Below are 122,679 nucleotides of genomic sequence, written 5' to 3'. Positions count from 1 at the left end.
CTCTACAAAATGTAGATAATAAAATGGAAATAGTAATACCAAACTCAAGGGTTGATAAGGGTAGCAAATCACACAATAAGTGGGAAGCACCTAATTTAGTGTTAACTCTCAATATATGTAAATTAGCTATTCTTTTTTGGTATGTTCAGCAGTTCTGTGTTCTCAAGTGACACAAATTTTTTTGTATTTATTTATCTCCTGCTATTCCTACATTCAGTGATCATAGAGAGTCAGAATTTTGTAGTTGGAAAGGATTTTAAAATTATATAACTCTCTCTTTTTACTTATCAAATGAGGAGAATGAAGACTAGAGAGGTTGAACAATTTACACTAAATCATTGCTTCTTAAGGTTTGAGAACCTCTGTTACTATTACCAGTGAGGATAATAAATAATGGTAGCAAGGTATGTTTAAATTGGGTTCAAATGTTCTTTCATTCATTGTAAGTCACTTGGTCCTCTCGATATTCCTGCAAGATATGCAGAATGGATTTCTTTATCCTTGTTTTGCAGATGTGGAAAATAAGTTCCTTTCTAGGTAACTTTCTCGGTCCTAAAGCTTCTTCTTGGCTGGATCAACATTAGAAGTCAAATCTCTGAGTTTCGGCTCCTAAACTAAAAATGTTTTCATGACATCTTAAGTCCTCATTCATCTCAGATCTCTGGTTTCCAGGAATGTTTGTAGAGTTCATAGGAAACTAGGATTGAAAGGGACATTACAAATCCTCTGGTGAGCTTCCTTACTGAAGTCCCCAGAGATTAGATGACTTAACCGAGTCTGCATAGCTCTAATCATGGCAGGGCGGAGACTGGACGTCTTATTTCTGGAAAAATGCTCTTTCACTAGGTCATGCTGGAAACTCCCTTTTTGTACTGTTTATAAAAGGGGAGAAGGAGAAAGTATCAGTATGAAGCAAATCTGGTTTGGATCCCAGGCTAGGGGCTTTTATTGCAAGAGATTCTAGAAGAATAACTAGAGGGTCAGAGCATTGTGAGATTTGGGGACCTTTAGGGCCTGTCACTCCTTTCAGGATTTGTGTATTAGTTTTGTGAGATTTTTTTCACCCATAAACATTTTTGACCAATGGCTATTATTAGGAAAATCATATTTGATTTATTCTCTGGACTGAGGGTGCCTTATGTTTAAGACACCTGGTCTTTAACACTGGGGGTCTGAAGTCGGGAATGTGGAGAGGGTGTCTGGGCATTGCCGAAGGGCAGAAGCAGGAAGCCTCTAGCACAGTTCATTAGCACAAAAAGGAAACAGAGATTTAAGGGAGATGTATGAGATAAGAATAAAGATGGTACATATGGCTGGAGTGATCTTCTGCTCTATTCATTGGAACCTCAGTATGGGAGACAGAGGAAGGTGAGGAAACCCAATAATGGTTTATCATTTACACCATGGTGGATAAATTAACCACACACATTTATTGAATTCAGTGAATGAAATGAGCCTCTCTCCAGCACGCTCAAGGTAATTACAGTTGTATCCACCATGAGTCCCGATAGCATAATGTTAAAATCCATAAAGCTGGTGCTGTCATGCAAGTGCATATTCAAATGTCCCTTTATCAAACTCTTCAACTTCATCTTCCCATGTAGAGGAAGGCATGCTACTGTACGGGTCTAACAGGATTTTGAAGCATCTGATAATCAGAAGTCCCAAGAAAATACACAAAATCCCAACAAAAGCAAAGCCAGTTTTTTGCTCCAGAGTCAATGAGAAAGCTGATACTTCGTTGACACTCATCTTAGCTGAAGAGTTGCCACAGTAGGTACTACTCATTATTCACTGTCACATCCTGGTGGCTCTTCAGAATTCCAGCTGCAGTCACCTCTTGGCCTAGATACAAAATTGGAATCAGTTTAGTTTTATCCATGTGTGGTATTGGGCAGGTACTTGTTTTATAAAATCTGACATTTTTCAAACCTTCTTGACTAAACTCACAAAAGATGTTAGAAAACATCAGATATGAATCAGGTTCAAATTAGCATTGGAGATGCTACTTCTGTTGTAGAAATTACAGAATTGCCTTTGTGAACACATAAAACAGTACCTACATAACGCTAAATATAAAATCAAGTGTGAAGGTAAATACTCAAATAATTAATCCGAAAAGTTTTTAATTAAAAGCATTTCAAAGTTGTTAGGCCAGAGCTTTTTTGACCTGAATTATGATCTAATTTTCTCATGTGTAGATAATACTACAAGTAATCACAAGTTTTGAGGTCGTCAAATTCTCTAAAGTCCATGTTTCAAGCTCTATCTCTGGTGCCATTTTGTCTGATACAGATTCTGATCCCTTTAATGTCTTCTCTCTTTTTCATCCTTTAACTTTTAGACTTATGTTCTTTTCTACTACTACTCCAAACACTAAATTGTGATTTCTTAAAAAGAGAAACTGTGTTTTTAAATTTTTGTTTGTAAGTGCAGTACCCAATATAGCATCTTGCAAGTAACAAGCCACTGTGGACCATTAGCCATCTCTCCATCATCTCCATTAGCTTTCAGAACACCCTAAATAAACATAAAATCTAAGTTAAACAGTGTTTGAAAGGGACATTAACATAAAATCTAATAAACATAAAATCTAAGTTAAAGAGTGTTTGAAAGGGACAGTGTGTCTTCTATGAAAATTCAGCTTCTAGGCCAGCTCCTCAGTCGTCTTCCCATCAGATTCCCACATCTAAGCTCCTACTACACTAAGATTCTAAAACTAGAACAAAAGTGTTCGAAAAGACTGTGTTGAAGCAAAAAAACAAAACAAAAAACAAACAACAAATCCCATTTGATGTCTTAATGTTAATTAAAATTAAAATCAGTTAATTAAATCAGTGGTTACTAACCCACATCCACCCTTCTTGAGAGAACTGTCATCAAATATCTTGCCATCCAATAACTGAGAATGATAGATTGTTAGTGCTTTCATTTTTGTTTGTTGTCATTTTGTTTCATTTAGGGGTTTTTGTGTGTGCGTTTGGTTATTGCTTCTTCTGATAATTTTAAAGAACTATGTTTATTAAAATGACTGGCCCTTCAGATTTTTTTTTTGAATGGGAGGTAAGGAGTAGAGAAAGGGAGTAATTAATAAGAACAAGCCTTGTAGCTTTTAAAATTATTTGCCAACTAGGACACCAGTTAATATCAAGCAATATGTTATCTTATAGTGGCTTGGATTACAAAGAGGCTTAATCTTCAAACCTTAAGTGTCAGAAATATTCAGTACATTCTGGGCTATGCTGGTTATTTGATTTTTTTATTTAATAAAAGGAAAAAAAAATATTGTTTCAAACATCTCTGTTGAATTTCTTTCCACAAAATCATTTTTCCTGCCCTAATAGTGAATATACTTTATTATTATTTTTTAATTTAGGATCACTTAAGTGGCTCAGAGTGATTTTTCTGAAGACAGAATTCTTGTTGTACAACTTTTTTTTTCAAGTTTATTGGGGTGACAATTGCTACTAAAGTTACATAGATTTCAGGTGTACAATTCTGTAACACATCATCTATATATCTCATATTGTGTGTTCACCATCTAGACTCAGTTTTCTTTCCATCACCATATATTTGATCCCCTTTACCCTCACAGCTCTGTTGTACAATTTATCCCATAGGAGGCATAGGAGACTGGACTGAATAGCTAATGATCTTGAGACTTAACTAGAACATTTTTTTAAACTAAACTTCTAATTTTATTGCTTTCATCAATTGAAGGTCTTTTGTTGCGATCCATACATTTGGTGGTTCCTTTGTTTAATGGGTGGAGAAACTGAAAAACATGATGTTTCTACTTGGTAATTACCAAACATTTGCCAAGTAACTGCCTGATTCAGCCAAGTAACTTATTTGAATTATTTTTTTGCTAGAACCATGACCTTGCTAGGCTATATATGCCATTAGGATATTTCAGGGGACATGTGGGTAAGAGGAAGCAATAAGAGTGGTTTACTGGTAGACACTGGTGTGCCCAGCAGATTCCCTTCAATCAAGGACTTGTTGCCCAGCATCTGGGACTGCTGCCAGCAGATAGTCTCCAACTGTGAGCCCCTTGCACAGATTGCCTGGATAGCAAAGAGCTGCCTCACCAAGGTCAGGCCACTTCCTAGGGCAGACCATTTTCAATGACTGGTTGATGTGACAGTAAAAAAACCCGGTTATCTTGACCCAAAGGGGCACAACTCTGAAGGACCATTCTAGGTCTAGAGTTCTACCTGGTGTAAACCAAGGCTGTCATTGGTTCCAAATCACAGCTCAATTTCTGCCTACTCTTGCTAAATACCCCTTTCTTCCACAGAGATTGAGCTCAAGGGCACTATTTATTAAACATCCTGCACACTAAACTCTGTCTCGGAGTCTGGTTAAATGACAACAAAAGTTAAAACATCTGGGCAGCTTAAATAATCTGTACATTTTAAAGCTAGTTCATTTTACCATCATGTAGAAATAGCCTAAATTAAGTATAGTTAAGATGTTAGCTAAATTTATTTATGTGTTCTTAAAATCATAATGTAAGCAAAAACACAGGGTGATAGCTAATCATTAGAAGAGTTAAGCATTGTTAAATTGGCTCTTAGCCAGTGATTAATCCTCTAGATTCTGTTATTCTTATTAAAATCCACCAACCAACCAAATAAAAATAAGAGGTGTTTTCTAGATGTAGCACACTCATTTGTTACTATTAAATCAAAACAAGGTACCTTCCTAGTTAGAAATACAAAATCCTTTATATTTTATATTATAATTTGTTTAACATATACCAGATAATGCTTTGTTTTTAGAGTCTTAGATAATCTATGGACAGTTACTTATCATTTTTTATGGAAAAATAACTACTTCTTAAGTAGTGGCCACAATTCCTGGCATAATGTAGGTATTCAATAAATATTTGACTTGAATTAAACTAAATTTATTGAACAATGTAATTTTTGATGAATAAAGTTCTGGCTTTAAAAAGCCTAAGTTTTAAACACCCAGAACATAAAAATAAATTTAGTTAAAATATAGTGAACAAGAAAGCTTTTATTCAATTTCAAAAAAAAACTGGCCTTGAGGACAAATATCAAAATTCACCAGCTCATTCAGAGTTCAGTGTTTCTGTTTTTTTCTTTTTTAAAAATCAGATTGATTAATACAATATTCCCTGAAGGACTCACATGATTTGTAGTATTCAAAAGTAGAGAAAGCAGATCTTTCCTAAAAACTTTGTGAGTTGCCTTCTATTGTCTAAGGAAAGATATGTAGCCATCATAATATTTTGGTGTTGACTACCAGAAAGTATAGAGTTAAAATTTGTATTCAGTTGTAGTGACTTTGGTTAGCTTAAGATGTCTGTTACAATTATCCCTTCTTCCTCTGCCCCTGCCCTCTTTATTACTTTACTGCTACAGTTACACTTAGCAAAGAAGGGTAAGGTACTTCAAAGATACTTAATTAAGATTCTTCAAAGGATTTTGGAACCAGGTAGGGATGCAAACAATGAATGGACATACAGAGCCACTGCTCGTGAGTCATTAAAGTCAGCAATTTTTATTCTATGTTGGGGGAACAAATAGATGGTTGTTTCATGGCTTTAAACATAATTCACAAGGTCTCTTTAGCTCTCTATTGTTGGTATAAATATATTAGAAGAAATGCAGTGTAACAGAGACTAATGCTGAAAAGTGACCAAAAACTTTAGGGATACTGTCAGGAATTCTAAAGAACTGAATGAGCTTAAGGTAATATATAATAATAAATATAGCAATAATATTTTATTAATCACTGAACAAATATATATATTGAGTATCTGCTATGTGTCAGTACTATTCTTGATGCTATAGTGGTGAACTAGATAATAATGTGTATCTTACACAATGAGTGTTACATCCTGGTGGTGAAGACACAAGTATATTTAAAATACTTATCTATCTATCTATCTATCTATCTATCTATCTATCTATCTATCTATCTATGCATGTTATTTCAAGTAGTCATAAAAGCTATGAGAGAAAGCAAAGCAAGTTAAGAGGAAAGAGAATAATGTTGGAAAAACGGAACTTCTTTAATTAGAAGTCAGCAAAGGCCTCCCTAGCGAGACAACATTTAACCTGAAGCTTGAATGATGTCAAGAAAGGAGCCATGACAGTATCTGGAGGAAGAGCATTGACGTTTGAGAAAATAGCCATTGCAAAGGCTTTGAGGTGGTAGGATTTTATACAAAATATATTCAGATCAAGAAATTGACTAATGAATGATTAAAGTCCCTACTTGTACAAGATGGTTTAATGGTATCAGATGACAAAGAAAGGCAGAACTACATAATCTACTTCTGTATTTTTAACCAATGTGGAATGGTCTTTAGAAGTGACCAAAATATCAAACAATAAAAGACAAGAATGTAGTAGAATATTGTTTAGTCACAGATGAGTGAAAATTCTCAGGATAAGATGATTTATAACTTGCATCTGCAAAAACCTTTCAAAACCTTTGAGAAATACTTGACTAGTATGAAAATGCTGCCAAAATTATGGATGTGGAAAAATGTCTCACTTTCAGAAAAAGTGATGGGAAATTGTGAAAATTGCATATTGGTAACTTGGAATTAATCTTTGTTACAAGTCCATAGTTAATTATTTAACAGTTAATTTGCAGCATTTAAGAAGTCACTAAAAGTTAACATGAGTTTAATAAGATGTAATGTCAAATTTACTTCCTTTTTGGAAAGTTTACTATGAACATGGGGAATCAGGAAAATAGCAAGGCCATGGTTTAGTGATTTCAGCAATGCATTTAACTGTCTCCCATTATATGTTTTTTTGGGAAGATGGTGAGATATGCCTGGATAATAGTATTTTTATGTAGAGTCACAGTTCTCGAAAGTGTTCCCAATAAATATTGGTTCCTATAGTCAGAGAGCGCTCTCCATTGTAGTAACATAGTAACACAAAGGTTTCATTCTATCTGCATCCTCCTTAGTTTTTAAACATTGACTAGGCTGAAGAAAGACATTGAAGTTACAATTACTAAATTTGGCACAAAGTTTGGCTGAAAACTATATGGCAGCTCACAGAGTCAAGATTAAAGACAATTCTGATGATTGGAACTCTGGATTGAAACCAGAACATAAAATTTAATAGAAACACTTCTAAAGTTCTGTATTTAAGTGGGAAGGAGTGAGGTGCTTCAACCTCAGGTAGAGGAGACTTTACTTGGATGTTCATGTTAAATATTGAAGTTTCAATTAATCAAAAGTCAATATGAGCCAAAGATGTGAGGTGTTTACTTCAAAAAGCAAATGTAATCTTAAATTGAATGGGGTCCAAATGATAGAAAATAATAACATTATTATTATTCATTCGTCAGTCTATATGGAAAGTGATACTAGTCGCTATACTTCCATGCAAAAACATTTATTGAGTTGCTACTATATTCTAATAGACATGGACCTCTCTATTCAAAGAGGTTCCAGCTTGTAACGGAGATGATCCATGTACAAACAAAAATAAAAAAGTGTAGGCTTCTACAAAGCCTTCTACAAAGGAAATAAGTCTGTATTTAACACATGCTGAGTACCAAACACTGCTTTGTATATTATTTTATTTAATCTCTATAACAACAATACAGGGTAAATATTATCTTCAATGTCTTGATAAAAAACAGATTCAAAGAGGATAAACAAATTTAGAGGGAACAGAGATTTCACCCATTTAGGGATCAAGAAATATTTTGTTGTTGTTGTTGGTAAGAGATTGTATTTGAGTTGAGTTTTGACACACAGAGGATTCAGGTATGTGGAGAAGCAAACAGCATGACAATAAATATGAAGGCAGAAAAGTGCTGGATTTGTTCAGAGGATAGTGAGCAATTTGGCCCAAGCAAAGGAGAGTACAGGAAACAAAACATTGGAAAGGTAGGTTGAAGCCAAAATGTGAAATATCTTAACTGTCAGGATGAGTTTGAAATTTATTTGCTTAAAGCCTGAGTGGTTGATGTTGACACTGAATTAGACAGATTTCAGGGAGGGAACATCGTGGAAAAGAAATGGTCCAGGTGAGAAGCAATGATGGCCTGGACTAGGAGGTAAATGTATGGAAAAGGGAATGGGTTTGAAAAATATTTATAAAGATATGAGAGCTAAGATTTAGCAACTGGTGGAATGTAGTAGGCCATGGATAGAGAGGCGTCAAAAATGATGCCACTCTATTAAGCCTGGACAAGTGTAATAATAGCGCTTTCATTAACCAAAATAAAGAAATACAAGCAAAGTGTAAATTTAGAAAGTAAATGAAGAGTTTTGTTCTGAACTTAGTGAATTCATGGTGCTCATACCTGGCACACAGTAGACACTTTAACAGGCAGCCTTAAATAAATTAATCCAGATAATTTTGTCTAGCATAAATAGCTGGTGGGGAGAATACCTGAAGGTCATTGTTGTCAAATAAAGTTTGTGCAGAAGAATGCATCCAGGACAGAGAGAGTCCAGTACATAGAAGCATCAAAACATCACAGATCAAAATTTAAGACATGGAAAGAATTGCTGAGATTTGCCTAGGTAAGGGAAAATCAAGAAAGACAATGTCTGCATTCAAATATGCAAAGTCAAGTATTCGAAGTATTATCCTGTAGGAAGTCAGATCTACTTCTGGTTCGATTCAAAAGGCAATTTTGTTGGAATTCCCTTAAGGTTCTACTTGCAGGTACTTGAAACAATTGAAGATGGAAGAAGCCTAGCAATGAGCCTCATTGAATGTTTCTCTTACAAGGAGAAAATCAGATCTCATAGTGGAGTTGTATAAGGAGTAATTAGAGACATGAGTAAATCTAGTGGGAAGTTCACTTGGAACAAAGGAGGTTAGAGTTTCTAAAAGGTGTGGGTAAAGAGTATCCAATTCTGCAGCGGTGATGGGAACAAAGAACTGAAACACAGTTGTGGGTTTGTCATCCCAAATTTTTTCATTATTTAATAAATTTCAGTTGAATGTCCTAGAGGGGCACTAAATTGAGAAGATTTAGAAATGATGGCTAAAGAGAAAATGGAGTCAGGTGATAAAGGTTTATTTGTATAAAAGTTAAAAGTACAGAAGTTTTATTTGTATAAAAGTTAAAAGTGCAGAAGTCTAGATCATTAGACTAATTACTTTCAATAGTAAGAGCATGACTATATACGTATTCAGTTTTTTAAAGCACAGCCGAGTAAATTCACTGGGAGTTTAAAGACTAAGAAATTTCCCTTTTTTAACAAAAAAATTGGGTTGAGAAAGAACAGATGTTTTATTAACATCTAAAAAGGAAGAACTTATACTGTTGTATTTGTCTTAAAATTCTACCTTACACTAAAAATGAGAACAAAATACAGGTCAAGGAGAACAACTGCACGAGTAATATTCAAGGTTGAAGAAAGTCTGGCCATTGCTGCATGTTGTGTCTACACAAGCAAATAAGTTAAAAGTTAAACAATTGCTTAACAATGTATTCAGGATACAAATGCTCTTGGAAATTTAAGCCATGTATGTAGCAGCTGAAATACCAGTATTTTCAGGCCTAAATTTTCAAAACATTTGCCCCAACTTTCCATTTTACGTGCTCTGTGAAATAAACAACTTGTTTCATTTCAACACCAAGTCTAAAGTTTTTGAGAATGTACTATGTGTGCAGAACTTTGCACCTTTCTATTATACAGAACATCATATGATATAAAAGTAATGTTAATAACAAAATATTGTCAAGAATAAATAGGTCTTTAGTTACAACACTGATTTCTTCATAGTTAATAAGCACCCAAAATTACTCAACAGCTGTGGACAAAAGATATATTTTCAGTTTCTCTAAACCCTGGAAGAGATGGAAAAGCAAAAAAATCAGCAGATTCTTTCTGCACAACAGACATTTTAATGCCTACCTCAGAGGGAAAACATCATTTTAATATCCTGTTTACTGGGAAATAGAAAATGAAAGAAAAATGAGAGAAAGTTAGACCATGAAGTTACAAAACCATGAATAAGTTAACCCTTATGAGAAAAATATAGTTAAGAAGAAAGAAATAAAATTTCCAAAAAAGAGTGGAATGTAAAATTGTGTGGAAATGTTATTTTAAGCACACTATACCAGGAAAGAAAAGGGGTGTGTGTAAAATTATCAACATTGCACAGTTTAAATATCAGGGTCTATATGTATTATGGTCAAAGTATTTAAGGACTATTGTAAATGATAAGATATTGCCTCAAGTCATATTACTGGAATAAATGTTTATGTACTTTAGAAATGAGCAATTGCGTTGAAAGCACCATCATCTCCTTCACAGAAACTGGGATTTCTATTGATAAGTCTAATAAGTCCTGATTAGTCATAAGATTAGACCAAGGGTATACCTATAGATACCCAAAGGCCCAAAGCTCACTGAATTGTTTTGTAGTTATTAGGCAATAAATAAAAATCTTTCTATGGTAAGTCTTACAAATCATACCATTATGACTAGTTAAGCAAAGATAACAATATTTTTATACCTTATATATAGTCTTTCATAAAATATGAATGTTGTGTGTGATGTTTCTTCTATGAAATAAGTTTACTGATTGGAGGTATAAAAATTCACTTTTCAGGAACATATAATTATTTAATTTACATGCAGCAATGTGCAGTTGCAGAACCAATATTGAAAAGTATGTGACTATTAAAAGAAAAAGAACCTCCTGTATTTTATTTTAATCAACAGGTTTTTCCCCTGTTTATTTATCTATTAATGATACTCCAAACAGCAAATCTGAAATATTATAATGGAATATAGTGTTCTGGCTGAAAAGTATTTTGATCTTGGTCATTAGATATAATAATCTCTAATGCTAATAATATGAACATTTATTATTTCATGAAATGAGACATAAGAAAACCCAAGCTGAAAAAAGAATGACTCCTCCCATACACACACATAGACTCCCACACCATTCATCAAGGTTATTAAATCTCATTAAAAGTAAAGAGATAAAAGAAACATTACTGAGGCCACATCTGCACAGAGCTTGTTAATCGTTAAGAACAGAATGTGTTGGAATCAAAGGAAAACCTTAAATTACAAACCCAGATGTCTTCATCAGGATGAAGTACATAAATTTCAGGCCTTCCCAGGTATCCGAACACTTGGGATCTGCCAGAATCCACCCCCCCCAACCTTGCAGATTTCAACCTTAAGGGAATTTCTCTTAAGAAAATCTTTGGATGACTCCTCAAGGGCTCTTGACATTCCTTCCTTTCAAAGCACGGAAAACCTTGTCTGAAAATTCTCAAAATGTCTCACTAGAGAAACCTAGACTGTCATTGTCATTCTGCCTTGTTTGTCTCCAGTTCTCTTTGGACATATTAAACTGAAGAAGCATGGAAACATCCTACAAAACATTATGGGGGAAGCATCCCCCACACAGAACACATGATTTTTTCCCCCTTTTCTTTTTGGCGGCGGCAGCAGCAGCAGTAGCAGAAACATTAGGGCTCTTTCTGCTTCAGAATTTGAACTCACCAGACCCGCCGGCTCCTTCCCCCCACCTCCTTTCCAGCTTCCTAGTTTCAGAAATACAAGAGAATGAGGACATGCTTCTCATCTGGTCCTGCACTGGAACCCTGTCAGTTAATGCGGAGGGAACCGGGCGAAAGTTACTTCGCAGGCAGGATTGTCTCACCTTCCATGCTTGTTGCCATGGAGATTAAATCCAGAGAGTAGACTTAAGTGTTGGCAGGTTTGTCTGTGGTTGCTGATCGGTTCAATAATAATGTAAAAGGCGTGTCCTGGGAACCTGCGTGGAGTCACAGGACCGTGGTTTGCGCTTTCCTGGCCTACGCGTGTAAATGTATCTGTCGGTGAGAGGGAAAGGACGTGGGCGCCAGCGAAGTACGTGTGTGCGAGCGAGTGTATTTGCAGGGAAATGTGCATACATTTCTTCGATGTAGCAGTGTGTAAATATTTGCGCGCGCGCGTATGTGAGGGTGTTTGACTGTGTGTATGTGAGACAGAGAAGAAATGGGAAATGAGAGGCGGAAAGGAATCCGCCACTGCAGCAACAGGCTCTATCTGTTCTTTCTATCTGCTAAAAAGAAGAAAAAATAAATAAAAAAGATATGCGCACATTTTCCCTCATATCACATGCTGCAGATTAGCAATCGGAGTTCGTCTCCAATATCCCTTCCTAAGGCAGTGGGGAGTTAATTTATTGTTGAAATCCTTGTTTTCCTCTCCTAGCTGCACCGGTAGCTGTGCGGCGAGCATTTTGCTGTGCTCGGTGACCTCAGTCTCAGTCGAGGAGTAGAGACTAAATTCTTACGTCTTCCTTCTCCGATATGTGAAAGACTGGATTGAAAGGTTTAACTGAAGACTGCATGCGGCATTTGGAATTATTTTCCCCTGCTGCACTTTTTCTCCGTTACGCAAACTCAACCGGTTCCCCTCCTCTTTTAGGATTAGGTGCCTCGGCGCTGTCCGTAGTGCTGAAGTATTGCGTAGTAAGATCTAGCTTCCACTTGGGAGCTGGAAGACACCAGGTGAGGGACGCTCTGATAAAGACCGTTGTTGACTATATACAATCCAAGCCTAAACAGCATTGAAAGCAAAACAAAACAAAAACAACAAAAATATCTCCCCTCATTCTTACTTAAGGGTCTTGTTCTTTAAATTCAGTTATAAGGTTCCAATTCTATTTATGTTTGGATACTATAATATATACAGAACACGCAAGTTGTGAACACCTGTAGATGCCCTAAATACTTACTTATTGGTTTTATGAATCATTAAATTGTCAACAATTGGGGAAAATGTAAACACAGAATTGGGTCATCGTTCATGTAAAAAATAATGCTGAAAACACATAATATAAAGTTGTGTTATAGTTCAATAATAATAATTAACTCTATGGTCATTTGGAATATTTACTAACTTAGAAAATTTCAAAAAATGGGCTATATATAACTGGGAGTTCATAAAAGACTTTACAAAAAAAGTTGTGTTTTTTTTTTCATTTAAAACTAATTTTTATTTAAAACTAGCTAACTACCCACCAAGAGAAAAAGTAGAAGTATCTTCTTCCAGTGACATGATCATAGCCATGGTTTTATTGACTTTTTAAAAGCTCACTAATGTCCATATTCTTTTTTGGTACTAGGTGCTAGGGCAGAGCAGTGCTTCTTGAAATTTAATGTTCATATGAATGTCCTGGAGATCTTGCTAAAATGCACATTCTTACTCAGTAAATCTGAGGTTGGGTCTCAGATTCTGCATTTTTTAACAGTATTCCAGCTGATGCTATGGGTTGCTAGTCTCAGAACCACACTTCAAGTTGCAAGGTGCTAGTAGAGAGATTGTATACTGGAAATACAGTCACTCATAGAGTATGGGAAAGGAGATCATTTTCTTCCATCTATTATTCTATGTATGTGTTTACACTGTTGCAAGAATATTCTATTCAAATAAGTTCAGAAGTTACTATTTTGTTTGCAAAATATTAACAAACTGTTTATGAATTTTATAACTTTATTTTGATTTTGACATTGTCTAGACACATGCTATAACTTACTCCACTCTCTATTTCCATACTATGATCTCCAATCACCCATTCTCTTTTCAATCCCTGCTCAAGGAAGCAGGACTAAATTACATGATTCTACTGTTGTTATATGGGCCCTACTACAAGAATTTATCATGATTGGAGACTTTGACTTGTCATTTTATGAATTTAAATATGGCTCCATAGTAAATGCTCATGACATTGATTTTAAAAATCTGGATGTTACAGATACAATTCTCACCCAGATTAGAAACTGGGATAGGGCCATGGTTTCACAATCATTTGAGTGGATGCTGATTCGTCATGTTATTGACATAATGCACATATACTTTGAAGGTTCCTCTGGATGGTTTTCTGGAGTTTTCAAAAATCCATACCTACATCAGTTGATACAGTGCTTTTAGTTAATGATTTTGAATTGATGCCAAAGGAAAGTTTTGACTACAAATTAGGTTCCTTGGTACTTAACCTTGACCCTTTTCATGCTGTATGAAAAAGGGTGATGCTCTGAAAAGTCTGCAAAGTGGCTCATTTGGGAAAGCATAATGGATTAAAAATCCATTATGTTTCATTTCCTTTGCTAGATGCTGGGATAAAAAGATAGATGAGATTTGGTCTCTGCCCTTGATGAGATACATTGCAAAACAACTTGGCAAGTTCCATAGAAGCACAGAGATTAATAATTTATATTTTATTTTCCATTGCCAAAGAAGTAATGAAGAATAGAATAAAACCTAGAATACCTGTATTTCAGGTTCTTACCAAAGTCTGCCGCCCAACTTTTATGTTTAAAAAGTTGTGGAAAGATATGAAATATTTGAATGCTTTTCTAAAGAAGCTATGGTTAACCTATACTTCTATTATTTATTTTCAGAGCAATCAAATTATGAGAAAGGTAAATATGAGGGTGGCATTGTTTAGACATTCCCCAAACAGAATTGCCTTTACTATGTTTTGACATTCCACTTTCATCTTATACACAAATATTCTATATAAAACAATCCTTAGCTTACACAGCCTGCTCCATGTTTGTTATAGAGTTGTTAACTAAAGGCTTGCCCAATACATCACTTACTATTTTTTTTATGTGACATTCCTCCAAAATACCAATTTCATGAATTGAACTCTTATACTCCTCCTCCTCACTTAAGCCATCTCAAGGTAAGTGGTATGTTCTCTTCTAATATACAATGTATATCATGTAACTGATCACATTTACCTTTTCTTTTGGTTATCAGGGATGTCAGAGTCAAATTAAAAGCTACAAATGAGCAACTATGTAAGACTTTAAGGCCTTTATATTTGTGTGATTTTTCTCTATTGCCTTGATTGCTGTAATTTTGTTATCTCAGGTATTGGCATATTGTTTTATTTTAATTATCTGTTTTAATATATGTCCTCACGTAAATATTGTCATAAAATCATAAATGAAGTAAATGAATAAATAATAAGTAAATAAGTGCATTTATTTCTTTACTTCTTGGCCCAAAATTTTGACTACTGGGTGTGTATACCTGGTTTTATTGATTTGTGTTTAACAAGATACTAAAAATATTTTTAAAATGATCATCTAGGTAGTTAGCTATGAAGATAAAAATCTAATTCATTATGATTAAATAAGTGTTAAGCTATCAGAAGAAAATTTCAATTTATATAACTACAGATCAGCTTTATTTCTAAACACTTTGCTTCCTTGTTTCTAATTCTATACACTATAAATAATGTCCCTTATATGATTAAGGTTTTTGTTATGTCAGAGAGTAGAAGTGTTAATTATCTACCTTGTTAGAGACATGGTAACTATAGAAATGTAAAGAACGTGACAGCTCTGCTTCAATGAATATAGTCTAGAATGGGGGAGTCACAGAGGAACTGAAAGCAAGAATTTCTTCTAATACGTCAGCTAAAAATTCTTTTCAAAGAAAAATTTTGCTTGCAATGAATTCTTGCCATTTTGGCTCCAGTTGACTCCTTGCTCTCAAGTTTTCTACAGAGGGGTCATCTCTTAAATTTATTAGACCAACATGTTACCTTCAGCTATTCATGGAAATCTACATCTCGTCTGGCTGAAGTTAGATTATTCTTTCAGAGCTAAATGTTTTAATGTAGCTGTGCCTTTTTATTTGAAATGTGCTATTTACTCAAACATTGGATATTACAACTTTCAAATGCAAAACTTTAAACAATGATTAAAGACAAAAATATATTACTTTTGTTATAAACATTTAAAGCATTAATCCAATGCTTATTTGGCTTTAGATGGTGTTAGATAATTATTAGCTATATCTAAAACTCACCTGTTTCTTTCTTTAAAAAAAAAAGCATTCCTACCTATTTTGAGTGTCATTTGTAGCTCCCCATACTTTTTTCCTACATACGAGTAAGTGGTTTTAATCTTTTTGGAGGATTAAAAATGGTTTTGAAATTCCAATAAGAAATATGTACCCTCTACCTAAAAATGCATATGTGCATATAATTTTCCTCATAACTCAGGGCATTGGAAGTCCATTTTTATAATCCCATAGTAATGGAAGGAGCGATTCAAAATTTCTGCTATAAATGAATGATCCATGGTCTCATTCTCAGTTTTGCAGCTAAGTATTGACTGGCTTAAAGTCCTGTTTTGTTTTTGTTTTGCCTCCTCATTTTGTTTTTGTTTTGCCTCCTCATTCTATTTGTTTCCCTTGGATTTCCTTTGAGATCAGATGGAGTCATTTTAACATCTGATCTCTAGCAAGTACCAATGCTGAACATGCTGAAACAGGATTAGAGAGTACAGTAATAGGAGGATTAGATTTGACTAGAAAATGGCTGTGTGGAATTTTTGTCAACAGTGAAGAGATTATCTAAGTGGACTCATAAGTGAATTGAGCATGATGACACTTTAGTGTAGGTAATGATCTAATGCTGGCCTATTGGACGAGTCCCATTGAAAATGAGATATTATGTTTTGCTGGTAAACTTCCCTGCAAAAAAAAATTCACTACATGTTTCAATTCGGAGTCATTTGTAAAGTTTTATTTAATTGGTTTTAATTTGACTGCCCCTAAGCCTTAAATTAATTAATTTAAAGTATATTTCAAGTCTTCTACTATATTTAGTGTTCAATCCAATGAATATGATAGGGTACCTTGGGCACAATCTCCACCAATGTGTGAGCCATAACTACAGTATAATATATTTATTTGGCTGAAGTTATTTTGCTGGGTTAAAGAAACAGAGAGACAAAAGCAGTTTATTCTGCTGCGGTCTATGTTTCTGTAATATGAGCTAGTTATTGGCAGATAGGGATGTCAATAAAATGTGGAAACCATTTGGCTTATACATGATTTTCTCCAGCACATTAGTGTTTTGTCTACCACATAAAAGAAGCTTAATTCTAAGTCCACTAACACAGCTGAATGCAGTGAGCTGTGGAGGAAAGCAGTCTTATACACACTGCCCATTCACTCCTCCTTCATCCTCTTGCCTCAATTTGGCCACATGCGGTCTTGAAGTGCATATTGAACAGTTGTTCCTGATCTTTGTGCATTTGCTCTTAGTTTCGTAATTGAACCTTTCCTTATACTTTTGCATAATTTTTCTTAATTAATTTTTTGTGAAGCTCTAGATATATTGTAATGTATATATTTAACTTGTATTTTTAACTGTGATAGTATTTTCGTTAGGTTTGTAAAGCTTTTTGTAGTGCTCTGGTTATGAAGTTGCATGGGTTTTACATTGGGTTTTTCCCCAGCATGATTTTCCCCTAAATCTTGCCAGTTATTTTTTTAATTGAATGGACTTTGTTTTTTAGAGTAGCTTTAGGATAACAGAAAAATCAAACAGAAAGTATGGAATATTCCTATATACCTCCTTCCCTCTTACCCCACAGTTTTATCCATTATTAACATCTTGCATTAATGTGGTGCATTTGTTACAACTAATGAATCAGTATTGATACCTTATTATTAACTAAAGTCCATATTTTACATATGAGTTTACTCTTTGTGTTGTTTAGCTCTACAGGTTTTGACAAATGTATAATGTCTTGTATCCACCATTATATATCATAACAAAATGGTTTCATTTCTCTAAATAATCCCTGTGTTCCATTTATTCATTCCTCCTCTTTCCACACTTCCCTGGTGAACCCCTGGAAACCACTGATCTTTTTATTGTCGCTATAGTTTTGTCTTTTCCAGAATGCAAGTATAGAGTCATACAGACTCTGTTACCTATTCAGACTGGCTTTTTTTCACTTAGCAGTATGCATTTAAGATTAGTCCTTGAATTTTCATGCCTTAATAGCTTATTTCTTTTTATCACTTTATACCATTCCATTGCATGGATATACCACAGTTGGTTTACCCATTTACCTATTGAAGGATATTTACTAATTTTGGAAATTATGAATTAAGATGCTAAAAACATACATGTGCAGATTTTTGTGTGAACATAAGTTTTCAGCTCATTTTGGTAAATAACTATGAGGGTGATTGCTTCATTGACTTGTAAAAGTATATTAAGCTTTGTCATACAGTTAAGAAACTGTCATACTGTCAAGAAACTGTCATACTGTCTTCCAAAGTTGCTGTACCATTATGCATTCCTATCAGCAATGAATGAGAGTTCCTATTGCTCCACATTCTTCATCAGCATTTGGTGCTGTCAGTGCTTTGGATGTTAGCCATTCTAATAACTATGTAGTGGTATCTCGTTGTTGTTTTCATTTTCAATTCTTTAATGACACAAAATATTGAACATCTTATGCTTATTATCCATTTGCCTATCTTTTTTCATGAGATGTCTGTTCAGATCTTTTCCCACTTTTTAATCGGATGGTTTGTTTTCTTAACATTGAATTTGAAGAGTTTTTTGTATATGTTGGATATGTGTCCTTTATCAGATATGTGTTTTGCAAGGGATTTTATCCCAGTCAAAGCTTGTCTTTTCATTTTCTTAGGTCACTAGTTATTTTTAGTACATGATTTTGTAGAACATGAGGTATTTTTTTTTTCGGGAATTCGTTCATTGTTAAAAAAGAAACGTTTGCATATTTGATATCAGATATCTAAAATTGAGCTAGCCAAATAAAACTCACACCTCTCATATTTTAAGCAAAGCTAAACTGAATGAGTATTTAGGAAAACACAGAGTCATGTTAGTCAACTATAGAAGACGATTGGAAAGGCCTGCAAAGGGCCTTATTTTTCAATGCTAGCTAAAAAGTCAGCATAAAATAAGTTGAAGTTAGTGGCTATTTGATAAAATAATACTTAAAATGTAAAGATTTTAATGAGAAAGTATAAACTTAATGTTTTGAAGACTGATTAAGAATTTTCATATAGTATTCTATATACAGTGCTCAGTTATTCTTATATGACTGTACCAGGACTTTAGATGATGCTCACAGCAATAAACAGTTGGGAAGAATAAGGTCTGATTTTCCAGAAATGTTTTTCACATTAGTTTCAAAAGAAGGCCAGGCGTAGAAATCTAGGTGCAAAGAAATGGGTCTTTATGCAAACCTGTATTTTCTCAATGACTTTGGGACTGTTAGAACATCTACCCTGACAGTACTACCATGAGTCTCCTTAGTAATCTGAAGGATATCTCAGGGAACTCACAATTGAGATTTGTTAAGGGAGTCAAGAGAATAACATAAGGTACAACTGTTTTTACATGCTTAATCTTATTTAGAGGTGCAGGCATTCTTAAATCTGACAGAAAGAATGAATTAATGATGAATGAACAAATGAATATAATAATTCTTTCCCATGTATTTGAGTACCTGAGAACATATACCAAATGTCATAGAAAGTGTGCCAAATATTACTTATTGATGCATCATCCTTACCCCTCTAAGCTTTCCCTTGTATGAGACATTTCTCAGACTCCATTGCTAGCAATATTCTAACTTGAACTGTACCAATAAGAGGCACTGGTGAAAATTTGAGTAGGAAGAGAAGAAGGAGAAACCATCTCAGCAGCAGTAAACTTGTTGATATCAACAAATGGCTGATGAGATGTTATGCTAGCAGCTTCTGGGTGTAAGAAAATTCTGAGACTTACTGCCACAGGCAACAAAGATCATTGGTGGTGTTTCCCCGTGATTCCTGCCCTTCCTAATTTTTCAAACTCTAGTAATCGCTTTTAAATCTTTGCTCCCCCAGCACTACTAATTATTGTGTAAACCGCTAAGTCTTTGTGCATTAAATCCTACATTAGATAACTACACTGTTTCACTTAATCTAAAGCTTTATATCTTTTTCTGGATGACTGCTGAATAAAGTAAGACATCAAAACCATGGAAATACACCTCATCAAGTTTGTTCATATACATAATGTGTGCATATATACATATATATTTATAGCATGTTTGAAGTTTGTGAATTGAAATGTAATGACATAAAATCACTTTAGCCTACTATTCTGCAATACACCATGAAAAATGTATCACCATTGTATACTACTGAAAAATCATTGCTTCTAACAAGCAGGGTTCACAATCAGCCATCCATCAGGAATGGTGTGACCCTTGTAAAAAGGGCTGCAAAATTGTAGAATTTTTGGAGTCCACATAACTTTTATTACAGTATATTTTTATAACTGTTCTATTTTATTATTATTGTTGTTAATCTCCTACTGTGCCTTATAAATTAGACTTTATCGTAGGCATGTATGTATAGGAAAAAACAGTATATATGTAAGGTTCAGTACTACCTGTGGTTTCAGGCATCCACTGAGGGTCTTGGAATATATTCCCTGTGGACAAGAGGGAACTGTTGTATATTTTGGATTAGGATACTAGACTTAGAATACTTAAAAATGTTACCGTATAATATTCGTGGCTTTGGACAGAGAAAACCCAATTCATGGAATTATTAAGGAGGAGAGAGTAATACGTACATAAGAAGAGAAATACGGCAGAACTCTTGAAAATTTGCTCTGCTGATCCTCCTTGTAATGGAGTTACTGGGCTGAGATTGAAGAAAAACTTAAGTAAAGAAATTTAATTTAATTTAAAAATATAAATTAAGTCCTTTAAATTAAGAAACTAGAATGTGAATAAAAAGTGAGTCTCAAATATCCAGGAATTAAAGGAATCTATAGTCTTCAAAGAAAAAAAAAAATCCCAATATTTCTTACAAAAATCAAAAATAAATCTGTTATTGGGCAATAACCTCAGCATTTTAATGCTGAAAAATGAAAAAAAAATTACCTAAAGAATTCAAGCAAAATCCTTGGTATTATCTGAATTATTTGAATAAGTGAGGTGAGAGTGGAATTTCTGCCTAGATTATTCAGATAATTGCCTTAATTCTAAACTTCACTTGGCCGGTAGAGATCTTCCTTCCAGATGTATTTTTAGAATGCTAAATGCTGAAAAATGGATTCTTAAATTAAGCAGAGCAATTTGGGGTGGGGATGCAGGGAAGAAATAGTAAATAATTGATTGTCAGAATAAGACTGTGCTTTTCTTTCTAGTGACAATAACCAACATCTACTTTTTCAACATAGAATGAACTTCTATGATGAAAAAGGGAACTACCTGTGGATTTCAAAAATAACTGCAGTATTTTTTAAAGTTATAAATTCATCTTAAGTTTTAATTCTCTAAAGTTTGGAAACTCAAGAGCTATATCCAGCCATTTAATTTTATAAAGCCAAGGAAACTGACTTAAAAATCATACTATACTTTTTGTTTGACTTCATAATTTTGGTCTTTGCCTTCCAATTCTTAATTATATATATATGTATGTATATATATACGAGTGGAAATGTTGTGTGAGAATTCTGAATAGAATCCTTCTTTGCTGGACTGCTCTGGCCTCCAATACTGACAAGATGCTTAGATCTCCAGCAGCCATCTTGGGCCATAGGGCGACCTTAAGAACGAAAGCCTCACACTAGGGTGCTAAAAGAAGGATCCTGAGTCCATGATGACTACGGAGCTACATACCTCTGGGATGTCTCCCTCTGCACTGATTTTTCTTAAGACAGTAACCACTTCTATCTTGTTTCATATACTATTATTTCCAGTCTCTGTTACTAGCAGGTGAACACCCTGTTTAAATGATACATATTAAATATTAATTGAAAATATTTGGGGATTTTAAATTTCTACATATGTATAATGGCTTTCTCTCTTACACACACTTACACATACACATTTCAATTAGAAGAAAAAAGTAAGTAGTTATGTGAAGTTGTGCTAGTAATACATTTTGTGTATTTGTAATGGGAACCATGAGAAGATAAAAGCTAAAGCATTAGTCAAGAGTTGTCCAGTACATATATGGACTTAAAAAAAGTAGAGGAAGAAAGAGAAAAATATAGAAATGGAATGTAGCAATAGGATGTTAACAGCTATTTTTTCCTTTTTTGCAGATTTAGCTAAGGTAAGTACAATATTAATAGTAAAAGAGGGAAGAAAGATTGATTAATCTATAGAGCAGTCAGATAGAGTGGTAAGGATTAATCATTTTCTCTTCAGAAGCTACCCCAATTCTCTCCATCTTTTAAGATCCAGCTCTTTTATGCAGCTCTCATGGATCCCCCTGTAGGAATTAACCTCTGCCCTTTATGCATTTATAGGACCAGGACGACAGCATAGTGAATGATGCTTTTGTTTTAGACACAGCATTTAAAAGGGTGCCAAAAAGCTCAACAATCAATATAAAAAATTTTTAATTAAAAAATTTCCAATTACAGATGACACTCAATATTATGTCAGTTTCAGGTGTACAGCATAGTGGTTAGACATTTACATAACTTACAAAGTGATCTCCCCAATAAGTTTAGTACCCACCTGACACCACAGTTATTACAATACTATTTACTATATTCCCTATGTTATACTTTACATACCCTTCACGATATTGTAATTGCCAATTTGTACTTCTTAATCCCTTTACCTTTTCACCCGGCTACCAACCTGCCCCCTATCCCCCGCAACCATCAGTTTTTTCTCTGTATCTGAGTTTTTGTTTTGTTCGTTCATTCATTGATTTTTAGATTCTACCTATAAGTGAAATCACATGGTATGTGTCTTTCTCTGTCTGACTTATTTCACTTAGCGTAATACCCTCTAGGTCCATCCACGCTGTTGCAAATAATGAGATTTCATTCTTTTTTCAAGGCCAAGTGATATTCCATTGCATATATGTACATCTTCTTTATTCAATCATCTATCAATGAACACTTAGGTTTCTTCTATATCTTGGCTATTGTAAATAATGCTGCAATGAACATATGGATGCATAAATCTTTTCAAATGTGTTTTGGATTTCTTCGGATAAATAGGCAGAAGTGGGATTGCTGGGTCATAAGGTAGTTCTATTTTAATTTCCGCTGTTTTCCATAGCGGCTGTGTCTACTGGCAATCCCACCAACAGTGCTGGAGAGTTTCCTTTTCTCCACATCCTTGCCAATAGTTGTTTGTTGATTTTTGATGATAGCCATTCTGACAGGTGTGAGGTGATAGCTCACTGTAGTTTTAATTTGCATTTCTCTGATGAATAGTGACCTAGAGCACAAGATAATTTAATGGAATATTTTAATTACCACAATACAGCATGCAGGCTGGTCTCCTGTTTTTGTAAAAAAATTTTAATTATACTTCACTTTTATTTCTATTACAGCACTCAAATAGTGCTTTTTATAAATGTACTATCCCAACAGGTCCATGCTAATTTTTGTATTCCTCATGCACTTACTACTCTGTTTTAATCATAAAGACCTTTTAAAATATTAAATTGGTTCAATTGAAGGATTTTGCAAGAATATACTGTACTAGGGACTATAGGGTTAAGTTTGCATCATTAAATTCAACTATAGCAAATGAATAACAGAGAGTGATGAATGTTTTGAAAATACTTATAATTCAGTTCTTGAGAAAAACCTCAAGATTCACTTTGACTAAAACCCTGCCCAGCCTGGAGAGATAGGGAATTATAATACTACTTTATATTCATATAGCACTTTGCCCTACATAAAGTGCTTTCTTTTAATCCTCACCTGAATCCTGCAAGGTAAGTGTTATTATCCTTATTTATTATGGAGAGATTGAGAAGTTAAGTGACTTGCCCAAGGAGTTACAGGCAGAAAGTGGAAGAGCTGGGATTCTAACCCACACTTTCTGTGTCAAAATCACATACACTTCTGCTTCTCCAAATACTAAGTTTTAGGATTGACTGAGGAGAAGCAATTTGTGCAACTACAGTAGCATGTGTTCTGTTTATGGAACAATGTCGGTAGCACCTTAAACAGTAGTATTTTACCAAGTGTACTCATTATGATTAAAATTGTTCTGAGTTTTATGTGTGTATGCTTGATGAAGTAGCTCAACTCTTTCAGCATCGGATCGAATGTTTTATGGTTAAGGGCAGAAACCTACATATTGAAATATCAAAGACCAGGGGCAAATTGAGGAAATCATGCTAATACTTGAGTGTGTTTCTAACTACAACTTTATCACGAATGTGTGTGATATTCTGCAAAGCATAGAAATCATACATGTTTCCTTCTTTATGAAAATAAACATTTGGGAAAGTTTTTGAACTTTTCAGCTGATAAAAGTTATTTCAATGTGAAATCATAGTACTTTAGAGTTGGGAGTTTATTAAGTTTAATGGAAAAGGGGGAAAAAAATCTATGACTATATTTTAAAACTCCACATGGTAATTAAATTTGTTAGAGGGCCTATAACTGCTTCAAATATAATTTCCTTCAGCATATAATAAACACATAACCAAAACCCAACATGTAATCTAATATTATAAAAATTATAGATTCTCTCCATTGATTGTTGCCCGGAGAATTAAAAACTTCAGTCTTCTTTTTATAAACTGATAGATGAGTGCCAGGGAAAGCCTCATTGTCAAGAAAACCAGAACTCAAAAGAAATTCAAAGCCATTCACTTTGGTTAATTGCAACCAGTCATCAATTATTATTTATTGAATGTCCGCAGGGTGCCTAAGCATTGAAGTGGCAAGTGACTTATTTGCATTATTCAAAGGATTTCTAACAGGAGCCTGAAGAGTTGCAGACGTCTTTAAGAGGTAAATTGGTGTGTGCTTCTCTAATTTAAAATGCCCCTACGTGAATGAATTGAATAGTCTGGGTTTCAGAGCTCTAGAGGTTTCTAACACCCAGAGATGACTTTTGTAAGCGAAGACCCCACTGGGTGCCAAACGACATGCCGGCGGTGGGCAGAACATGGCCCCACCAAGAGCTCCTGGACCAGTCAAGACCTCCCCAGCCGGGATGAGGGCCGACTGCAGCAATGGCGTCCGTGACCCGCCACCCCGTCCCTCCCCTCCCCTCCCCCACCTCGCACTCCCACCCCCACCCCCGGCTCACACCATCTCCCAGTCGCCGGGCCCCGACTGGTTCTCGCGAGATCCGGGCAACTGAGCGCTCGGGGCCTTTTCAAATCGGGATCCGTTACCGCTTCCCCAGCCGCCGCCATTGTCGCGCTCGGAGCCCCTCAGCGCAGGCGGCTGAGGCGGAGGCAGTGGCGGCGGGATGGCTGACGCCGACAAGCCCGAGGTGCCCGGGGCCACTGGCGACGACAGCCTGCATCTGCAGCCCGCGGAGCCCCCGGGCGAGCCGCGGCGAGAACCGCACACGCCGGAGACGGAGAAGCAGCCTCCTCAGCTCAGCAGCAGCTCCAATGGCGTTAAAATGTATTGTCTTTTCCTCCCGGGACCGGGACGAGGTCGGGGGCGGGAAGTCGGCCTGGGGGGCCCGAGGCCGGCCTGGGCCTCGGTCGGGGACAACCGCCCTCGGGCGGTGGGTGAGGGGAGGAGCAGGTGCAGCTGGGCCGCTCCCGGGCCCTACCCGCCTGCCCCCGGGCTGGGCGGGCTGGGGTGCGGCCGGGGGGCCGGCGCCCCCACCCCCATTTCTGGCCGGAGACCACGGGTCAACCTCTCTTCCCTGACTGCGGCTGGAGAACATTTGAGCACAGCTCAGCGGCCACCACGGTTTGCTGGAAAATGGTCCCCCTTTTAAAGGCCAGTAGTTAGTGTTCATCACTAGGGAGTATCTAGGGATGACATCATCGGACATTTCCTCCTAACCACGGAGAACGTCTTTAAAAGGAATATACCTCTATTTCCTTGGCCTCATTCTGAGGTTTATAAGTTCAGTGGTTTGTTGTTGTTTTTCTAATGTATATATTAGTTTCTGAAGTGATATATACCAAGAGGAACTTTAGTAAATGTGCTGTTAGACCGAATCCGTTGTATTACCCTTGAATTGGAAAGAAGTACTTTAAAAAGGAAAATGTGCCTTGCTTCCCCTCCCTGGCCCCCAAATGTTTGTCAGCCCAGCAGGCCACTTAAAGAACAACAAAAACTCACCGTGTGATGGTAGGTTCTTAATTTTAGTATAAAGATAAGATGTTTTTAATTGAAGAAAATCCACTACCTTTAAGATTCTAGCTGTCATTAGTGCCTATAAAGAATTTAGTCGACTCGAATCCATAATATCTAGTTACTCTAAGGGCATGTTATGCTCCCCTTTGTTCTTGTTCTATGGGGGGATATGAAGTCAGGCATTTATTTGCATATGCCCAGCTCTTTAAACCTGAAGTTGAAAGTATTGTTGTTATTTAGTGAAAAACATAATTTTCCTTCTCTCAGTTATGCCTCAGAGTAGAAAGCAGTGAACACATGCTCATACTAAAATAGGTAAGGGAAATGTTCTCTTCCTTTGCATAAAAGTGTTTGAAACGCTGTGGTAAACCTGGACCAGTCTATGTAAGAGTTGGTTGCACATAAGGTAGCTCTACCAGCTTGGTTATGACACTGTTGCTCTCGATTGGGTTTGAGTAGGATAGGCAGTATCTTTAGGCAGAATAGAGGTGCAGGTGTAAGAGATTCCACCTCAGTGGAATTTGTTCCTAGGTGGAAAAGACCTCAGTAACTGAGAAACCAAAAGGGAGTGAAGCGCTTTCTACCATGCCTGTCAAAATGTGGGCTTTCAGGATTTTGGCATCATAAAATGAATGAAAACCAGTGAAATGATAAATTTAAAATACAAAAAACATCTAAACTTGGGTCTGCCACCCTTTTCTCCTGAACAAAAAGTACAGCCTTGAATTACAAACAGAAGGCCCACTATACTTGGATATGATCAATTGAATAGTGTCTGTACAGGTGAAGCTGGTGTCTAAACCTCCATCAGATCTTACCCTTTTTAAAGTCTCATTGTGGTTTAGCTAGACAGGAGAGGGGAGAGGTGGACAAAGAATCCCTTTAACTTCTAATTGAGGAAAAGGAGAATATAAGGTGATGAAAAGAAATGTTACTACTAAATACACATGAAGATTCTTTTCATATTGCTTGTAATTCATCTCCTGTCTTCTTTTCCCAGAAGTTGAGTGAAGAGACCAGTTTACTCTTGGGGGTTTCTTGTACTGTTTATTCCATAAGAACATATAATGAATGAATGGTCCACCATGGATCACTCACACTAAATAACTAGGGACATTTACTTGTATCAACCTAATAACCTTATTTTTTTCTTTTTTGATCCTGTGAACCAACTGGAGTAGTTAACAACTCACACATAAACTTCAGTTGATTTCCATGTTTTTAATGATAAGAATTCATAGAGATGACAAAAATGACCAAATATTGCCATAAAATATATATTACTTAGACGTGAACACAGTGCCTCTTGTTAAGATTGAAATGACTTTTGGCTAAAGTTAATTCATAGTCATTGAGGATGGAGACCACCCTGTATTATTCATCTTTGTATCTCCAAGGCCTTATGTTTAAAAGGCCCAATAAATATTTGTTTAAGAAATGCGGAAGTGAACTTTTATGATCATGAAACTCATATACAGAGGATTTAGTTGGCATGTTCCCATCTTTTGATAAGAATTTAAAGATGTTTTCCTAAGTGTAGTCTTTTTCTTTATGCCAAAATGGTATACTAGCTCTCCTTACGTGTGTAGGAGAAACAACAATATTGTTACAAGTCTTCATCATTCAAGTGTGGTTATGTAAGTAACACCTTGGAGTCTATGGAGATTGAAAGTTACATTAGACCACGTATAAAATATTAAGCCCTGGAGCAAGGTGAAGTGATTGAAGTAGAGTATTATTTTTTTATCATATTAGGAGTAAAGAGTGGAACTGGGTGTAGTTTTGCATTTCATGTGTAGCACCGTGTTTCCCCGAAAATAAGACCTACCCTGAAAATAAGCCCCGGTTAGGATTCAAAGCCAGATGGACTCATTTAGTACGTTATGGTGATGTTCCAGAAGAAGATGACATGACTGTATTTGAATAAATGTAGATGGTTGTACATGGAAAAATAAGACATCCCTTGAAAATACACCCTCATGCGTCTTTTGGAGCAAAAATTAATGTAAGACCTGGTCTTAGTTTTGGGGAAACACAGTATAAGACCCGGTCTTATTTTCGGGGAAACACGGCATTATGCTTTTTAAATCACATATTAAAACTATGTTTTCTTATCTGATGTTCAATATCGATTTTTCAAAAATATATGTTATAATTTGGGTAGGCATAGTTCAGTCTTATGAATAGATAACATTTTTATGACTTAGAATAGTCACAGTCTGTATTTCAAGTACATTAAGGAGAGGATTTGCCTAAATGAATAGTTTGGGAATTATTACATGAATAGTTTGTGAATTATTATTATTACATTGGGAATTATTACGTGGGTATAGTGCCAATATTTTAATATTGTGTAGCATCATTTCCTGAAGAGTTTTCACATATATTTTTACTGTCTTTCATACTGTATGTAGGACATAGAAAGAGTTCAGAAATTGAGTAAATATAGCTTAGTTTCTTAATCAGACTGTACCTCTAGCCACTAAATTGGTCTATAGATAGTTTTAATTTATGCATTGTAGATGAGCAGTTCAGCAGTATCTTTAAGATGCCACTAATAAGGAAAATTTGAAGAAATTGCTTTCTTTGGTCATCTGTTGAATGAATATTTTAAAAAGGGTATCCTACATAATATTAGTGCCTTTTTTTTTTTTTTTTTTACATATTGTATGATTTAACTTATATGAAGGTTAGAAAACACAAACTAAACTAGAATGACGGAAGGCAGATCAGTCATTGCCTGGGGACAAAGGAAGGGATAGGGAGGGATGGTAGGGAAGGGTTACAAAGGCACATGAAGAAACTTGGGAGGAATGGATATGTTCATTATCTTGAGTATGGTGATGGTTTCACAGGTGATAATACAGCTTTTTAATTGAATTGTCAGATTGTGCTTACAACATCCATGTAAGAATAGAAGAATATAGCGAGTACTTAAGAACATTGTGCAATTTTCAAAATTGGTTTCATTCAGGAAGAAAATAAAAATAGGTAGGGGAGTGGTATTTAGCTAGTGACCATATGAGTATGGATGTCTATTGACCTGAATAGAGACTTAGTTATTTTAAAAAAAACATTAATTGAATTCTGCGTACTATATAAAAGTGTTCTTTGGAGGATTAAAAAGAAAAGTTTGATCTTCTGCCTACTACTATACTCATAAATCAGAGAAAAGGCCTCTGTGCCTTTTGGCTGCTTACTGTCATTTTCAGAAGTGACTCTGTTTAGACAGGTAGGTACTTGCTAAAGTTGGACAGGTGAGATGATCTCTTCCAGGATGTGCCATTTATGATGAGGGAAGATGTTTGATAGTGAAGGTGTCCCTGTCAAGGTCTGAAACAGTGGCAAAGCGAGTTTGGCTCTAATGTCTCTTGATTTTAGCAGTTTTTCTGGCAGAGAGCAGTACCATCTGTGCTCAGATGAATATGGATTCTTAATTGACTGTTCCCTCATTCAAGAATTAATATTTATCGAGCACGTGTTCTGTGTAGTTAGATGCTACTGATACCAATGCAGGTAGTTTTTGTGTTCATAGAGTTTTACAAAGTACAACATATTTATGGCTGTGTTGTTACCTGCTCAGAAAAGTAGTGTCTAAAAAGTTCAGTATATCATGGAATGAGTAGTGGGTGGAGCACTGCAGTGTATAGATTCCCACAATTGCTTGGCCTAGGAGATAATTTAGAGCCTGGGTCATGAAACCTGGTTGGTTGTCAGAATAATCCAGGAAGCTTTAAAAGATTTAGATTCCTGGGTGTCATTCCTAGAGATTTTAATTAGTATCTGTTTGTGAAAATTTGCTTTAAAGATCAAAGTTTTAATTAAATAGTTTTAAATTCACTAGAGTAATTTAAAATAAATTTATTCTTTTTCTGTAAAAAATTCCTTTTGAAAAGTAAATTGCATTTTTAAAATATTCAGATTTTTATCTATAGGATTTACTTTAAGTGTATACTTATATCATGCAGATGATTGGTGGATAGCATCATATATTTGCTTTGTTATTACAGTTTTATGAATTAAATATTTTTTCAGTTAGAGCCCCATTATAAAGTAAATTTATAAAATTCTGGTCCATGTTGCATTTAAGTACTGCTTCCCTTCTCCACCCTACCCCCCCATTATAGGTAATACTGCTAATAAAAATGGCATAATTCTATGAAGTACCCTATCTTAGTTTGTAGGTTAGAACATTGAAAATGTTGAGTATGAAAATATTAGGATACCTTATCAATTTTCTGTGTTGACCAAAACTGAAAATAGAAAAAATTTTATAAATTCGTTTTTTTAGAGTTCTGAATAAAGCCCAGAAAGTTAATTCCCCATTAAAGGTGGCAGTTTTACATACTGTAGGAATAAAATCACTCATTTCCCCCTCTTGTTAAGTTCTAATAACATTTATTAACTATTAGGATGGGAAAAACTGAGTGATGCTGCAGCTATTTATTATGGAAGAAAAGATTGTGAATAGAAGTTTGGTAATCTGCCCAAGTCCTAGCTTTGAGATGGCATTGGGAAATTTCAAAGCCAGCAGTGTGACCCTCCAGCTACGTTGTTGAGATCTAAGTGGAGAGTTTTGTGAGGTGAGATGATAAATATTGAATATTTAATATAGACTTCCATTATTAGAAATGTGACTGGGGTATTCTTTTTGTTGTTTTGTTTTTAATTCATAGGGAGAATGATGAATCAGTAAAAGAAGAGAAATCTGAATTAAAAGAAAAATCTACAGGAAATAAGAAGGCCAATAGATTTCATCCTTATTCGAAAGACAAGAATTCAGGCATTGGAGAAAAGAAAGGTCCAAATCGTAACAGAGTTTTCATTAGCAACATCCCATATGACATGAAATGGCAAGCTATTAAAGATCTAATGAGAGAAAAAGGTAACCAGCTCTGATAAACTGACTGTTGGATAATCTTTATATAGAAGGGGGAGGGAACTAAACAAAATTTTTTATTCCTCTGAGCCACAGACCCAAGAATCAATTTTTGTTTATTTCTTGACACATGAATTAACTTTTTCCTCTTCTTTCACTTGATGCAATTTCATTATAAGGTAGTATGGATAAATGAAGTTTTTTTTTTGTTTTTGTTTTTTTGTTATTTCAGTGGGATAGTAGCAAGCCAGCATATGCATGCCACCAAGAATTTTGTTAACGTGATTGCTTTGTCTAGTTGAAGTTTTTATAGATTTTTAAAGGACTATTGCATTAGTTAAGCAATACATTTAGCTGTTAAAGACTGAACAATAAGGTCTGATTATTTTTTTCCAAAAGCTGTTTTGTTATTATCTTGGTGGAGTCTGGAATCTGCCTGTGGAATTCATTTTGTGTGCATTGTCATGAATGCCATGATGCTGTCTCTTCAGTTCTATATTAAAATTGCGTTACTGCTGTTGCAGTTTTGTTTTCAGAATAATCTGAAAACTTTCATTTTATATACATGGTTGGTTTTGGGGGAAAATAATTTTCATACTTGATTTTGTAAAAGTTAGTTTTGTTATCTCTTGAAAAACTGAGTTTCAACAGTCCAGAAAACTATGTACTTGGTTTTGAGGCTGATCTCTTCTAATAAATTTTTTAAAAATTGCATTGGTGTATCTGTTGTAAGGTGACAACTATTTGATTGGTTTTATTCATTGACTATTTAGAAAGTGTGTGGCTTGCTGTGAAGCATGACTTGTAAATTTAGCTTACTGATGGCAAACATGATTGAAGACATTCAGGTAGGAAGTCACCTTAAAACAGCTGTTGTGTGTAGGCGACTAAAGTTATTTGAAAAGTGCTAATGTTGATGTTTTTAATATGATAGGCTAAGGGACTATTTGTATGTATATGTGCATTTGTTCACCAACTATATCATGCTGGCCAAAATATGATCTGTAGTATGAATTAGGTTAATATGGTTGTTAGCTTTTTTAGAGAATGTGGATGATGTACATTTCTGAAAATTAGTTAAATTTACATAGCCATTGACAGGAGGTACGTTGGTCTGGTTTTGATTGTTGGTGAATAATAGGTGCCTTTCTGTAGAGTTGTGCACAGGTGTGCAGTAAAGCAAGACATTGGTGTTTAAATGTATTGTTTCTTGGTATCTTCCTTTTGTATGTCTTATGTAGTTGGTGAGGTTACATACGTGGAGCTCTTTAAGGATGCGGAAGGAAAATCAAGGGTAAGTGCTGTGGGCAATCATCTGCTTGAGGTTTAAAAGTTCCTCAGCAGTTTACTTTTCGTATAATACTTGTACCAGTTTTTGGAAACTTAAGTTTCATTTTGTTTTACTTTATTATACAAGAATTGAGGCTTTATACTAGCAAGTCTGACACACAGATCAAGCTAGCTGCCTGGAAGGGATGGGTTTTATAAATACTCACAAAGGGCATTCACTTTTTTAATGCTCTAAGGTAATGCTGCTTTTTAGCAAATAGAGTTAATGTAGGATTTTTTTTTGTTGTGTTTTGATGTCTTCAAGGATATTTTAACAGTCACTGAATTGATAATATTCCTTAAGAGTTCTATGAGAAGCCTATAGCTTAAAGGTGTTAATTCAGAATGTATGTTTGAAATTTGTAATGAAAAACTTAATTTGGTAGCCTGCAGGACTACATAAGAGGCAGTGTTCTGACCAATTGGTATGGATGACACTGATGATTAAATTGACATAGAAGGAATTGGGTGATAGTCGATTTTGGTTTTTAGCAACAAGAAAGAATATACTGAAGAAGAACACAATGGAAAGCTCTTAACCATTTTAATTATATTAGCAAAAACCAGTTGGGTGCATAAAAAATAAAAACTTTGTCATTACATTCAGTGGCACTTTGACAATAACAATGACAAAGAATTATTTAAAAAATGATACTACTAATTTGTTTCTTTAGCATAGGTGACTGTTTTTACATGTTTAAAACTGGATGCTGTTAAATTATGTGCAGCCAGTTTTCTCTGAGAACTTTGTTAAAAGTGAGATTAATATTTCCTATTTTGATTTTAATAAAATTGAAAAATATACATTAAAATCTACTTGTGCACAATACGTCTTTTGAAAATACTTATAACTATGTAAGGATAAGTGTATTAGAGCCTTCTGTTATTTCTTTTAAGTACTTTTGATTGAATTTGTGCAATGACATTGTATTAGTTTTATCTTGAGGAGTCATCTAAAAGTAAAAATGTGCTTCAAGAGTGTATGTTAAATCCTACTATCTGAAATAGAGACATTTAAAAATTTACAGAAAATTTGTGGTCACTTGCCTGTTATGTTCTGGAGGTGTAAAAGACAAAAGAAAAATTGACTGTATTATTGATTGCTTTTAATGACTTAAATGTTAGACTCTACCATTAACTTCGTCTACTGACCTAAAACCTTTTTTCTTTTGCATATATTGACATATCTACTTGGATGTAGGGTTGTGGGTAAGAATTTTTTTTTTTTTTTTTAAGTATCTTAAGTCAAATTTAAATTTCTGATTGGGGAAAAAAACTTTAGTACATAAAACTTTTCTATAATTTTTTTCCCCATTAAGGGTGGTTGAATTCAAAGATGAAGAATTTGTAAAGAAAGCCCTAGAAACCATGAACAAATATGATCTTAGTGGAAGACCCCTGAATATTAAAGAGGTAAGATTGCTTATATTTTAAATAAACATTTGGATATAAGGACATGTTTTCTTTGGATTTTCATCTTTGGTAATGTATTTATCTGACCACAACATTTTTGTTTTTTTAACATTGATGCTTATTAAAGCATTATGTATTGATGATAGTTTTGCTTGTACGTGATTTTCCATTTGCCCTTAAGCAGTTAGCCTGTATATTTGATTTGTTCCAAGTTATTAGAAGCAGACGTATGTGATTTAAAACAACTTCAGGACCCAGAAATTTAAAGATGACTCACTTTAGGTGCTGACTTTATTTGGTACATACATTTTCAATTTTTAGATGGTGTAGTTTTAAGTTGACAAATATAGTAGATATTCTTGTAGTTGATAAAGTTTGCTTAATAATACAAATACCTTATGGATTTGAATAAAATTGATACTCACTTTTAATAATATTAACCTGAAACTGTGCCAGATTAAAATTTAAGGAAAATCTAACTCTGTTAGTGAAATTTATAACTGGAACTTGGAAACCCCTAAAATGGAGATGTTCCTTTGTATAGAATTGTTGCAATATAAATATGTTGATAAAGGAATAATCAGAAGGTACATAAAAAACTATGCACAGTTAGGTACAATTGACCGTAGAAATGATTAGCTTGAATAGCAGTCATTTTCATATCTTTTAGTTCATATTGTTAATCTTGTATGAAGTTTGCTCACAGACCAGTTATGTATGTATCCTTGGTAAAGTCTGTATTAAAAAAAGATAGAGATTATAACTTTGGGACCCTGAAGTATTTCTACCAGCACAGATGTTAATCACTGGTCATAGAACAATACTGTCAGTCACACTTAGTAGTGATTTGAGTCCCAGCTCTATCTCTTTCTAGCTGTGTGAGTGGGCATGTTACTTATAATAGTACTGTGATAATACTTAACCTAATGGGATTTTTGTGAGGTTTAAATGAGATACCGTGGTAAAGAATTCAGTCTGTGGCATAAGAGAATCTCTGACCCAGGGCAAATTACTTAATCTCTTTATTTCTTTGTTTTTTATCAGTAAAATGGGAATAATACTAGAACCTATCTGATACTGTTATAAGGACTCAAACAGTTAATATATATAAAACATTTAATAAATATTAGCTATTTGTTGTAATTGTGATATTATATAAAGCACTTAGCATAGTGCTCAAAATAATTTAACTACATAATAAATGTTAGCTGTAGTAATGATTGTTGTTATTCTTGTCCAAGGTGGGAATGTTAGTGGTCATTCTTTTTCCTGAGCGTGAGGTGATAATGAATAGTTCCCCCTTTTCCGCAGGTGATACATTCCAAGACCTCCCAGTGGATGCCCCAAACCACAGACAATATGGAACCCTATGTATACTACATTTTTCCCCATACATTCATACTTTTTCACTTAAAGAAAGCACTTGATGGCTTTTCTTTGTCATAGCCGAATTGCCAGCATGACTACTCTTACACTTTGGGGCCATTATTAAGTAAAAGAAGGGTTACTTGAACACAGACACTGTGATACTGTGATAGTGGATCTGATAACCGATGTGGCTACTAAGTGACTAACGGGTGGGAAGCGAATACAGTGTGGATACTCTGGACAAAGGGGTGATTCACATCCCAGGCTGGACAGTGTGAGACAGCACAAGATTTTATCTACTCAGAACAGCACGCAATTTAAAACTTATTAATTGTTTATTTCTGGAATTTTCCATTTAATATTTTTGGTCCGTGGGTAACTGAAGCCAAGGAAAGCGAAACCCTGGATAAGCAGGGACGACTGTAGCTTAAAATGAAAGGCTATGCTACCAATGAATACAAGTATCCCAAATCCCTTTATTTGAGTTTGCCTCTGAATCCTCTAATCCTGTTTGAGCCTGGGGGTTATTCTTTTTTTTTGACTGGGAAGTGGAGAATTGGTAGAGAAAGTTTAGACTGTTACAGTCTGTGCCAGCCATTTATTTAGTGCTTTTTATGTGGAAACCAGTACCAATGTTCCAGAAATATGTTGATATCCTAAATAATTTCTCATAAGGATGGCATTTGTAGAATAACCACCCTTAAGGGAAATTGTTATTTTGAGGATTATGATTTGCTGTTTTATTTTCTTATTCTTTTTCAAAAAGACAAGTATTGTAGAGTCTGTGTTTTTATTTTTTAATTTTAATTGTAAAAAATGTTTACCAGATGCTAAATGCCAGGTCCATGTTGTTTATGTTATTTTAAGTTTTTAGTACATTGTAGATCCTCAGAAATATTCCAGAGACCCTAAAATAGAGTTATGTGATCCAAGCCAATATGTGATACTCACATTTTTAACCTTTTTTAAAGAAAAAATGGTTGAGTTTGGCCTAGCTCAATGATGAAGTGTTCTTTATACAATTAACTTTTTTGGATCAACCTCACTAAAGATCCCTTTCCTGGGAATAATTAATTTACAATGCGTAGCTGGGGTCAGTGCTGAGAACTACTAGTGATAGTTGAAAGAAAAGTTTATTTCCAATGTTCCTTTACAGATATTGGAATTACACTTTCTCATTTAATTAAATGAGGGTTAGGAGCAGTTTTAAACTTATTACAGGCTCTTTAATAACAATGGCAGGCAATGACTAGCAGGCTGACATCAAAGGGGAAAAGAGGAATATAAACCATGTTATATATAGTAGGTAATTTGTGTTATATAAATTGTATTTTATATATATTTTATACAGGTATATATGTTTATATATATGTCATGTAGATAAAGACAAATCAAACATAGTAATATGCTTTGTTAATGTTAAGAACAACCTATCTTAATAGTTCATGAAGCATCTATTTGGTGTCCACCACCTTCCTCATAGGTAACCACTAACCTAAATTTAGTATTTGTGTAAGTTTTTGAAACTTTAGACCTGAAGCATTGAATATATATTAACTTAAAAGCTTTATAACATTCTTCAAAACATGCATTTCTTTACTGCTGTATTTCTTTTTATTTCTTCATGCTGAAGAAATATATTGCCAGCCTTTCTAAAGCATTTTTAGTCACTGAACTTTCCTTTTATTAGTATTCGCAGACAGCCCAGCGGAGTAGAATTGATGGTTACCTATATCATAAGCACTTGGTATTGCTAATGATAGTTTATTGTTAGGTGGTTTTTTGTGTTCTACTTGGTAAGATGAGTGAGAAGTACATTTAAACTTGCTCTTTTCGTTTTGTAAGGAAAACTATTTCTCATAAAGTTAATGAACTAAAAAAAAAAAAAATCAGTATTTATTGTCATTCTTCATTTAGACTCTTAGCTTTTCCTTGTCTCCCCAGCCCCATCTCAGACCATAATCATGTTGAGGAAGGAAAGAGGTTGTAAGGTGGATAATTGTATTTTGTTCAGGAATGAAATTTACACATTGTTATAGCCCCCCTCTATCCCAATATTCCTGAGTTTTATAAAATCTGTTCTGTTGTTGAAAACCTTTGAATAGTCTGCCATTGAATTAATTATCCAATGGTGACAACTCACCATTACTGCATTTTGGAAAGAAAAGAGGTACAGTAAGTATTTGGTTCCTCTTTGAGTTATGCATGTTTATGTATGTGTACCATATACTTGTACACTAGTACAAGGACAAAATTAAACTAATTTCAAGTTCTTAAGTGACTTTAGTGATTGGAAAGAGGTATTTAATTGACATCCCTGGAGACTGTAATCTTTTGTCTGTCCACAGGTTTTTATGGGACTGAATTCTCTGGATGAGAAAAAAACTTCAAGAGGGCCAATGATTTGAGCCAGATGGGATAGCTACTGTAGAATTTGAAGTTGTTGTTTTAATTATATAGACTCATTGATGTATCTAGTGGCATTTAACATTCAATGTGTGTTGTAGGATCCTGATGGAGAAAATGCTCGTAGGGCATTGCAACGAACAGGAGGATCATTTCCAGGAGGACATGTACCCGATATGGGATCGGGGTTGATGAATTTACCACCTTCCATTCTCAATAATCCAAACATTCCTCCTGAGGTTATCAGTAATTTGCAGGCTGGTAGACTTGGTTCCACAATTTTTGTTGCTAATGTAAGTTTGAAGCTTTAGTTTAAAATTTTGTCGTTCAGATATTTAGTTCTAATTATGAGATTATTTAATTAGATGAATGGATTATAGGTTTATGGAACATTTTGCTTATTTTTAAATAAAGTAAGCCAAAGCGAAATTACCATAAACTCAAAACCAGTGTAAGTCTCTCTCTCTCTCTCTCTCTCTCTCTCTCTCTCTTTCTCTCTTTCTCTTTCTCTCTCTATATATGTATATATATGTATATATTATAGTGTAAATACGAGTATTTAGAATTTTTCAAAAAGAGAACTGTGGAATTTATAAACCTTTAGCAGTTCTTGAAATTATTTGCTTTTAATGTATGTGATTTTTGTTTGTATTGGTAAATGGATTTCTTTCTTTTGCTTTCTTTCATATTTGATATTCGTGAATGTGCATGTTGTAGTTGGTTTGTCATTTGTTCAAGCTTTTGAAAGTCAGTACTTTCCAAAATCTGAATTTCTCTTAGTAAAATAGATGTGCAAGTTTCAAATGTGTAAAACTAGATTGAGTAGTTGAGAGACTGTTTTGGGAATTTAAAACAAGGATAAGGAACTACATAGATGTAGCTTACTTAACTGATTTTAAACAACTTAAGATGTTTTTGTTTGAATGTTATTGATACATTGTTTAACAAGAATTATAGCTCTTTATAGTTTTGAGAGTTTAGAAAAGATTTGTTTGTATTTATAAATGGGGAGAGGGGTTTATTAGTTGTGTAACTTTATATAATTTTATGTTAAGCTTGACTTCAAAGTTGGTTGGAAGAAGCTAAAGGAAGTGTTCAGCATAGCTGGAACTGTAAAGCGGGCAGATATTAAAGAAGACAAAGATGGCAAGAGCAGAGGAATGGGCACAGTCACTTTTGAACAAGCAATTGAAGCAGTTCAAGCAATTTGTATCCTGATTTACACTTTAGCATTATTTAATAAGGTTGAAGAAGCTTGGTACCGTTTTGTGGGAGTCCTGGAATTTAAGGTTGCTTGGCTTAGAAATGTGTATTAGACTTTAGTCTCCAGCATATAAAACCTTTTCTATGTCCAAGTACTAAAGTCACTCTTAAAACTTGAATTAGCTACATTGTACAGGCCCAGTATGAACTTTTTTCTATTTTCTCTTCCTACCACAACTAATTATGTATACATGCTCTTGACAGTTATGTAATCCATTGTAAATTAATACAATTGCTTTAAATGAAGACTTGTTAATTTTAATTTTCTCTTTTCAATGGTTGAATTAAAAGATTACATTTTATTTATAAAATCAAAGTAAAAAGCAAAGAATTGAAGATTTTTCTTTTGAGTATATGGAAGAAACTAATAAAAAATAAGTACAATATTAGAGATTTTGATTAATATTAAAGATAGTCGAATTCTAAATTAAGATTATTAAAAATGTGTTTGTGTTCAAGTATAATTTTATAGTTGTTAACTGGCTTTCCTTGACTGAACCAACAGCTATGTTCAATGGGCAGTTTTTGTTTGATAGACCTATGCATGTGAAAATGGTGAGTTCCTATATATCACTTCACCCCTCCAAACTTTTCAAATCTTTTATCTGCTCTCCTCTACATTACAGATCTTTTTAGTTTTATATTAACCTTATAATAAACTTTTTTGCAATTAGGATGACAAGTCTGTCCCTCATGAAGACTACCGTTCGCATGACAGTAAAACACCACAATTACCACGTAAGTAAAAGCTATTATTAGAAACATTGCAGACTGTTGTTTTTCCATTTTATTATGTGCTAAGCAAACTCTTTGTTTTTGTGCCTATATCCCAAGGTGCACACAGTTTGAGTTTAGTTTAGAGTTACGGAGATAATTTGGCATGATTGATTTGGAAGACTGAAAAGAGAGTTATGGGCCATTTTTTTCTCTTTTTGGTAGTTTTTCCTCATTATAAAAACAATATATATTAAAATATTTGGTAAGTTTATATACATGAGGGGAGAAAAGTCTTTATAATTTTATCCACAAGGAACCTCCATTATAACAAATTTTTGTATTTTCTTCCAGTCTTTCCTTCCCATGTATATTTTTTACATAGTTGAGAACTACCATATAATAATTTTGTATCTTTTTGTTTAACAGTAGAGTGTATTATTCCATATTGAAAATTCTTTCCAAATATTTTTATTGGATATTTAATATTAGGTTGGTGCAAAAGTAACTGCGGTTTAAAAGGTTAAAAATGATTGCAAAAACCGCAATTACTTTTGCACCAACCTAATAGTTTATCATATGGATGCTCAGTAACTATTCCACTGTTAGGTATATTTAAGTGTTTTAACTTGTTTTCCTTTAATCACCAACAGAGCAATTAATATATTTTTGTGTACAAATCCTTAGTATGTTTTTGATTATTTCCTTAAGATGGATATCCTAAAGTAGGTTCTCAAGGTAATGCACATTGATCAGTATTATCAAATTGTTTTCCAAAGGATTATAAAACAATAATGCAATGTACTTAACATCTGTGTCTCAATGCCCCATCTACAAAATGAGACTGATAATAGTACCTACTTCATAGATTTAATGTGAGTATTGCATGAATTTAGATAGATAGATAGATAGATAGATAGATAGATAGATAGATTGATAGCACTTTGCAGAGTTCTGGCATAATGTAAGCACTCAATAAATACTAGCTCTTGTTCTTACTGTTTTACTGTACCTTCTCTGATTAATAATTTTTTTATAAAATATTTTAAATATACAAACATAAAATTACTCGTGTAGCTATCAGCCCATATTTGTTTTAGATGACTTTTCTTTAAAATAAAATTTTACAGATAAATTTGAGATTCCTCCTCTCCCCTGCCCACCTCCCACCACATAACTTACCCTCAAGAAACAGCTTATGAATATAGTGTTTACCTTTTAGGTTTTACTAATTTGGCCATATGTTTATACATCCATGAACATATAGCATTGTTTTGCTGGATTTAAAATTTGGTGTGAGTGATATCAGTCATATCGTATCTATTCTGCAACTTGCGCTGTTTTAGGTTTAACTTTTTTGTTTTGAAATTCATTGATATTAATACACGTAGCTCCAGTTCCTTCATTTTAACTGCTAATACCACATTTAGTTTTTCTGTTTTTTAGTTATTCTAGTTTTTGTTATTAAAAACAATATTAAGTTGAGTGTGTATTCTTTTTCTAGTAATCTGTTCTCAATGCTTGCTGGAAAGTACGTGTAAAACAGTCTGGCCTTGATACATTGTTTTGGGGAAGATTTTTAACTATTGGTTGTTCATATTTTCTGCTTCTTGAATCAGTTTTGTTTATTTCTATTTTAAAATTTTAACTGTTTTTGTCTAGTTTAATATTTATTGGCATAAAATAATCTCTTAAATTTATGCCACATCTACAGGTCTGTCTTTTAACTTTGAAGGTTTGCAATTTCTCTTTTTCTTCGTCAGTTTTGGTTAGAGATTTGTCAGTTTTATTGGCGCTTTCAAAGACGTGAATTTCATTTTCTGTATCTTAATTTCTTCTCTTAGCTTTATTATTTCCTTCTCTGTTTCTTTGGATTTAGTCTCTTATTTTTGTTCTAACTCCTTAAGTTGAATATTTATTCCACTAGTTTGCAGCCTGTTTTCTAATATAAGTAGTTATATAAATTTAACCACTGTACCCAAGTTTTGTTGGAGTATTTTTACTGTGATTTAAATTTTTATTAAATTACCATTATGATTTCTTCTTAAGCCAAGTATTTTTGAATTTCCAAATGTGTAGGTTTTTTTCCTTATTAATTTCTAACTTAACAGTGTGGCCAGAGAAGATGTTCTATACGATTGTGATTCCTTGGAGTTCCTTTGGACTTTGCATAATGGCCTAATATATGGCACATTTTTATTAATATTCCAGGTGTGCTTGGTGAATGCAGTGTTATGTATATGTCTAGTAAAACTAGTTTTTAAATCATGTAAATGGTCTTATATCCTAATTTGTCTGCTTGTGTTGTCAATTACTGAGAGATATGTATGGTAAAATCTCCCGCTAGAATGGTGGATTTGTCTATTTGTTCTTGTTTTTACTTTAAATATTCTAAAGCTAACTTAGTAGGTGCATCCACGTTTAGAAAAGATATGTTTTCTTAGTGAATCAACTTTTATTGTTAATCAACTTTAGTAACTACTTTTAAATCTTATGTCTAATATTAACGTAGATATAAAAGCTTTGTTTTGTTCACATTTACTAATTTATTTGGACTAATTTCCATTATCTTATTTTGTGTTCTGTTTTTCTACTTCTTATAAGTACTTATTTTTCTCCTATCTTGTTTCTCTTTTAGTGGTTATCCTGAATATTTTAATATGTCTATATAAAGTGTGAAGTCAATATAAATAGACTTTTACTCAATAGTACACCTTTAAATGCTTTAATTCTGATCACTTTTCTACTGAATTATGTGCTATGATTGCACAGTGTTTTAGTTCTGTATTGTGTTTTTTTTTCAATCCTACAAATCAGGCATTATTTACGATTTGTGTCATAATTTCTCTGCTTTCATAGACCCTGGCACTATTTGCCCCTGAAGCATATATTTTAAAAGCTCTCTCATTGAGGATCTGTTGTTAGTAAATTCTCTCAGTTTTCGTTTTCCTATAAATGTCTTCAAAGATAGTTTCTCTGGTTATACAGTTTAAGATCGATAGTTATTTTGTCAGCACTTTGAAATATTCCAGTCTTCTGGCTTCCATTATTTATTGCTATTAAGTCAGCTATCCGTTGAATTGTCCTTTCTTTATAGGTAAGCTGTGTTCTTCATGTAGCTGATTTTAAGATCTTTGTCTTTGGGATATGATTTTACTACAGTGTGAGTGTGTATTACTATTTATTGGGCTTTCCTGGCCTGAGAATTCATTTTTAAAAAATAAATTACAGAAAATTCTCAGCACATATATCTGAATATTGACCTTTCTCCCTTTATAGGGCAGTCCTTTCCCGCCTCCACCAAGTTTACCTTATGACTCAGGGTGTCATTTTTCGAGATCCTGGCTTTATGCAGAGTCTCCCAAATACTTTTCCACTATTAATACTCTTATTTATTTAGATTAAAAAAAATCCTCTATTACATTTATACTTATGTTTTTTTCAAGATTTACATTTTTGTATACTCTTCTCTATCGAGATATAATATGAGCTCATAGACTTTTGACAGAATCTGTTCTAGTTACGTTAATCATGATTAGCCTTCCCAGTTTTTCATTCCTCCCTCCTCCCTCTCTTCACTCGAAATATTATGAGTTGAAAAGTTACTTATGCCTCTAATATTACTTTTTGGTAAAAAACAGGATTTCCCAGATCCATGAAGATTTTTCTTGTTCAAAGACATGGGATTGGCCTAACTTTCAAGGAGTCCTATTTCATTTTAGTGAACAATGATAACATGAAAATATGAGTGCTCAATGTAGACATGAGCATCATTGATGGTCAAATGTACTATTGCTTTCAGTTGGACCATTGTTAGGGACTGAGCTGAAAAAATTACTTCCTTTACCAGATCACATTGATCTTTCCAATTTAACACAACATGCTTCTGTACTCTACCTTTATAAAATATATATACAGAGGGTACCAAAAAAGTATATACACATTTTAAGAAAGGAAAACGGTTAAAACTGTGATAGTTGATATATACTGATAATAAAAGATGAATAGAAGTCACAGTTGACTTCTGCAATTACAAGAGGTGCTCAAAGTGGTTACCATCAGCGTCCAGATACTTGTGTTATGGTGAACTGCTGCTTGAGTAACGTTAACCAATGTGTCCACTTGTATACATTTTTTTGGCACCCCCGGTATATGTTTTTCTCAGCACCTAATTGCTACATTGACTAGCAAGAACTTTAAAAGTAGAATAAAACAGTTCCTACTCAATTGTTAATTAGTTGTGTCTATGAATTTAATTAGCTTATTTTAAGAGAAATAGTAAAAAGAATACTGGATTTAGAAACAGAAAAATTATACTTTTAATCACATAGCCTAATGGCACAGTGCTAGTAACTTAAGGTGTCAAAAATCTCATCTATGGATAATAGATGTGCAAACACTTAAGGTGTCATGTAAATGTAAATAAATATTTAGTAAATGATAAAACTAGGTAATGTAACATTTGCTTTATTCAATATTATGTTTTCATGGTAGTTGACTTTGTGGTTTGATTTGAACCATTTTAAAAGTAATTCCTAGATTTTAAGTGGGTATACAATTTTGAGCAAGAATCTCATTTTCAGATATGCCATTTATAAGGTGCTATAATATTCAAAGTCCTCCTGGTATTTCATTAGTCCTTTTCAGTATACCTTTAATTGAGATATAAGATGGATCTGCTTCATAAACCACTTATCATTATTTATAAATGGTGTCATAGTTAGGGTTCAGTGTACTGCTGCATTCCAATAAAAACAAGAACCAGTTGTTTTTATTTACAAATTTGAAAAATTTTAGAGATACGATTATAGGCATGTAGCTTTTAAAAAAAATTATAGTGCCAGTTAGTTAATCATGCATGGGTTGGTAATATTATTCTTAATTGTGTTTCAGGTGGTCTTGGGGGCATTGGAATGGGACTTGGTCCGGGTGGACAGCCTATTAGTGCCAGCCAGTTGAACATAGGTGGTGTAATGGGAAATTTAGGTCCAAGTGGTGAGTATTCTAACTTTCTTATATCAAGTGATACATTCGCTAGATCATAAAACTCACATTTGCTGATTTGTAATAATGTTCAAAAGGACTGTATTTTATAATTAGGTAATTAGGATGTCACTTCTGTCTGAGAAAAGAGTGAAACCTTGGAGAGAAGAGAACATGAAAGAGGGTGGACAAATGTCAGGAGGGTTTCTCTGAGGCCACCGTGTTGTAGCTAGCCTTTTAGCACTGTGGGTTTTGAAATGGCTCTAAGGCAGGAGAATGTTCAGCTTCGTGCCTTATGTATCCTGGGTATATGTTATTTGTGGAATGACTGAAAGGCTACCATATCATAAGCAATTTAAGTTTGTATATCTTGCTGAGAAGGTAACTTACCAGATTGCTAGTTGGCTCTTCACCTGTACTAACTTTACAGTTTATCTTTGAAGATTGGTTTTTAAACTTTTTCGTTTCAGTACCCTTTTATACTCTTAAAATTTGTTGAGGACTCCAAAGTACTTTTGTTTATGTGTTTATATTTATCAATATTTACTATATTAGAAATTAAAACATACTTATGTAAAAATAATTATAAACCCATTATGTGTTAACATAAATGTAATTTTTAAGAAAATATATTGTATTTTCCAACACAAAAGAACTAGTGAGAAGAGTGGACCCTGCACCCTATGAAACACACACTATTTTTATTCTTTAATTTTTCACTGCTCCCTTAGCTACCATGTTCAGAGGAGTGCTTACTTTCTGACATGATCTCTAAATCTACTCTGTATAGTGATACTCATATGTTTGTGCTGAAAAAAAAAAATCAGTGATAATCATATTTGTTTGTCTGTTCTGCCAAACAAAAAGAAATGAACAATTATCTGGTCCTGTAACTGAATGTGACCAGTGAATTTGGTTTTTCGCCTAATAAATATGCAGTGAGTCCTTTTTGAAGACTCATAATTAGACAACTGATATGGCATAGCACTTTAAACCATCCTACCTGTGCCCCACTGCTTCTCTAATGTTCCATTGTGACTAAACCAATGGTAGTTATTTTGATGTATAGCGTTATATCACTCTTTAGTCATAAAAATAAGATTTACTGAAAGTACATACTGTGTATTTTATTTGAGGTATGGGAGTGGATGGCCCAGGTTTTGGAGGAATGAATAGAATTGGAGGAGGTATGTATGTATAAACATTTGTTTTTCGTATGTACCCATCACCATTTTTAGTAAGTTATGAACTGTGCTGAGAATTCCAAGGGGGGGAAAAAGTCATGATTTATTGTTGGCTCATGTCCTAAAAGCTGCTAGCAGAAATTGAGCCTGGTACATACTTAAGGGATATGAAAGGTGATTTGCAAAATGTACCTGTCAGCTGTACACCTGACAGTCAAATCTCAAAATTAATCTTTATTCCGTAGGAATTGGGTTTGGTGGTCTGGAAGCAATGAACAGCATGGGGGGATTTGGAGGAGTTGGCCGAGTGGGAGGTAGGTACGTGTGTGGTGGGCCATGCATGCCACCTTTAGTTTAGCACATTATTAAAATGTTCTCCCTACTTAGGAATGGGTACTATAGATGTCTTCAGAGGGCACATGTGGGCCCTAGCGGATAGGGACAGGCATGATGAGACTGGGGATATATGTGGCATGAAGGTAAGTTGGCTAAGTCACAGGCATTTTTTTGGTATTTGTGACATTTGCTGTGTTTTTGGTTTAATTACAATATGTTCCTAAATGCATTACTGTGCATTGATACACTTGAAAAAGGATTAATGTGTTGCATAATTTTTTCAGAGCTATACCGTGGTGCGATGACCAGTAGCATGGAGAGAGATTTTGGACGTGGTGATATTGGAATTAATCGAGGCTTTGGAGATTCCTTTGGTAGACTTGGTAGGCTGGCTGCATACTTCTTTTCTTTTTGCAGGTTATATTTTTCAATGTTTGTTTCTCTCTTTTTTGTGTGTGAAAAACTGGAAATTTATAATGTTTCACACATTACTGGAAGATAAAAACATTTCAAGGATTTTAATGCACTACCTCTTTTGCAGTATCTTACATATTTGAACCCTAATTCTAGAAGACTATATTTTTCAGTTACTGTACATCTTCTGAGAGCATAGTACCTTGGGAATTTTAAAGTATGATTATTTAAATTAATTAGTATATTATCTTTCCATCCTTGTTTAGGCAGTGCAATGATTGGAGGGTTTGCGGGAAGAATAGGAGCTTCTAACATGGGTCCAGTAGGATCTGGAATAAGTAGGTTTAAATTTTACTAGAATTTATTCAGTAATATATGAGTGCTTGCAAGAGATTTTGCAAGAGCAGTTATTGTAGTATATATATATATATATATGTATATATATATAAAACTTTGTTTTTATGTGTTAATATGTCTTGTCATCATTTAGAGAAACTGATAGCTATTGAGTTTTTCTGTTTGATCACTGATATTTCTAAACTAACTTTGAATTTTACTTCTTTGATATTTCTAAACTAACATCAGAGTATGTGTTAATTATAAGACAATCTAAGAATCTTCTTGTCAACTAGGGAATGTGGGGATTTCTCTAAGCATTTGTCCAGAACAACTTTTGCATTATCACCAACTTTGTTTCCTTGGTTATTCTCTACAACTGCTGTTGGTGACAGCTTTTTTCATTTGCGAACACCTTTTTTGTCTTTTGGTAGACACAGGTGAATTGCCCCAGAAATAACACTTGTAAAGAGACCTCCTGAGGTTGAGGGCCAAGGTTGAAAGAGATGCTCATTTTCTTTCCTCTTAAAGCTTTCCTGTGATAGAATCAAAAGTATTTGCAACCCTGGGGAATGCCAAATCTCTTGCATCTGGTTGCACTACTACATTTAGGCCTTGTATTTAAGGCTTAACACATGGCTTGGTTTTGGGCCTCAATTGCTTACTGAACCATGTCTCTGTGAGTTTTCCATACTTTATTGACTTCCTTTAATTGATTGAAATCTCACAAATAGGAAACACAGCCTATTTGAACTATTCTAAGAGTTAATTCAAGAATCCTGTCAGCTGAAGATACCTCTTTCCATTGTATCTTGCTTCTCCTTTTATTCCTTCTTTCCATCATCTTTTCAGACTTGGCCATTTTCTTATTAATGATAACTTCCCTACCTTCCCCTTTTCACCTCAGTATTTACACTTCGGTTTCCCTAATTTTATATTTGTTATTCACAGAAAGCCAATTTGAGGGTGATGTTAATTTTTCACATTTCTATGTATGAGAATTTTAGTATGAGAACAAGGATAAGTTTTGAGAATGAGTAGGATTGGAATAGTTAAAGGCGATTGAACGCATAAGAATGGAGTGAGGATGAGCTATGAGCTAAATTCTCAAGCTCCAGCTGAAGGAGTGTTACTCCATTTTTTTGTTGCTACCTCCACAAGTTTTCTATAATCTTGATATTAAAAATTATGTGTTGCTGTCGTTATTGAAAATTGAGTTGATACAAAAAGAAATAATATGTGAAACAGAAGATACTGAGGTGAAAGGTAAGCTAGGAAAAGAATATTGTTTGGGAGAGTATAATGAGAGCAACAGTCGGTGTGTTGAAGTTGTAATAATTTGAATTTGCCCCATAATCTTTGTTCTGGCAGTTATTAAAGTTGGTGTATTATTGGGAAATAAAAATCAGGGTAAATACTACTATAATATTAATGGATAAAGTAATGGTAGAAAATTTATATGATTTATATATGATGAGTTTTATGATCAGAGTATAATTTTATAGAAGTATATGTGTATAATATATTACATAATGACTAAAATTAACACATTTAATTAGCCATTAGCATTCAACTAAATGTATGCCAAATTAAATTCTGTTTCTTGGAAGAATGTTATATTGTGTGTATGAAAATAATTTTATGCTTACATGTTATCTAATTATATAAATGAATTAATTTTTGTCTCCCTTTCTTTCTTGAAAATTATTCTCTATCTCCTCTTTCTCTTCTTCCTCTTCCTTCTGTTTTTAAAACAAAAACACCAAATCCCCAAATCCTTCCTTCCCTCCCTGAAAATCCAGGTGGTGGAATGGGTGGCATGAACAGTGTGACTGGAGGAATGGGGATGGGACTGGATCGGATGAGTTCCAGCTTTGATAGAATGGGACCAGGTATAGGAGCTATACTGGAAAGGAGCATCGATATGGATCGAGGATTTTTATCGGGCCCGGTGGGAAGCGGAATGAGAGACAGAATAGGCTCCAAAGGCAACCAGATATTTGTCAGAAATGTAAGCAACGAAATGCAAAGAATACTTAAAATTGTTTTTTGCCTTGTATATCTGTTACTAATACCTTTTTTCATTCTAGCTGCCTTTTGACTTGACATGGCAGAAACTAAAAGAGAAATTCAGTCAGTGTGGTAAGTATACCAACGACTGCAGATGTTTTGATAGTGATTGTGGAGGAAAAATTGATTTTGAACTTTTAAACATTGTGTTTAGACCTTTACCTCTCCAGATTCCTGTGTAGTAGGACAGGTCTAATTTCACTTCATATAAATGAATTGTTTTGCTATACTCTGACTTAGAGCAGTGCAAATTACCACTAAATAACATGATTTATTGTCATTGTCTCCTGTGGTTAAAGTAAAAGCTTGGTTTATTACTTGATTTTTAAAAGGTTAATATATATTATGATTGCTCACATTTAAAAATATTATTTTTCTTGTGGGGAAATACTAATGAATGGTATACATATTTCCTTGTTTATAGTATAGTACAGTGCATTGTCAGTATGACCCAATGAAGTGCTGTGACATCCAAATGATACGGAGTTAATAAATGACCCATTCGATACAATCCATTGCCTACACAGCACAGTAAACTTACCTAATAGAATAGAACTCACTGCCTGGAACTCCTTAGATGTAGGTACATTCTGGTGGCCTTTCTAATTCTTTTAAAATGGTTCTTGGCTATGCTGATACTACCTATACAACTTTAATATGTTCATTCGGTCTATAGAAGATTAGGTGGTTTAGTACTTTTAAAAGAGAGCCTTTTGGGTGAGGATGAGAGAACTAGTGTGAGTGGAACAAAGTAACAGATTAGGAAATCTGCTAGTATTTTTCTGCTATTGGGTGTTGTCCCAGAGACTAATCACAATAGTAAGCTGTATAAGTGGCATATGAAATTGAGAAAGAGCTAAAAGTGGTACATTCAGCCTTTGATAGTTAATGGAAATTAAAGAGTATTTGGAATATATCTAATTTTGGGGGGATCATGAAGGGGATAAGTATAGTGTTCTCCTACAAAAGTAGCCTTTGTAGCCACTTAATCACAAAGTAATGTGATTACGTGTGATCGAAGTAGTCACTGTGGAATCTATTATCTGCTGTGTTCACAGAGTACTTTATACCTAACTCTATTGTAATGTGTTCATATGTTTTCATAGATGGAGGCTCTTGAGGGCAAGAACTGTCATCTTTTTATCCTAGCACCTTTCATTGCCTCAGTACATATTTTAAGAGTTTATTAGAGGTTTATGAGTGAGTTAGGCATTCTGAGCAGATCTTCATTTATTTAGTTATTCATTCCTTCATTAAATCTACACATGTTGTATTTTTGGCAGCTTGTTGTCATTAGAATTCATTCGAAAGGTGAATGAAGTAAGGTACTATCTCTGTACTCAACGTACAATGTGAATATGTCTAGGATGTTCTGTTGGCTCTTTTTGTTGATCACCTTTTAAAATATTCAAAGAAGAGAAACTAAAGCTTTTTTTGATTAAAAAAAAGTTGTTGAAAATGAGTCAGCATGTAAACAGTCACCACTAAGAGAAAGCAGAATTATAAAGTTGTTTTGATGTTTTGGTAGTCTTTGTTAGGAGCAAGAAGATCTACCAGAATGAGTAAGCAGTATCTGACCATGAATCCCAGAGATTACAGAGGAATGAACATATTAGGGCCTTAGTGAAATATATCAAATGAGAAGCAGTGGCAGCGAGTGGAGATAATCTTTGTTATAGTTTCAGTGAAAAAAAAAAAAGAACCCAAATGAGATTCGACATTATTTTTAAAAGTAGAAATGAAACAAGATAAAGAACAAAGTGGTGCTAATAAATGGCATTAATGAAAATGTAACCAATATTGAGTTGACTGTTCTTTATCCTATGTAGACAGATTTCTTCTGATGTCAGATATGAGCAAGATTTGCAGCAAACTGGAGGTCTTTAATCAGCTTCTTGCTGGAGAGGCCTTGTTTTAACAGATGGACATCAGTAATTTGAAGACATTTTCTGAATAGAAACAAATAGTATCTGAATCGACATTTTAAAAATTTGTTCATCATTTTAGCCAATGAAAAAGCAGTTAAATTATTATTATTTACTTTGTTATTTAGCTCTATTCTTATGTCACTTTTTGATCAATTTATAATTGTATCATGAGAGTAATGATTTTTGTTTTTCTTAATTCTAATTGTAAAAGTTTCTGACTTTTAGATTTGAATTAAGGTAATATAATATCATACTTAAATAATTCTCTACCATCTTCCTGTTTCAATGAACTGCATTGATGGGAAAGAAAATAAATTATGGTAATACAGAATTAAGTGTCCACCTGTTGACAACTGTGGAAATTATCTGGTTTGTATGAACCGAATCATCTGTTTTTCTGCCGCATCACTTTGTTTTTAAGTCTTAAGAGTTTTTCTTTCTTAGTATGGGAAGTTTCTCTGTAACCTGTTCCAAGCCAGCAATAACCTCTTTCTCACTAAAAGGCAGTTTTTTGTTGTTTTTCCCCTGAGCCCAAGGTGAGTATGTTTTTTTGGTTGCTTCTTAGTAAGAGTCTAGTGGTACTCCGTGCATATCCCTCAGACATTATCTGCCAGTAAATGGCTCACCAGCAATCCCTCTGCTTATTAAATTTCTATAGTGGTTAATTGTTCTTGATGGGGCAGTTACAAAGGCTGAGAAAATATATTATGGGTTATATTACCCTCAAAACAACATTTTCTCGGCCTTTATAATTCAGGAAAAAAGTGTGTTCATATGCGCCCCAATATAAAAAGAGGCAAATAAGTGAGTATGGTAAAATAGATGTCTTTTTATCTTGCCTTATGTAATTCCTCAGTGACCTGAATTTTTAAAAAGACTTGAGTAAATAAATTAACTGACCCATTCAGAGTTGGACCCATATTGGTTCAGGTTGTGCTAACGATGTCAAATAGGCATAGTCTTTGCAATTGGCTCAATTTTTCTGTATACACTTTCGCTGTACTTTGGCCTTCTGTCTTAGTATGATGCAGGGCCATAACATTTTAGAACTGTAGTGCCCATTCTTAATTATTCCTGCTATAAACTATGTAAACAAATATAACTTTGTTCCACAGATTTCCATTATGTAGTTTTCTACATGAGCATCTTTGTTAATTGCATAGAAAATGGAAATGTGATAGATTTTATTTACTAAAAGCACGTGCTGCTTCAAGCATTAACTAGTAGACTTTGACTCTAGAGAAACTTAACAGTAAAAATAATGCAGTAACAATAAAAATAATATATGCAGAACATTTATTGATAGAGTCACTTTTTTATTTGTAAAAAAACCCTAAAACTTTGTGGGTTTTTTGTCCCTTCTGTCATAATTATTATTTCTTGTAGAATATCTGATTTTGCTTTTTTTCTCCTGTGGTCATATTACAGCTTCACTTTAGAAGTAGATTTCATTGAACGATGTATGTATGTATGTATGTATGTATGTATGATTTAATTTGGTCTACTTTTAGGTATGCTTTTATATAAGGATTTCCCAAAGTACACATCACAAGAAGTGAATAGGCTGGGTTAAATAAAATAGGTTTCTTTTATTGCAGGATAAGTCATTTTTATAACTAGTATATGTAATAGCAATATGTTTGATTATTCTGTGGTACCAATTTCTCATGCATACTGTTCTGTCCTATTTAGCAATAATACTATTGCTAAAATAGTCCTATTTTTGTTCTTGGAATCATACAAGATCAGTAGATACTTAACTCATTTAAGAAAGTCCTCAGGACATATAAAAAGCCAGGGAGGTCTGATTATTAATCAGTTATTTGAAACTAAATTTTTTCTCAATTATCTTTAGAAAAGAAAATATGTCAATTGATATTTTTGTGAGATTAAGAAGAAACTTAGAATACATACAACTCACTCTGGTTTTATCCCTATTGGATTTTGGGGGGACAGTCTAACCATGAAGCAAGTATCTATCTATAGGCCACTTTCTATATAGTAGCTTGAGTGTCCAAACTGGTAAGAGGTTTCAAATGTCTTAACTGAGAAATCTTATCAGCTAGAAAAGCCTAAAGATCATTGTAAGGTCAGCAGTTTGGAGGTCCGAGTGATGATTCTTAAGTAGACAGAGAATTTAAGAGGAAAAAAGGAAAGAAAAACTTGTCCTGAAAGATTGAAAGATTTTACAAGAGATAATTATGTATTTTCCTCTGAAGTTTTGAAAATTTCTTGCTTGAATGAACCTTACTATTGCTAATAAACCTATCACAGGATACTTATGTTAAGAAAAATCTTAAATTTTTACGTAAAATTAGAATGAGGACAAAACTTGAACTTTAAAAGACTGAAAATTCACAGGCCCCTTTAAAATCAATGTAAAGTACTGCCGTTTACCAAGGTATGCTTCTTTAATTAAACTTGCTTTTGTTTTAAGTCCCAGCACGCAAGATACTAAGAGGACTCCGGCAATTGTTCTATATCTGTCTTTAAATATATATGTATGTATGTATGTATGTATATACATATATATATATATATATACACACACACATATATATGTATATATATGTGTATATGTATATATATGTATATATGTGTATATATATATGTGTGTACATATATATATATATCTCTCTTCATTTTATCTATTTTCATTTTATGATGTTTTTGATAAACTGTGATTCCTGTAGCATGTGTGTGTTTACCAGTTGGGTAAATATTGTTTGGGTTTACTTTAACTTGAACCATTATAATATAATTTTCTCTGGGGATTAGCCTGTTTCATAACTTTTAAAATACAGTTAAAGACTGTCTGAAGTGGATTACAGGATCATGGTTTTGACTCAGTATGACATTTATTAACTTGGACCATTTAATTAGTTTTGAGTGAGTGACTGATTGACTGCCAATTAATTTTTAAAAATCAGTTATGTATGGGGGGGTGGATGAAAAAACAAAAGTAGAAAAGTAGTCTAGGATGTTGTAGATAAAAAAATCAATCAGATCAAAATTTAAAAAGAAAAAAGCTAATCTTATGCATTGAGATTAAAAATTGTTCCCATCACCTGGAAAGAGTTTATAGAATTTTTTGCCAAGCCCTTCATTTTTACTGTTCTCCTTCTTTCTTTTGTCTCCCATTATAGAACTAAATATGTCTGGGTCTCTGATTTTGTTGCTAGGCTAAAATTATCCCATAGTGATTTGGCAACTCTAATATTCAAGGGGAGGGAAATACTATGCTAAGTAGTCACACACCTCACACCTAAATCTGTGTGGATCTGGTGATCATACATCCCAGTTTGCCTGGGGATTGTCTCACTTTACATCTGTTAATTAACTCTCCCTTTTTAATTAACTCTCCCTTTTACTCTCAAGTGTTCTGGTTTGGGTGATGGATTTTTATGGCCACTTGGTATTGTGATAAATGATAATTGATTTACCTCAAATACAAGTCGCTAGAGTTAGCAATGATATTAACTGTATATGGCACAATTGTCTAGTTTTCCTCTTCTTTCTGGAAGCTCCTCTGAAGTTCTCCTGTGTGCTCTTAACATCACTGTTTTTACCTTTTGTTTTTTTGTTTAAGATTTTATTGGGGAGGGGGAACAGGACTTTATTGGGGAACAGTGTGTACTTCCAGGACTTTTTTCCAAGTCAAGTTGTGGAGGGTGCTGTTCAGCTTCAAGTTGTTGTCCTTTCAGTCTTAGTTGTAGAAGGTGCAGCTCAGTTCCAGGTCCAGTTGCCGTTGCTAGTTGCAGGGGGCGCAGCCCACCATCCCTTGTGGGAGTTGAACCAGCAACTTTGTGGTTGAGAGGATGCACTCCAACCAACTGAGCCATCTGGGAGCTCAGTGGCAGCTCAGCTCAAGGTGTCATGTTCAATCTTAGTTGCAGGGGGCAGAGCCCACCATCCCTTGCGGGGACTCGAGGAGTTGAACTGGCAACGTGGTTGAGAGCCCACTGGCCCATGTGGGAATCGAACCGGTAGCCTTTGGAGTTAGGAGCACGGAGCTCCAACTGCCTGAGCCCCAGTCCCGGCCCCTGTTTTTATCTTTATTGATTTAAATCTGCAGTATATCTTTCATTCCTATTTCTATAACATACTTGGTGCCACTCTTATGCTTCAACTTGTGATTGGGAGTAAATGACTAGCATTGTTGCTGAAAAACAGCTTTAGAGGGGCCCTTTGTATCTTGGTAAAAATTAAATTTCTGGGCAGTTGCTACTATTTTCAGGGATAAAGGAGTTCAAATGGAGCATAAAAGGGAAATGAGGAGATTGAGCAGAAAGCAACAATAATGTCTAAAAATAATTTTGTTTAAATTTATAGTTTGTTGTTGGGCATGGTGACTTGGTGGCATTTTGTGCTAGCTTGCCTTATTGCTATAAAATTCACTTCAGAAACTAAGGATTTAACAAAAAATAAAATTTATTTTAATTAAATATTAAATCCTAAGCAAATTTTTTGGTTCCAATTTTGTGTATTCTAACCTGTATGTATTCGTTACTTTATGTGAATTGCATTATGTTCAGCATATAAAATGATGTGAATAATGCTTATATGATCTGTTGTTTCTAATCAAGTTACTTACCACTTATTGGCTGTAAGAAATTTCAAACCTGTGTAGTCAAATATGGAACCTTTTAAACTGACTAGTAATTATATAATTTCTCTTTTATAGGCCATGTAATGTTTGCAGAAATAAAAATGGAGAATGGAAAGTCAAAAGGCTGTGGAACAGTCAGATTTGACTCCCCAGAATCAGCTGAAAAAGCCTGCAGAATAATGAATGGCATAAAAATCAGTGGCAGAGAAATTGATGTTCGCTTGGATCGTAATGCATAATTTCAAACCACGGTTGGAACATTCTTACATCTGTTTTGCTGAATCTCCTAGTGAAAGTCATTTTTAAGTAATACTGTATGCTTAACAAAAGCTGTTAAAAATGAACTTTTAAAACTCCCACCAGCTTTTAACAGTATAGTGTTAAATATACTGTGATTTTTGTTAATCTCAAGTTTGGGTTTTAAAGACAGCAAGTCTGGTCATTCAGTTTAAATGAATGGTTATACTGTTTTTAACGAAATAAGCCATTTCCTTGTTATTTTCAGTACTACATAGTGGAATTTGTTGAAGTTTCTCCAGCTTTTATCAACTTATTGTAAGGTAAAACAGGTGGTTTTTTCAGAATTTCTATTTCATATATGTAATTGTCCTTGAAAAGAAAGGACTCAGATAAATTAGGATGTGATTTTGTTGATTTTAAATTTGCTTTTCTTTGGTGATAAGGAATTACTGTAAGTAAGTTTTAGAGTCTAAAAGTTCAGGATGTTTTTTATTTGGCTTAAATGAAATGGAGTTTTCCTTCTCTATCCCTCCCAGTCATTCATATTTTCCACATAACACAATTAATGTTAATCTCCACAGCCCCTTATTTTATTATTTCCAATAATTCCCAGTTCGTATAGAACTGATAATGTGGCAAGTCCCAAGTATAATAATAGGCAGACTACTCCCAACTTTCTGTCTAGTTTCCAGCCATTGAAGTGAACTGCCAAAAAAAGAAAAATAATTGAAATGTTCAGAGAGACGGTTGTGTAAGTTAGTCCTCTACTGTTCACTTCTACAGGAGCTGATGTATTTATAAATGCAGTCTTAATAAACCATGGAACACCTAGGCACAGCATATCACACACATTGGATCCCACGATGTTAGACATAGCCATATCGCCCTTGCCTGCAAAAAAGGAAAAAAAGCATATTGTTAAAATGTGCATACCAATGCTGTGTTTCATTAATGAGCTTCATCAAAAAAGCACTGGATACTTTTTTTGTTGGTTGGTTTTGGAAAATTGTTGTATTAGAGCATAAATCTTATTACTATTCGTATTTTTTACTTTTGGGAGGTTAGTATTTAAAGTATTAACATTTATTTATGTAATAATTATTTATTAAACCATTTTTCAGTAAGGTATGTAGATTACTTGTTGCTTTTCATTCTAATTTAACATGTTTAATTACAATTTAATGCACATTTCAGATGAATATTATTTGGTGAATTAGATTTAGTGAAATTTGCTATTAAATAGTAAATCATTCCTCTTGAGTTACTCATTTTTTTCCTTCAAAGTAAGTTACTGAGGAAATAAATATTTTTAAAGGTAACTTTGCTTAGTGAATTTCAGCCAGGCTTGAAGAATGGGCATTACAGCTTGAGGGACCTAATTCTTACCTTTTCTTGCAACCAGCACACTTGCAATTGTGTCTGGTATGCTTGTTCCTGCTGCTAATAAAGTAAGGCCCATTACTGTATCTGGAATTTCTAATGTTTCCCCTGTAATAAGCATAGATAAGTTACAAATCTTATATTCATGAACCATTCTTTGCAGATATTTCCTTCCCAAACAAAAAGAAAATAGGCACATTTACATTTTAGAACTAATATGTACTTACTTAGATTTTAGCTAGCAAAATATTTGAATAAGATTGGTAAATTGAATAACATGGGTAGGACAGATTTTTAATGACAGACATTTAATAGGCAAAATTCTGCCAAGGAGTAATTCCCCTACCTGGTATGCTTACAGAAGTTTTGAATGCACTGTTACATCAGCAAGGCTGTTGCTTAACATATGCTAATGAGATTGGCCATTTTCTCTTTCTTTTTAAAAGCATTTTCTTAAAGTGGTCAGTGTTAAGCAAATTATTTATAGCTATTTTTAAACTGTAAATGTGTTAACATGGTATCCTTTTTTAAAGTCCTCCTTCCATGATGTATGTTAATTTAGTGTTTTCTTTGGGAAAAGCACCATAAATCTGAGGAAAAGAAAATAGGTTCTTTTTGAGTCTTTCTAACATTATAGTCCCAGTTTATTAATGCTTCTGTTAAATTTGATGTCAGTTCAACATTTTTCAGAAATGTATTCATTCTAGGAAATAGAATCAGGGAAGTTTAATGAAAGTACATGTAACTGCTCTTTTAATGTAATTGAAAACTTGCTTTAGAATTCTTTCTTCCTTTCTTAAAATGTCAGTTAAAAAAACTCTAAGTAGCTTTTTATTGCATGTTTATATATTGATATTAGAATTGTAATTGGTTGTTAATTTTGGTTACTCATTGCCCAGATTTCATATGTACATAAATAACACTAATATATACCATCTTGGGGGCTGTTCTGTGATATATTACTTGATTTTACTCTTTTCCTGTTTTCCTAATGTCAAATATGTTATAGCTGAGAAAGTTTGGAGAGATTTACTATGCAAGCCAATTGGACTTTTTCATCTTCCTCATTAAAAAAAAAAAAAAAAAGATATTCTGCTTTTTGCTAGCATACTATCTTAAGTTACATATTAATTTGAGAAAAATTAGAGGTCAGCAACTTTTTTTGTATAGGGCCAGATGGTAATTATTTTAGGCTTTCCAGGCTATATGGTCTCTGTTGCAGTTATTCAGTTCTACTAATATAGTGTGAAAACATCCGTAAGATAATATGTAAATGAATGGGCCTGATTAGCAAAAACAGGAACCCCAGTGATTTGAGCACACAGGTGGTAGTTTGCTCACCTCTGATAGAAGTCCATTCAGGTTAACCTTTGGGGAGAAATTCCAGAATTTTTTGTTTTATGTTTATAGTCAGTTTTTCCTTCTGGACTAGGAGTTCTGGGGGACTAAAGCTGATTATGGCCAAGCTGTAACAGTTAAATCTTAATTATGAAAACCTAAAGTGAAACTTTGTTTTATATCCTTTTTATTCATTTCATAGTGTGTTTGTATTGCCATATTAAAAAGCAAAATAGTGGTAATCCAGTTAAGAAGTGAGCACACATCATTTTCCCAAAATACTGGCATTTTGCTATTTTTTATTATGAAATTGAATTCAATGTAAAGAGTATATTATGGACCCCATGCAATGTGATTTAATTATTAGCATAATAGAAAGACATACTGTGAATTTGATTTCATTTATAAGATAATCCCTTGACTTGTACGCCTGGGCTGTATAATTGTGAGAACATAGCTGATATGTAATACGCAACTCAAAACCTGAATGATTGGTGTATTAATTTTTTTTTTTTTTTTGTAAATAGCACCAGTCTTTATACTCCTTGCTGAAAAAGAAATTTGCTCCTTAGGTAGACTATCTTTAGTGAATATACTATATGGTTTGTTCTTATATGAAACTGATTATTTTCTTTTTAAATTGTGCTCTTGTACTTAAGATACATACCAGTTATTGTGACCATCCAAACCAGCATATATGTAAATGCAGATATCCATAATGCTGACATGAAAAATGTTATCATAAAATAATTTTTCCAAAACTTTCTTCTGCAATCTGGTGTGGTTAGAAAAAGTAATGTAATAATAGGAAGGGATAGTACCCAAAAAATTCTTTTTAAATCTGCTTCAGGCATGTTGAAAACACTTGGTGGATCTGTTGAGGAAAAGGAAACTATTTTGAGTTTTCTCAAATGGCCAATTAAGTTAGAAAAGTCCATTTAGAAAGCTATATTGAAATAAATTAGCTGTATCAGTTTTTAAGAGGCTATTTAAAACATTTGAAAACCTCATCACTGATACTGCTGGCAAAAAGAACCTATTGAGACTTTAGGGCAGAGAGTACAAAGTGTGATACTCAGCGTTTCTTGATTTGGGGCCTTAAATCCATCAAAATGTCTTGGGTCATTCGCTAAATATGTTCGAGGTAATGTTTATGAAGTTTTAGTTGGGCATCTCTTGATTTTCTACAATGTGGATGATCTTTAGTTAAATTTTTTTTGCTTACGGGATTAATCTGGTTTCTACCTTAGCTACACTGGTCGTCTCCACTTCCCAACGTTGATGGTGCTGCTAGTCTGCCCTGTATGTTAGATAATTCATATTTAGGGATTATAAAATAATTAGATTATAGTCTAATAAATTAGATTTTTATTTAGTTGAGTATACCATTCTAATTCTCATTGTAAGTAATTTTGGGGAGGCTTATTTCATTTTTTTTATTACTAAATTCAGAATTCACAATTCTTGGAAAGAACCTTAAAATAGAAGCTAGTGTAGACTATACAATGTAATTTATAAAACTTGAGTGTGTTCCTTTATTCAATTTGTTTCATGAAGTTAGTGAAAGACAATAATAGTGGATAAAAATGGGAATTCACTGTAAAATTGGTGTGCATTCACAAAATAATGTATCTATATATTTGATCAAATCACATTACAACTAATGCTAGTAAAATAACTCAAAAAATTTCCCAAGTCTCAGCCGAGGAGCCATTAAATAATACTAGATATAATTTTAGTGTAATAAATTTTGGACTGAGTCTTTGGAGTTTCTTGTTATAAAATTCAACTTAGAGATGTATACCCCGTGCATCTGAAAGACTAGAAACTATAATTTTTGTAAGAAGGAGAAAAGTCATGGTTTAATTTTTTGGGGTAGTAAATTAGAGTAAATTTCCTTCCTAATATACTAAATTTAGAATCTGTTTTATATAACTAATTTATAGAAATAACCCATAAATTTATATTTCTGGACATAGCTGAATTCGACTTTCTACTAAACAAATTTACCTAAATGTTTTGCTACTGCTTCCAATGACATGTTTAAAATTCATCTGTTTCCTTTTTTCATTTTCTCCACACCAGCTCTTTTTCCTAAGTTCCTAGTTTTTTGTAAGCGGTGTTCCCATTTTCTTAGTCATTTGTGATCAAAGCTTTAGAATTGTCTCTGCTCCTTTTTCTAGCCCCGTATAGTTCTTTAATTGCCTAGTCTTGGTGATGCTATGTCTGCATTCATTGTCTCACATCTGTTGTCTTTCATTCCCACTGCCTTCACCCTGTCTAGGCGTCTATTAAACACATCAGCTATTTTAGTAGCCTCTTGCAGAACTCCATGTCTGATATCTCATATTTCAATTCTAATAATTTCCCTGCTCACAAACCTGTAAGACTGTTACACAGTATTTAAGTCTCTTCTTATGCTATTCCTTTTCCCCCACCGAATTTTCCTCTGCTTCTTCACTGTGCACATTCTATGCTCAGTGATGCTAGTACTTAAACAGGACTTTTGCTCATCTTATTTGATTATCATTTACCTAGTAAAGACTTCAGTAGCTGTTACTTAGTGGTTATAAATCAGGTCATCAGTTAAAATCTCACCAATTCTACAAGGCTCACTTTAAATTCTCTCTTCTCTGAGAATCTTTCCTATCTAACCTTCATCATCAAAGTTTATATAATCTATCCTATTTAGGAAACACAGTTGTCTTTATTTATCTAAGTACTTAAACCTTTATATTTTAGCTTTTTTCCCCCCTACGGTAATAGAAGCTTCTTAAGGATATAGACGTCCTCTTCTTCATTATCTGTGAATCTCCACAATGTCTTTTACATAATAAGTATGTAGTACTTGCTGAATTGAAAAGAGATTAAGTTGCACTGGTGATAGACTTAATAATGGGCAGGAGATGATTATTACCTTCAGGACTTTGATTAAGACCATGTAAACTTATAGAAAGCTGAGAGTAGCCAGAATCTTCCTGAAATATTCCACTGTCAGTTCTGGATTGCCGACGGATGAATGGTTGACCCTCGTCTTCCCATTCTACCAGTGGCTGTTGTTCACTTCTCTCTTCCATAGCTTTGGCAAGACGGATACAGCAAGGACTGCATTTCTTTATAATATATTGGTTAATTTTAACGTCAAAACACAGCACCACAATATACAATCCGTATATCAAAAGTAGTAAAGTTCCTTCATACCTATAAATTAAAGAAATTTGTGTTTTTTTAATTAAAAATGAAAATTATTTGAGAGTTAATAGCTTTGGGGTAGTATCTGCTTAATTTTTTAATGCACCAATAGAAAAATTGAACATTTCTAGATATATTTTGGTTTCGTAGATATGTGTGGATTTGGTTGCAGCATTATTATAAATTTATTGATGAAAGGTCGACATTGTCCTTTCTGTATCTCAGAAAATCCAAGGATTGTAAACTCATTGTCTTCATTTATAGATTTTCTTCCAAAGGGTAGGCATAAAAAATGTTTTGAAAGTAATTGTAGATTTTCAAAATTAAAATGAAACTAATGGATAGTGATGGGCATTCTTCATCTCAGTTCATTGGCAGAATACATTCCCCAAAATACATAATAATTATAAGAGAATATAGCATCTGTTAGTTCATTTCAACTGTGTCTATTCAGATTTTCTGGTGTAGAAATTTTGTGTAAAATATGCAGAATATGTTAAGCTTTGGGGCTTTTCACGTTGCTATACAGATATTTTTTGATTTAATGAAACTGAATTCACAAGAATTGAAAATGTGATATTCCCCAAAATAAAATTATTCCTTAGGCACTGAGAACTATTTTCCTATACTCTGGTTTCCTATTTAAAGAACTGTGATTAGTTAATACCATCATATTTGAACCTTGCATTAACCTTTGATAGCTAGTGAATCTCTGCTACAGCTGAGAGCACAGAGTTCTTGATTTCCCTCTTGGAGGGATACTCTGAAAGTCATTGTCCTCTTATAGACAGCTTCTGTCTATTTGTATATTTGTAGCTAAATGTTACAGTAGGGCACAACCTGTGTGGCTGTGTGTTTTACATTTCTTTATCCCTTATGATTCCTAGCATAGTGATAAACACCTAATAGAGACCTGGTACATACTAGCTGAAATGTTATCTGTCCACTAAGTCATTCCATTTTTTCTTCACTTGGAGCAACAAAGCACAGGGAGATTACAAAGCAAACAGTTTTTAACATTCAAACCTAAACATTGTTGATTCTTAGGGGAAGAGAAGACTGTAGTTCCTCTTGCTAAATGAACATCAGAGAGAAAGTTGGAGGAATTTAAAGGGACTTTGTTTACTTCCTCCATTATCCTCTCTCCAGTCTTATGACCGTGACCACTTATAACTGAGGCAGGTGAACAATAACCCAACAGATGAAAAAGCCAACTGTTTTTAATGGATAACAAAAGTTGGGAGACTTTCTGGTCAGTCACTGGGGAGAAGGAAGGATGGTATTATCCAGATTAGTGAGACAAAAAAAAAAAAAAAAAAAGAGAGAGACTGACTTGATTAAAAATAAATTACAAAGAAGGGAAAAGAACCCAACCAGCAATTCTGATGAGGAACTTCAGCTCAGACCCACTGGAAAATAGTGCAGAACTGGCAGATAATTGAGAAGTGACTGAAATAACATTTCTGAAAAAAAAGTTGCTAAACCATCAGAACTTAATAAAATCGTATTGTGTTTTACATAGGACTAATAATTGTTTCAAGCTTACCAGTAAACTTGGTTATCAAATATTATGCCAAGAACTGCCGCTACACTAATCGCATATGCCGCACAGTCTCTGAATAGGGGCCAACAGGATAGCGTTGAAACCTGTAAAAGGATAGTTAATTTACTGTTTCCATTATACTGTAACTTCAAGTACATGCTTAGTGTAATACTAAAATTGTTTGTATATATATATATGTAGCTGAATGTTATCTTTTGCATATTGCTTAGACAAAAAGGAATTTTAAGGAAAATTGTTTCTAAACCTCTGATTTTCATAAAATTGAACAAGAGCTATTTGTGGGTTAACTTAAAATTGAATACATGTTGGTTTTCTACTTACTAATAAATTTGATTGAACACATTACTAGTGTCTTGTTTATTCTAGACTATAAACAGTTCTTATAATTTGTCAAGACAATAAATTTTATTGAATAAAAGTTTTCTTACCACGTTAGATAGCAAGCCGCATGCTGCACAGATGCCAAGGAGATTATAAATTGCAGATCCAAGAATGGTGCTAATGCCAACATCTCCCTTTGTGATAAATACACCTATGAGCAAGAGAGTGGGTCAGTTAGTGTTGACTTGAAATAGATAAAAAAAACCACATTGAGTTAGCAAAAAGAATACATATAAGGAACAATATTTACCTAGGAATGCAGTAACTAATTCAGGAGCTGAACTACCGGCTGCCATAAAAGTCGCACCGGCAACATCCTGAGATAGTCCAAGGGCTGAGGAGAAATGAAATTATGTTATGCCTGATAAAGTGACAAATGAGTGTTTATAACTAAAAACAATAGATGTTCAAGGCTATTAGCTTCACAGAAAATCACTAAATACTGACTTCAACTGGAAAAGTAAAACCTGTAGGTTAAGAAATGGAGGAATCTAGTGTCTTGTTTTCTTTATGACTTCATTACTTTAATGACTAGAAAGGGAGGTAAGGCCAGAAGAATGTTGAAACTATGCTGCAACTCCGTTCTGAGTGCCAAGATAAGGCATCTTTTGGGACCCAGAAGATTCCTTTCTAGCTGTAGGGCTTGTAGGTATGTAGCAACAGCATGACTTTAAAAACGACACTATCAACAATTCTCCAATAGGAGCTGAGAAAAATTGAGATAATTCCAGAGTCCTAATCTATTGGTAGTTTTTAAAATCTATAAATGAAACTGAATTGCATGTAATCACAAATTGGCAATTTTAACCTTGTCTAAATACAAATGAGAGGAAATTAACTAAAAACAAGATAAAATTGACTATTGTATAATTACAGTCTATTGATTTAAAACATGGAACCATTAAAACTGCTCTAGATTAGGAAATAGAAGAAAATACTACTACTCAAATAGTTCGTATCCCCCAGATTTCTAAGCATGCACGTCCATTATCCTCAGTCATCGATGGGATGAGTGTCTTAAACGTCTCCTACAATTACAGAGCTAAGGACCTACTATGGGAAGGAAAGACAGTCATGTTGAAACTACCTTGCTTTGGAAAGGCTGAGACAAAGTTGCATCAGAAATCCCCAACAAAGCTTTGCTGGTAGACTGAAAAATAGCATGTAGAAGTAGCACACTGGGTGTTATTTAACCTAGGTCACAAAGTTAGGACTAAAATTCAGGTTTCCAAGGATCTTCATAGCAATCCTTTGTTGATGTTTATTGTTTACTATACCTATTGATTCTTAGCACCTCAGTCTTCCCGGGACCCTCAAATTCTGGTGTGTTTGCTGTACTGTCACCTGCCATTATTTCCTTACTCTTGCCTCTGGGAACCATTAAATGTTTCTCACTCTGAGGTCCACCTAATGTTCTACTATGCTGGGACATGTGCCTTTGACTACTGATTTTTGGGGGGATGGGAGGGAGGCGTGGGGGTGGCAGATTGTATTTTAACAAAACGGCTGTAGTATCTCTGCCCATGTGGTTTTCCAGAATCTCCATTCCCTATCAAAAAAAAGGGAGGGGTGAAGTTTATGTCTCCTCGTGGACCTAGGTGAGCCTTTGGACTATTGTTTTGATGAAAACAGTATGGCAGAGCCATAATATTTGCAAGGCTAGGACATAAAAGGTGACAAAAATGTCTTCATATTCTCTCTCTAGGGACATTTGCCACCACATAAAAAGTCTGCCTACCTTGAAACTATCATACTGGAAAGACATGAAGAGCCTATATAGAAATAGAGATACCTGAGGAACCTCTGCTGTTTCATCCCCCAAATTTTGAATCTCCCCATCCCAGGCACCAGCCATGTGGGGGAATATATAATATATAATTATATAATTTTTATATAATTTATGTATGTGATGTGTATTACAGATAAACAGGTCCACGAAGTTAAGTAACTCAAAGTGACGTGATTATAAGGCTCTTAAATGTGAGGAGTTAGGACATAAACCTCAAGTATATTGGTTCTAAGTCCAGAGCTATTTCAATTTCACCATAGAAGGCCAATATAAGAGTGACACTTAGGCGGGCCAATTATAAAATGCTGGGTGATTGAGTTATTTTCTTCCCTGCCTTGTGGCACTGGCATATAACTGCCCTCATTTCATTCCTTGGAGAAAAATAATTACTGGGAGTCAGGAATACTTTAAAAGTTTTCCAGCTTATTCTAGAGAATATGTAAATTTAGTAATATTGTATATTATGAATTCTCAAATCAAAAGAAGGCTAGATAACATGTAGAGGAAATTTAAGACGAACAAAATGCTTTATATTGAAATAAATGTTCAAATTTGGTGTAACTGAAGTGAATGACCAATCTTCATTTAATGATAGCTGAAGAATGCTTCATTAGAGAAATTGATTCTGAAGCGTTGATCTATTGGGTTGTTTCAAGTTAGGAAAATAGGTGGCCCTTTTGAAAACTTTCACTATCAAAAGGCAGTAACAGTAAAGCTTTCTGCTATTCAAGGGGCTCTAATTGAGTTATGAAAGGAAAAAACCTGTGTCGATGGATGTGTAAAACTTCAAGGATATTTTAACAAGTTATATCTTAAGGTTCTAAGCATATTTTGTAAAATGGTTTATACCTCTGAACTTTAGAATAGATTGGTTTGTCTTCTCTGACCTTTGGGCAGCATTTCTCTCTGCCGTAGTTTATTATTAAAGATAAATTGTTCGGGTTTTTATCCCCCAGAGCTATTACTTTCTTTCCTCTTTATTACTCTAAAGGAATAATCACACTTCTTTCAGGATATAGTAGAAATGTTCAAGGTGAGTTTGCTTTGTAAGTTTAGATATCAATTACATTGTTTCTATAAAGTGCAACTTGATGAAAATGAACTGATTACTAAGCCTCATCAGATTTTTTCTTAAGTTCTAGGATGCCATGCTGGAAAATTTATAACAGTTTTTGAAAATCCACTTCTGGAAATGTAACATAGTAGGAAGAATTTTAAATTAAAATGAATACCTGGATTCTGGCCCTGCCAATACTTTAATGTGAGACTTTAGACAAGCCTTTCAGAAAAGGCATGTATTTTGCCACCTGTAAAATGGAGGGGTGGGCTACACAATTATCAATTTTACTCAAAATGTAGAGTATGAACTCTGTGCCTTAAGACTCTACCACTTGTCATGTTAAATAATTTCCTTTTATTATAATTTTCGAAAATCCTACATTATTGAAAATTTAGAAGATGGAGGGGAGAATAAAGGGAAAGAGTCACTTATACTCGTATTTTAACCACTGCTATCATTTTAATGTATTTCCAGTCCTTTTCACAATGAACATTTTAATAGAGTTACAATAGGCTATGTGTAATTTGATATCCTCGGGCACAATTTTATTCTTTTATTTTTTTTAAAGATTTTTATTAAAAATATAGCTAACATACAATATTATATTAGTTTCAGTACACTGTAGTTATTCAACATTTATATACCTAAGGAAGTGATCATAATAAGTCCAGCAACCATTTGACACTGTACCACATTATCACAATGCTATTGACTATATTCCCCATGCTGTACATTACATCCCCGTGACTTATTTGTTTTCTACCTGGAAATTTGGACCTCTTATTCCCCTTCACATTTACACCCTTTTTAAAAATCTTCAATTACAGTTGACATTCAATATTATTTTATATTAATTTTATGTGTATAGCACAGTGGGTAGACATTTATATAGTTTAAGAAATGATCCCCCTGACTAGTCCAGCACTCACCTGGCACTAAATATAATTATTTCCATATTATTTACTATATTCCCTATGCTTTGCTTTACAACCATGACTATTTTGTAACTATCCATTTGTATTTCTTATTCCCTTCACATTTTCCACACTGCCCCCAAACCCCTTTCATCTATCACCCTGATAAATATAGTACCAGTGTGACACCATACGGTTATTACAATATTATTGACTATATTCCTTATGCTGTACCCTACAACCCCATGACTATTGTGTAATAACAAATTTGTACTTTTTAATCCCTTCCCCTTTTGCACTCACCCCCAACCACCCTCCTATCAGACAACCATCAAAATGTTCTCTGTATCTATGAATTTGTTTCTGTTTTGTTTATTTTGTTGTTTAGATTTCACATAGAAGTGAAATCACATAGCATCTGTCTTTCTCTGTCTGACACTCCAATTAGCACAATGAACCGTCCAGGTTCATCAGTCCGCCACAGATGGCAAGAACCCATTTCCATCCATGGCCAAGCAACATTCCATTGTATGTATGTACCACCTCCTCTTCATCCATTCTTTCATCGGCAGACACCCAGGCTGTCTCCACATCTTGGCCATTGTAAATAATGCTGCAATGAACATATGGATGCACACGTCTCCTTGAAGTAGTATTTGGGTTTCTTCTGATAAATACCCAGAAGTGGGAGTACTGGGTCCTTCTTTGTCTTTTGTTTTCTTTGTCTTTTATTATAGCCTTCGTTTTAAAGTTTATTTTGTCTGGTATAAGTATGCAAGCCCAGCTTTTTTGTTTTTTCACTTCCATTTTCATAAAATACCTTTTCCATCCCTTTACTTTTTGTCTCTGTGTGTCTTTCAATCTGAAATGAGTCTCTTGTAGGCAGCATATGTAAGGGTTTTGTTTTCTTATCCATTCAGCCCTCCTATGTCTTTTGAGTGGAGCAGTTAATTCATTTACATTGAAAGTATAGCTATTGGCATTCATAATTTTAATTTTTTTTCCATCTTAAAGAAATCTCTCTAACATTCCTTGTAATACTGGTTTGGTGATAATGAGCTTCTTTAGCTTTTTCTTTCCTGGTAAGCTCTTTGTCTATCTTTTGATTCTAAATGATAACTTTGCTGGATGGAGTAATCTTGGTTGTAGGTCCTTGGCAGGAATATTTCCTGCCAATCCATTCTGGCCTGCAAAGTTTCTGTTAAGAAATCAGCTGACAATCTTATGGTAGCTCCCTTATAAGTTACTAAAGGACTTTCTTGCTGCTTTTAGGACTCTCTTTGTCTTTATAACCTTTGCCATTCTAATTATAATGTGTCTTGGTGTGGGCCTGTTTGGGTTCATCTTGTTTGGGACTCTCTGCACTTCCTGGACTTGTATGTCTATTTCCTTTGCCAGGCTAGGAAAGTTTTCAGTCATTATATCTTCATAAAGATGCAAAATCCCTTGCTTTCTCTCTTCTCTTTCTGGTACCCCATTATGCAAATGTTATGCTTGATGTTGTCCCCAGAGGTCTCTTACAAGACCCTCAATTTTTTTAATTCTTTTTTTTTTCTTTTTGCTGTTCCAATTGGGTGTTTTCTGCTACTTTGTCTTCCAAATCACTGATTCCATCCTCTGCTTCATCTAGTCTGCTGGTGATTCATTCTAGTGCATTCTTCATTTCAGTTATTGTATACTTCACTTCTAATTGGTTCTTTATAATGATTTCTATCTTTTTTTTTTTTAATGCTTGCTGTCTCTCTGGTGAAGTTCTCACTAAGTTCCTTGAGCATCCTTATAACCATTGTTTTGAATTCTGTCTGTGGTAGGTTGCTTGCCTTTATTTTGTTTGGTTCTTTTCTGGAATTTTCCCCTATTCTTTCATTTGGAACATATTTCTTTGTTGCCTCTCGGTGTTTGTTTCTAAGTATTAGATCTCCTATATCTCCCATTCTTGGCCAGGTGGCCTTATGTAGTAGGAACCCTGTGGGGCCCAATGGCACAGTCTCCATGGTCACCTGCACCGGATGTTTCAGGAGTGTCCCTTGTGTGCCCTGCTGTTATAGTTGAGCCTTGATTGCTATTGTCAGTAGGTGTGATTGACCCTCAGGCTGATAGGCTCAGTCTGTTGTGCGGGGACTTTGTCTCACTGAGTGGGATTCGCCCCAGTGGGCTCTGGTGCCTGTTGCAACTGCCCTTTGGGTGTGCTGCTCGTGGGGCTAATTGGGCAGTACTCTGTTGTGGTCTAAAGATAACTCCAAGTTAGCTTGTTGGTTTTGGGACCTCTTGGGAGGGGCTCCAATGCAGGCCCAGGTCACCCACTGCCTGTGACCAGCCAGGGAATACCTTGTAAGAGCTACAAAGCAATCCACGGTTGTTTGCTGCCTGTGCTAACCCTGGAGGTGCGTGGGAGAGGCCATGTTGCAAACCGAGGACATCTGCCACCAATACCGGGCCTGGGGTAGCTCTGCAGAAAACCAGGACACCCTGAGGCCTGCTGCCACCTTCCAGTTACCTCAAGGTTCAGCCACTGATAATGCCTCATGTGATATGAAAGTTGAGTGAGGCAGGAGCTCAGGAAGTCAGTAGAGTGGGAAGAGTGTGGTTACCAGGTTAATATGAATTCTGGTGTGTTTCCAGTGCTGAGCCGGAAGCTATTCAGCAAAAGTCTCCGAGCACACCAAGGCCAGTTTCTGCCCGTGTGGCACCTGTCAGACTCTTATAGTTTTCCAAGAAAGAGTGCAATATGGTAGAGCTGGCTGTTTTTGGAGAAAGTGCCTCCGGCATTGGGGAAGTCGGGTAGGGCTGGGTCTAAATGAGTCAGCAGAACGGAGCAGCAGAGCTCACCAGACCAATCAGATTCAGATTTGGCCCTGTGGAGGCGGGCTCAATACATTAAAGATGGTGCTTGTCTGCCGGCTGCTTGGAGGACCCCACACAGGGAAAATGGCGACTGTTCTCCAGTTCTTATCTGCCACACAACTCAGTCTTCCCTCCATATGTCCCCGACACCCTTCGAGTCACAGCCCCTCCGTTGGAGACCAAGGTGAGTGCCTTAAGCGAGTGAGTCTGTGTGTAGGCCATATAAAAGGACGTCTGGGTTTCCCACAGCCTTCCCTCGCACTTGGATGGTTGGAATCCCCACTGTGTTTCACAGCCAGGTTTGTGGGGCCTCCTCTTCCCGGCACCAGTACTTTGCGCTGGGCAGGCCAGTGTGGGGTTGGGGAACCTCCGTGGCCAATATTCTTCCAGGTTCTCCACCGCCACACAGAGGTTTGAGGTTAGCCAGTTTGACACCTCTGCCCCTCCTACGCATCTCAATGTGGCTTCTTATTTATATCCTTACTTACAAAACTTCTGTTCAGCCAGACTTCAGATGGTTCTCCAGGTTGATTGTTCTATAATTTATTTGTAATTTTAATTTGTTCATGGAAGGAAGCAGGCACATTATTTATCTACTCTGCCATCTTGGATCTCTGGCACAATTTAAAAAAGTCCTCGGTAACAAATTTTCATATTTTGTGAATGGATTTGACTTTTGGAAGCAATCAAAAATCATTCAGACCCAACTCTAGTGACTAGAGTGTGTGGTCATGGTGAGTAATTTTATTTAAGGTCCAAAATGAATTGTGACAGCAAACTAAAGTTTTTTGATTTGCAAAACTCATTCTGACATTAATTTCAAATATATTTCTAGAAATATTTTGAGCAAAGTTAGTGTCGTTGGAATAAATGCCTGCCTCTTGGTGTACAACTGCATATATATGCTCTGTGAGGTTTTTAACAATAAATAAAAATATTTTGAGTACTTTATAGTTATCACCTCATATTTTGTCTAAGCTATAATGGAATAAATCCTGAAACCCTGTATAATGCTTTCACATGCCTGATGGTTCCACTGAAAAAGAAGGACTCTCCCAATCCCCTAACAGCTATAATTTTACGATGAATTTCCACCTGCCTTAAGCCTAGCATATAAAGCATGTACAAGACATTTTATCTCCAAACCTCACAATTACCTGAGTTTGGACTCCATAATTTGCCCAAGGTCACATAGGTAGTAATTGTAGAAATGGAATGGGCACCTGGATCTTTTTGACTTCAAAAAGCTGCTCTTTCAGTTATCCATGTAGGTACAGTGAAGAGATTAATTATTACTGTTATTATTATTATTATTATTGCCTATTTTTGCAACACCATCTTGGTAATATCCAGATGACTTGATACTTATTTAGATCCATACACCTGGGATAGATTTAGACTCAATCCCAGGGGACTACAATTTAGATCAGAGAGAAAAGGAAAACAAAGATGCTTTTAAGAGGAGGATAAGTGCCTGTGTGGCAGGGAAGAAGCACTATTCTTAGGTTCTTTGTTCTTTGGAAAGGCTTTGCCTCTGTAAATTTCATGAGGATTAAGAATCAAACAGTCCCTGCAACTGTAGGCTGTCCAAATGCCATACTCACAGAATTATTCAACCCCCTTTCAATTTTATCAGTTTAGAACCAAATCTACCTAGAATTAAAATTTACATTTCTTTCTTATTGTCTATTTCTGAAACATAAAGTAGAGCATGGGCAAATATTAGTTCAAAGCAGAGTGAATAAAAATAATTTTTAAATAAAAAAGTATTTTCTTTATGTTTCTCCATACCTTATTAATTATTCTCCGTGAAGACGTGTTATACCTCAAAAGATCAGCATGGGAAGGATTAGAACTTCTCACTGAATAGTATATTAGTGTAACATTTAAAAAGAAAAGTTTCATAGCTAGCTTGTTGTGGACTTTGGGCTATATAAAGTGATCAGTCTTAAGGGGTTCTCAGTTTTGTGTGTACATAGCTTGGAAAAAGGTAAAAAAAAGCTGCTCAGAACTGTGGTCAAATAACTAGGAGATGCCCATTACATACCAAAAGAATATGTAAACGGGATTTGTTTTGGCTTTATACTGAACTTTTGTGTTTCTAAAAATGAACTGAGATAATAGTCCTATTTAGACTATAAGTTAATATGATTTATACTGTATCTTTAATTTATATAATATTAATTTATATTTAAATTAAATATACTTTAAAGATGCCACTTTTTAAACAATAGAAGATTGCTAAAGATGGAATAAAAAGGTGTGGGTTTTAATATAAAATAAATGTAAGGAATTCTAAACAGAATATACCAGAAATATTTAAGGTATTATTTAAAGTTGCTACATGGATTAAATAACAGAATGAGTTTCATAAGCTTACTTCCTACCTTGTGAAGTAGTACTTGCTTTTACTTGCTGTAAACTTGGTTTTCAAGCTCTGGCAGATGTGCTCTAGATTTGGTGTGTGCCCCCAAACCTATTTATATTTACTGTGACCTTTTTCACTTTCATCTTTCCTGAATAAAGCATTCTAATCTTTATAGTCTGTTCTGATGTAATAATGAACCTTTAGTGAATGTTTCCTGTGTGCTAGGTCCTTGTGTAAGCAGTTGTATTTCCTCATGTACATGGCACACAGCTCTGTGAGCTGAGAGCTCTAGTTCCTCTTGCTGCACAGCTGAGATAGCTCTTGCAGAGACATTCAGCACTTTGCCCAAAGTCACATCTAGTTAATGGTGAAGTCAGGATCTGAACTTGTGTCAGGCTCCAGGGTGGACACTTTCAACCATCTCCTTATAATATATGGCACTATAGCCTACAATGGCATTCTCCTCCTCCAGCACCTCCAAGGATGCTTGGCATTGTCATAGACCATTCAGCAAGCATGTCATAGAGATGTCTACCAAAGTGGAAAAAGCCCCAAGCAAATGATACCAGATATGAGTACAAGGTAATGTGACTAACTTCACAAGCTAAGCATGAGAATTTTAGACCAAGTTTCTTAAGTCAGGCTTACATGAATGACCAGAGACCACAGAGACCGTTTCTTCCTGGTTTTCATTTGGATTGCTCCCCTGCCCAAACTTCACACAGACAAAATCACTCAGAGTATCCACTCAAGGACAGGTCTAGAGTAGCACAACTGGTGGGAATGAGGGAATTCTCCACAGGTTGTTCTTTTCCTTACCCTGTTTCTCTAGCTCCCTTAGCTCTAACTTGTCTCAGATAATATTCTCCCTCTGATGACATCTTTTAACCCCTTCCCCTGAATCCCCAACCTGTTTCCCACATGGAAACCAGGTCTTATCTCCAAAAGTAAAATGCCCTGGGCAGCTAGAGTATGATTTTTTATTCCCTCTATAATATGTATTCATTTCACTTTAGCCCTCTGTGTTCGAAGAAACATCATTAGCCTCTGTCCCTATAGAACCTAAATGGATAAAAAAAGATTAGAGGAAGCGGGTATAGCAACAGCATTTTCTCATATTGATTCTACACAGTTAAGATGACAGCACAATGTCTCAGGTTGTCTAATAGGGGGATGTGCTTGCTTTTTCCACTGTCAGGGGTCGGGGGAGGAGAGGTTGTGTGACTTATGATCCTAAGTAGAACAAGAAGGGAAAGATCCTTGCTGGAAGCCTCAGCTGTGGCAGCTCTAGGGGAAATTGCCAGACCCACAAAACGTACATATAGCTATAGACTGAGGAAGAGCACACACTTGCCTGAGCTGGGGTCCAGCCAGGGTGTCAGCAAGAGGCTCTGCCCTCCACCTCCTCCATCGCCTGCACAGACATTCTAGTTCTGAGCCTCTTCCAGTTTTCACCTTGCTGAAGACCCTTCTGCTGACCCAACAAACCACTGCTGGTAATTTGAGGAGGTGGTGATGGGGCTGGGGTGGGCCAGGAGCCTGCCATTTCTCCACCATATTCTAGGTTGGGATTCAGAACATGTACCCCCAGAAAGTCATTGCATCATACTTGATTTGCTTCCGCAATGCTATGCTATGATCCCATGTACATCTTCGACAAAATGTATAGACCTCAGAGTTGAATAATTATGCATAAATATTTATAACATTAGTTTACTACCCTCAATAGGTTGCCAAAAGTCTAAACTGGTGTTTTGAAGTAGATTCTTTTTATTTTGTAGCATACTTTCTCCATAGTTACAACGGGTTTTTGGTTTCTTTTTGTTTGTTTGTTTTTTTGATCAAAATTTTCAGTGCCTTTGGGAAGAAAACATCTTTTAAGATTGTTCAAATAGGACAGTATTTCTGAAACAACCATATTACAACATCAAATCTCAAACAAGGATGTTCAAAATTATATGGTATAGAAATTGAGAACATGCTTGGGTTTTGGCATTAGAGAGACTAGGGCTATCCCACGTACTGACTGTGTAGTCTTGAGAAATTACATAGCCTCTCAGCCTTAGTTTTTCTCATCAGTAAAACCAATCTAATAGTCCCTACTTTGTAGGTTTTTTGTGAAGACTGAATGAAACCATATATATTTAATTTAGAACCATGTTCAGTCTTCTATAATTGTTTTATGATAACTAACAAATAAGCAATAACATTCCAATGCATTGTGCAATGCTTCTGTAAGCTGTTTTGAGGATAATATTTATCAGGTGACAAAATGGGTGGAACTATTGTAACTCCATGACCATCAAAGAACTATGGAGAAATGTAAAGCATTTGCAGACTTTTCTGTGGATGTAAATAAATTCCAGGGAGATTGTTTTTTATTGCTGATGTCCTAATTTGGTTGAGAACATGTTAGACCTTGAAAAGAGAAATGACAGAGTTAATTTATAGGCATTTAAAAATGAATTGAGCTATCACTATTTCTATCTCATTTTGTTGCCAGTATTGTCAATACTGAAGACCAGAGTTAATTATTAGCAGCTGAAGAAGAATTGGCAATGATATGGCATCCATCAGTCACACATCCATCATAGCTACTGCATTCTATTTCAGAGCAAAGAGCAATGCACTTGAGAAATGCATGTTGTTGATGTTTCAAAGTAATTAATTCCACAAGTGGCATGGTGGGAGTGATTATTATAGATATCCTATGAAGTCACTTAATGAAGATTCTTTTGAAGTAGTAGCAATCTAAACTTCAATGTAGTAGCTTCTTTCTGTAAGGCTAGAAAAGTTATTTATTTACAACTCCCAAGATAATTTTTTATAAGCAAAATTCTTGATGGATTTATTCTTTCAGTCAAGTGAAATTCACTTCACTGAATTTCAGTCAAATTCACATTTGGAAATGTGAAAGCAAAAATTTTTAAAGTGATTGTTTTTTCCAGAAAGACAAAGATTCTAGGTGGGATATAGCACCTTGAATTTTAAATTTTTTAGCTTTATGCAATTAACTTGAGCTATTTAATTTTTCTAATTAAAAGTATAGTACTGCCACAAGGATGAACAAAAAGATTACTACAACAGAGTTGAGAGTATAGAAAGATATACATATATATGTGTTTTCATATCAAAGATATACATATATATGTTATACATGTATATATCAGTTTTCATATACTGTATTCATATATCTATACCTATATATATATACACATATACATATGTGAATACATATATATATATGAATACAGTATATGAAAATTGATCAACTTTCAGAAAAAAAATAGCATTCTATAGCAAAACAAATTCTTAGGGAAAGAAACAAATGTAAAAAAAGCACTATAAATAAAAGAAAATATGACAATTATTCTGACTTAGGGATAAAAAAAATCTGAGTATAGAACCAAAAGGAGAATCATAAAACTATCTATAAATCTACTGAAAATGTGTAAATTTTAATGTAATAAATGCACAAAATACAAAAGCAAATGACAAACCATGAAAAAGCATATGATATAAAAGTTATATTAGAAATAGAATTAATATCCTTATCTTTAAAAAAAATCTTAGCAATCAATAACAAAAACACAAATATTCCCCTTATTAAAATCTGGACAATAAAACACAAAAGCAAAACCACAAATTTCAATAACATATAAAATGTTCAACCTCACAAATTAGATAAATGCAAGTTTTATAGAATTAAGTTCCATTTTAAAGCAATTAAAGACATTTGAAATATTGTTATCCATGGTTTTCTGGCATGAAAGCTACCACACATTCTGGAGGTTTAAGCTAGCACACCCTTTGTGAAATGCTTTTGGCAATGTATAAGATGAAGCTTAAAATATGCACAGCTCTGCATATTTATTAGGAAATGATCAGAGAAGTTTGCAAAGATTTTATACAAGTAGTAGCATAACATTCAGAACAGAAAATTTAAAAACAAATCCTAATGAGATTAGTATTTTAAAAACTATAAATTTCTACTCTGTGCCTAACCTGTATAAAAAAACAGTTTTAGGAGCTAAAATCATTTATACAATCACAACCTATCATGCTACATCTAAAAATCATGTTTTTGAAGAGTACTTAACAGTATGGGAAAATGTGCACAATAAAATATTATATGATAAAAAAGAAAAGACATCAAGCTATATCTATAGCAAGATCCAAAAGACTGAAAGGAAATACATTAAATAATAGCTATGGGGTTCTCTGGGTGATGGAAATGTAGGTGATTTTGACTGTTTTCTTGTATTTTTCTTGTATTTCATCAATTGAAGTAAAAATACTACGTTAATTTAATCTCTATTAAAGAATATCAATGTGAAACATAATGTCAATGTAAAAATGTATATATTTACATCTACTTAAGTTAAATCATAATTATAATGAACTTATGCTGGCCTCTTCTATAAGTTTTTTCATTAAACAAATATATCTGTGTGCCACCACTATTGTTGGGTTTTGTTTTAGGTCCTAAGGATACTGTGAACGAGAGAGGAAAAACCTGATTTGCATTTCAGCGGGCCTGGCGATAGGGCTATGGGAAAAGGAGAGTTTATGTTCCGTGCTCTTTCCCTCTGTGAAGAAATGCTAGCTGTGTGTGTGTGTGTGTGTGTGTGTGTGTGTGTGTGTGTGTGTGTGTGGCAGGTGGGGTGGGGGAATGCTGTTTCTGTGCAGCAGATAACCTAACCCTTAACTTTGACCTTCTCTGAAGTGAGAATGCTCAAATAATTTAGCTAACTAAGTAACAGACAGACAAAGACTGGAAATGCTGGCATTTTTGCTTATATGGAATAAAACATCACTTATATCCTGATTTTAGGGACCCGGGCTCCAGTGAAAGGTCTATGCTCAGAATTCTGTACAACGTCCATGACTGAAGGGTTAGAACTAATGGGCTTGCACTGGTAGATCTTATTTTCAGACACCAGTAACTGAGCTTAATTTCTAACAGCCGAATTCTGCAACCAATTGAAATGGACAGAATTTCAGAGAGAGCTATTTCAAAGACAGACATATAGGTGAGAGGCACAACAATTCTGGAAGGTTGCAGGGGAGATTTCCAGCCACTTACATTCACTGATGATTTCCAAGGAGGGTAGGAAGTACTCGTCACAGACAATAGACACGGCCATGAACATGTAAAGGATAATTAGGAAGTAGATTACGATGCCTCCATCTGCGCGCTCCTGTTTTGTGAAAAACCCTTCAGGAAACTCCGATGATGGAGAAATAACACACTGGGTGCTATTTCCTGGTAAGGAAAAGGAGGTGCATGTTTGAAGGATGTTGGAGTCACAATTCCAAGCCCACAAAGAGAAATTGCTTAAGAAAACTTAAGTGTGGGATTTCTGGGTGGAATTTTAAGAACCCTGGTGAAAATGCATAAAGCACTTTTAAATAGTTGTAGATACTATATATATATATATATATATATATATATATATAGATATATATATAGATATATATATATCTATATATATATATATATATATATATAGTCTTTGGGACCAAAAAGAGGTGTTTTAATGAAATAAGCTGATGATAGTGGACGAATTCAAAAGAGGAAATCATGAAATCATTCTTCCTCGTCTGCTTCGTTTCTAAAGGAATACTGAACCTCTCTTCCCCTTCAAGCAGAAACTATATCTCTGATTATAAAGATTTCTAATATCTGTCGATTTTATTTTCCCATTTCAGAGCCTAAGTTGTCCACAGCCTGAAAAGAATCACCCACTGTTGGTAGAGAGAATTTCTAGGGTGAAAGAAAATTTTCTTCACGATGTAGTCTCCAACAATAAAAACTGGAGGCCCTCATGCTTCATGATGTCTGTGAATTATTTTGAAACTATCTTTGAGAACTTATTTGAGGGATTAAAAGTGTTTCGCATCCTTCCAAATGCTAAAAATCAGAGCAAATACAGCAGGAAGCATAAGCAACAGTGAGTCAAGTGAAAATTTCTCTCTCTGTCCCTTCACCCATATGTGGCAGTAGCAGCAGGGGGAGCTGCCCCCAGTGTCCACCTACCTGTGGCCCTTGGGAGAAGCTGGGGCAGGGAGGCAGCTGGGGGAGGCAGGGGTGCAGTAGCCCAGAGGATGCCGAGAAGCAGGGCCCTTCTCGCCCACCGTGGGCCCCCTTTTGGCTGCATTTCTGCTTCACGCTTACTGCGGCATACAGCTTCTGGAAGGGAGGAAATGAGGATTAAGCCGGATCATGTGAGGAGTCTCCTTCCTGTCCAATGGCTTGCCCAGGGCATATTTCAGCAGGGCCTGAGCAGGAGGGAGGGCGCTTGGAGCCAGTCAGCTCCTCTCATCAGGAGTCCCAGGCCCCAGGGAGGCTGGAGGAGGTGGGGAGGAGAGCAGGCAAACCTTGTCTGCAGCTGCTCCCTGGCCCACAGTCCCTGAGGGTAGATCCAGGAGGCCTCAATATTTGGAGTAGTTTTAATTCTCGTCTTCATGCTGGCTCTGCTTTTGTCCTTCTCTGGATTTGTAAGACATTCTCTAGATTTGTCGCTCTAGAGCTGAGTTTAGCAACTGCTTACACCTTTCTCTCTCCAGCTTTTGCTTCTAGAAATTGTTGGGAGCTGGTGTGGGTAGATTTTGGCTTGCTCGGCACTCTTTTAAGTTTCTGTTTTGGCTTTTCATCTTCATCTGCAATTGGGGCTAGAGGCAAACAGGTCACTTAGGAGGCTACTGCAATAATCTAGTGGAGGAATGATGGTGGCTTGAACCAAAGAGTGGCAATGGGGATGGGGAGGAATCGACAGCTTGAAGAACTATTAAGGAGAAGGGGTGGATGGTCTTTGATCATTGATTAGCTGTGCCCTCTGCCAGAGGTTGTAATCTAAAATGCAAATCTGACAAGGCAGAGAGTGTTTAAATATAGACCACTATCTTCCCTGCCCTAGCGTTTACTGGGCTTGCCAGGATGTTAAGAAGTTGTGGCACTATTACAACATGTGGCTAATACCGCAGGGTCTGGAGCCATACCACGTGGTTTGAGTCCTAGCATTGCTATATTTATTAGATATGTGATCTTGGGCAAGTTATTTAACTTCAATGTTCCTCAGTTCCACTATCTATACAATGGGAATGTTATAATACCACCTCTATCCGGGTTGTGAGGATTATATAAATGAATGCATGTAATCTGCTTAGAACAGCCTCTGCCACATGGTCAATGTTTTCTCTCTATCATTGATCTGTACCATCATCATCATCATCACCATCGTCACTATTAGTAGTACTCTTGATTGAGATAGAACTTTCTGGCCTTAAAGGAATTCTGTAGTTTGGCAACTCTCATGGTTCCTTTGCTTTAAAGAAAAAGCATAGACTTGCTAAGTTTAAGATTTAAAAACTGGGTTTTTGTGGAAAAGAGTAAGTTGCTTCTGGATGTTTGCAGCCGTGGGTTGGTAAAAATTCTCCAACACACTTTAGTTTTGCTGGGAACTGGTATGTGTTATAAACCTCTCTGAAACTGTCATTTTGAGGAACTGGCTCTCCTGATATGTGGTGTAGCTGTGAGGCTGGGACGGTGAGTCACCTAAGTGTAGTGCAGTCACACAGCAGCTTCTCAGCGAGCAGAGTCCCAGCTGCCGACACCTGTAGGAGCATGCGCGCTGAACCACTGACCATGGCCATTGACTTGTGTGCTGAGTGGAAGTGTTTCATGAGCCTTTCTTCTCCAAAATGCAATGGTTCAATGAATTAATAAATCTAAACATTATAAGCAAAGCCAAAAACATAAAAACTCAAATCCACAATGAATACTTTCAATGCATGATGTTAATCCAGGAAACAGAGCAAGTATCTGAAGCTATAAGCCAATTACAATGGGACAGGGTGTCTTGCACATAGTAGGTCCATAATAAATATTTGTTGATTAATTATATTGTAATGATTCTTGGAAACATATTCTGAGAACAAACACATATTTGCTCTGAGCAAACTATATTGTAAAATATGGATTTACCAAGAAAAGAGAATTTAGGAGGCTAATTCGATTTGCTTTGTATGTTTATTCTTCATTTTGTAGACGGATCTTAAAAAGTGTTTTATTGTAAAATAAGACAAATATGAAGAAAGCCACATACAATAAAGGTATAGTTTATAGTAATATTATATTTTTATTATTGTTATTTTATTTTTATGAGATGGACCCCTTTGTAAACACCGCAGGTCAAGAAATAGAACTTTGTCAGCCACCCTAGAAATTCATTCATGTAACTCAACCTCAAACTCCTCCTTTTTTCTAAAAGTAACCATGCTCCTGATTTGTAATCAGTTTCATGTGCGTGTATTTTTTAAAGGTTTTTATTAAAATATAGGTAACATACAATATTATATTAGTTTCAGGGGTACACCATAGTTATTTAACATTTACATACCTAAAGAAGTGGTCACCATCGTAAGTCCAGCAACCAGCTGACACCGTACCACACTATCACAGTATTAGTGTCTATATTCCCTATACTGTACATTATATCAGGTGTACAGCATAGTGATTAGAAATTTAAATAATTTAAGAAATGATCCCCCTGAGTAGTCTAGTACCACCTGACACTACACAGAGTTGTTACCATATTATTGACTGTATTCCGTGTTTTACTTTACATCCCATTGATTATTTTGTAACTTTCAATTTGCATTTCTTAATCCCTTCGCCCTTTTCACCCTGACCCCAACCCCCTCCCATCTATCACCCTGATAAATCTAGTGTCCATCTGACACCATACATAGTTATTATAATATTATTGGCTATATTCTTTATGCTATACCCTTTTAGTCATCCCCATGACTGCTGTGTAACACCCAATTTGTACTTCTTTTTTCTTTTTTAAAAAGATTTTATTGGGAAAGGGGAACAGGATTTTATTGGGGAACAGTGTGTATTTTCAGGATTTTTTTTTTGTTTGTTTTCCAAGTCAAGTTGTTGTCCTTTCAGTCTTAGTTGTGGAGGGCGCAGCTCAGCTCCAGGTCCAGTTGCCGTTGCTAGTTGCAGGGGGCACAGCCCACCATCCCTTGTGGGAGTCAAACCAGCAACCTTATGGTTGAGAGGACACGCTCCAACCAACTGAGCCATCTGGGAGCTCAGCGACAGCTCAGCTCAAGGTGCCGTGTTCAATCTTAGTTGCAGGGGGCGATGCCTACCATCCCTTGTGGGACTCGAGGAATTGAACTGACAACCTTGTAGTTGTCAATGTGGGAATCGAACCGGCAGCCTTCGGAGTTAAGAGCATGGAGCTCTAACCGCCTGAGCACCGGGCCGGCCCCCAATTTGTACTTCTTAATCCCTTCCCCCTTTTCACCCACCAACAACCCTTTTCCATCTGGCAACCATCAAAATGTTCTCTGTATCTGTGAATTTGTTTCTGTTTTGTTTGTTTGTTTATTTTGTTGTTTAGATTCCATTTATAAGTGAAATCATGTGACATTTGTCTTTTGCTGTCTGACTTAATACACTCAGCACAACACCCTGTAGTTCCATTTATGTTGTTGCAGCTAACAAGATTTCATTCTTTCTAATGGCTGAGTAATATTCCATTGTATATATGGGTGTCTGGGACTGCAGCTGCCCTCAGTCTGACTCAGCCACAATCTCTGCTGGTTTTCACAACCAGAAGTTATGGGGACTTCTCTCATCACCACTGGAACCCTGGGATGGGGAGCCTGGTGCGGTGCTGGGACCCCTTGCTCCTCCAGGGGGGACTTCCGCAGCTGAGATATCCCTCCTGATTTTTAATGGTCACACACGGGTGTGGGAGCAGCCCGTTCCATGTCTCTGCCCCTCCTGCCAGTCTTGAAGTGGCTTTTCTGTATATCCTTAGCTGTAGGGCTTTGGTTCAGCAAGACTTGAGGTGGTTCTCAATGATGTTGTTCTGTAGTTTAGTTGTAATGTTCATGTGGTCATGAGAGAAGGGAAGCACAGCATTTACCTACTACCCTATGTTGACCAGAAAAACATGTGTGTATATTGCTAATAGTTTATCACCCATCCCTAATTGGGTGCATCCTTAGGATAGTACCCCATAGCCTTAAAAAAAGTCTTTTAAGTTAGGTTTCCCTCTCTTTCCTTTTCCCCCCTTATAATTTATCAGTTGGAAAACCCCAGGGCATTTGATTTGTAGTTTTCCAAATTTTGTTGATTGTGTCCTATGGTATATAGCTCAATATGGTCCTATGTTTTCTATGTTTTTGTTAATTGGCAGCTGGATACAGACGCTTGATTAAACTCAGTTCTGTCCCTTTGTCAAGACTATAGGCAGTGGTGTGATTTTCCTCAGAAGTACACAATGTCTGCTAGTCTCTTTCTGTGACATTAGCAGCCTTTTATGATCATTACCTAAATCCATCCATTCTTTAGAGGTTGCAGAAGGATGGCATTCTAGTTCTATAATTTCTTTTTCATTTATTACTTGGAATATTTTACAATGAGATGACTTCTATCATCTACTCTTGGAATACCCAGGGATACCCAGTTTACACAGAAAAGACAAAATACATACTTGATTCTTTTTCTTATTAGTTCTCAAGATAATTGATTCTTTGTTTTCGTCCAAATGTAACCATTTAGATTTTTAAAATTATTATGAATTAATGTGTTTAAATACAATTGATGGGTTCCAATTGCAATTATCCTTTCTGAAGCTCAAATAATCTCATCTTTGGCTGGTGGGAGCTTCTTCAAAGTTGTCTTCTGAGGGCCTTTGCCGTGATCTTAATAGTTTTTGTTCGCTTTCTCACTACCTGATATAAAATGTTCCAGGCTCATCTTATACATAAAACCAGACCTTTACCAAAAATGCCTCTTTATTTTTCCAATTGGGAAGTATATATCAAAACCATGATCAAAGGATCTGGGTTGGTAGGAGGCTCATTACTCCTGGGTTGCTGCCATTATCTGATGGGATGCTATTTTGCCCCTTCATCTCTTTTGTTCTTATAAATAACTTTGTGTGGGATTTGACCTCTACACCTTTCTTTTCCTTACTTTTTTGTGAAATTGTTTTTCCTGAACTGTTAGAAGAAGGTTTTGTTCAGTATAGCTTTTCTCAATTCACAGAGACCCCTCTCCTATTGTTTTCTTATAGTGGGATTTACTGGTTCTGGCCTCCACTCTTACTTTAATTGGGAATGTCTCTTTCCTTTTTTCTCTATTGTCTTTGTCCTACTTAGCCTTTATTCCATGAGTATAAGTTTCAATATGTAGTTTCAAATCTCTAGGCATTGACCCTGTCCTGAAAGGGGGCCCTGGTTAATCAGTTTTGAGAGTTCATATATGTCAGACCGTACTGTGACTCCTGGTACTCACCGACTGTTGGACTGACACAAACAGGTTTTGGTTTTAACTGCTGTTCTCAAATAGCCCTGTTGTACTTCAGCAAATACCTGATGCTATTTTGAGGTGTCCTGTTCTCATGTCAGTCATGTTGCCTGTGACTTTCCTGTGCTTTTTCCTGCATAGAAGTCAATACTATGCGTGTTTGGTGTCACCGGGGTGTTTTGTCCCCACCGATTTGTATTTGGGGTTCATGGAGATAGCTTGACACATTTTCATTTTAAATGCTGTCCATGGGTCTTTGGTTTTGCTATCTAGTTGCTTTGTCTGTTTCTACGTAGAGATTTGGAAAAATTAAAGAGCCATGACACTCCTGTCTCCATCTTGAAAATACTTTCTGTTTTCAACAAAAAGCTTTTGTAGTTTTATTCTCTTAACCGGGAAGTTCTTGTAGTACATTGAACAAATGGTTTACTGTATAAAGATTCTATTTACATACAACCAGTAGGAAACATCTATTATGTAAAGTTGCATACAGTTAAACTGTTAGATAGGTTCACGCTGAGCAAACGAAACAAAACTATGAACCTATTGGATGTTTGATCTTGGGAAAATCACTTCTTAGGTCTTCTTTGTTCTCATTTGTAAAATGAAAGGACTGGGCTTGATGTAATTCTAAGATATAGTCTCAATTCTTCTCCTTATTTGCTAGTATTAGACATTATTAAATTCTGAGTGGTGCTTTGTACTAAAAATGTAAGTTAAAATAAATAAATAGAGAAGTTCCAGAACAAGCCATCTCTTGAAATCACGAAGTAAGCTAACCCATTTAAAATCAGTGCAGAGGTAGTTTTTGACCTGTGATCAAGTTATAGTTTGGTAGTCATTTTTCTTTCAAGAAACAAAACTGTCAGAATTATCTTCAGCAATTCCTTTCTCACTGACTAACTTAAGGTTAACAGTCTTCTCCAAGATCCCTGGACCTCTGCTGAGTTAGCACCTATTATGTTTGGGAATCAAAGCTAATAGTCATGTGTTTACTAAATGTAAGGTCTTCACAAGCATCATTCTGTGCAATTATCCTGTCAACTATAGAGGATAGAAGAGTAGTTCTCACTGGCTGCTCAATAGAAATACCTGGTAACTTTTAAAATTACTAATGGTTTGGCACTTATCCAGCCTGATTGACTCAAAGTCTATGGGGCCAGCTCAGGCATGGATATTTACAAAAATTTCCTGGGTGATTCTAGGAGAGTTGAGAACTACTGGGATGGATATTGCTATCCTTGTTTTATAGATGAAAGATTGGGTGATTGCCTAAAATGTAAGTTTACATGGTTTTGAACTAAGTGGCAGAGCCAGAATGTAGACAAAATTTTATCTAATGCCAAAGAGCATGAACAGCCTTACCTGCTAAGCTGAGCCAACTCCTCACAATTTAAGTTTCATAAGGGCAAAACCATATCTAACTTCCTACTGCGTTCCCTGTGTTCTATACAGGCTGGCCAGACACATGGTGGGAATCTAATAAAGATTCTTGAATGACTACATGAATGAAATAAATAGGAAATTCCACAATGACTTTTCGTTGACAACATCCACAGGACCCCTTAAGAAATACACAGCGTCTTTTGTAAATTGGCCCTTTGTCCCATCAAAATGCCATGTGTTCCATTGTCTAAGCATTTGTCTGAAGTGTCTGCTTACTGAGTGGCTCAATCAGCTCTCCAGCTCCCCCTGCTGATGCTTCAAACGCAGTTGGACTCTCCAACTTCCTATATTAGAGGGAATATGGGAAAATCTACTATTAGGAGCCCTGTGAAATCTGTCATTTGAAAATATATTTTGACTCTCCTTTATGGAATGAAAGTTAGGAATGTTGGCCACCCCCAGCCTTGTATTATCTGCACCCCTAGCCCTGAAATGAAAATTGTCATAGGCTGCCCCTGTTACTGATGGCAGAGGAGGGAAAAAAAGCAGCTAGCTAAGGCTGTTCCCATGTTCTGACTCTACCGTGTCAATATTATCTTTTCATTTTTATAACTTTATTATATGATATGATATAATTATATCTATATATATATATATAGCGAATGCCTTTTGCAATTTAAACATGCAGAGTCGAGACCCATGAGTAACCATTAATTAGGTGAGGGATTGTCACCATGTGAAGAACAACCTGGCTGGGGTAGAGTGAGTATTGGATGTGAATACATTGCATAGGGAGCAGTCAGTGTCTGAGTTGCTGCTGCCCCATGAGGAGCTTTCCCTCAGGCTGCGTGTGCAGAAGAGTAGCCTAAGAATCCTAACTTGGAGCTTCCAGCGCAGACCACCCAGCTCCTTCATATTTTGTTTCCAATCATCACAGGTGTTATTAACTTGAGCTGCAGCCAGGGCTGTGAGTTGAGCAGCGTTCCACTCAATGGTTAACATACTCACAAGGTACCTGCCAGCTTTCCCTCACCCTCATCTTTGGTGAGTTTACCAGAAAAAAATCAGGGTCTGTTAATAGCAGTGGTTTAGAGTATGACTGTACATTTCCGATTATCAACCTAGTTCAGATTGGTCTCATTCACTGCTGTGTGGGTCCAACTCAGTGAAAATTATTTAAAATATTTTTAATTCCCAGAAGGACTTCATGGTCTTCTCAAAATTTGTATTTTTTTTCTTTTACTAGAGGACATATTCCAATTCTCTGAATAATAAGGAAAGAGTTCAAGTTTTGTAGATCAAATATTCTTTAAAATAAAAACATTTTAGAGTGGAAATAATTTTAGAATTAGCAAAACCTGAGTTAAATTGTCCCTCCTTCATTCTTTCTGAAACTCAATACATGGGGGTAGTGCCACATGCCTTTTAGGCTGTGTGATTACAGACACAGAACATAAATATTCATCCCTTGTCCCTTCGCATTGTAACTCCATGTGATCACCTTTAGTGTGAACTTGGCAGAGGCTTAGCTCTCAATGAAATTGAATGCATTGGGCAGACCATCAGCTGGGGGGACAAAAGTAATACGGGATTTGTGTTAGCTATATTTACCCCCAAATGGAGTTTTGCTTTTCGATTCCTTTTTGATATTGTTAACTCCCACTTCATTTGTGCTAGCCTTACTTTGTCTTGGTTCTAAGAGTGTAAATAAAAGTCTTCCCTGAGTGTTTCAGTTCTTGGTGGTTTACTGAGTGATCTGGAAAAAAGGCCTGCCTCGGCCTGGCTCTGTCATTTTCTCCTCCAGCTCTTTTTCATCGAGGTGTTCTGAGGGGATGGCAAGTGAGACGAGAAGTGCAGGGGCCCTGACTCAAAAACGCGGGAGTGTGAAGATTTATTTTCTTTACTTTAATATAATAAACCCCCTCCGGGTCTGAGTTAGCATCATCATTTTTCCTTAGTCTGCTCTGTGAAGGCTGCCAAACCTACGTGGGGAGATTGATGCCTCCGTTACTCTGAATAATAGGGACAAAGGCATTCATCAGGGATTCTTCAAAATTTGCTGGGCTTAGAAGTTCTCCCCGAGGTTTGGAGCTCAAGAGCCCTAGAGCTCCTAAGGACTGAGCACGAGAGAATCTGGTCCTGAAGAGAGGAAGCCAGTGAGTCCTTTGTAATTCTCTCCATGCTGGGATAGGCTATTTAAATTACATCATGTGCCCTGAAGTCCTTCCTTAGCAAGCACAGATGGAGGTGGTCATAGCTCTGTTGTTGCGTTCATGGGGGTTTTGGAGCTGGAGGAGAAGTAGGGCAGTTGACCAGAAAGATTGACTCTTGTAATACAAGTAGCTTAGTGCATCAGGCCCCCTTAGTGCAACAGTCCATGGCTGTTGTTGGAACTGTAACTAGTCAGTCTTCGTAAATCAATCTGGAAGCAGGGTCTGCACAAGTCTCTGTGAAAGAGGCCCTTGCTTTCCGGACCACTAGGCTACTCAGTCTGTTCTCTCTTTAGATAGATATTCCCAAAGGACTAGAACTATATTATTTTTTCTAGAACCCAGGGACACACACATCACATCTTTTGCCCTTCTCCCTCTTTTTCCAGTTCTTGCTCAAATTGGAAGGTCGCTGTGGTAGACATGGATATGTGCCTCCCGGGGTGCCCTGGAGGGAGGACTTGTTACCCCAGCACTGGGGGTGCTGTGAGCAAATGGCCTGCAGCTCACTGCCCCTGCAGAGACTGCCTGAGCTGCAGAGAGACGCCTCACCTGAGATCACACCATTCCCAGGACAGCCCACGTCTAAGCAAGGCAGGGACTTAGAAGCCCAGCCATTTCAGCCTGACGTAGACAACTCTGAGGGGCAATGCTCATTTCAGAGCTCCCTGGTAATTTGGCAGAGGCTTCATTGGACCTGCCTCGAAGTTCAGCTTCTTCCACTTCCCAGTCTTACTTCCTCCCTTTCCTTTCACAGGTGCTGAGCCCCCCAAAACTTCTTAACATCCCAAGCTCCATCTCAGTAACAGCTTGAAAGCACCCTACCTGTGAGAGGCTCTTGCCCACCTGGTAGCTTGGTAGAGTTCTATGCTCAGAATTTCAGACCACTCTTAATATAGAAACAGTGAGTTTTAGATTTTAGAAACAATTTTTTCTTCAACAAATCTTGACTTGGTAACAATTATTATCATGGATAGAAAATACAAATTGAATCTGAAACTCAAAGTTGAGGAATGACTCCTTTATTCTAGGCTGTGTCTACCCTTCTTTTGAAGCGATAAATACCATTGATTCCCTCAGCAGGTACACTGGGGGCAAGAGGAAGTGAAAAAAAAGATTTGGAAAGTATTTCCAAAATATTATCTTACATATGTATAATATATGATATATCTCTATATCTATCTATCTATCTATCTATCTATCTATCTATCTATCTATCTATCTATCTATCATCTATCTGTAAAACAGAGCTTTGTAAACTCAAGAGTGCTAAGCAACTTCTAATGGCTATTACTCATTTGATGGAAAAGCACTGTCCTTTCTGCCATGTTGCAGTCCATTGAACAACTGGTCGTGCCTCATCTCAGTCTGTGCCTCATCCTCAGCCAACTCTGTTGTTCCAGGTACTTTGGGAGGCTGTGTAGATAGTACAAAGCAGTGGCCATGATGGCAGGAATGGCTTTAATATAGTTAGAATATTTAATTTCGGCCCCTATCGTAATTGCCTATCGTACCTTGTGCCTTCGTTTTACTCGGGTGCTTATTTTGTGGCTCTGGAGTGTCCTTCTAATCCAGAGATTTTTTTATCTTTCCTCCAAGATACAAAGGGAACAATAGGTTCATTTTCAAATGATAGCCTCTTTTTCTGTGCCTTTTGTGCTTACCTTTTTAGTGTGACTGTGCAGCCATCAGTTTGCCCTGTGTGGGAATTTATGTCACTGGAAGGTATGGCCACTGGAGAACCCCAAAGGACCATCAGCCTTACACTCTCTTCTGAAGGAATTTAGCTGTAACATTTTGCATTCGCTCAACACCCCCTTAGCAGACTTGGCTTCCTTTGAGAAGGGGTCACAATGAGAAACAGGAGTAAAGCTGCCATGTGGGTGGAGTCTCTCAGGTGACTGTACTTCATGGAGTTCAGGTCTTTATGTGCCTGGGACACTGAACCAGGGCTCAGAAGTTCTAGCTGAGTGTCAGGATTCTTTCTTTCTTTCTTTCTTTCTTTCTTTCTTTCTTTCTTTCTTTCTTTCTTTCTTTCTTTCTTCCTTCCTTCCTTCCTTCCTTCCTTCCTTCCTTCCTTCCTTCCTTCCTTCCTTTCTTTCTTTCTTTCTTTCTTTCTTTCTTTCTTTCGTCTCATGCTTTCCTTTTTTTAAAAAAAAGTGATAAGTCATTTGGCCCTTCCACATGGTAGAGTAGATGCTCCCTAGAAAAAAGGAGTATCAATAATAATAATTTTTAAAAAAACATAAAAAACTCGCTTTTTTGAGCATCTGCTATGAGCCATGTACTGTCCTATGTTCTAAGCCTTTATATGTATGATTATATTTAATTTTTAACAATAGCTCTAAGAGAAAGTAGCTACTAATATTTCCGTTTTATACAGGAAACAGGCATCTATTCTGGTTCAATCTTTCACTGTTCATAAGGAGTTGCTTGCTACGTGGTTTTTTTTTCCATTTTTTTTCCCCCTGGCTACTCAATAACTATCCACTGAGCACCTGTTGTATGCCAGGTGCAATGCTAGCACTGGGGGATACAGTGCTGAAGAAAATATACATTGTCCCTGCACTCTTGGGAGTCAAAGATAGTCAGAGCATGTGGTTCTTGAGGGGCAAAAATTGCATATCAGGTTTTTTGCTGGGGAATAGCCTCAAACCCTCTGCTTGCTGCCTAATTCTTCTTAAAGGCTCAGTTGGGCGAAACCAGATTTCCAGAAAGTTTCTAAAGGTTGTATTATATTATATATGGGCCCATGTTCCTTCCAAGTTCCCGATCTTAGTGAATGACACGCTGGTTGTTACCTTTGACTTCTGCTTCTCCCATCCCCTACCTCATCTATCAGTCATTGAGTCCAGATAGGTCTTTCTCCTAAACATCTCCTGGGTCAACACACTCTTCTCCATACCCATTGCTACCATCATCTGTCGCTCAGAGTTCTAGAATAGCCTCGTGTCAAAGGTGCCATCCTACAGCCCACTGTCCTTCCTACAATTGTGTGTCAAGTGCAGAATTGAATATGGAAGTACACAGCTCAGAGGTGCGGCCTGGTGAAAGAGGAGGAGCCAGCAAATGACTTTTACAAAAAGGGTCACTGAGGTAGGAGGAGAAGCAGAGGAACGTGATGCTGCCAGGGTAGAGATGGACGTTTTTCCAGGAAGGAGTGAATAGAGGGTAAGGTGACATACAAAATAGTCAACTGTACTTGCCAGCACAGAGATCATGGATATCCTTAACAGAGAAGTTTCACTGAAGACCTGTGGGCAGAAGCAGAATTGGAGTTAACTTTAAGAAGGAAAGAGCAGAGGTTTTTGTGTTTTTTACCCCCTGTATGTGAAAGAGAAGTTGAAGTAGCAGCTGGTGGGGAATATTGGGTGAGGGATTTGGTTTTTCGTTTATTTTTACCATGGGAAATTCTATAGTTTGCTTGTGCATTGATGGGAATGCTCCAATATCAAGCAGGAGATTGAAAATGCAGCAAAGAGAAGGGACTCCTTGAGAAGGTGCTGAGGGTCAGGTTCCAGAGCTCCAGAGGATCGATGGACCTTTGTTGGAGATGCTCTGCTTCCTCCATTGAAACAAGAGAAATGGAGAATGGGGAAATAGAAAAAGGAGATTTATAGATTTGGTGGGAAGGCGGATGTATACATTTTTATCTGATGGTTTCTATTTTTTTAATCATAAAGAACATCTTTAAAAATCGTGTTTCATTCACATTTGAAGAAGGTTGGAGGAGAGAGACTGTAACTGGTATAAAAAATAATCATAATGAGACTGGAAAAGCTAATTTACTAGGGAAACTGAAGAGGAGAGCTGAGTGTTTTGTTCAGGCTTTTGATCATGAATTTAAAGTGAAACTGGTCAGCGAGATATTATGTCTGTATTTATCCTCCAGTAATATTTTATTTTTCCCCTCTCCCCACGCCCACTCCAGTTCAAGCCGTTGTTTCTAAGTCTAGTTGTGTAGGACACAGCTCCCTGGCCCTGCTGGTATTATGAGCCTTGCGCTCCCCACCCTGGTTAACGCAGTCAGTTGCCAGTCGTCAGTCGGCTGCTCACAGCATCTCATGGCAGCTTTCGCCGGCTGCTGGCCACTCACACTGGCCACTGGCCGCTCACCACAGCGCATGGCAGCACACGTCATCCTCCAGCTGTTCATGGCAGCCCAACTCCAGGGACAGCCGTTGTTCACAATCTTAGCTGTGAGGGTGCAGCTCACTGGCCCATGTGGGAATTGAACCGGCAACCTCGGTGTTCCAACCACACAGCACTCCAACCAGCTGAGCCACCAGGCTGCCCAATATTGTATTTTTTTAAGTGAATAAACCGCACTCTGCCAGGATTGATTTTATTTCAGACAAGTGTGACAAGTGTGACAAGAGAGATATGTAAAGGTGGAGCAAATTTTAAAGGAGGTGATTATAATAATAGAACATGTGTCCTAAATGAATAATAAGGAAATTGAAAAGAGGGAACTGACTGGTGGATAATGAAAATGTGGTTGATGGTTTGGAGATATCAGTGAGGTTAAAAATTTTGTCGGTGACCTGGAGCTAGGGGCGGAAGTGTGGGTTAGAGAAACAGATTTGGAGTTGATGTTGATTATAATAACACCAAGGTGGTGTGTGACAATAAGACTAGATCAGGTGCAATGAAATGGAAGAAAGAGCAACTGGAGATGAGAAGGTCAAGGAGCTGAAAATCCAGAGTTTGGATGTCATCTCACTTTGCACCCATCTCAGTGTTTTGTAATCGTTGGTTTATGTTTCCACAAGTATGTTATTCTCTGAAGGAAGAGACTACATTTTTCTTGTCACTGCTTCTTCCCTAAGTCCCAGTACAGTAACTGATCCATAAAATATTCAATATCTATTTACTGAATGAACAAATAAGTTCATTCTTTAAAAGATTTTAAAAGTTATTCCTGAATCGAGAGCTGCACCCTGGGACACCATTGTCTGGACTCCTCATGGACCACTTTTTGTGAGCTGCGTTGTGGGTAATGACATTTACTGCTGCCATGGATGCTGTAAGAAGCAAATGCTAAGTGAAATAAGTCTGACAGAAAAAGTCGAGAACCATATGACTTCACTCATATGTGGGATATAAAATTGAAAGCAACAAAGCAACAAGATAAACAAACAAAAACTCATAGACACAGACAACAGTTTAGTGGTTACCAGAGGGTAAGGGGGGAGAAGGGTGTTAGAAGAGGGTAAAGGGGGATCAAATATATGGTGATGGAAGGAGAACTGACTCTGGGTGGTGAGCACACAATGTGATATATAGATGATGTATTACAGAATTGTACACTTGAAACCTATGTAATTTTACTAACCAATGTCACCCCAATAAATTCAATAAAAAATAAACAAAAAGAAGCACTCTTGTTTAGTTTACCATGGTATTTAAAATAGAAGGATATTGAAGAAATAATTCATTCCTTCACATAGCATTCTCTTTATTAGGATCCACAAGGGAAATTTTTCTAGGATTCCACAGCTCGGAAGACCTGTGACTCTTCTAAGTGAACTGATGATTAGTGAGGCTCATAAGCAAATATGTTTTCTTCTTTCCTTTGCCCATTTCAGCCAGATTTGTGGCTCAGGGTCAGCCTTCGCAATTATGCAGAAAAATGTTGTATTTATTTCTTAGGAATAATTTCTTACCCTTTGCTTTATCTGATTATCTTTTCCTGATTTGCACATGTCTGTAATTTCTTCTCCTGTTTCTTTTTCTATTCTAGAATCTTTCTTGAATATTTAATGCTAAAATGTGGTTCCCCAAGGTTCAGCTGGATGAAATATTCTTCTAACACTTTTAATTGGTGCAAGCTTCTGGAGATCATGTGAAAAGCAAGCCTGTTATTTTATAAACTATAATAGTAAAGATTCATCAGATTATGGCCATTTATAAATAATACATATTTTTGATGATTTATGGAGCTAGTCTTTTTGAGTTAAGCTTAGAATTTCTACAACATATAATGTTAAGCATGTCATCTATCTTGGATTTAATACTAGGCACAAAATTGCTTACAAAAAGAAACATTTCTGAGCATTTCTTTATTAAATCTAAAGCTCCTATCTGGGACTTTATTAATTTAATTAAGAAATTTTATGAATTTTTGAGCGTATATTTGCTTAATCAAATAATTTAAGAAGTGTAAAGAGAACTAATCATAACTAAAGTCTCTGAGAGCCTTATAAGAAGTGCAAATGAAATTCAAAAGCAGAAATCAAGATGACAAATATGGACAGAGGTCACTGCAGAATAAGAAGAATGAATGAAAGTGAAATTCTATAGGGCTAGCAATATAGGAATACTGGACACAAAAATCTATAGACTATAAAGAAAATGAAAGGGAAAAACAGAGGAAACATGTTACAGCTTTGCAATACTCAATACTGGAGAGTCATTAAATACAGAGTATTGTCATTAAGTACTGTCATTATGGGAAAGTGGATTTCAGAACATTAGTTGAGACTCCTACTATATTTTACAAGAGTTGTTTTCTGCAGATAGAAATGCCAAGCCTGCAGGACAGAATAATACATGAGTACAGCTCAGCAAAGACGCTTTCACCAGTGGGGCTCAGACCAGACCACTGCATGTAATTGGGTTAAGGACACCTGTATGCTTCTTTCTCTAAAGTTTGATCAACTAGTCTCATTAAGTGTTGTATATGAGAAGAATGCGATTGTTAATGGTACTTGCATGAAATAGGTGAATAAAACACAGTAAAATGTTATCAACAACTGTAAAAATATTCCAGAATGGTATGTTATGTTGGCACAACTAGTTTTACATATTTTTGTAAGGTGCATCAAATCCTTTCTTGGAAGAAGCTGGGTTATTCATTAAAGAAAGTAAAATAAGACTATAGAAAGTCATATTTTCACTATTGGATTTTTAAAAAATGACTCTGGGAATGGAATGTTTATTAGTAGCGTTGGATAGCTAGTCAGTATTGGAACTACTAGCTATCATACATTGTGTGCTTCTAATATGCTAAATATGTTAAGAAATATGCTAAACTTTTTTTGTGCCTTATTTAATCCTCATAGAATTTGATGACAGGTACAATCACTATTCCCATTCGTGCAATCAGCAAATATTTATTGGGTTTCTAATAAGTGCTGGCAACTCTTCTAGAGTGAGTGAGACAAAGACCTTGCTTTCTTGGTGCTTCCCTACTAATGGAGAACAATGAACAAATAATCTAACAGAATATTGATAGTAATAAATGTAAAGTGAGACAAGAGGATGGAAAGTGACAGGAAGTACCATTTTAGATAGAGTGGTCAGGGATGAATTCTTTGAGGAGATGGCATTGGAGAAGAGACTAGAAAACATTGAGTCATTTTATAAAAGAAGTAACAAAAGCTCACAAAAGACTAAGTAACTTGCTAAGTTCACAAAGATAGAATGTGGCAGAGCTAGAATTCAAGTCCAGAGGTATCAAACTCCAGAAGTTTCACTTTTCACGTTATACTTCTGTGTCTCACGTTCTGGCCTAATTCCACTGCCTAGATGCCTAGAGAGCAGGGTTTTTTTTTGTTTTGTTTTGTTTTGTTTTTTATCATTCACAACAATTCTTACCTTTGTTCAGGCAGATTTGATGGGCAGGCTATCAAATTTATTAACAATAACAACAGAAACCTGGCACAATTTTTGAGCAAAAGAAATGTATAGGAATTCTGCTGGTATTATTAATTCTGTTTTTTTATAATAATGTGAAATGTACATTTCTGGGAAATGTGCACAAAGGATTTAGTGAGATTTGTTTGAAAAATAAAAGTTAGTAGTCTTAGTGTGTTGTATATATTCATCTTTTAAGAGAAAGAGGTGGGGAGAGAGAGAGAGAGAGAGTGAGAGAGAGAATCCTGGAAAAAGTGCTACATCCCTCATTGCTGAATATCACTAGAGTCACCTTCGAAGTACTCCCCTTGGGAAACTATGCACCGATGCCAGCGCCTAGTCCACCCTTCAAAGCAATTTTGGAACTCTTTTTCTGGAATGGCCATCAGAGCTGTCATCATATTACTCTTGTTATCCTGAATGTCATCAAAATATCTTCCTTTCAATATTTTCTTATCTTCGGGTAAAGAAAGAAGTCATTGGGGGCCAGATCAGATTAGTAGGGAGGGTGTTCCAATACAGTTATTTGTTTACTGGCTAAAAACTCCCTTACAGACAGTGCTGTGTGATCTGGTGCATTGTCGTGATGCAAGAGCCATGAATTGTTGGTGGAAATTTCACGCAGCCTTTTCAGCACTTCCAGGTAGTAAACTTGGTTAACTGTTTGTCCAGTTGGTACAAATTCATAATGAATAATCCTTCTAATATCAAAAAAAGGTTAGCAACATAATTGCAACAAGTTAGCGAACCTAATCATCAGATCTTGTATTACACTCTGGAGATTATAAAAGGTTGAAAGTCTTTTTTTTTTTTTTTAAATAAATTTCACTTATGTTTTATTGACTGAATTTTTTCACACTTTATTTATTTATTTTGGCATTCAATATTATTTTATATTAATTTCAGGTGTACAGGATAGTGGTTAGACATTTATATAATTTAAGAAGTGATTCCCCCTGACTAGTCTAGTACCTACTTGGCACTATACATAGTTATTAGCATATTATTGACTATATTCTCTATGCATTACTTTACATCCCCATGACAATTTTGTAACTACCAATTTGTACTTCTTAATCCCTTCACCTTTTTCACCCTGCCCCCACAACACCCACTCCCATCTATCACCCTGATAAATCTAGTAACCATCTGACAACATACATAGATACTAAAATAATATTGACTATTTTCCTTATGCTATATCCTGCATCCCCATGGGATGTGTAACAACGAATTTATACTTCTTAATCCCTTCCCCTTGTGCACTCACCCCCAACCACACTCCCATCTGGCAACCATCAAAGTATTCTCTGTATCTATGAGTTTGTTTCTGTTTTGTTTGTTTATTTTGTTCTTCAGATTCCACATATAAGCAAAATCACATTGCATCTGTCTTTCTCTGTCTGACATATTCCACTCAATACAATACCCTCCAGGACCATGGTGCTGCAGATGGCAAGAACCCATTCCCTCCCATGGTCAAGCAATGTTCCATTGTATATATGTACCACCTCCTCTTTAGCCATTCATCCATTGACAGACATGCATGCTGCCTCCACATCTTGGCCATTATAAACAATGTTGCAGTGAACATATGGATGCATTAATCTCCTTGAAGTAACGTTTTGGGTTTCTTTGGATAAATAACCAGGATTGGCATTACTGGGTCCTTCTTTATCTCTTGTTATAGTCTTTGTTTTAAAGTCTATTTTGTCTGGTATAAGTATTGCTACTCCAGTATTTAGGTTTGTTTCTTTCCATTTGCATGAAATCTCTTTTCTCCATCCCTTTATTTTCAGTCTGTGTGTGCCTTTTGATCTGAAGTGAGTCTCTTGAAGGCAGCATATGTAAGGGTCTTGTTTTCTTATCCATTTATCTACACTATCCTTTGATTGGAGCATTTAACCTGTTTACATTTAAAGTAATTGTTGATAAATATGTAGTTATTGCCATTTTATTATTCATATTTTTGATATTTTTATTTTTTCTCTCTTAAAGAAGTCCCTCTAACATTCCTTATAATATTGGTTTAGTAATGATAAACTCCTTTAGTTTTTTCTTGTCTGGGAAAATCTTTATCTGTCCTTTGATTCTATTATAAATGATAGCTTTACTGGGTAGAGTAATCTTGGTTGTAGGTCCTAACTTTTCATCACTTTGAATATTTCATGTCAATCCCTTCTGGACTGCAAAGTTTCTGTTAAGAAATCAGCTGACAGTCTTATGGGAGCTCCCTTGTAGGAAACTAACTGCTTTCCTCTGGCTGCTTTTAAGATTGTCTCTTTGTCTTTAACCTTTGGTATTTTAATTATAATGTGTCTTGGTGTGGGCTTCTTTAGGTTCATCTTCTTTGGGACTCTCTGCACTCCCTGGCTTGAATATCTATCCTTTGCCAGGTTAGGGAAGTTTTCTAGCAGTATTTTGTTAAATAAGTTTTCAATTCCTTGTTTTCTCTCTTCTGGTACCCCTATGATGCAAATGTTGGTATGCTTGATGTTGTCCCAGAGGCCCCTAAACTCCTCATTTTTTTTTGGATTCTTTTTTCTTTTTATTCTGATTGGTTGTTTTCTGCTACCTTATTTTTTAAATCACTGAAATGATCCTCTGCTCTTCTAATCTACTCTTGATTCCCTTTAATGCATTTTTATTTCAATTATTGTATTCTTTATTTCTAATTCGTTCTTTTTTATATTTTCTATCTCCATTTTTATGTTTCCTATCTCTTTGTTGAAGTTCTCTCTGAGATCATTGAACATCTTTATAACCACTGTTTGGAACTCTGCATCTGGTAGATTGCTTGTCTTCATTTTGTTTAGTTCTTTTTCTGTAGCTTTGTTCTGTTGTTTTAGTTGGGACATGTTTCTTTGTCTCCCCATTTTGGCTGCCTCCCTGTGTTTGTTTCTATATATGAGGTAGAGCTGCTATGCTAAGTCGCCTTATGTAGTCAGTGTCCTATGGGACCCAGTGGTGCACCACCAGAGCTGGGTGCTCCAGGAGTGTCGCTTATAAGCATTGTGTGTACCCTCCTGTTGTAGTTGAGCCTTGGTTGCTGTCTGCACATCAATGGGAGGAATTGACCCTAAAGCTGATTAGTTGTGAGGTCTGGCCATGACTACAGTGGAGGAGCTGTGGTGTGAGGGCTGACCCTACAGATCAGGGTTCACTTTAAAGGGGCTCTGGTGCCTGGGGCTCTGGTGCCTGGGGCTCTGGTGTTGTCTTTGAAAGTGGCTGGGTGATACTGCAGCTTGGTCTTAAGCTGGCCACCAGGCATACCAGCCATGCAGCCATAGGGCCTTCTTGGAGGGGCCCCACTGCAGGCCAAGTTTAGCCACATCCTGTGCTCTGCCCAGGGCCACCTGCTATGAGACACAAAGCAATCCACAGATTGCCCACACTGGGCTTGGAAGTGTCTCAAGAGACCAATATGTGAACCGAGGCCAGCTGTCATTAATGCCAGGCTAGGGCTGCTCAGACCGAAGTGTGGGACATGCTGAAACCAGATGCTGCTTGTTTGAGTTTTGTGAACCTCTGAGAGATTCTAGGAAACTCTGCAGCATGAGCTAAGACAGGTTGTTTGTACAGAAAAGCCTCTGGAAGTGGCTTGGGCGTGCCCAAAATTTCGGTAAGGCAAGGTCTCAGGGAATCACTAGGGTGGGGCAGACAAAAAGTGATAGCCAGCTTGATGGAGACTCAGATGTGGCATCTGCATGAAGGGAGGAGGAGGGCTCAATGAAGAAACAATGGTTTCTGCCACCTCCTCCCTCCAGGAGAAAGCTTCTCCTCCAGCCCTCATCCTGAAGCTGGACAATTCAGTGCCTCCCTATATGTTCCTGGTGCCTTTCAAGCTGCTGCCCCAGAGCTGCAGCTCAGAGTGAGTCAGTCAGTTAGTAAATCCATGAGTGGTCCCTTTAAGAGGAGTGCCTAGGTCTGGCAGCCACCTTTGGGCTCACTCAATCACAATTTCCACTGGTTTTCATAGCCAGAAGTTGTAGATATTTTTCTACTCAGAACTGGAACCCTGGACTGGGGAACCTGGTATGGGGCTGGGACCCCTCACTCCTCAGGGGGGTACCTCTACAGCTGAGATATCGGTCTTGATTTTTAATGGTCACTTGCAGGTGTGGGACCTGCTCATTCCATGTCTCTGCACCCCCACCAGTTTCAAGGTGGCTTCTTTTCTATATCCGTAGTTGTAGGGCTTTGGTTTAGCTAGACTTCAGGCAATTCTTAATGATGGTTGTTCCGTAGTTTAGTTGTAATTGATATGGTCCTGAGAGGAGGTGAGCACAGTGTTTATCTACTCTGCCATCTTGACTGGAAAATCATAGAGGGCAGCTTTGAAGGTAGGATCTCAATTCCTGGAATTCCATCTTCCCACATTGGGGCTTGCTGCTTGCTGATGCTCAGTGGCCCTCTTGCTATGGCCACTGCAGTGTGGCTCAATTGCAATTTTATGGCATCAAGGTAAACATGTCTTTGACTGACACTGTTTTGGAAAACAGCTGGGAATCCATTTTGCTGTGTGAAAATAGCGGGAGTCTTTGGGAACTGTGTTGTGCAGTGTTAGGACTTCTAACGTGCTATTTGATGGTGAACCTGCAGAATGTTCACATTGCTTAAGGGTAATTCACATTGTGTCCTTACCCTGAGTCCTACATGATAAAGTTATAGTCATTTAATTTTCTCTCATTTATTTTCCCTGGCATGCTATCATTGCTGCTGGAAGGGAATATAAACACTCTGTACCATTTACACTTACTAACCCACTTTTATTCAACTAGAATTCCTGTAACCTTTCCTTCTTTCCCTTTATATCCTTAATATGGATGACAGATAGTCCCATGGCACTGTGTGTATGGACTGGGTTTATCACCTTCTCTCACAGTCCAGGGATGAGAATGAGTAGTAGTTCCTTGTTCTTAAGAAGGAAGGAAGAACATGTTATTGAGAGGAGCTTGAATCTGGGATAAACCCGAGAAGAAATCTTAGTCCCCAGATGTTCAAAATAACAGTCTTCACGTTGATGTAAATTTGAGTAAATCTCTGACATTTTGATGGACTTAGAAGAATTATAACCTGTTCATTCATTTGTTCATTTGCACATTTATCAAATACTTATTAAACACCTTTATAGGCATATCACAGTTGTTAACTCAGGAGCTACAGAGAGCACATGGTCTTATGGAAGAGATAGAAATAAACAAGATCATTGTATTCAGTGTTCTAAGTGGTAGACAAGAGGCATAAATGGGTGATGTGGGAAAAACAAACAGTGACGCTTGGGGGATCCAAAAAAGTTTCACAGAGAAAGTGCTGTTGGGGGTGGACCTTGATGAATGAGTAGAATTTACCAGGAGAGGAAGGAATGAAGAATAATAGTCTAAGATAGAGGGGCTAGTGTGTCCAAATAAATAGAATTCACAAGTGACCTTGGTAGCTCAGGAAAAAGCATGGGGATATGAGATGCCCCTGGAGGGAACTGGGGGAGGGGATGGCTAGAGAGAAGGCTAGTCTCACCAAGAGCCTTCTGTTCCCAGCAAGAGGGCCCAGGGCCTTTATCTCTCCCTCTGTGGAATGGAACCATAGGTCTTTGGAATGGAAGGGACCTTAGGGAGCATCTAGTCAATAAAGAATCTGAGATTCAGAAGGTAACTGGATTAAATAAGATATTTAAAAATAGAATATGATCTGGGAGTTACTAATATTACCAAATGAGTACCTCCTGAGGACTTCAGTTTGATTGAATACATACATGTTATTTATCAACATAAACATTTTGTTTATTGGGTGTGCTCTTGTGTGCAGCAATGGACATTGTGTTGTAAAGGCTTCAGATTCTTACAGCTATAGAAGTTGGGTCTATCAGTAAGCTTAGTGCATAGCATACAATTAATGCTTTGAAACTTCACTCACACCACACAGATGGGAGTATAAATTGGATCAGCTCTTCTGAAGGACAATTTGGCAATGTATATCAAAACAATCTATGGAATCTGAACAGTGTTGACCTCCAATTCCTTTTTAAAGGATTTGTCCTCAGGGAATGGCCAGAAATGCATCTACAGTATATTTATTTATTCATTATAGTGTTGTTAATAATGTCAAAAAAAGAAGATAACTTACATTTTCTAATAAAATAATTATGGTACAATGGAGTGCTCTGTAGATATTAAAAACGATTAAATAACTGTTATTCATTTATGTGGAAATACATTCCTTAATGAAAAAAATAGGTTACAAAATAATATGTACAATAATCCCAATCTTGTAAAATATATAGATATATAGTTTACTTATGTGTATATATGGAAAAGTCTGGAAAAATATATACCAAGATGTTAATAATGTTTATTACTGGGTGGTAGGATAATAGGCAATTCTTGATCTCTATTATTGGCTTATCTATATAATTTCTAGGGTTTTTGTTTGTTTGTTTCTTTAAACAGTAAGCATATACTATCTAATTTTTTTGTACAATATAAAGTTATACATTATTTGCCCACATGTGTGCAGACTGGCTGGTTGCCTATTCACCATACCTATTTAAGATTCTTCTGTTGTTCCATTCAGGACTGTTCGGCCAACAACTAAGGTAAAAAAAATTGACGAAGTTTGGGGACCATATATTATGGTTAGAAAACTTCTGCCTTGTGTAGCCCATGTCTGTGATAGGAAAGATAAGCTAGGCTATCTCCACCCCTTTATGGAAAGCACCAATTTTTAGATTAAGCATGTCTGGCCAACTGCCAGGATTTCCATCTCCTTAGTAACTGAGCGGTGTAATAAACTGGATAAAAGCATCTGCTATTTTTCAAATCATCTATGCTGTGCAGAAGTCTTACCCAATTACCTGGATTCCCTTTCAAAAACTGTGTGATTTTCATATTCTGCACATACAGATGGAAATAATCTGGGGCTAAGCCAGTCCTCTTAAGGGGAGTTGCTTATTTGGTTTTGCCCACTTATTTTGACTCTGGTATTCAAGTGTGCATCACCTAAATCTAGCGTCTATTTCTAGCACCTTTAGAAAGGATTCTGTACCTTGGGTTTCATGATGATGGTCAATGTGTTATGGAGAATGAATTGAAACACCATTCCCTCTTCTTATGTATAGATTTCAAGCTGCAAAGGAAAGATATACAACATTCTGCCCTTTTCTCTTTTTCTTCCTCAGTAAGGAATGTAAAGTAACCTTTTACTAGGCTAGTTATGGTGCAGGCTAGTTTCTTTTTTGCATATCTCAGGTTGCTCTTGTATGAAAAGTTCCTGTCTGCACTGGGATATAGACATCCTGCTTCTGCCTTTATTACAGAGTCTTTGTATATGGCAGAATAAAGAATTGAAATATTAATTGGTGTGGGTTTTACGTTCTTCCTACTCCTTTCCTGTTTCAGATGGGAAGCAAGGTTATTTGCACTTCTTTACTCTGGAAACTTTTGCAGGGAAGAGAAGAGAAGCTGCTTCAGGGCAAAATCTCCTCCAGTGTGTTATAAAGTATTGAGCTCATCCTAGAAATGGTGTTGGGTGTGCTGGAGAAGAGTGGTACAAAGAGAACACCTTCAAGGACAAGGTGAAAGTAGGGGAGTCCCAGATATTAAGAAGGGTCTGGAGGCCAGTCAGTCTGGGGAGCATGTGCAACCCATACCCTGCTCCCAGCAGTTTTCTGGAGAGGCACAACCCTGAGGGCAAAGGCCACTGGAGCACCTGGCCAAGATGGGTGTAGGCTCTCTGCTTTGGAGCACTCAGATTTCAAGGGACCATGTGATCATAAACCTTGAAGATGTCAGAGGAAGCCGTTAGGGAAATGAAGACCTGCCCCTATTTTCAGGGTTCCTTGTAATCTTCCAAATCCTGGAGGCTGGAATAAAGTCTGAGAGGCCATGTACCTCCAGCGCTAAATGACATGAGGTTTGAGGCATACTTAAGTTGATGAAAAGAAAATGCTGTATCTGGCTCTGATGTCACCAGCTCTGAGTCCATCAGATACATTTTTTGGAAGACTTTGTTTCCCTTCAATATTCTCCAACATTCTGCCTATGGTTCATATAGACTCCTGAGTATTGTGGTGCTAAGAAAAGATTGATTGGACTGTTACATTCTCTTTGTAAGGATTAGTAATTTGAGAGCCAGAAGCTGAATTTCTAAGGGTTGTGGTTATTAATGGGGTTTGCAACCCTTTTGTGTGGGAAAAGCCACTTCCAGTTTGGAGCTAAGAATAGATAACCCATTTTGTAGCTTCATGAAATGTCCTATATCACATTATTAAACATCATCCTTCCCCTCCATAGCAACTCCAGTTATAATTGTTTCTCTATGCCTAGGAGGAGGTAATCCATTTTTAGTTGCACTATTAAAAAGTATACCATTGATTATTCCTTGGTTTATGTCATGGTTTTTGAAGCTGTGATACAAAGTCACTGTAAGTTTGGATCTCAAATAGTTGTTGCTCCTGCATTAGATGGGGCTATAGTGCAGGCTGGAGCCATAAGGATGATACAGCATAGAACATGGGTTACAAGCTGTGGATGAGAAATAAAGGCAGGAGCCCTGACCTCAGATTTCCGAGAACTCAGTAGAAAAGCTAGCACACACTCACTAACACCTATAACACACCAGTAACTTAAAATATGGCAGGAAGTAATAAGGGCTAGAATCAAGTTAACAATGCACTATGGGCATTTAAAGAAGGGAGAGTTTATTCCTGGATGGTAATATTTGTAGAATAGTCTTGAATGAGGCATAGGATTTGGGTAGGCAGAAGGAAAAAGGTAACTTATATGTCTATTTTTGATGAAGTATTGCAACGAAAGTCTGTGGATTTGGTTCTTAAGATACCGTATTTTGCCATGTATAATGCACACTTTTTTGCCCAAATTTGTGAGGGAAAAATAAGGATGCGCATTATACATGGGTAGTACTAATTTCATATCTATATAAATGTTTTTAATTCTTTTTTTAATTCTTTTATTTATGCTTATGAGTTACAAGTGTAACTCTAGAAATCAATAATGACATCCGTATGCAAAATAATACCCTAGAATACGATAATCGATTTTGTTGAACTTACAACGACGAAGAGTTCTTGGCCTTCTGTGATGCATAAATATCGTAAATTTGTTACTGGTACATACAATTTCTTGTACCTTGTATCTGTTCTTGTGTTTTGTAATTATTTGTTACGTAAAATTTCTTGTACCATAATATGTTAAAAATAAATGCTAACATTCCTTTATAACAAAAAAAACAAGTACCTAAATGTAAACAAATACAAATTTGAATTAAAAAATTAAAACAAAAATTGTTTTCCCTGAAAGTTTGGGCCAAAAATGTGGGTGCGCACGATCCATGGCAAAAATATGGTAACCTACAGGCAATCCAATTTGCCATATTTTTTCATCATATCTTAGGCCTGAGTTAAAGGTAGATTGCAAGGTGAAATCACATTCCATTTCTTTTTAGGAGAGTTTTAATTCATTCCATTTCCTTTTTTATCCTTTTATCCTTTTCATTCCTCTTAACTGAAGATTTAACTGAGCTAATGGTATAAGTTCAGCGTTCTCCAGCTGAACAGATCATAGATAACTGGGACGAGGTTAGGTTTGGGACCTCCCTTAACCCTTGGAATGATACTGCGCCGACCCTCATTATTCTTCCAGAGCCGAGAAGAGGAGGGGGTATAAAAAGAGTCAGTGTCTCCAGGCTGTTCAGCTGTAAATTGCTGGATACCCAATACCGGAAAAGCCTAAGGCAGAATGAGGCAGTGAAATGTGGGGACTATGATTATCGATAGAAGTGTGTTTTCCACATACAGATCAGTTCTTCAATAAGGCAGTGGCGAAATGGAGAAATATCTGGATAGAAAAGCTTCCAGATATAATAGCACCAAGTCTGTCTGTTGTATTACAATATAATTATAATAGCTAATATTTATTAAGCACTCACTTGCTGCCAAGCTTTTGACATGCCTTATCTTCTTTACTCCACATAACTACTCCATGAGAGAGAGAAAATGGTTATCTTTATTCAACAGATGGGGAAACTTAAGCAGAAAAGTTAAGACAATTGGTCAAGGTTATTAGCTAGTAAGCATTAAAGTCTGGCTGTAGAGCCCCAAAGCATCGTTCTTATGCCACACTGACTGATTTCAGGAGAGCGCAGGAGGGAATGTGCAGGGAATTTCTGGTAGTGCTCCCAGTATTCCAGTGGGTAATGGAGATGTTGCTGAGTTTACTTGCATCAGCAGAGATAATTTAATGAACCATATTAAAACCAAAGGAATGGTTGTCCTCACAGAATTCATGTCTCTCATTTCCTCAGATGTTTTCTTTTTTATCTTCTGTCATCAATAGTGTGGTGGCTAACCAGTGGCCTTTTCAAAAAGCATCCATAATGAATTAAAATAGCTTTTTGATGGAAAAACTATTGATAGCCTATAAAAGAGTAACACTCTTAATAAGTTGTCTGTAGTTGACTGAAGACAGCAAATGAAACACATTTGCAGCATGTTGTGTTTTGTTATTTTAGTTTCTGCAAAATAAATAAGCCTATAAACTTTACCACTGAAGATTGCTGGCTGTGTGTCTTGAGTTGCAGGGCTGTAATATTGATTCACCAATCAGAAAACATGAGTTTGCATCCCTAAATATGCCTTTGCTTCTCAGACACATGTTTGTATAATTCTTCAGCTTCCTGTTGAAGGAGTGATACGAACATACATCCTATGTTCAATTGTTATTTACAAGTTCACAGCCAATTCTAGACTCAATTTCCAATACTAGAGAGAGGAAACATTTCTAAGAGAACCATCAAATTTTCATCTCCAACAAAGCTGTGGTGCAAATACATTGGAATTAATAGGAATTTTAATCTTGTACAGTCCTGAAGTTGGCATGCACTGTTTCCTAGGACCCCAGTGCAATGGGTCTGTTAAGGGCATGCAGGATCTTAAAGAAAATCATTTATGTTCTAGTGAAAAGGTAATGCATTCACACAATATGAAATGCAAAAGGCATTAATCATATATGCTGAAAAGTAAAGGTCTCTTCGACTCTATCCCCTAGCCTCAGAACTACTGGTTTCTTTTTGTTGTGTCACATGACATCTTGATTCAGATAATTTATTATAAAAATATTTTGACCTGACCAAAAAACAAAGAGTTAAACTTTCACTTTAAATAAATTATCTGATAATACTCATGCACAATGCACCATTGAACTCCTCACCTCCTCCCTTCTAACCAGTTCTTTCTTTACCTCAATTCTGATGCTCACCTATTAAGGATGAGATAAGGGAGAAGGTGGGAGTAATATCATGAGGCTCATGGAGGGGAAGGATGGTGGGGAGTCAAAGCTGAGAAGAATGGGAGATGGGGTGAGAATCAAGATTGTGCGTTGTGCAGATTAATTTTTAAAATCCAATTTTTGAAACTCGAATTGTCTACTTCATAATGTTGTGTTTTATGTAAGCAAAGCTTTAATAACAGCCCTCAGATGAGCTCAGAACCTGATTAGGACATTTACTTGTCTAAGATCACAGCAGTTTGTGACTGAGCCTAATGGCAAGCAAGTCCTGAAGGCATTATATGTGTTCCAGCCTCATCGCCAGTGGGACTGAGCTGCACCCCCACTTTAAGCAGCATGAACAGGGGGAAGGTAGGAGGCTGTTGCAGGATGTGTTTCCAGAATTCACGGAAGCTCTTCTATGCCCAAAGGCTATAAATACTTTTGAAACACTTGTTATTAACACCCCCCCCCCCCGCCAAAACAAAAACAAAAACAGTCTAGTATGGCTTCTAGTTCTGATACATTACAATGTAGTCTAGAGGAAATAGAGGAATATGAGGTCGCATTTTCCAGAGCACAAGAAAAGACGGAAATGCAGAGTATAGTTAGGGGAATAGTATGAGCCAAGGCATGACGGAGTGACAGCCCTGTGTGTATGTGTAATGGGCAGTAGAGTAGTATGGTTAGAGTAAAGTTGGGGAGCATGGAATGACCCAGTTCTCTAGAGGAAGCTTGGGCCTGGTTCATGCATAACTTTCTATGAAATGGGCAGTCTTGGGCCAATTTAATCAATACAAGGATGTGGTCAGAATTCAGAATGACATCTTTGGTCATTGTTTGGAGGGTGGTTTGGAGTTGTCTGTTTCTGCCATGCTTACTGGCTAGCAGTCCTAAATGTCACTGTACCAGGAATCCAGGAATAGACTTAAAGCAAATTATTCAACCTCTCTCACCAGAGACATAAGGCACTTCAATGTCAATTGTCTTCCTATATGTTGGGCTTCTTAAGACGTGTATCTAGCCATCTGGCTGAGTCTTTGAACACCATCTAGCTGCATTACCATCTGTTTGGCGGGTGTAGCTCAGACTCGTTGGTATTCTCCATCATGTCTCAATTGTTTATGTTTTTCAGATCCCTAAGTTAAGAACTTTATTAAGCTCTATGATTGGGCAGGTCAAGATAGTCAGTTTGCAGGTAGATTCGCCATATTTTGAATTGGCTAGAAACATGCATGCTTGTGCAATAATGTAAGCAAACAGCAATGATAGGGGCCAAGATGAGGTTGAAAATATAGGAGCCTGTGGTATGGCTAACTCCTCCTTCAGCTGTGTTGGTGACTCAGCCCCAACGAGCAGGGCATCTGAGGATGGTGCATATAGTGGCACATGTTTGACTGGTTCCTTCATGGTAAGTACAGGTGGGTGACACAGAGTAAGGAGGAATAATGCTAAGAGAACATGCTCCCGAAGAGTTTCAAGCAGCGCACATAAATTTAAAAAGATGAATAAGAAGCTACAAGAGCAGATCAAGATGGCATGCAGCAATCAGAGCTTGTGTGACCCACTCAATTGATTGCAGACATCTGCTAGTGACCTACTGTGTACCTGGTACACAAGACAGATGATGGAGGAAATAAGATACACTTTCTGCCCTTAAGTACCTTTACATCTTAGGGGGGAACCGACATATAATCAAGTAATTATAAGCTAAGACAGAATAAAATTAGTATAAATAAAGTGCTGTGGAACTGTGGATTAAAAAAACAACAACACTAAGACTGTTAGGGAAAAGAGAAATACATTAGAATGGGGTAACAATTGAGCTAAGCCTTGAGCGAAGAGTAAATGAATAACTGAAGAGGAAAGAAGAAAACTGTAAGCAAAGTGAAGAGAATGAACAAAAGCCTTACGATCCCAACACGCACACTATGATTTAGGATGGTGAATGTTTCAGCTTACAGGGTGTGTGGAGGGGTGTAGTGGGAAAAAAGGTTGGAAAGGTGATCTGGGGGGTATTGGGGAGAACCTTTATTACCAAACTAAGCAGGTTAGACTTAGCAGGTCCTGGAGGAGAGGGATGAAATGTGAGAAAACATAGCGACACTCAAGTGATGAGGCTGCAAAGGTTGTGCAAGGAAGGCCATTGGCAGGGACCATCTCTCAATAGTCAGGGCACTGTTCTAAGATCTTTTTGTTGTTTAATAGTCACAGCAATCTTTCATGGTGGGGGGAAGTAAAATAACTAGTGCAACTTTACACAGCTAGACAGAACCAGAATTCACATCTGGATCACCTGGCTCCAGAAATTATGCTCTTATCCTCAGGAATTCAGTGCTCAGCCCAGTAAATGTTTGTAGAATCAATAAACACTTGAGTAAATGGAACCATCTGGCTTTAGGCACCAGAGTCAAGAGGGTCCAACATCAAATATAACAATTATATATGGTGCCTATGTGTTCAACCTGAAATAGCTGAAGAACAAAGGCCAGGCTGGTGCCAGAAGTCTTTGAGTTGTGCAGCCTCTACTCTTTGAGGCCATGACATCTGCAACACAACTCCCGTTTCCTAAAGGGAGCTAGAACTGGGGTCCACGAAGATCCTGGCACCATGTCCGCAATTCAGGAACTCCAAGCAAGTGTAGATTGTACTGGGTTGAATAATACACTACCCCCCAAATTCATGTCCATCCAGAAGCTCAGAATGTAACCTTATTTGGAATTAGAGTCTTTGTAGATGTAATTAGTTGAGATGAGGTCATACTGGATTTGTGTGAGTCCGAAATCTGATGACTGGTGTCTTTATAAGAAGCGGTGATGATACACAGATATTACATCAGTCAGGGTTCTCCAGGGAAACAGAACCAATAGCGTGTGTGTGTGTGTGTGTGTGTGTGTGTGTGTGTGTATGTAAAGGAATTGGTTCATGTGATTATCGAGGCAAGCAAGTCCATTTCTTCAGAGTGGGCTATCAGGCTGCAGACCCAGGGAAGAGCTGGTGTTACAATTCAAGACTGCCTGTGGTCAGAATTCCCTCTTGCTGGGGCAGGCATGGAGGTAGAGGGAGGTCAATCTTTTGTTGCTTTTAGGCCTTCAGCTGATTGAATGAAGCCCTATCTCATTTGGGAGGGGAATTTGTTTTACTCAAAATCAACCAATTTAAATGATAATCTCACCCCAAAATGCTCTCACAGACACATTCAGGATGTCTGACCAAATATCTGGGCAACATGGCCCAGACAAAAAAAAAATCACATAAAATTAGCCCAGAGATCCAGACACACAAGGCTGAAGATGATATGAAGATGGAGACAGAGATCAAAGCGATGTACCTACAAGCCAAGAAAAGCCATAGATTGTTGGCAACCACCAAAGATTAGGAGAGATGCATGGAATGGTGTCTCCACAGAGCCTCCAGAAGGAGTCAGTCCTGCCAACACCTTGATTTTGGACTTCTGACCTCCTGAACCATGAGACAGTCAACTTCTGTTGTTTTAAGCTACTTAGCTTATGGTAATTGGTTACAGTAGCCCCAGGAAACTAATATATAGCTAAACGCAGCAGTGGCAGAGCCTCACTTCCCAGGAGAAATCAGGGACTGGTGTCCCACTGAGAATAGGTTGAACTGCTCCTGGGGCCAAGCACTTGTAGAGCTCTGTGTGGGCACCGGGGAGGACAAGGTAAGGAAAAGAAAGGCTTAGAGATGAGGTTTCCAGGGGCACCACATACAAAAGCCAATGGCAAAGTACACACTGAAAATAAGTATAGCACATACGATAGGAAAACAGGGGTTAATTTCCTTATATATGAAAAGTTACTACAAAAAAAAAGTAAGAAAAAGGTAAGTGCCTTTTAGAAAAGTGAGGAAAGCTGAGAAACAACACGCGAAGGAAGTATGACAAATGACTAATATATGGCCTCCTGAATGTCCTGCGCTCACTGTACATCCTGCCTCCTCTAAAATTTGTGCTCAAGATTTGCTCTTTTAACTGTGTCCCAAAGATGCCTACTAGTTCAGGACCCGGTTTGTGAGGACCAGAGACGAGGCCTGTATCAGGCCAGATGAAGTCAAGGTGGGTGTTCACCGCTTGCCCCATCCGTGGGAGAGCTGCTGCTGCTGCTCAGAAACAGTTCCACATCTGGGACAAAGGGTGCTATGAAATACGAAAGCATGATCAATTGATTAATCAATAAAGAGGCATTTGTGGAAGACCTGTTTTGGCTCCAGCACTGTGCTGCACAATGTAGGGATCAGAAGAACACCATGCTCTGCTCCAACTACCCCCCACCCCGCACCCCTCGCCAGGGAGCAGAAGAGTGAGGGATGAGAAATAACAGGACAACAGCCCAAGGAGGAATGAATTGTTGGGTCTCGATCATGTCAGTGGTTGCCAGTTCTGGCTGCACGTGGGGATCCCTAGAGAGCTTTTAAAAACAACAGATGCCTACTAGAATGTGCACAGCAGCACTACTTATAAGCTCCAACCTGGAAACTATCCAAATGCACATCAACAGTAGTATGGATAAATAATTATGCATTACTCACATAATGGACTAGTACAATTTAGCAATGAGAATGAAGAATCGACAACTACATGCGACAGTAGGAATAAATCTCTTTAGTATAATATTGAGTGAAAGAAACCAGATAGAAAAGTGTCACCCTTAAATGTGCCATCTCACAGACAATAGTTTAGTGGTTGCCAGAGGGTAAGGGGGGCGGGGGGTGGGGGGTGGGAGATGAGGGTAAAGGGGATTGAATATATGGTGATGGAAGGAGAACTGACTCTGGGTGATGAACACACAATGGGATTTATAGATGATGTAATACAGAATTGTACACCTGAAATCTATGTAATTTTACTAACAATTGTCACCCCAATAAATTTAATAAAAAAAAAAAGTGCCATCCTATTGTCAGATGTTAACAATAGTGCAAGGGATATGAAAACTCTCTGTACTATCAATACTTTTACTGTAAATCCACACTGTTCTAAGATCTACAAGTTTATTTAAACATGAAAAAAAGTCATACTCTAGGATTCCATTTATGTCAAATACAAAAAGAGACAAAATTTGTCCTATGCTATTAGAAGTCAAGGAAGTGTTTATCCTGGGAGGAATGGTGTCTGGAAGGGTACACCAGGGGCCTCTGGGGTGTCTTGATCTGTGTGCTGGTTACAAGGGCATGTTCCACTGTGAAAATTTATCGAGCTGAACAGTTGTTTGTACTTTCTGTATGTACTATTTTGTTTCAGTAAGAAGTTAAAAGCTACTCTGATGTCCAATCCTACCTAGACTAACTAAATCAGATTTCTTGGAGGAGGGCCTAGGAAGGCGTATTTTTAAAAATCTCCCCAGGTTACTCTAATGTTCACCCCAGATCGAGAGTCACTACTATTTGTCCTGTGGGCAATGAGAGGAGCCAGAAACCAGTAGAGACTAGAGCTGTGAGTTCAAGCTTTCCAGAGAAGGCAGAACGTGCCTGGATCCTCAATGCTGGGAGGGATTTGAGGCCAGCAGGACTCCACAAAAAATCAGCATCCCCAGCCCAGGAATCATTCAATTTCCAATTCTCATTTTTCTGTTTTTCTGGCGGTGGCTACATTTTCACTTAGAAACTTGATTCCTCATCTTAAACGCTCTTGTCATATGTTGACCCCTTAGGTTCAAGAGCTGTGAACAGAGTCTCACCAGGCTTCATGCAAATAGAATTAAAAAGCAATTAGTCTTGCATACCCTAAACACTATTTTAATCTAATTTGTACTCTCGCTTTGTGTTTCTACCTAAGCCTCAGTAAGCCCTCAAAAAAACGTTTGAAATAAATGACTGGAAAAACAAGCCCAGCATTTAGGTTGGATCACAGAAGCGCTCTCTGTAGTATTAGTGATCGGCTGCTAAGACATAACGTTTAAGTGCATAAAATTGGGGAAAGGAGACTTCTTAGGGGCAAGGATGGACAAATCCCTGGCTTATGGAGGAACTGATGTCTGAGTATATGCCACTGTTTTAGTCCAGGCAGTTCAGCTGACTCACTGATAAGTATCATAGTTACAAGGGCAAGAGAAGCTGTAGAATATCCACTGAGAGTGACTGTGAGCTTACCGTTGGTGTTGTCATTCTGATAGATTTTACCTCCTTGGGCTCATTCTAGGTAACAACAACAACCAGCTTTCATTGAAGGCTTACCTCATGCCACATACTTTGTCAAGCCCTTTTCATGAATTATCTCATTTAATCCTCAGTTCAAGCTAATCAATCCCCACTTGACAGATGAAAAAACTGATGCCCAGGATTAATAACTTAGTCAAGGTCCCACCAGCTGTCAGAGACAGAACCAGTTATGCCAGAGCAATTGACTTCCAGATGCTGCTTTTAACTGTGGTGTGACACTGCCTACGGTTGTCCTATAAAGCTGGGACAATGTGACCCTGTAACAGTTTGTCCTTAAAGCCTTTCTGTCCTCTCCTTCCCAACTCAGACTCATCCCACCCCACCCTGAATCTCACAACTTGTCACCTTGTCCTTCTCCCTCTGGCTACCTTTTTACATCTCCTGATACTCATGTTTATTCTGAAGAGTTGCTTCTCCTTCTCCCCCACTTTTCATCTCTAGAAGGGTGGATGATGAATTAAATCACAATACAACATTTGGGATTTGCTGAGTAACTAATCTCAAGAGGAATTGCACTGAAAGAGAAACTCTGCGAGGAGGACAGTACTTACTTACCCGAAGGTGACGTAAACTAGACCAGGGCTCAGCAAACTATGCTTGTTGGCCAGCTCCTGTTTGGGTAAATAAAGAAGTTTTACAGGAACACAGCTGCACCCTCTGTGTTGTTTATTATCCATGGCTGCTTTGGTGCCACAAGGGCAGAGTAGAGTAGTTATGACAGACAGCATATGGTCCGCAAAGACTGCTCGCTATCTGGGCCTTTCAGAGAAACTTCACCCACCCCTGAGGTTCCCGATGGAGAGGCTCTAGTCAGAGCTGCATTGGAAGATCAAGAAATGCCAATTTCCTCTTCTGTAGGTTCCAGGTGACTTCCTGTGGTGAATTCTGAGCAGGAATTCTGAAATCACCTCACATAGGTCACTCCTGCCTCTGCTCGTTCATGGTGGGCATGGAGGCTGTAGTTCTTGCTGTGAATATTCATTTGCACTTTGGCAAGTGAAAGAGTGAGGATGGTTGTCAGAGAAGCAGAGCGATGTATTATTCATTTTGCAGAGAGTATTTCCTGGTATGCAAGCAGCAGGGAAGCCCCAGCTAGGGTGGGAGCAGCCTAGGCCTGGGAATGCCAGTCATCTGTGTGCCAGGAGTTGGGACTAGACTGCAGGCATGATGCCGGTGCCTCAGACACAGGGCAGCTCAATGTTCTGACAGCTGTTTCCTTCGCCAGAAGGGACTTACTTTCTCTTTCAAAATATGTTTAAAATATCAAAAACTGAAATTAGTCTTGAAGCACTTCAAGTTAACTGCAGGGTTTGATACTTTATTATACTTTTCTTAAGGACATTTTCCACCATGCAATCTTTATTTTCCACTTATTAGTGGCGGGGGTGGCTTGGGGTTGTTGTAGACACAATCAAATGGATAGGCTGCAAAGATACTGCTTCTGGCACCATTCCAGAATCCCACTAAATGCAAACCCCACTCCTCCACAAATTCTTTCTCTAATTTGGAGGAAGCAGGGATCTTGCATTTACGGATCATTTTTTCCAGGAACTGTATTTCTTTTCCTAGGGACACCCCAGTACTTTGATCTAATATTTTTTCCTGGATGACTTAGAAAGTTCTTATCTCTTAGTAGGTCACACATGCCTCTCAGCACTCTAAATATCTCTTCTCTGTGAGGTTGTACAGTGATGGAGTTGGAAATTAATAGGAAATTAATCCTGCTGTCTTAGCCTGGCTTCCCTAGAAGGTAGGCTTACTGGAACAACCTCAGTCTCTGGAGCAGGAGTGAAGCATGAGGGGAGTGACGCAGGACACAGGAAGGGTGAGGTTCGCTTGTAGAGCTAGGCTTCTCTAAGTGAGACAGAGCACTTCATCTCATGGGACCATTTTCCAGGATGTATAAACTGGGTCTAGGGACAGTCGACCCTGCCGGGGGAAAGGAGGAAGAAATTATCCTCCAGCTCCCGTCTTCCCCACCAGATGCTGAAAGTTTTATCCATGAGTTCTTAATCCCTCTGTGCTTCCTGGCTATATGCAGGGCCCTGCTTGGGGTCCTGAGAAGTCCCAGAGCTCCTAGTCATAAGTGCAGCCATTTTGTCAGCACCCTGCCCATGTCCCTCAGCACTTCCCATTTCTGTGCACACCTTGGCTTTCCAGGTGAGTACCACCTGCAGCTCTCTGCTTGAGGCTTTCTCTGGTGGCAGGAGCATACCTGGCCCACATACCAGGGAGTTCACATCCCTGGGAGCTGAGAGTTTGTGGCTAAATACTCCAGTGTCACTCCTTTGGGGGAGCCAACTATGAAGCCTGGGCTGTGCATTCTCCCAGAGGCTTCTGGTGGCATGGAACCCCATTATCCACTGTGACAACCTCTCATTACCACACTCTTTCTTGGCTTTCTTCTTCTCCCTGTCTCACTCCCCACTGCTTCCTTATCAGTATTCCTAGAATCATCTCTAAATTCTTACCTCAGCACCTGCTTCTGAAAGGATCCAACAGAGAGGCCCTCGAGGAGTTGAGAGATGCACGCAGGGACATGTGGTGGATGCTGCCGTACATCACCTGTGTACCTGTTCCAGCTGCAGTGACAGCTGGTGCAGAAGTCAGGGGCAGCTCAGAGGATCTGAGGTGGTGCCCCAAGGTGTCTGATGGGTGTCTGCTGCACCTGGCCAGGATTACTGTTCATTGATTCTAAGCAGGCCCTGAGTAAGTATTTAATCTGTGCAGAGATTGTGCTGAGCACTACCTGTGGATTGATGCATTTATGCCTCACCATTGTGAAGCAGACACTGTTATCATTGCCCACATTTTACAAATGAGAAAGCTGAAGCTCAGCACACTGAAGTAACCTGCTGGAAGTAATGCGTACAAGAAAGGGCAGAAGCAGAACTTGAACCCAAGGCAGTCTGCATCCAGAGCGTGTGCCTGTAAGTTAACGGTTAAGGTTGGGGCATCTTAGCTATTACTATTTGCAGGTTTGCCATGGCCCAATTTAATTTCAAGGGACAGAGGCTTTCAGGCGTCCTGCTCCATTGATCTTTTACCAGACTCAGTTTCTTAGTTGAGTGTGTGTGAGTATGTGTGCACATGTGTCCACTGGGCGGTGGGAGTGTGAGAGCTGGGGGTTAAAATGTAGATACCCCTTTCCTTGCAGTATTATCCAAAGAAATAACCTCTTATCCTTTGTAATCAAAACAGAATCTGGGTCTGAGTCTCAAGTCTAGGTGTGGGTCCTTTTCCAGGACCACAGGCGATTTCTAAATTAAACTCTAACTTACTGGCCATGAAGTAGCACAAAGCAAAACAACTTTTTGATGAGTTAAGTGTAAATGAGTCAGAGGCAGAGAGATTAAATTTTCCCTCAAATACACATGGGTTAAAAAAAATTATAGTCTCCAGAGAGACTGGCTCCTGAGGACTGAGTTTTTGCCAAGTCAGCACATTGGAGAGTGTGCAACTCTGCCAAACCCCAAGCGCCAATGGCTTCCTTCCCTTAGCTTCTTGCTGAACCCAGGAGAAATCCATCTTTCTAAATCCTTGCTGTCTGTCAGAACTGAGAGCCCATTTCTGTGCAAATGATTCATTGTTATAATTTGTGCCACCTTCTCACAGACTCAAAGACTTTTCATTTTTTACATCAATTCCTATGTAGTACTTCAACAAGTCTTTTTTCCTCCCCTGTCTCTCTTCTGCCCTCCCACTATCTCTCTGCCAACAGATTGAAAACAGGAGTTTGCAACAGGGCTTTCTTGGAGTCTAGCCCCGAATCTCACTCTGCCTCCGGCAGTAGATTTCTGACAGGTGCAGAGCAGGCAGGAGAAATGACAGCATCATACAAAATGCAAGCATAGATAGACTGTGCATCATGTCTCCTGCTAGTGTCCCTTTGGGTTACAGTGAAATCATATTTGGGGACAATTTTTGTTCTTTTACTTAAATAAAGAAATCACTGTGGATAGCATTGATCCTCCAATTCCATTTTAAAGAACACAACAATTAGAAAAGGATTAGATGATCTGGAGTATATAGATACTTCCCATCCCAAGGTTGGGGTAAAAATGTGTCCCCCACTGCAGGGGGTTATAAAAGTGCAAGTGCAAGAGGACCATCAGGGTGTCCATGAATATTGGTGGCAGAAGGCAGCAGGCTGGCATTTATAAGGAGCACACAGAAAACCAAGCACATACTGGACCAGCTTGCCTGGATTTGCTCAATTGCAGGTGATTCTAGTTCCAAGGTGGGTGAAATGAACAATCCAGAGCCAGGAAAATAAACCTCTTCTCTTTGTGTTTTAACACCTATGAATAGTTTCCAAAACTGAGCCACTGGCACTTGCTGACCCCTTTACTTTTGGCGTGGGCTTTAATGAGCGCCCAGAGGATAGTTGTCTCTCACAAGCTTTCTGCAGAGGGTCCAGATGATGCCTCAGAACTCCGCTGGAAGAACCTATGCCATCCCCACCTGCAACATTTCGGAGGGCTTGTCCATTAGGGCGCTTTCTGTTTTATGGATCCTGGAAGGTAGTTGGATCTGAGTGTGGAAAAGAGTCCGGAGAACATGCACATCAACATTTCAAATGTTCTGCTGGGTGGGTGACCTATGCTGGCGGAGAATCTGGCCCATTTAATGGCCTGCATGCAGCTCATGAAAGGATTCTGAAGTGCAGCCTGCTCTGACACTCAGCCGTACACATGGAAGCCTTGGTAAAGTTGAACAGCAGATGGAAAACTCCATCGAACCTTTTATTGACCATATGTCACTTTTGAGTGTTGGCCAACAAACTAAATTTGCAGCTAATATATAATGATTTAAACAGCAAAAGAGCAGCTGCACTTTGATTTCTGATGCCTTTCCTCCAGGCTTCCCCAGCTTACGGACATTTCTTGAGCTCCTTTCTTTAACCCTGTGCGGTCTTTCTGAATCTTCACTAGGTGGCACCATCTTCGGAGCTACGTTTGGCTTGGTTGATCTCTGCTCTTCTTGTAGCCTGACTTTTCTACCTCTTTGTGATTGTTATTATTATTTTTTTTAATTGATAAAAAATGCTACAAAGCACAAGACTCAAATGTTTTTATACTTATGCCTGTTTGGCTCTTTCTCTTTATTTTTTAAAAATCCCTCTTGGTTATAGGGCCCCTGGCATTCTCTTTTGAGGTGCCTGGACTGGCCTTCTGCTCAGCCTGCAGGGTTTGCGTCCTTGGAGTAGACTGTGGGAGGGCAGCTCATTCTGATTTATGAAGACATGACCTGGGATAGTGTTCCTCTGGAAAAAATCAGCTCTTTTACTGTCAGAATCTTCTGGAAGGAAATGATTGATAACAGGAATAAGGAGAACAGGCCACTTCTTGGCTCTTTGTTCTCTTCTGGCTCTTCTATCCCATGTAGTTGAAGTGCCAAGTCTCAGCTCCCAGCTGCCATGGACATGCTAGCTGGCTTAGTGCTGGAAGCCTCCTGGAAGAAGAGGCTCCTTGTTATAAAGTGAGAGTTACTCGGTTGTGGCTGGGGTCATTGTGCTGGAAACTGCCGGGAAGGGAGTGGGAGAACGATATGAATTTAAACTTGTATGTCTGCCAACCACTAACCCAATAACTCAATTTAGGCATATATGATTGCTGAAGTTATGTGATCATGAGATGGCTCTATAGTTGTTAGTCTAATGAACTCCAATTCAGGTTTCTATATATTAATTCCTGCAAAACTCAGCTCCCTCCCTAACGTTATTCAAAAGACTTTGAACAGCACTGTGACTAAAAATTGTAACAGAGAACGCCAAACTCAGTGATTTCTATAACATCTGGAGCAAAGCACATTACATAGGGAGTAAAATTCACATTCATCATGAGTGTCTGGGTTTATTTTGTGTTTTTACAAAGAGAGGAAGTAAGAAATATCTTCCCTGCAGGGAGTTTTAGTTATCTGTTCCTGTGCTAAACTGGACACCTCACAGAAGAATTATAGCCTTGGTTTCTGTATTTATAGGAGTTGATTCTCTTTAGAGGTCTGATTAAGATTTTGTCTTGGGGCAACTTCATTTTGGGGGATTAATCCTACAGCTAGAACTGCTGTGTGAAATAACATGTGTGCACGGTTAACCATTCTGACATTTTATGAAAGTAGGAGATTGGAAACAACCCAAGTGTTCATCAATAGAGAATAAACTAAATTATAATATATCTATACACTGGAATGCAGCTGTATAGAAAAACCAAGATGCTTTCTATAAACAGAGATGAAAAGAGTTCTAAGACATTTTATATAGTAAGTATAGAACACAGAGAACAATGCATTACATTTTAATCCATGTAATATTTGTATACACTTAAAGAAACTTTGGAAGGATGCATAAGAAAGTAGGCTGATGGGACAAGAACAGACCCTACAGGAGGGAAGAGGCCACTACTGCTTAACCTCTTGGAATCTGGCTTTTGTATTCATTGTTCTGAAGGAAATTTTCCTTATTGGCTCAGTATAATGTCCAAAATGCCAGACTCTCACCCTCCGTGATGTCACTGCCCGTTGTTGACCATACACTCCTGTGGGATGAGGTAACTCCAGTGTAGTACAATCAGAAAGTCTGCCGCTCACTAGCTCTGTGTGCGTGGAAATGACACTTAAACACTTTATGAAGCTCAGCAGACACAGAGAGGGAAGAAGAAAGGACTGTTTCTGAATTTCTGCTATCTTTGCAGAGGTATCTCTTTTAATCATTACAATGGTCCCTATGAGATAGGTACTATTACGATCTCCATTTTACAGATGAGGAAATTGGGGCTCAAAGAGCTTAACTGCTTTGCTTCAAGTGTAGGTAACGGGGTCAAGACTTGACCATCAAGTGACTAGTCTCCCATGCAAGTTTATGGGAGCGTTTTATGAATGAGAAATACAGCAGTGTGTTTGGCCACATCTTTCGTCTTTTCTTCTCCCTGACTGTCCACTACCGTGTTTCCCCGAAAATAAGACCTAGCCGGACAATCAACTCTAACGCACATTTTGGAGCAAAAATTAATATAAGACCTGGTATAATATAATATAATATAATATAATATAATATAATATAATATAATATAAAATAATATAATATAATATACCAGGTCTTATATTAATTTTTGCTCCAAAAGACGCATTAGAGCTGATTGTCCGGTTAGGTTTTATTTTTTTGGGAAACACAGTAGACTATTTTTCTACTACTCTGGCTGCTCATTTCCCAACTCCCTTGCTGGCTCTTCTTCCTTTATCTCTTCAAACAAGATCATTTGCAAGGTCCTGCCCTTGTCTTCCTCCCTCTAGCTAACCCCCTCCCCGGAAGAGTTTTGACTCTCACCCTGTGGGGTTACCTTCTAAGCCTGTGTCTATATCTTCAGACAGTTATTTTCACTTGCTTGATGGACATTTCCACCTGGATATCTTGCTGGAACCTCAGGGCCAATATTTCCTAAACCAAATATATCATCTTTCTGCTCAAAATCTCGTTCTTCTTTTTATTTCCCTTTTCTGATAATACTATTCCTCAAACTCCTCATCCCTTAATCTCAAACCTTACAGATTCCTTTTTTCTCCCTTGCCTCCAGTTTCTAATAACTAAAAAATTCTGCTGTTTTGACTTTGACTGCCTTCATATTGCTCAGTCGCTCATTACGTCTTTCCCACGAGTGCTCTCTTAACTGCCCACCCCACATCCATGTTTGTTCCTTTCCTAACTATCTGACAAACAATCTTCATACAATATGGCACCCATACTAAGATCTATGTGAGGAAATCTTTCAAGTACTAATGAAGAAGACAAACAAAAAGCCTTCGTAAGTGGAAAGGCCAGGAGCACAAATTATTATAAAGCTGCCAATTCTCCCTAAATTAATCTATAAATGTAATAGGGCCTCCAAGAAAATATCAAGAGGGTTTTTCATATTTTTCTGTAACCCGACTTGAGAGTTCTAATGAAAAAATAATTATGCTAGAATAGTCCTGGAAAATTCTGAAAAGGAGGAATAAAAAGGGAGAACTAAACCTAAAAGATAGTAAAATTATTATAAAGTGATAGCAATTAATATAGCTTAATATCTATGCCTTAATAAACAGCCAAACAATAGAACAGAATCAATACTTTTATAAGGATTTAGTATTTACATACCTTATCAGTGGGGAAAACATTTACAATTCAATAAGTGGTGTTAGGACAATTAGGTAGCCATCTGGAAAATAATAAAGTTGTATTTCTCCTAACTCTTTATACCAAAGTAAGTACCAGATGGACTATCAACATGAAAATTAAACTATCAAGTTTCTAGGAAAAAATGAGAAAAATCTTTTAATGATCTTAGAGAAGAGAAGAACTTTCTAAACATGATAAAATTCAGGAACCATAAATGAAGAAATTGATGTTTGGCTCTAAAAATCAAACATTTCTGCATGGTAGGAAACACTAGAAATAAAGTCAAAAGACAAACGATAAACAGGGAAAACATATATAACAGATGTCAGACAAGGGCCAAATTTGTTAAAATATAAAGGACTTCTATAAATCAGTAAGGAAAAGATCAACACTCTAGGAGAAAAATTGGCAAAGGACATGAACAAATACAGTAGTACCCGTATGTCCCCAGGAGATACATTCTAAGATCCCCAGTAGATGCCTGAAATTGCAGATGGTACGGAACTTCGATCTTTTCACTTCCAGGAAGCACTTTACAGCTTCTCTTTGGCATATCTGAATTGCCAGCATCACTACTGTAGCATTTGGGGGCCATTATTAAGTAAAAGAAGGATTACTTGAAACTGCCATTACCTGAAACTGCGAGACTGCCATTACAGTCAGTCTGATAGCCGAGAAGCTACTGATGGGTGGGGAGTGTCACAGCGAGGATCTGCTCTACAAGGGGATGATTCACGCCCTGGGTGGGAGGGAGAGGGACAGCTGGAGGTTTCATTGCACTACTCTCAATGGCGTGTGTCAAAACTTATGAATTGTTTATTTCTGGAATTTCCCATATAATATTTTCAAACTGCAGTGACCCTGGATAACTGAAACTGAAGAAAGCAAACCACAGATAAAGGGCGACTATTGTAACTCACAAAAGGAAATACAAGTGGTACTAAGATAGTTGAAAAGATGCCTAGGTTCCACACAATAAGCAATGTAAATTAAAACTACATTTTCCCATCTAATATCCAAAGTTTCTTAAAATGAATTTTTGACAACCTATTTTTGACCAGGGTTTAGGAAAACAGATATTTATACATATATATATATTTTTAAGATTTTTATTAAAAATATAGCTAACATACAGTATTATATTAGTTTCAGATGTATGCCATAGTTATTTAACATTTATATACCTAAAGAAGTGGTCAGCATAAGTCCAGCAACCATCTAACACCGTACTATGCTATTACAATATTATTGACTATATTTCCTATGCTGTATATTACATCCCCAAGATTTATATGTTTTATACCTGGAACTTTGAACCGCTTATTTTTCTTTATCTTTCCTCTTCTTTTTAAATTTTTCTATTAGAGTTGACATTCAATACTATTTTATATTAATTTCAGGTGTACAGCATAGGAGTTAGACATTTATGTAATTTGAGAATTGATTCCCCTGATGAATCTAGAACCCACCTGGCACTATACATAGTTATTACCATATCATTGATATATTCTCTATGCTTTGCTTTACATCCCCATGACTATTTTGTAACTACCACTTTGTACTTCTTAATCCCTTCTCCTTTTTCACCCTGCCCCACAAACTCCCTCCTATCTCTCACCCCAACAAATCTAGTACTCATCTGACACCATACATAGTTATTACAATATTATTGACTGTAGTCCTTATGCTACACCCTGCATCCCCATGACTACTTTGTAACAACCAATTTGTACTTCTTAATCTCCTCCCCCTTTTTTACGAACACCCCCAACCGCCCTCCCATCTGGCAACCATCAGAATGTTTTCTGTATATGAGTTTGTTTCCATTTTGTTTATTTACTTTGTTTTTAGATTCCACATATAAGTGGAGTCTTTCTCTGTCTGACATATTCTACACAGCATAATACCCCTGAGGTCCATCCATGCCGCTGCAGATGGCAAGAACCCATTCCCTTCCCTGGTTGAGCAATGTTTTCTTGTATACATGTACCATTCATCTATTGATGAACACCCAGGCTGCCTCCACATCTTGGTCATTGTAAACAATGCTGCAATTAACATATGGATGCAGATGTCCCCTCAAAGTAGCGCTTTGGGTTTCTTTGGATAAATACTGAGAAGTGGGATTACTGGGTCCTTGTTTGTCTCTTGCTATTTTGTCCGATGTAAGTATTACTACCCAAAGTTTTTGTTTTGTTTCCATCTTTATAAAATATCTTTTGCTATTCCTTTCCATCTGTGTATATCTTTCAATCTGAAGTGAGTATCTTGTAGGCTACATATGTAAGGTTTTTTTTGTGTTTTTTTT

At 36.7% G+C, this 122,679-nt stretch overlaps 3 protein-coding genes across 5 annotated transcripts; 1 reads left to right on the top strand and 2 right to left on the bottom strand.

Moving 5' to 3' along the window:
• Nucleotides 1-1,407: 1,407 nt before the first annotated feature.
• On the bottom strand, nucleotides 1,408-12,359 carry CTXN2 (cortexin 2). Of its 2 annotated transcripts, none has more exons than XM_019730623.3 (2): nucleotides 11,655-12,359; nucleotides 1,408-1,845 (listed from the first exon to the last, which is right to left on the bottom strand). In XM_019730623.3, exon 2 carries the CDS (start codon nucleotides 1,786-1,788, stop codon nucleotides 1,543-1,545), a length of 246 nt encoding a protein of 81 aa, XP_019586182.1. In that variant the 5' UTR covers nucleotides 1,789-1,845; nucleotides 11,655-12,359; the 3' UTR covers nucleotides 1,408-1,542. The 2 variants fall into 2 exon arrangements, with proteins under 2 accessions (XP_019586182.1, XP_019586184.1); XM_019730625.3 differs by lacking the exon at nucleotides 11,655-12,359 and adding an exon at nucleotides 11,495-11,645.
• Nucleotides 12,360-24,887: 12,528 nt separating this feature from the next.
• On the top strand, nucleotides 24,888-63,183 carry MYEF2 (myelin expression factor 2). 2 transcript variants are annotated; one of them, XM_019730698.3, is made up of 17 exons: nucleotides 24,888-25,202; nucleotides 30,569-30,777; nucleotides 32,013-32,065; nucleotides 33,302-33,309; nucleotides 33,420-33,513; nucleotides 37,389-37,580; nucleotides 38,343-38,496; nucleotides 39,056-39,105; nucleotides 39,225-39,288; nucleotides 44,158-44,259; nucleotides 45,384-45,434; nucleotides 45,677-45,745; nucleotides 46,052-46,150; nucleotides 46,448-46,519; nucleotides 48,320-48,528; nucleotides 48,608-48,659; nucleotides 55,200-63,183. In XM_019730698.3, the coding sequence occupies exons 1-17, from the start codon at nucleotides 25,042-25,044 to the stop codon at nucleotides 55,361-55,363; spliced, it is 1,803 nt and encodes a 600-aa protein (XP_019586257.1). In that variant the 5' UTR covers nucleotides 24,888-25,041; the 3' UTR covers nucleotides 55,364-63,183. The 2 variants fall into 2 exon arrangements, with proteins under 2 accessions (XP_019586257.1, XP_019586258.1); XM_019730699.3 differs by lacking the exon at nucleotides 46,448-46,519 and having other exon boundaries at nucleotides 24,889-25,202.
• Nucleotides 55,825-78,403, bottom strand: SLC24A5 (solute carrier family 24 member 5). Its single transcript, XM_019730700.3, has 9 exons — nucleotides 78,235-78,403; nucleotides 77,281-77,460; nucleotides 63,470-63,553; nucleotides 63,267-63,370; nucleotides 62,821-62,921; nucleotides 61,000-61,283; nucleotides 58,750-58,956; nucleotides 56,751-56,852; nucleotides 55,825-56,255 (listed from the first exon to the last, which is right to left on the bottom strand). The coding sequence occupies exons 1-9, from the start codon at nucleotides 78,353-78,355 to the stop codon at nucleotides 55,933-55,935; spliced, it is 1,506 nt and encodes a 501-aa protein (XP_019586259.2). The 5' UTR covers nucleotides 78,356-78,403; the 3' UTR covers nucleotides 55,825-55,932.
• Between the last annotated feature and the right edge of the window lie 44,276 nt (nucleotides 78,404-122,679).

Source organism: Rhinolophus sinicus, chromosome 3 (genome assembly GCF_057876585.1).
Source record: "Rhinolophus sinicus isolate RSI-liver-muscle chromosome 3, RSI-T2T, whole genome shotgun sequence".
In the NCBI taxonomy this organism is placed as follows: domain Eukaryota; kingdom Metazoa; phylum Chordata; class Mammalia; order Chiroptera; family Rhinolophidae; genus Rhinolophus; species Rhinolophus sinicus.
Note: the sequence above shows the minus strand (reverse complement) of the source record. Positions and strands in the feature narration are given on the sequence as shown.

Coding starts and splice junctions, on each gene's coding strand:
- CTXN2 (XM_019730623.3), bottom strand. CDS start 1,788: ATGAGTAGTACCTACTGTGGCAACTCTTCAGCTAAGATGAGTGTCAAC.
- MYEF2 (XM_019730698.3), top strand. CDS start 25,042: ATGGCTGACGCCGACAAGCCCGAGGTGCCCGGGGCCACTGGCGACGAC. Junction 44,260..45,383: donor GGGAAATTTAGGTCCAAGTG/GTGAGTATTCTA, acceptor ATTTTATTTGAG/GTATGGGAGTGGATGGCCCA. Junction 46,151..46,447: donor AGATTCCTTTGGTAGACTTG/GTAGGCTGGCTG, acceptor ATCCTTGTTTAG/GCAGTGCAATGATTGGAGGG.
- SLC24A5 (XM_019730700.3), bottom strand. CDS start 78,355: ATGCAGCCAAAAGGGGGCCCACGGTGGGCGAGAAGGGCCCTGCTTCTC. Junction 63,554..77,280: donor CTTGGAAATCATCAGTGAAT/GTAAGTGGCTGG, acceptor ATTTCTCCTCAG/CCCTTGGACTATCTCAGGAT. Junction 61,284..62,820: donor TTTGATAACCAAGTTTACTG/GTAAGCTTGAAA, acceptor TTTAATTTATAG/GTATGAAGGAACTTTACTAC.